The sequence below is a fragment of the Impatiens glandulifera genome, chromosome 1 (genome assembly GCF_907164915.1).
Source record: "Impatiens glandulifera chromosome 1, dImpGla2.1, whole genome shotgun sequence".
Taxonomy (NCBI): domain Eukaryota; kingdom Viridiplantae; phylum Streptophyta; class Magnoliopsida; order Ericales; family Balsaminaceae; genus Impatiens; species Impatiens glandulifera.
The window spans coordinates 142639674-142783852 of record NC_061862.1 but is presented as its reverse complement, the minus strand read 5'-3'; the positions used below and the strand labels follow the sequence as shown (position 1 = coordinate 142783852).

At 32.4% G+C, this 144179-nt stretch overlaps 7 protein-coding genes and 3 non-coding genes across 11 annotated transcripts; 4 read left to right on the top strand and 6 right to left on the bottom strand.

Annotated features, from left to right (window-relative positions):
- The first annotated feature begins 25325 nt into the window (after window positions 1-25325).
- On the top strand, window positions 25326-25763 carry LOC124946037. The gene has a single exon (XM_047486594.1). The coding sequence runs from the start codon at window positions 25326-25328 to the stop codon at window positions 25761-25763; it is 438 nt and encodes a 145-aa protein (XP_047342550.1).
- A 9490-nt stretch (window positions 25764-35253) lies between these two features.
- TRNAL-CAA lies at window positions 35254-35337 on the bottom strand. The gene has a single exon. It is a non-coding gene; the product is annotated as a tRNA-Leu (tRNA).
- A 32627-nt stretch (window positions 35338-67964) lies between these two features.
- Window positions 67965-68037, bottom strand: TRNAK-UUU. The gene has a single exon. It is a non-coding gene; the product is annotated as a tRNA-Lys (tRNA).
- Window positions 68038-76988: 8951 nt separating this feature from the next.
- Window positions 76989-78387, bottom strand: LOC124919976 (rust resistance kinase Lr10-like). The gene is made up of 2 exons (XM_047460351.1): window positions 78343-78387; window positions 76989-78243 (listed from the first exon to the last, which is right to left on the bottom strand). The coding sequence occupies exon 2, from the start codon at window positions 78239-78241 to the stop codon at window positions 77165-77167; it is 1077 nt and encodes a 358-aa protein (XP_047316307.1). The 5' UTR covers window positions 78242-78243; window positions 78343-78387; the 3' UTR covers window positions 76989-77164.
- A 1216-nt stretch (window positions 78388-79603) lies between these two features.
- LOC124946009 (putative RING-H2 finger protein ATL21A) lies at window positions 79604-80705 on the top strand. The gene is made up of 4 exons (XM_047486560.1): window positions 79604-80354; window positions 80429-80455; window positions 80546-80624; window positions 80699-80705. The coding sequence occupies exons 1-4, from the start codon at window positions 79604-79606 to the stop codon at window positions 80703-80705; spliced, it is 864 nt and encodes a 287-aa protein (XP_047342516.1).
- On the top strand, window positions 80601-81740 carry LOC124919978 (rust resistance kinase Lr10-like). Its single transcript, XM_047460352.1, has one exon. It carries the CDS (start codon window positions 80731-80733, stop codon window positions 81664-81666), a length of 936 nt encoding a protein of 311 aa, XP_047316308.1. The 5' UTR covers window positions 80601-80730; the 3' UTR covers window positions 81667-81740.
- A 24481-nt stretch (window positions 81741-106221) lies between these two features.
- On the bottom strand, window positions 106222-106305 carry TRNAL-CAA. Its single transcript has one exon. It is a non-coding gene; the product is annotated as a tRNA-Leu (tRNA).
- A 4531-nt stretch (window positions 106306-110836) lies between these two features.
- Window positions 110837-113164, bottom strand: LOC124919973 (rust resistance kinase Lr10-like). Its single transcript, XM_047460347.1, has 3 exons — window positions 112283-113164; window positions 112154-112207; window positions 110837-112069 (listed from the first exon to the last, which is right to left on the bottom strand). The coding sequence occupies exons 1-3, from the start codon at window positions 113106-113108 to the stop codon at window positions 111000-111002; spliced, it is 1950 nt and encodes a 649-aa protein (XP_047316303.1). The 5' UTR covers window positions 113109-113164; the 3' UTR covers window positions 110837-110999.
- Window positions 112934-115591, top strand: LOC124919974 (rust resistance kinase Lr10-like). 2 transcript variants are annotated; one of them, XM_047460349.1, is made up of 3 exons: window positions 112934-113068; window positions 113526-114187; window positions 114364-115591. In XM_047460349.1, exons 1-3 carry the CDS (start codon window positions 113019-113021, stop codon window positions 115485-115487), a joined length of 1836 nt encoding a protein of 611 aa, XP_047316305.1. In that variant the 5' UTR covers window positions 112934-113018; the 3' UTR covers window positions 115488-115591. The 2 variants fall into 2 exon arrangements, with proteins under 2 accessions (XP_047316305.1, XP_047316304.1); XM_047460348.1 differs by lacking the exon at window positions 112934-113068 and having other exon boundaries at window positions 113106-114187.
- Window positions 115592-126754: 11163 nt separating this feature from the next.
- Window positions 126755-132160, bottom strand: LOC124919971 (ATP-dependent zinc metalloprotease FTSH 11, chloroplastic/mitochondrial-like). The gene is made up of 17 exons (XM_047460345.1): window positions 131610-132160; window positions 131367-131520; window positions 131194-131286; window positions 131013-131098; window positions 130801-130912; window positions 130489-130605; window positions 130356-130406; window positions 129728-129789; window positions 129212-129269; window positions 128950-129075; window positions 128788-128868; window positions 128579-128708; window positions 128192-128340; window positions 127797-128078; window positions 127616-127705; window positions 127481-127534; window positions 126755-127387 (listed from the first exon to the last, which is right to left on the bottom strand). The coding sequence occupies exons 1-17, from the start codon at window positions 131978-131980 to the stop codon at window positions 126965-126967; spliced, it is 2439 nt and encodes an 812-aa protein (XP_047316301.1). The 5' UTR covers window positions 131981-132160; the 3' UTR covers window positions 126755-126964.
- Window positions 132161-144179: the final 12019 nt, after the last annotated feature.

The window sequence follows — 144179 nt, the reverse complement described above, 5'->3', positions numbered from 1 at the left end:
GATTCAGCTAAGGTTGCAAACATGGTAAATAGACATATGTCACTTATGCTATGATGGATGATGGGGACGATTCCAAGGGAAAAGGAGAAGTACCCTATGAAGTCCAGATAACGTGCGTGGAGGCCTTCGAGGGGCTCAAGGCCAAAGAAACCAAACAACCATCAACTCCACAATGTTTGGACAAATGTTATGTTAGTCAAAGTCGGTCCTCCTTCACTCTCACCAAATCCTTAGAAGATGAAGCATATCATGCTTGGGCATATTTGGACAAAGCCACCAAGAATATGAAGAAATGGACAGATCTGAAGAGGCATACAGTCGAGTTTAAGGAAGGGGACCGAGTAATAGAGAAATTACCCCCACAATAATTTTAGTCTCTACGATCTATGTACAAGGGGCTTGTACGCAGATACGAGAGATCATTCAAAATCGAGAGACGTGTGGGAAATGTCTTATATTGGATGGAGCTGAATGCCGTAAGTCTACCCAACACCGAGATAACTAGGAAAGTGAAGATCAATTATGGTAGATGGTTGAAGAATACCAGTCTAAGGTCGTGCCGAGGATGGCCACGACTTAGGTGGGGAAGAATGTCACGGCCCATTCTATTGGGTGATCAAAACGCCTAAAGATGTCAAGCCTTAATGCACATACCCTAAAATGTTTTAGATTTTACTAGGCTTTTCTTTTTGTGAAACTCTCTAAAATTCTCTAGGAGTTCCTAAAACTAGATAGATGATAGAACTCTCTATAATTCTCTAGGAATTCCTAATTCTAGGTATATAATTGAACTCTTTAGAATTCTGTAGGAGTTCCTAGGTCTAGGTAAATAATAGAAGTCTCTAGAAAACCCTAGGATAAGGAGGATCTGTATGATCCATCCACTTGTATATATATATAACCAAGTCTTATACGCTACACACTAGAAGACCTAAGTAACAAGTAATACAACTTAATATTGTCCAAGCTTTTTCTCTCTTAAAGTGTTCCTTCTTCTTGCATCTTCTAAGAGGCTGATTAGCTAGCATTGATGCAATCTAGCCTAGTGCCGCACGGTATGAGGAGATATTCGAGCAACCGAGTTTTTGCCCATATCCTTTTGCTAAATGGTGGTACAATACCAATTTTCATAAAGCCATACAAAAACCCCTTTCGAAACAGCATACATATACTCCCCCCTATCCACACAACATATATTGTAGGACACTCGATAGTAGAAGAGGTTGATATGTCATTGGCAGCAAGGAAAGCCACACTTCAGCTCCTAAAATTCCATTTGAAAAGAGCCTAAAATCGTATGAAACAACTGTAGGACAAAAGAGAAAGGAGTTCGCTTTAGAGGTGGGAAGTTGAACACTGGGGAAGCTACAACTATATAAACATCGTTTAGTCTAGAAACTATTCTACAAGATCTCACCCAAATATTTTGGGCCCTTCCAAGTACTGGAAAGGATATAGAAAGTAGCATACATGCCTGAACTCGAAACCAATACCAAGATTCACAATGTCTTCCATTTTTCGCAATTGAAAAACTTCTAAGGGATCTCTGCTGCCATTGAAGAAATTCCTCAGTTTGGTGCACAAACTAACAGACATGTAAAATTGTGGGTGAACAATACTTCATGATGTATGAGAAAATGAAAAGGCAACTGCTGATCAATTGGGAAAGGGGCACAAATAGAAGACTAGACATGGGAATATGCTGAAGTGATAAGCATTCAATGCCTAAAAATGCTGGCAATATGGAGGCGAACTAGGCCAAAATATCTTTGTTGAGGTCGACGAATATTTGAAGGGGAAGATAATCCTACAATCTTGGAAAGTTAGGGTTGGTTATCTTTCGGTTTTGATTCTGTTATTTGCAAACCACATTTTGTTAAATCTCTTTTCCCTCTATGAGCAGTTGTAACTGAATACTTTTGTGGGTTTGACTCATATATAAGTTGAACTCACCTTCAATACGGGGATGAATAAGTTTGTGAAAAGTTTAGCTTACAGAATTTTGATTTTCCTTCGTCATCTTCAATTTTCGGACGGTTAGGCGTACTAACAATATTCTCTTCTAATTCAATTGTTTTATCTGCTTCTTTTTTAGAACCCTTAATTTTTTTTCTCCTAACTCCTTCGCTGCCCTTTGAATGATAGATTTAATCTTGGTCCTTGAGATCATGAAGTCTCAACCACAATTACAAATTTAAGTTGTAACAAAACTAATAAGGTTATAAATATATAAATTAGTAAACCAAAACAACTGAAATGAAGACAATTGAGCTTCGAGATATGAAGATGTTTGAAGACAATCATTGAATTGCACTTAATATTAGCGTTTCTAACCGGATGAAGTTACCTGGAAGGTGTCTTCGAGGGATTACATGAAGAGGGAAAAATTATCAGTCTAGTTTGGCAATAGATCGTCCATGATCATCGAACCGCGCGACAGAAATGAGGAAAATTATATTTTAGTTTTGCTTATGTTCAGAAAAATTATAATATGTGAATAAAGTTAAAATATTACTAGGGTGGATATAAAAATTATTAATACATCAATTAATCTATTTGAAAACCTTAATATTCAATTACAGTCAAAATTTTATTCACTTTATATTATTTTCAATTATTTTCTAGGAATAACTATAATTATAAGATGTACCAAATACACTCAATGTTCAATTGATTTATGTGATAAACTAATTTTGTAAAACACATAAATAAAAATATGTAATTGATTACTAATTCCCTTAATATTAGATACTAAAAAAATTTAAAGTACTTCATTTGTGAGAGTATATGAAATTTTAAAAATAATAAATTTGATATGTTCAATGTAATAATGCGATGATTAGGTTAAAAATAACAAATTAAAATCAACTTGAAAGACACATGAAATAATAATAATAATAATAATAATAATAATAATAAATTGGAGAATAATGTCTTATTCATTATCTCTAGTTGAATTAAATAACCAAGAGATTGGTGAGTAGTGTCTCAATTAGTGATTAGTTGTCACAAAAGTCATATTCCATTAAATTATTTATAATTTATCTTAAAAAAGAATTTATATATATATATATATTGGAAGAAGGCCTAGGTTGGAGATATAATGACTAAGATGTCAATGAATTGTTTTTTAAATATTTGTGCAAATATTATAAAATGGATAGTCTTTTCAGCATAATGACAAAAATATAACAATTGTGTTGAAAAAATTAATCAAATATTAAAAAACTAATGTGTTTGGAGATCTTCTAAAAGGGCAATAAACTCTCCGACCGAATCTGTCGGCTTCCCAGATCGAATCTCATATAATATTGTATGCATCTTTTTTATCGCTTCCTGTTTAATTTTTTTAAATTATTCAATCTTTAATGGCGACTTGTGCGATTCGAAATTGGTCAAACCACATGTCTTATCTTCCAAACGTGCTCCTACGACAGAAGACGATATATTTTAATAGTATGCTGGACCGTGCACTATTTTAAAAAACGTTTTTGGGTGTCGTTTAGGCTAGACAAGTTAAAGAATCCATTGTCTTACATTCCTTTAAATCCCGTAAAAGATAAAAAAGGGATGAGAAACTTAAAATATAGTTGTAACCCTTAGAAAATTCATGGTCCCGGAAAAGCTCGAAGTTCGAGAATTTCAACCTCTATTTACGTGTCAGGAATCTTTATTAAATAAACTATTATTTAATTTTTTTAAAAATATTTCCTGATAACTTTTGAAATTAATTATGAAAATAATTAATTTGGGTTAAAGTTAAATAATTTTTAAATTTGTTATAATCAATTTAAATTTTGATATTTGAAAATATGTGTTAAATTAGTTAAAAATAATTAATTTATAAGGTTATTTATTTTAAACGAGTCGCCAATTAATTGATTTTCATAATCAATAAAATGTGTACGTGTACAAACGTACTTTTCACTAAAGTTTCTTTTAGTTCGTTGTTTGGTGATACTCGGGAAAGGGTTTTCGCGCTTCATCCTTTATACCCGTTTTAAAAACGATCTTTATTTTATAAAGTTTTGGCTTTTGAAAATTGAATATATAACGCTTTATTTAACTAATTATTCTTCCGGTCCTAAACATGCATAGTTTTTTACATATTTAAAAATTCTAACAACAATATTTAAATGATGGTAATTGTTACTGATGACTAGGGAGACAAATACCTTAAGAAAGCTTTTAGGATACCTGATTCCAAGCTTTAAGGTCTTACACAAAAATCCCAAAAAATCACAAGCTTGGAGCTTCAATGGCAGATTTTCTAAAACATTTGATTTGTGGCTTGAGATGTTATCTCTTAGCTTCATAATTATCAAGTGGCTTAAATTAGTCGAACACCATTTATGGTATTTTGGCTATTCTTTCGGTCAGTCGCCGACATAGGCCATTATGGAGATCATAGGCTTAGGGGAAATAATCACCAAAGTAGGGTGATCATTTCATTTTTTAAATCAGTCCAAATGGTTGAGAAACGATAGAGCTCTATCTTTAAAAAATCAAAGATGGTTGTTGTTATTATTCTTTTGGCGATCACGACGAAGATGAATGCCGCATAAAAAAGACATCGTTTCGGGTATATTTGGCGAACGCGGAGCGGTCTGTTCGCGTTCCTTCGCGTTTCAGACGCTCTATTGTGTTTCAGCTAATAGGGCGTTAGCTGATCCTATACGATGTGGGCGCCCGTTTCTTTCGTCGCAGCGGGCGACGCTGGCTGCTTTTTGACGTTAGATGAAAATTCAGTGCACATCTGATGACCGCGATTTTAGTTGTAGCTATTCTCTCGAAATTTGACTACACCCGATTACATATTTAATTTTTATTTTAAAACCTTAAAGGATTATTTGAAATTAATTTTTCTTTCACTCTTTTTGTTTTATTTTTAAATTTTTAAAATTTTAAAATACACAAAATATTTAAAATAAATATGATAAATATTTGACTAATTTATTTTTATTTTATTTTATTTTTTGTATATTTTTGGGTTAAATAAATAATTTTTGAGGATAAAATGGGTAACACATTTTATCTTAAATTATTTATTTTAATTCCTTTGATTTTTCTAAAATTAATTTGAGATAAAATGAATACAACATTTATCCTAAATTATTTTATTTATTTATTTGGCCATTATCCTAAATTATTTAGATTTTATTTATCACAATAATTAATCTATTTAATTTTTGAAATTTTTAATTAGGTTTTGGCTTTAGGGTTTAATTATTTTGATTTATTTATTCGAAAATAATCAAAATAATTATTTTAATTTTATAAATTGGGTAAGAAGATTTTTAGTGCTTGCAATAGTTCTCTAGCATTGACATTTTAAATTGGCCCGTGTTTTTTAGATCTATCCATTCGTGGATGAATCAATCTAATTGACTTCGAGAGTCGTAATTTTAGTTACTTCTCAAAAAAAACTAAAATATAAAATAAGAGATTTAATTTTAAGGGTTCGGTGCTTGGTTATGTGAGGGAAAGAGTCGTAGCGCTATGTCCCACACGCCTTTCTAAACGGACAGTTTGTACTCGAAAATAGTTGATCATTTGATTTTTGAAAGATAGTTACACTTGCATTATGAGTTCAGCACTCTCTTGCTCTTGTAAATATTGTAACATGTGTCTAAAATGAATATAGGAATCCAATAATTGTAGAAAATGTTAAAATAAAAGAGCTTAGAACATTTTCCCAATTAATAAATGAGTGTACAGCCGAGAAGGGAAAACTTCCGTATTCTAGAGAATTTGTTTGCACATCATGGTAGAAAACGTCTATAGAAATAGTTTGGAATTTTCCTTGAAATTTTTGGGATCGCAAAGCTCTGTTTAAGACACTACTAGCACGAGTGTTTTTTTGAAAAAGTTTTCAAATATTTTGTATATTTTCGAGTAATATTTTTAGGAGCAAGTTGTAATCAAGTTTGTAATTATCGAAGTTATAAAACTCCAGTTATGACACTACAAAGATACTTATGTTTCAAAACTTGCTGCAAAACTTCTGAATTTTTTTTTTTTGTGGAGGTCAAGAATATTTTCAAGATGTTGCAGAACTAATTTTCTAACTTTTCGAATGGTAAACTCAAGATATGAGGTTTCTAAGTTAAGAAAATTTTCAAAATTGTGATTTTTTTAAATTATTATTGAAAATAATATTCTTTACCTCTTTTTATATTTTGTAAAGTGATTTGCATGTATGAATCCATAAAGGAAGACTATTTGATAAAAAAGTGAAACAAAGACGCCCTAAAGAAATTTTGAAATTTTGAAACTATAAGTTTATGGTCAAAATGAAATCTAATTATTGCTCGGGAGTTGAATTGAAGAATTTTGGAAGTTTATGGGCCAAATTATTCTACAATTATAAAAATAATTTAAAACTGAAAGTTTAGGGTGAAAATTATACATGGGAAGAGTCTAGGGGGCTATCTAAAGAAAACTTGAAAGGTCAGAGATATAATTATTTTTTAACTTTTCACACTAAGTTAAAATTAAAAGAGAATGGAGTTAGAAATCAATCCTAAAAAAGGTATAGAAGCCCAAGTGCATGGAAGAAAAGAATTTGGAGACTCAAGTGTATATTTGGATAACTACTTTTGTCTTATTTATAATGGCACAACGGTAATTAGAGGGAATTTGATCCTTTGGCCGTGTCAGATTGTCTCATAGAACCATTTCCTGTCTTACCCACCTTTCAAACAATTTTTCCCAAACTACCCACATTTTCATTCACATTCCCAAACTACCTACCTTTCTCTCTCTAAATCATTAATCAACCCATTAATTAACTCATTCTCTATCTTAACCTACTAATTAACTCTCTCTCTCTCTAAACCCATTAATTAATTCCTCTCTCTTTCAACTATTAATTAATATCCTCACTTTTAAACTATTAATTAATTCAATTGAAATATATTATATAAATATTAAAATAAAATAACACATATATTTTATTTTTATTTAAATCTATAAATATAATATATATAGTTCAAATTAAATACACTAAATTAAATAATTTAAATAGCTATTAGAAATTAAAATAAAATAAAATACATTACATAAACAACGGGAACTTCGAAATAAAATATATTACATAAACATTAAAATAAAATACATTACATCACAATAAAATACATAACATAGACATTACAATAAAATAAAATACATAATAAATATTAATCACGTTAAATATACAATAAAATGCATATTTTATCTTTATAATTCAATTTTTTTTATATTTGAAACTGGGACGTTTAATGACCTTCAAAATGGTCAAACTTATTGTCAAAGGTCAAGAGAATTATTTGAAACTGTTGAAAAAAAAACATCATCACACAAGATTATTCCATACAATGAACAAAGAGGAGTCTTCAAAATCGTTACTGCACAATACAGAACCATAAATGGATATTGGAAGGGTGGTAACAAACATAATGTGGATTTATATAGAGGTTTTTGCTCTTGTGGAAAATGTAGTAGATATCATAAAATTGAATTATAAAGATAAAATATGCATTTTATTGTATATTGAACGTGATTAATATTTATTATGTATTTTATTTTATTGTAATGTTTATGTTATGTATTTTATTGTGATGTAATGTATTTTATTTTAATTTTTATGTAATATATTTTATTTCAAGTTCCCGTTTATGTAATGTATTCTATTTTATTTTAATTTATAATAGCTATTTAAATTATTTAATTTAGTGTATTTAATTTAAACTATATATATTATATTTATAGATTTAAATAAAAATAAAACATATGTGTTATTTTATTTTAATATTTATATAATATATTTTAATTAAATTAATTAATAGTTTAAAAGTGAGGATATTAATTAATAGTTAAAAGAGATAGAGGAGTTAATTAATGGGTTTAGAGAGGGGGAAGGAGTTAATTAGTGGGTTAAGATAGAGAGTGAGTTAATTAATGGGTTGATTAATGATTTAGAGAGAGAAATGTGGGTAGTTTGGGAATGTGAATGAAAAGGTGGGTAGTTTGGAAAAAATTGTTTGAAAGGTGGGTAGGACAGGAAATGGTTCTGTCTCATATGCGGAGCTAAGAAGCGTGCTGAGTTAGGCCGCAGACCAAGGTAGAATTTTAAAATATAATAAATACTAGTAAAATATCTACACGGAAAAAAATAAAATATAAATGAAGTTTTTATATAATATTTAATTCAATATGTTTATATATAAAAGAAAATATTTATATAAAATTAATAATAAAATAATATATATTTATATTAAAAGAAAATATATGTACATATATGAACTTACAATATTTTAATTTTTTATAAACAAACTTATATGAACTAAATTTTTTATATAAATATAAACATAAACTTATACTATTTTAATTTATTTATTAATTTTATAAATTTTGTTCTTTTAATGTTAAAGAATGAAATTTTTTAATGTAAATTTAGTGGTGTTCTACAAAATGTGTTCATAACAATCATTAAGAGATACTAAATCGTTGGAATAAGCACATTTTCAACAAAAACGGTGTCACCCTCCTTTACATCAAGTTTAGACAAAGACTTCTATACCCACCTGCTTCTAAGATGTGCTGAAATCTTCTTTTTAAATCTAAGTAATTGTAATGAAAAGTGATCAGTTATGTTTACATGTTGTGTAGATGAAAGTTAAGATTTTAATTCCATTTAGGTCATCTGGTCCATTAGAGTCATTCTATGTCATCTCCATCGGCAAAATGTGTTTTCATAACTCAATCATTAAAAAGATATATAAAATCGTTGGAAGAGGAAAAACCTAAATATAACATCTCTAACAAAAACGGTGTCACCTCTTTCACACCAAAATTTAGACAGAGACTTATATACTCCACATACTTCCAATACGTGCTGAAATCTGATACAACTAAAATCATTTCATTACACACTCTTCACAATTAACTACATTATAACTATCACTTTATTATCGTCACTATATTTAACCTTAATACCTTTATCTCTTGTATCAAAATCTTCTTTCTGAATCTATGCAACTGTAATGAAAAGTGGTCAGTTATACAATTATCAATTCAAGTTTAGTAATGAAAAGAGAATTCAACATAAAAAAAATAAAGGGTTTATGTTTTGTATCATCATCACAACCAAAAATATGTTTATAGGTTCATTCATAAACACTTTTGCATTATACTTTTGAAAAAACGTTAATAAATTTATGAATATAAAAAGATGTATTTGACTGAGATATGAAAATAGAAACCTCCCACTCTGAAAGAGAGTAATATTTGAAAACAAATTTGTATCTAAACATTAATATGCTACTTCAAATATTCTAGAGACGTTAAGATTTCTTTAAAAAAAAGGTAAGACCTTGATTTATATTGTTTCTCTTTGAGCTAATATGAGTTTATAAGCTGCATATATCACTTCTAAGGTACCATTTCCCGTGACAACACTCATACAAAAATACTTAATACCACATCATTCAAAATTTCCTTGAATGATACCCATTTTCATGTGTTTCTAGATGATCTATTTTGTTATAAACTACCAAACATGTTTATGAATCTATGTAACTGAAATGAAAAGTTGTCAGTTATATAATTATCAATTCATATTTAGTAATGAAAAGAGAATCTAACATAAAAAATAAAGAGTTTATGCTTTGTATTATCATCACAAACAAAAATATGTTTATAGGTTCATTCATAAACACGTGTGCAATATATACTTCTGAAAAACTGCTAATAAATTTATAAATACAGAAAGATGTTCATATTTGAGATACAATGAAAATTGAGACATTCCACTCTAAAAGAGAGCAATATTTGGAAACAATTTTGTATCTAAACATTAATATAAGATTTTAAATATTCTAGAGATATTAAGATTTCTTTTAAATAAAGGGTAAGAAATTTATTTATACTGTCTCTTTTTGAGCCAGTATGAGTTCATAAGCTGCATGTATCACTTTGTGGGTACCATTTCCAATGGCAGCACTAATACAAAAAAACATATAATGTCACGTCCTTTAATATTTTCCTTGAATAATGCCCATTTCTCATATGCTTTTAGAAGATCAATTTATTTATAATCTACCTAACATATTTTTTCAGAAAGCTCTGGAATAAACAATTATATTTCAAGCCGAACTGAATCATATTCGTATTTTGGCAGTTCAGATGAACTATCAATAACTTGTACATGGTTTTCATAATGGTTATAAATAAGCAGTAGCACAGTATGATGACATTAATGAATATATAATTTCATTTTCATCTCTCCTCTTCCTCGTCATCTTCATCGCCATCATCGTCTCATCGGGAGAAGAAGACAATGCACTCACCATCTATGATGTCCTTCAACAGAACAATTTTCTCAAAAAGTGTAACAGAATACAAGATCAATCGAAACTCAGAAAAATCAACGTGTACCTTAAGGATACATGTAGTTACAGCGTGGAATGTTAGTAGAAGACGCGATGAACACCACATTCTCCTGTGCATCAATCTCATCTTCTCGCACAACTGCCTTCTGTATTACTTCTTTATCTAAAAAATTCTGAATTGAGTTAAACATTAAAAATAATTGGATCCCCCAAAATCTATCAAATAATATAAAGAGAAAATAAAATATAAATTAATTATTAAAGTTATAAAAGAAAATAAAAAAATATTAATTAAGAAGAAAAAATTAATATATATAAAAACGAAAGAAAGAGAAATTAGTAATTAAAAATGAGAGTTAAATTAATAATTATTATAAGAGAAAATTTGAGAATTAATATTATTATTAGGTATATTATATTATATATATATATAAATAAAAGATAAGAGAGAAAAAAAATTAGGAAAGTAAATTAATATATATAAATTTTAGGTGAGAGAAATGTTATTTGTTTTTAAAATATTTAATTTTTAAATAAATTAAAATATATATAATTTTTTCTTTTATTAAAAAAAACATAGAATTTATTTGTGAGAAAATATTAAAAAAATTATATTTATATAAAATTATTGATAAATGAGAATTATTATTATTATTATGTATATTATAAATATTTTTACATAAAAATAAATAAATATTTAATATTAAATATAAAATTATTAATAAGATAATATATATTTTATGTAATTTGTGTGAAAAATAATATATTTATATGAGAGAGAAAATAAAATAAAAATAAAATAAGAAAAATAAATTAATAATTATGGTAAAAGAAATAAATTAGTATATATATATATATATATGATGAGAGAGAAAATAAAAAAATATTAATTAGGAAGAAAAAATTAATATATATATTAACGGAAATAAAGATAAATTAGTAATTATGAAATAAGAGTTAAATTAGTAATTATTATAAGAGATAATTTGAGAATTATTATTAGTAGGAAAAATATAAATAATTTTTTTATAAAATATTTAATTTAATAAAAGAGAATATATTTATATGAAGAGAAAATATATAATATAAATATATAATTAATAATTGTTTCATAATATAAGTAAATTTTATGAAAATAAAGAAATTTGTAAACGATCAACTTCCTGAAAAAATATAATAATTATTAATTTATCTCTCATTTTGTAATTACTAATTTCTTTTTCTATTATTTTTTTTATAAGACAATATGAAAAATATATATATAAATGAGAAGAGAGAAAATAAAAAATAAAATTAATTATTAGAGATACAATCTTAATAGGAAAAAAGCTCACTTAGACGTATGTACTTGTACAACTAGCTCACTTAGACGTATGTACGTATGTACTAATAAAATGTCATTTAAACATATGTACTATCAAAAATTGGCTCATTTAGCCTCTTTTAATAACCATGGTTAACTTTTATTTTTAAATTTTTATATTTATTAATTAAATATTAATATATTTTCTCTCTCCTTCTTTTTCATTAATTAAATTAGGTAATTTATTTTATTTTTAAAATTTTTATTATTTTAATATTAATTCCTCTTTTATATTTCATCTTCTTTTTTTTATTAGTTTTTATTTCTCATATTTTTTAAATTCTCATTTTAAAAAAAAATTTAATAACTTATTTATGAATTTTATGTTTTCTTGTAATATTTTTTTGAAGTGTTTTTTCTTATTTAATTTAATATAAAAAAATGAAAAAGAGTTTTTTCTTATTTAGTTTAATATAAATAAAAATGAAATTAATAATTTTTTATTTGATTTTTATTCACGACTTATATTAGTAGTAAAAGATTATTTTGTCTAATATTTGATTAATGAGTTTTTATTATTATTCAATTCTTAATTAATTTATTTTTGTGTTGAAGGATTTTTATTGTTGAAATAATTTTCATTGTTATATTCAATTATTGGGATTAAACAATTTTAAAATAATTAATAATTAATGTGAATATAAAAAAGATATATAAAAAAAGAAGAAGTAATATAGAGTTAAAATAACTAATGATGAATGCTCATATATATATATATATATAAATTAAAATAATCAATCATAAATACTCATATAGAAATAATAAAAGATTATAAAAAAAATAAAAATAAAGGGTTCATTTATTAGTAATAAATGAAATAATAAATGAAAAGGAAAGAAAGAGAAAATATATTAATATTTAATTAATAAATATATAAATTTAAAAATAAAAGTTAACCATGGTTACTAAAAGAGGCTAAATGAGCCAATTTTTGATAGTACGTACGTTTAAATGATCTTTTATTAGTACATACGTTTAAGTGAGCTAGTTGTACAAGTACATACGTCTAAGTGAGCTTTTTTCCATCTTAATATTAATATTAAATGTGTCTCTCCTAAATTTATATATATTATTTTTTTAAATATATATATATATATATATATATATATATATATATATAAAAGTATATATATAAAAAGTAACCGACATAGAATAATTATTGATGAAACATTGTTAAGAAAGTGTGAATATATATATATATATATATATATATATATATATATATATATATATATATATATGAAAATCATCTTGAGGAGAGCTTGAGGAGAGCTTGATGTACATATAATTAAAATATTATTTATTAAAATATAATTTTATTATAAAATATCTTATTAGATTGTGTTATGAAATAATAAAAATAAATAATTAAATTAAAAATAATAATTTTTAATTTTTTTTCTAAATTCACATAGACAAAGAATCTTCTGCTTTCTCTTGATTTCAAATCATTGTTTTCCATTTTTCTTGCGGGCATTTGAAATCCTCTTTACAGATTTTCCTATACATAGCCATATTGAAATCCTCTTTATAGATTTTCCTATACATAGTCATCACGTTATATAATTAATATATATGATAACTTTATTCTTGCAGTTTTTTATAATTAATATATATAATATTTTAGATGAGAATTATTAGGTTTACTATTAAAATAATTAATAAGAAAATATTAATATATATATATATATATAAGTATATATATAAAAAAGTAACCGACATAAAATAATTAATAATGAAATTTTGTTAAGAATTAATAAATATATATATATATATATATATATATATATATATATATATATATATATATATATATATATATATATATATATATATATATATATATATATATATATATATATATGATGAAGATCATTTTGGAGAGAGCTTGATGTAGATCTCCAACATTTATATACATATAATTAAAATATTAATATTATTTATTAAAATATAATTTTACTTATAATTTATTATAAAATATCTTATTAGACTGTCTTATGAAATAATATAAATAAATAATTAAATAATAAATAATAATTTTTAATTTTTTTTCTTTCTAAATTCACGGAGACAAAGAATTTTTGGCTTTCTCTTGATTTCAAATCATTGTCTTCTTTCGCTTCCCATTTTTCTTACGGGCATTTGAAATCCCCTTTAAAGATTTTCCTATACATAGTCATCACATTATCATCTTAAAATAGTAGGTATCTAGTGAGAAGAACAAATAGGATAACACCGCATGACCAAATAATAAATGATGATAGAATTAACAACCTGCTATGATTAAATTCAGACTAAATCACATTATTATTAATATAATATGAATATATTAAATAGGATAATCAAGACAAATATTATAAAATAATGTGAATAATAAATAAATTAATTAAATATTATAATAAATAATAATAATATTTCAAAAAAATTGGAAAATAGTAAAAAATATTAGGCTAAGAATACAGAGATCATATGCATTTAATTTTTTATTTTATTTTATTAATTAGTCATAAAATTTAATCATTACTCATACTTTGACCATATCGGATTCAAAAGAAGATCGATAAAATGTGTAGGATGTTATTGCAGCTGCCTGAAACGATCAGATTCAAAAGAAGATCGATGAAATGTGTATGACGTTGTTGCAGGTGCCTGAAACAATCAAATTCCTAATAAAAATTTCAAAATAGTGAACAACAGATTGTTGAAACATAACCCAATACAAATTCAATTATTGAAAATATTATATTGATAAAAAAATTGAGAAGATTCGAGTCGATACAGAGATAACACGCTTGAAGACTAATGATTTTGTTGTAGCTGCCTGAAATGATCAAATTCCTGAAAAAAAATGCAAAGCAGTGAACAACGAATTGTTGAAACATAACATAATGCAAATTCAATTATTGAAAGCATGACATTGATAGAGAAATTGAGAATATTATGAGTCGATATGACTATTCTCTCTTCAATTGAAACTTGTTGATTTAACATTATTTATAGGAGAAAATATTTGGGTGATGAAGAAGATGAAAAGTCGGGTTGATTTAACATATTGGTTTAATTGTAGTTATATACGTTTCTTGTATATTTTTATATTTAATATTTAATGTTAAATTGAATTAATATAAATATTTTTTTATAATTAATATAATATATTAACTAAAACTCTTATTCTTCTTGCAACTTTTTTTTACAAAAATTCAATTAATATATATAATATTTTATAGGAGAATTATTATATTTACTTTTAAAATAATTAATAAAAAAATATTAATATATATATATATATATATATATATATATATATATATATATATATATATATATATAAAAGTATACATATAAAGGAGTAACCGACCTAAAATAATTAATGATGAAATTTAATTAATAGAATTCATGAAAATATATATATGGTGAGAGATAAAGAAAAATAATTCATAAATGAAGAGAGAAATATGAAAAAATACTTTATGATATGAGAATCATTTTGGAGAGAGCGTAATGTACATCCTCAACATTTCAAATTAAACGTTATTAGATATATATAGATACTTTTAATTACTTTTAAAATAATTAATAAAAAAATATTAATATATATATATATATATATATATATATATAAAAGTATATATATAAAGGAGTAACCGACCTAAAATAATTAATGATGAAATTTAATTAATAGAATTCATGAAATTGGAGAGAGCTTGATGTACACCCTCAACATTTCAAATTAAGCGTTATTAGATAAATATAGATATGTTTTAATAAATAAGACTTTTTTTCAGTTGGCTTTTGATTTAAATGATATAAAGGAGGTCATGGATTAACTTTGTCTCATATTTTCTTTCATAAAATTTAATACTGTTCTAATTTTAATAAAATAATTAATATTTTATAATATAATTTATCTATAAACTAATTCAAAATTATATTATACTAATTTTAAACCTGTTTTTAATAAAATAATAATTATTAATATTTTATATATACAAACAATATTTTATAATAATATATAAATTTTAATTAATATATAAATAAAATTTATTTATATAAGTTAAAGTATAAGAAATTATATATAAAATAATATAAATTATATAATAATATTATTTATTTTAAAACTACATTTATATAATAAATATATATTATTTTCTATTAATTTAATATAATTAATAATATAAATTACTTATAAAATAAAGATTAAAATAATAATTTATATAAATATAAGGGTAAAATAATTTTTTAGTATTTAATTTTAAATTAATTTTAAACTATTTTAAACATTTATAAAAAAATTAATATTCAAAAATAAGTTAAAAGAGTTATATTAATTTGGTTCGTTATTTAAATAAATAAATTAATATAATATTTATTTTTTAAAATGATTTATAGGCATTTATATTTTATAATCTTGAGTGTTTAGCTATTAATATTCTATAATCTCGAGTGTCTAGGCATTAATATTCTATAATCTCGAGTGTCTATTCACTTTATAATATGTTTTTGCCACGATTTTGTATTTTTTTCTTATTTAATGTTTTATTTTTATTTTCTTATATTCTCACTCAATTAGGCAAAAATTCACTAAATTAGACTTTAATATTTTTTTATTTATATAGTTAATTTTTTCTTATTTTAAACCTAATTAATTTAACTTCTTATATTTTCTTAACCTAATATTTCTTCAATTATATAGTTTTAAATTTATAAATTTGTTTTAAATCGAGTATTCTTATAATCTATTATTAGATTTAGTATATTTATTTTATTTTAGTAATGGTATTCGTGGAATAATTTGATTAATATGTTCACTTATTACACCGTATCTATATATATAATGATGCTTAATTTTTAAAGTGTCCGGATTGCCGGGTCGAGAGCTGTGGTTAATTTGGATACTTGGGTCGGATTGTGGGTTGACCCGTTTTTAAATTTAAAACGATTAAAAATAAAATAAAAAATGCTAGAGGTATGTTTCGAACTTACAACTTAACAAAACAAGTGCAACTTTTTAACCAACTAGGCTACAAAGACTTTATATTTTAAATTCAACACCAAATTTAATAAACGTGGAACGTTTTAATAATAATATAAGTTCAACTTTTTAACTAACTAAACTCTCTATATATAATGATACTTAATTTTTAAAGTGTCCGGATTGCCGGGTCGAGAGCTGTGGTTAATTTGGATATATGTGAGAGTAAATGGATACTTAGGTCGGATTGTGGGTTGACCCGTTTTTAAATTTAAAACGGTTAAAAATAAAATTAAAAATGCTAAAGGTATGTTTCGAACTTGCAACCTAACAAAATAAGTACTACTCTTTAACCAACTAGGCTACAAAGACTTTATATTTTAAATTCAACACCAAATTTGATAAACGCGGGACGTTTTAATATTAATATAAGTTCAACTTTTTAACTAACTAATATATAATGATGTTGAGTAAATGGATACTTGGGTCGGATTGTGGGTTAAATTTAAAACGGTTAAAAATAAAATTAAAAATGTTATCCGTAATTTTTTTCACAGTTTTTATATTATTATTCGTGCAAATGCACGGGTTAAATGCTAGTTATTGTAATACCTATAACCTTTTCGGTCATAGAAAATAAAATTTCTGAATACGCCCTTGCTCATATCAGTAGTCTAATCGAAGGGATCTCCATATTTTATTCACCATTTTGTCACATCCTGTCCTGCAGACAATCCTACGATGGAAGGTCCAACGAACCGGTGTCGTCTCCGGCGAAATTAAAACTATCACGAAGAAGTTTCATTTAAAGACCTTCACCTCATCGGCAATCTGAATGTAGTTTTCATGAAGGATTCCTCTTCTTCGTACTTAATCTCGATTTACACTACATCCATATTCGGAATATCGTCAGAATGATGTAGACGTCTTAATTTAGGAGCATAAAGAATCCAACCAAACGAAAAAAACTAACATAAGCCTATAGATTCTCTTAGGACTAGTTTATGTCAATTAGGAATTGCTTAGTGCTTGTTTTAGGCTGACATTCATTGATGAGGATCTAGACGGATTAATTAAAGTATGATTAATTTTGTACCAACAATTATTGGAGATAATTTAATCCAATTATTAGGAGCAAACTTTAATACGAGGACACACTAAGATTTATTGGCTCTAGATCAAATGATACTATGGTTAATTATTAATAAATATAGCATATATTATTAATAATAAATATATTATTAATAATAATTATATTATTTATTTATAAATTAAAATATTCATTAAGAATTAAGACTTTAAAAAATATATTATTTATTTATTTTTGAAATAAATAATATATAAATAAATAATTTAATTATAGTATTAATAACTTATTGAATATATTATGTATTTATGAAATAATATATATAATATATAATCAAATGTTAATTAAGAAAAAATTAACAATATTTATTTTATATTCTCTTCTTAAATATTTTACATTATATATATATATATATATATATATATATATATATATATATATATATATATATATATATATATATATATATATATATATATATATATATATATATATATATATATATATATATATATAATATTTAGGCCTTTTGAGGACGAAACCCAGAGAAAAAGCAGTAGACACCTAATGGAATATGTGTAGTTAAAAAATTAGCTTATAGGAAGTAATTAAGAAAAACAATTCAGTTATGCGTAAACAAGTATTCATCTATAAACCAAGTAATTTCGATCTTATCAACTTATGCATATAAATTGTGGGACTAGGGGTTAGATTTAGATATATAATTCTGCATAATCACTTTATATTTCCAACAATCTATATTTATATATAATGATGCTTAAAAGAAATAAAATATAGGATGATATTCACGCTCTCACCATATCTCACATAGGTTTATTATATTTTATAACAGTTTCTCTTTTGTCATAATTACCCATTCATAATTACTAATTTATATCTTATACTATAATTATTAATTTATCTTTTCTAATTAATTTTTATTTTATTTTACTAATTTTTCTTTCCTAATTATATATATTATTTTTCTTCATAAATTTTATATAAACTTATATTTAATAATATATATATATATTTATAATATACATAATAATACTATATATAATATATAATAACGTTTAAATAATTTATTAAACTTAAAATTAAATTACATATTTCACTTTTATATTAATTTCTCTCTCATATTCATAATATATCTTTCCTAACTAATTCCCGTTTTATAACACTAATAATTAATTTATTTTTTATTTTCTTTTTCCTCATTTATATATATAAATTTTATCATTAATTTTATATAAATATATATTTTTTCTTCCTATTATCCTTCTATCTTCTATGCATATTTATTATTTATAAAATTAATTAATTAATTTTATTTTATTCATTATATATTTTATCTATTATTAATTAACAAGGATTAAATATTTATACAAGTGGTCTATGGTTAAAGTGTTCACATATTTATTATTTATATAATTAATTAATTAATTTTCTTTTATTCAGTATATATTTTATCTATTATTAATTAACAATGATTAAATATTTATATATACATAAAATTTTAAATTAAATTCAAAAAACACAAGTGGTCTAATGGTTAAAGTGTTCACATTTCATATTAGAGACCAGAGTTCGAGTCTCAATTTATGCGAATTCATGTATGTATGAGTGGGTGAATTTGTGGTCGATGTGGATGGCATGTGTGAGTCCCTACGTAGTGGGTATGAGTGGGTAAATTTGTGGTCGATGTTGATGGCATGTGTGAGTCCCTACGTAGTAGGTATGAGTGGGTAAATTTGTGGTCGATGTGGATGGCATGTGTGAGTCCCTACGTAAATGCGTATGTGAATTTGTGATTGATGGGGAAGGCCTAAAGTAAGGATAAGATGGCATGTGTGTGTCACTACGTAAATGAAAATAATATATATATTGATGTTTAAAACTAAAAATTTAGGGTGATATCTGCCAAATTTTTACACATTTTATATGAATTTCTCATCAAGTTCTCGCGGTACAATTGTCTCTCTTTTCTCCTTAGGTTTATGTATTTCTTCAATCAACTCTCATTTCTCCTTAGGTATAGTTAACACGGTAATAGGAGGTGGGTGTCGACAACGAAAGAAAGACCAGAGGAAAATATTCGATCTTAATTTGATGAAAAAACGGGAAGCGAATGAATACGAGGATTCGAAATTAAAAGGAAGTCGAGGATTCTCTACCTCCGTGGATTCTGAAAAAAAAAATTAATTTAAAAAAAAATAATTTTTATTTTTATTTTTACACATTTTATATGATTTAATAAATCAAATTCTCACGGTTTATCAAATTCACACGTTACATTTGTCTATCCTTTCTTATTAGGTTTCTGTCTTTCTTAAATCGACACTCCTTTCTCTTTAGGTATACATAGCACGAGAAGAGGAGGAGGGCGACGCCGACGTGACGGAGAAGGGCGACGATGATGCAACAGAGGAGGGCGACGATGACGCAAGAGAGACATAGAGAAAAATATTCGATCTTGATTTGAAAAAAATGGGAAGAGAATGAAGACAAAGAATTCGAAATCAAGAGAAAGACGAGTATTCTCTGTCTCCGTAGATTTAGAAAAAAATAATTATTTTTTTATTTTTACACATTTTATATGAATTTCTATCAAATTCATCTCTCCTTTCTCCTTAGGTCTAGGTCTTTCTTAAATTGACTCTCATTTCTCTTTAGGTATAAGTAGCACGAGAAGAGGAGGTGGGCAACGACGACGACGTAAGAGAGACATAGAGTAAAAAATTCGATCTTGATTTGAAGAAAAATGGGAAGCAAAAGAAGACGAGGATTTAAAATCAAGAGGAACCTGATAATTCTCTGTATCCAAGGATTTAGATTTTTTTTTAATTTTTTTCTTTCTATAATAAAACATGATAAGATATTTTGTAATAAAATTATAAATAAAATTATAAATAAAATTATATTTTAATGAATAATATTAATATTTTAATTATTTATATATATATATATATATAATACAAAAATATAATAAATAGATTATATATATATATATATAATACAAAATATAGTTAACTCTATATTTGATATGTTTTAAATAATTGATAAATATTTATTAATTTAATTTATAATTTAATTTATAATATTATTATAAATATATATTTTATACAAAATATTTAAAATTAAATTAATAAAACGAAAAAAACTAAATATTTGAATAAATGACCATATTTGTATTATTTTATTTTAGTTGTATTTAAAAAAAGTTTCTATAAAGAAAAATTATAATAAATTTGAGATTAGATAACTTCACAAAATATTAATAAATATATACACAATATGGAAACCGTTAATATATTATATAGTGTGATTCAATTATTTTAATATAAAAATTTTGATTCTTTTTATAAATTTGTCCGTTTGCATCGCACGGAAATCATGCTAGTTAGTATTAGAGCCTCTTACATAATAATTCATAAGTGTTGGTATTTTAATCTAATTCAATTAATTAAATAGAAATGAGAATTTGGATAAATAAATTAAATGTAATTTAATCCAAATAAATATAAATTCATACTAAATTGAATTTTTGGTGAAATTTAATGCCAATAGATAAGATCGAATGCCAAGAGTCTTGAAATGTCAAGAGTCTAGGAATGACAACTGTTGGATGAATTATTAGGCCGTTAGATTGATAAATGAATTTATTGTGATGGTTTAATTTCCATCTATAAATATCCCCTTCATTTTGGAACTATGAAAAATATTTCATATCTCTTCTTCACTCATTTCATTATCTCTTTAAAATTTGAAATGATTTTTCTTTGTTTTCTCGAGTGTTCTTCGTGTTCTTCACTCATCTGAGTGTTCTTCCATTTTTTCACTCGGTCGAGTGTTGTTTGAGTTTTTGACTCATCGTATTTCCGTTGAAATCTGGTGATTGATTCATGTACTTTGTCAAGCTCTCTTTGTAGTGATTCCAGTGCTGAATCACTATTAAATTCGTTGTACCCTAGAAGACAGTCATCTGTTATAAGCTCCAACATAAGGGGAAACAGTGAAATTGTTTTAGAGGAAATGTGCTAAGCACATGCCTCGAATCAACATTTTATCTAGTGATTTCGTTCTTTGTAATATTGTATTTATTTAATTTATTTGTAACATAATTTTATATATATTTTATTTTATTTCAAGACAAAATATCTAACAATCTTAAAACAATTTTCGTGTGCTAAGTTATTTAGTAGCTTTGCCGTCGATTTTTTTTTGTTTTTGATGTTTTAGAAATACGAGTTGCGATGTTGCAAAAGAGATGATGTCTCCTTTTGACAAGTTGAAATTAATCATCTCAAAAAGGAGAAAAATCGACTAATAAAGACGAGTCTTTATTATACATGTATATATATATATATATATTAATTATTAACATTTTTTCTTGCGTGTCAAAAGCTTAATTTTATAAGTTAATATATGTTAACATGTAAATTTTCTCAAGAAAAAAATGTATATTCAATATACAAAAGTTATTTTGAAAATAAATTAGAAAACTATAATGTGTTTTCTTTTAAATTAAAGGTTTGTTTATTACTAAAATTATTATTAATAACTAGCATGTATTCCGTGCATTTGCACGAGTAATAATATAAAAAACAGTGAGAAAAAATATTACGGTAAATTTTTTATGGACGGGTCAACCCACATCCGACCCAAGTATCCATATACTCTCACATATATCCAAATTAACCACAACTCTCGACTCGGCAATCCGGACACTTTAAAAATTAAGCATCATTATATATATATAGATTAGTTAGTTAAAAAGTTGAACTTATATTGTTAAAATGTCACGCGTTTATCAAATTTTGGATTGAATTTAAAATATGAAGTGTTATTAGTCTAGTTGGTTAAAAAGTTGTACTTGTTTTTGTTAGGTTACAAGTTCGAACCATACCTATAACATTTTTAATTTTATTTTTAACCGTTTTAAGTTTATTGGCGGGTCAACCCACAATCCGACCCAAGTATCCATTTACTCAACATCATTATATATTAGTTAGTTAAAAAGTTGAACTTATATTAATATTAAAACGTCCCGCGTTTATCAAATTTGGTATTAATTTTTAAATATAAAGTCTTTATAGCCTAGTTGGTTAAAGAGTTGTACTTGTTTTGTTAGGTTGCAAGTTCGAAACATACCTCTAGCATTTTTAATTTTATTTTTAACCGTTTTAAATTTAAAAACGGGTTATCCCTCAATCCGACCCAAGAATCCAAATTAACTACAGTTCTCGATTTGGCAATCCGGACACTTTAAAAATTAAGCATCATTATATATATAATTAGATTAGTTAGTTAAAAAGTTGAACTTATATTAATATTAAAACGTCCCGCATTTATCAAATTTGGTGTTGAATTTAAAATATAAAGTCTTTGTAGGCTAGTTGGTTAAAGAGTTGTACTTGTTTTGTTAGGTTGCAAGTTCAAAACATACCTCTAGCATTTTTAATTTTATTTTTAACCGTTTTAAATTTAAAAACGGGTCAACCCACAATCCGACCCAAGTATCCAAATTAACTATAACTCTCGACCCGACAATCCGGACACTTTAAAAATTAAGCATCATTATGTATATATAGATAACTAAAAAGTTAGTTTTAAATTTTCAGAGAATTGATGGTTATATTTATTAATACTTAATAGAAATTAAAATTAATTATAATTGAAACATATGGTTTCAGTTTTAAAATAATTATTTATAATATATACCTTCTTAAATTAATTAAGCGTATATATTTATTTATACATTATTTTATATACTATATTTTATTATGGTATTAAGATGTCATTTTAAAATGTGTATATATTTGTTTATTTACAGAGTTGAGTAAAAAATAAAAAAATAAATTATTCTAATTAAAGAAAACATACGGTCGTAATAGTTGTAAAAATGAAGACCAAGAAGTTGAAGAGATGTATAGATTGAATTTGAAGAGTAAAAAAGAAGACTCATAATTATGCGGTATTAATAGAGAGTCCGAGTCTATTTGGTTATAGATCTCAATAAAATATTGTTTGATTTGTTCTTACAAAGAAAAATCTTAATTGATTTGAGAAATGATGTGGCATATGTGTCGACATCATCAGATGCAAACGAGTAACCACCAAAAGTAAATGTTCAAGCGACTTCGGCCAAAATGCTTGAAACATTATAATTTCTTTTGTAGAAATCATGTGACATGATGATGAATATTTATTTAATTAAATATTCTAATTTCATTTATTGAAATTATATGTTAAAAATGAATATTTTAATTGAATCAACATTATAGTTTCTTATATAGAAATTGAAATTGTGTGAAAATGGTTTATATATGAATAAACATTCTAATATCTTATATAGAAATTATATATGATTGATTTAGTCAATTAAATATTCACAATAATAGTTATCTTATTAATTTAATGATAAGTATAACACAAGAATTGTGTGGTAATCTCTTGATTAAAAAAAAGCATTAGATTTAATTCACATAGATGTGTATTTTAAAAGGTACTAACACGAATGTGGGGACAAATGTTTTATTGATAATAACACAAAGTATTATTGTGTATATTATGATAAATAATAAGATGATCTGTTATTAGAGAAATATATTTTCTACAAATGATAAAATTGCGCAAGTTAACATAACAAGAAATGTCTTGTTTAAATTTGCTTAGTTGGTGCTCAATTTGATTTTTTGAGGGTTTAAAATAAAGAGACGCGTTTTCTTTAATATTATTTATACAAATTTGAAGAACAAATATCTTCAAAATATATTTAATGAAGTGAATTAATAAAGAAAATTTGGCTTGTAAAGTTTGTATGACCTGTAACAATGCTTACAATAATGTTATGAAAATTTTGATCATATGAAGAGTGGATGCAATCCATGGAGACCATTTTCGAGTTCATGCAGTGCAACAACTCGGACAAGGTCATATGTGCGTCCTTTATGTTCAAGGATGATGCTAGAATATGGTGGCAGGGAGCCAAGTCCACACTTGACCTTAACTCAACAACCTAGGCAGAGTTCATAGAAGTATTCTATTGCAAGTATTTCACCCAGAGCACCTGGAATAAGTTGGCCAGAGAGTTTCTGGAAATCCGCCAAGGAGATCAAGTGTTGTCGAGTATGTGAAGAAATTCGAAAGAGGCAAATACTTGGCACCTATGATTACAGGGAACACTACCATTGAGTTGAGCCATTTCCTTGAAGGATTGAATGCTACCATTCACCGTGATGTCAGGTTAAGCAACGCTTCATCTATGCGTGAAATCATTGATAGAACAATAATGGTTGAGAAGGACAATCAAGATATTGTAAAAGAGGCTCAGGACAAGAGGTCTAGATATCAGGGGAGGGATTATCATGGGTCAGCGATGAAACAGTCCTATCAGCACAATTTTCATCAAAATGCTCCTCCACAGTACTCAAGGAATATATGGTTCCCTCAATAGCAACAACAACAAAGGAGGACACAATTTACAAGACCAACCATCCATGTCAACCTACCAGCTCCCCCTTGCAATCTATGTGGGAGTGTTCATACGAGATTGTGCCTACAAACTCCAACTTTTGTTACTTATGTAAGAAAGTGGGGCATTATAAAAGGGACTTCTCCCAGGTGAAGAAAGTTATTATAGGAAGGGTGTACTCGATGAATCAAAAGAAGGTGAACCCGAATTCAACTATCATCATAGGTAATTTACTAATCGCTGATAAGTTAGCCAATACCTTGATAGATACTGGAGCAACAAATTCATTTATTTCTGCATGCTTTGTGCAACAAACTGGCTTGAAACCTAATGAATCCATGGCTGTTCATAGAATTTTTCTACCATCAGACCCTAGTCTTAAAACTAATAAGTTTATTAGAGCTTGTAAAACCAAGATCCAAAATCACAAGATGTTGGTAGATCTTGTGGTGGTAGAGATGTCTGAATTTGATGTTATTTTAGGAATGGACTAGTTATCCCGTCATAAGGGCCAAATCAATTGTAAGAAGAAGACAGTAACACTAATTGATCGAGATGGGAAGGCCTTTCTGTTCCAAGCGATGCCTCAATTTGATCCTTCGCTTAAAGTTCCAGGTGTGTTGGCTACTGCTCATGCTATGATAAATGGGCAGCAACCAATTATGGAGGACATAATGGTGGTGAGGGAGTATCCTAGCGTGTTCCCTGTTGATATCTTTGGGTTACCACTGGTTAAAGAAATAGAGTTCAGCATAATGTTAAAGGTTGGTACTCTTCCAATCTCAAAAGTACCCTACCACCCACTAAAATGAAAGAGTTAAAAGACCAGTTGGAAGATTATTTGAGCAAAGGCTTCATTCGCCCAAATGTGTCACCTTGGGGAGCGCCAATGCTTCTTGTAAAGAAGAAAGACGGGTCAAGACGTTTATGCATCGACTACCGTGAGCTGAACAAGGTAACCATCAAAAACAAATATCATTTGCCAAGAATCGACGACTTGTTCGACCAACTCAAAGGGGTTTCAGTCTTCTCCAAAATTGATCTAAGATCCCGCTATTATCAAATTCGGGTCAATGATGAAGATGTAAAGAATACAACATTCAGAACTCGCTATGGACACTACAAGTTTCTGGTGATGCGTTTTGGGTTAACAAATGCACCAACGATATTTATGGAGCTGGTGAATAGGATCTTTCACCCCTATTTAGATCAGTTTGTTGTAGTCTTCATTGATGACATCCTGATCTACTCTCAATCGGAGGTTGAGCATCAACAACACTTGGCTTTAGTTTTGCAAGTTTTATCAAATCATAATCTTTTTGCAAAACTAAGCAAGTGTGAGTTTTGACTAAGTTAAATTTCATTCTTGGACCATATTATTTCAGCCAAAGGTATTGATGTCGATCCATCTAAGGTAAAAGCAGTGAAAGACTGAGCAACACCAACCAATGTGACCGAGATCAGAAGCTTTATGGGTCTGGCTGGCTATTACAGAAGGTTCATCAAGGGGTTCTCCAAAATTTCTCTACCTCTTACAACCTTGACACGTAAAGATGAAAAGTTCGTGTGGTCTGATCAATGTGCCGGAAGTTTTGAAGAGTTGAAGAAAAGCTTGATAACTGCTCATGTGCTCACAATTCCAGTAGAGGTAGGAAATTTCATTGTTTGCACAAATGCTTCCAAGAATGGTTTAGGTTTTGTGTTCATGTAAAATGGGAAGGTGTTGACATATGCTTCAATACAACTGAAGATCCATTAGAGGAATTACTCCACTCACGACCTAGAGTTGGCAGCTATGGTTTTTAACTTGAAGATATGGTGCCATTATCTCTATGGGGAAATGTGCAAATCTTCACCGATCATCAAAGTCTAAAATACTTATTCACCCAGAAAGAGCTCATCATGAGGCAGAGGCGCTGGTTAGAGTTAGTAAAAGACTATGATTGCTAAATTATCTATCAACCAGGGAAGGATAACGTTGTAGTAGATGCATTGAGCCGTAAATCAAGCACCCTAAATCAACTTATTGCCCAGTCAAGCTTGATTCTGGAATTCGAAAGGCTGGACATGGTGGTGATAGAGCAGCAACAAGAATGCATTCTATCGATTTTATCAATTGTTCCGGACCTTCTTGAAAGAATTTGGTTGGGTCAGACTCAAGATCCCCAACTGACCACATGGAGGGAGAAGAAAGGCACCTCATTATATTCAACTAAAAACAATCTGGTGTATCACAAAGACAGGCCATGGGTACCATCTGTGTATTCTTTAAGGCAGGAGGTAATGACTGAGGCACATTCAAAACCTTACTCTGTTCATGCAGGAAGTACCAAAATGTTCAAAGAACTGCAAATGTTATATTGGTGGTTAGGCATGAAGAAAGACATCATGAAGTTCGTAAGTGAATACTTAACTTGCCAATAAGTCAAGATTGAGAACCAAAGGCCTTTTGGGATGCTATGTACTTTGCCAATTCCGGTTTGGAAATGGGAGAATATCTCCATGGACTTTGTAGTCGGGTTACCCCAGACCTTATGAAAAATGAATGTCATATGGGTCATAGCGGACCGCCTCACCAAATCCGCTCATTTCCTACTAATTCGAACAACTTTCTCAATGACTAAATATGTGGAGTTATACTTACAAGAGATAGTTCGGCTGCATGACATATCAGCAAAGATAGTATCAGACAGAGATCCACGTTTCACTTCACATTTTTGGAAAAGTCTTTACAAGGGTCTAGGCACGAAGCTGTCCTTCAGTACTACATTCCACCCTCAAACCTACGACCAATCCGAACGTGTGATCCAAACTCTTAAAAACCTGCTGCGGGCTTGCCTTATTGACTTCAGAGGAAATTGGAAACCCATGCTACCTTTGATTGAACTCGCCTACAACAATAGCTTTCAGTCTTCCATTGGAATGGAACCCTTTGAAGCCTTGTACGGGAAGAAGTGCAAGACACCTTTAAACTGGGATGAAATAGGCGAGAGAGTTGTTATTGGACCAGAAATAGTATCCAACATTGTGGCGACGGTGAGAAAGATTAGGGAGATGTTGCTAGCAGCTTAGAGTAGAAAAGGCTATGCTGATAAGAAACACAGAGATCTAACTTTCAACCGAGGCGACCACGTTTTCTTGAAGGTATCCCCTTGCAAAGGTACCATCAGATTTGGGAAGAAGAGCAAGTTGAATCCCAGGTACATTGGACCCTTTGAAATTCTAGAGGAAATATGAGAGGTTGCTTACAGACTGGCTCTACCCTTAAACCTTGATACAGTCCACAACGTTTTTCATGTATCCAACCTGAGAAAATATATTCCAAATCCGACCTATATCATCCATCATGATGTTATACAGAGGACACCAGACTTGGCCTATGAAGAAGTTCCAACCCAAATAATTTCCAGGCAGATCAGAAGGTTGAGAAATAAGGAGATTAGCATGGTGAAGGTTCTCTAGAGCAACCATTCCATAGAAGAGGTAACTTGGGAAGTAGAGAAAGACATGCAAAATAAGTACCTCGAGTTATTTGGTATGTTTTAATTTCGAGGTCGAAATTCCTTTTAGTAGGGTTGAGTTGTCACACCCAAAAATTCATTTCAGACTAAGTATCTTTGGTCCTGGCCAAAACCAAGGACCCTTGAAAAATCAGAGGATTAGGACCGAGGAAAATATGAGTTAGGACCAAGGAAAATCTGAATTAGGACCGAGGAAATCTGAGTTAGGACCGAGGAGGTTCAACCGAGTATAGTTTTCTAACTCATGCTTCAGTCAACCCATACTTTTGTCACCTCATGCTTCTGCCAACCCATACTTCAACAAACCCATACTTCCGCCACCTTATGCTTCACGAACCCATGCTATGACAAGCCAATGACCAGCCCTCTTCATTATCAAAATATTCAACCCATGCTATGACCAGGCTATGACCAACCATCTTCATTAGCAAAATATCTACCCCATGCTATGACAAGGCTATGACCAATCCTCTTCATTATCAAAGTATCCACCCCATGCTATGATAAGGCTATGACCAACCCTCATCATTAATAAGTTATATAACCCATTCCATGACAAGCCAATGACCAGCCCTCTTCATTATTAACTTACCCACCCCATGCTATGACAAGGGCATGACTAGCCCTCTTTATTAAAAATCCACCCATGCTATGACCAGCCATCTTCCTTAACCGAACTTATTGAATCATATATATACTACACCTATTCATTCATTTTATCATATTCATCTTTCTCTTTACTAAGAAATAGAAGGCATATAATTTAAAAGAAAAATCATATAATCTTTAGCAAGATCAATCTAAGGAAAACTCTTTTCTCAACCCATCTTTAGAAACTCACACTGGTTTTTATATAATTTGTTTTCTAAAGTATAATGTGTTTTCCAAAGTATAATCTGTTATCCCAAGGTATAATCTGTTTTCAAATGTATGATCTATTTTCAAAAGTATAATCTGTTTTCAAAAGTATAATCTATTTTTGTGAACACTGATATATGGATTTGACGGATATGGGAGGAAGGCTAGCCAAGTTTAGCTCTGGTAGTCTGATTCCAAATTTATGTGATGGGTTCTATTGGGACTAGACTTCTGAGATGAGCTCTTGAAGATCCTACCCACATAGAAAAGTATCTAACCAAGTTATGGAATTTAGAGATAGACTCCGAAGAGTGCCCTTCCAAATATGTGCTTAAACCAGATTACTAACTTTCATGATCAACTGTAAAAGTAAAGGGCCAATATGTGCTCAAGATGTTACTATACCTTCAAAAAGGATGATATATTTTATAAAACCACTTATTGATACAAAAGGGAGTTTTTAAATGTCTTTCATATAACTTTTTATGCATGTACTTTATCACAACAAAGTTTTGATCTTTAAAAATGCTTGTTGGGTCTTTAGACTCACATTTCTTGTGTGTTGTAGGTACACCACCATAATTTCTATGTGAGAAATGAAGGAAGGCTTGGAGAGCGGGAAAAGTGCAGGGGAGGTGTGTGTGAGAGGAGGGACCAATAAAGACTGAGTACTTTATAGGGTCTAATACTGAAAGACCGTAGTTTTTATAGTAAGGACCGTATTTTGATATTTTTGTAGTAAATGACTATGTCCTGTTTTAAAAGACCAAATTTTGTAACACTAATCTTTATAAATGATAATACACTTCCGCACATGTTATTGTTTTCCGTTAAGTATGTTCACATTTTAAAACATCCCTCACTCGGTCTAAGAAAATTAGGAGTCAGGGGTGTTACAATATGTCTCCTCACTAACTTAGAAGATTTGAATTTTGAGAAAGTTGTACAAGATGAGAAGTGGAGATCGGATATGAATGAAGAAATTGAGGCAATTGAAGCAACAAAACCTGGGAGCTAACCGACCTTCCTGAAGGAGCTCAACCCATTAGAGTAAAATGGGTGTACAAAAAAAAGATGAATGTCGAGGGAGAGGTTGAGAGTTATAAGGATGGACTTGTGGTTAAGGGCTATAGAAAAAATGAGGGAATCGATTATGATGAAATCTTTGCTAATGTCACAAGAATGTAGTCAATCCGACTTCTGATCTCGTTAGCTGCTCAAAACCAATGGTCGATTCTACAATCTTTCTAAATGGAGTGATGAAGGAGGAGGTGTATGTCAATAAATCACTCGGGTATATGGAAAGAGGTGATGATAAGAAGGTGTTGAGATTGAGAAAATCCCTCTACGGGCTGAAGTAGGCTCCTTGTGCTCGGAATTAGAGAATTGACGAGTATTTCAAGAAAAATGGGTACGAGTAATGTCCGTACGAGCATGCCTTGTACACAAAAAATCACAAAATTATATGATGGTAGTCGTTCTCTATGTTGACGACATCATATTTACCAAAAACAACACATAACTGATTAAGGAGTTCAAGGAGGTAACAAAGAAGGAGTTCGAGATGACAGATTTAGGTTTGATGAAATATGTTCTTGGCCTAGAAGTGAAGCAGTCAGAGGAAGGGATTTTTATATCCCAAGAGAGGTACGCACTTGAAATTTTAAAGAAGTTTAAAATGGAGGACTGCAACCCGATTTCAACTCCAATGGAACTAGATACCAAACTCTTAAAGTTTGATGGAGGAGAACTAGCTGATGCTGAGAGATATCGAAACTTAGTCGGAAGTCTAAGGTATCTTACAAGCACGAGACCTGACCTAATGTTGAGTGTTGGGATAACAAGCAGATTCATGGAAGATCCAAGTTATACACATTGGAAGTCCTTGAAGAGAATTCTGAGATATGTTTGAGGAACTCTTTCACTTGATATTTTATATTCAAAATCAGATGACTACCGATTAGTGGGTTACTCTGATAGTGATTGGTGTGGTGATGTTGATGACTGAAAAAGTACTTTGGGTTATGTATTTTACTTGAAAATATGACTTTTACTTGGTTGTCAAAGAAGCAGCCTATTGTAACTCTTTTGACCTGCGATGCAGAGTATGTGGCGACCTCTTGGAGCGTGTGTCATGCAGTCTGACTTTCAAATTTACTAAGACATTTGGGAGTGATCTGAGATGAATGGATTGTGATTCAAGTTGATAACAAGTCGACGATTGAGTTGGCAAAGAATACGGTTAATCACGGAAGGAGCAAGCACATTGACGTCCGATTTCATTTGATTCGAGACAAGTTAAAGAAGGAAAGGTTGAGCTGGAGCATGTTGAAAGTCGAGCTCATGCCGCTGACATATTTACTAAGCCACTACCGACCACACCGTTGGAGAGTTGTAAAAGGTTGATTGGAATGAGAGATGGGAAAAATATTTAAGTTTAAGGGGGAAATTTGTTGAATAAACTTAAATTAATAAGTTTTTAGTTTTTGATGTTTAATATTCCTAGATTAATAATAATGATTTATGGGTGAGTGGATAACCAAAAGATTTGGGTGTGAGATAATTTATTCAATATTTACAATATTTTATTTTGTTATTTGAAGAGTCAAGCATATGAAAAGTATATTCTTTCTTATAAAGACTTGTAAGAATTCTTTTGAGATGAATAAGAAAAATATATTTTGGCCTCTTATTACCAACATCCTCCCCATGATATAATTTTTTCCTCAATTTGATTGCATTAATAGATTATTTATTGCGAATAATTAAACAACTATTGGTTGGTTTTGTTTGTGTTGGATAATAATAATAATAATAATAATAATAATAATAATAATAATAATAATAATAATAATAATAATAATAGTAGTAGTAGTAGGTGGGATTGATTATGGGGTAGATAGGTTGGTAATGTTGTTGGCAGGGGAAAGTTCCATAAGAGACGTAATTGCTTTTCCAAAGACGACAACGGCCCAATGTGCCCTCACGAGTGCGCCGTTTCAAGTGGATCCTCGCCAGCTCAAAGTTCTTTCTTTGCAAACCACACACCCAGTGTGTTTTGTTCATTTGTTTCTGCATAAAACAACAATTGCATGTGCTGACTGCTGACAACATATATATGAGAGATTTTATCAAGGAATTAAAGGTCATCATGTAACAACAATTGCATCCCAAGTTCCCAACAATACATACAGGACATTTTCACAATATTGAAACAAGATCTTTTGATGACAAGGATAACTTTCTCATCATTTCTCCACCAGGATATTATGGATCTCTTGAATAAGCTTATTAGGAAATAATTGGACCCTTTTCATCAACTTTTAGTATGATTTCTTGTTTCTTTCCTTATTTATTTTGTTATTTATAAAATGGTGATTTAATAAAAAAAATAAGAAGAAGAAATGGTTGCTTTAATCTTCTTGTTAAATGAAGAAGATACCAACAAAATTCTGCACTACATTTGTTCATTAAATGAAGCATTTGTTGTGTGAAAATATAGATGAAAACTGAAATTTCCAATTATAAACCATAACAAATCCACACTTTGAAATTATACCTTAATTAGTGAAATCCTCAAATATAAGCAAGAACAAATCAAACCTAGGAACTCCCAAACAGTCTGGCAAGAAACACTGAAGATTTATGCACTATTGTCCAAAGAGTTCATAATTGAGACAAATGGGCAGTAACAAAAAGGACGCTTCATAATGTTAGGTTTATTTGGTTCCCAACTATGAAAAAGGCTCAAAAGTGATTCAAGTTCACTTTTATTTCATTATTTCATTAGATATAATATAGTATTTAAAGGGTTATATCATATCTTAATAACTCTAATAGGTAAAGAATGGCGGTCATTAAGGAAGAGAGAAGTCAAAAATAAAAAATAATAAAAATAATAAAAAGTAAGAGAGAGAAAATCTAGTAGAATTTTTTTTGCCTATAGTCATACAGAGTTCATCAAACTAACGATCGAAGATTAAAACGGAGTCCGATTGAGATGAGATTTTTTCGACAGATTGGTAACTCATTCCTTTACATTTTCAACATTCGGATCAAGCTTTGGACGTCTTGAAGCTTGATTTTATGGGGTTTAAAGTTTCTGCTAGTTTGAGTTTTATTTGACTTATTTGGGACTAAAATGTTTGTATATTTTTGGTTATGCCCTTTATCTTTCTGCGCTATTGAAAGGTCGTTATACCTTGATTGTATTCCCGACATCTAATTATAGTGAAACTTGAATTGGACGTAAAGTCTCGTGGTTTAACTCCTTGATTGGAGAAGATTTTTCACGTAAAATATTGTGAGTTCATTGTGTTATTTACTTTCATTTATATTTGTGATTTAATTTCTCCTAATTTTTCAATCAAGTAGGGAATCAATTATACGTTTTCTCAACAAGTGGTATCAGAGCTTGGATAGCTTTTTTGGACTTGATTGAAATATGGAGATAAACACAAGTATGATGATTTTGCTGAATGATTCAAGTTATCAAATTTGGAAAAGAAAAAAATGAAAGATCTTTTGTTTGTTAAGTCTTTACACTTACCCGTTTTTGGTAGTGAGAAACCTACATCCAAATCTGATGAGGAATGTAATCATGAGCATGAACAAGTATGTGGTTTTATTCGTTAGTTTGTTGATGAGAATATTTACAACCACATCCAACATTAGACACATGAACAATATTTATGGAATAAACTTCAAAAATTTATATGTTTCGAAGACTGGAAGTAATAAATTATTTTTGCTTCAAAAATTAATTCATTTGAGGTATAATGATAGCGCTTCTATGACTAATCATTTAAACGAGTTTCAGGATGTTTTTGATCAGATGTCAAACATGTGAATTAAGTTTGAAGTTAATGTTCAAGGACTTTGGTTATTGACTACTAAACACGATTCATGAAAAACGTTTAAGGTTTCTCTTTGTAATTATGTTGTTAATGACCTCGAACTATAATCAAGTTACCTTTAGAAAATTTCCATTTACCAGAACCAAAACAACTCGTGAAACCATCATCATCAAGTTTTTTCAGTTGATATTAAATTCAGCTTAATATATGGAGCATGTCGAACATCTTTAAATAATAATTTTGACACTAAGAAAAGAACACTTCATACATGGACTATACCTACATGTATTGTAAAAATTGTTAAAAATGTGAATTGGACTTATGCCCACTTTAGTGAACACGTACATGAGTCTGGCACCTTAAACCACTCAACCATTTTGACATTTGTTTTACTTCCTTCACCTTAACAGATCATTACTAGATACTTGTCAAGAATTATGAAATAGATGGAAATTTATTATAGAGAAAAAAAATTAACATCTTCCAATTGTGTAAGAAAAAAAAGTAAAAAATAAAATTATCAGAAGTGAGTTTTGAACCCACGCCCACATTAGTGGACCACTTGAGTCTGACACCTTAGACCATTCACCTTAGACCACTCAAACATCCTGACATTTGTTTTTTATTTCCTTCACCATAATAGATCATGACTAGAGACTTGTCAAAAATTATAAAATAGATGTAAATTTAATAGAGAGCAAAAAAAATTAACATCTTCAAATTGTGTAAAAAAGGTAAAAAAATAAAATTGTCAGAAGTGGGGTTTGAACCCACGCCCACGTTAGTGGACCAGAACTTGAGTCTGGCGCCTTAGACCACTCGGCCATCCTGACATTTGTATTACTCGCTTCACCAATACAAATTATGACTAAAGACTTGTGAAATATATTGAAATTTAATAGTGAGCAAAAATAAATTAACATCTTCCAACTCTGTAAGAAAAAAAGTAAAAATATAAAATTGTTAGAGGTGGGGTTTGAACCCACGCCCATATTTGTGGAGTAGAACTTGAGTCTGACACCTTAGACCATTCGTTCTTAATTATGTAACATAAAGTATAGAAGACGAAATGTTTTGAGAGTTTTTATATACTGTCTTAATAATGTTTTAACACAATGTTTTAGAAAATGCATATCAAGTTGAATGTGTCCTCCAAAAATGGAGACTTAGACATAAGCATGTCAAGATATTAATGACCAACAAGTATAATTTTTTTTTTTTGGAAATGACTTATTTTCATTTATTTAAAATTTCAAATGGGAAGAAAGATACAAAAGTTTTGAAATTAGGTCAAAACAATAATTTTTCATAATTTTAAAAGTAAACAAACCTGGAATTAAGAGTTCTAACACTTTAAAAAAAAATACAGCATACAAACAAACTCACAAAAAAATACAACAAACAAATAACAATTTTTTTAACAAAACCGCAACATCTTGAGTATCCAAAAACAGCAACCAAGCATCAATTTCTATCTCACCTTGAACATTTCTTCATTTGTGACTTCATCAAACACTATTCCCATTTTTGACAAAGCTCTCAATTCCTTATAGTGATTGGAATTGTTCTCCATGTTTGAATAAAATATAAATCATCAACAATAATATAATTCCAAACCTGTTCTTCACTTCTCCTTATTTTAGAGAACACTCTAGCATTAATCTCCATCCAAACATGATACATAAGACATCCATAGAAGCATTTGAATAAATTGGCCTTAAATGAGTTTCCTTTAGTCTTTGAAAGTACTAAATTTCTTATACAACTCCAATCAAACAAGGGGATTTGTAAACTAAAATTGTTGAGAAACTTTCCCCAATGATCTTTAATGAAGTTACATTCACCAAATAAATGAGATATTGACTATTTACAATCAATGCATAGGACACAACTAGTGTTAAGGATAGTCATGAACCTGCTCAAGCGATCTCTAGCCATCATCCTACCTCTATGATAAAGCCAATGTGTAATTTGATGTCGAGGTATAATCTTAGAAGACCATACGTTGTGATGTCACTCCACAATCTGCCCTCGAGAGAGAATGCATTGCCATTCCAAACTAGAGCTAAACTTTTTATTGATCTCAACCTTCTATTCATGCACATTATACCTTTCATGAAATGTTATATGATTAACGACCTGAAGGATTATTGTCCTCATCTAGATTTAACCTTAGAATATCATTGCATTGTTCTTCTTTAACATCACACACAATTGCTAGCTGTTGTCTTCTTCTTATTCATATGTTTCCAGATTTATATCTCATAAGAAGGGACACTTCTTCGAACCATGGATATACCAGAATAGAGTACCCCTATCATCACCAAATTTGACTTGATATAATAGTCCTGCACTTTGTTTCAGTTTCAGGATATTCTTTAACGACCAATACGTATTCTCCGCCACCTTGCACGTCCAAATACTTCTTTTCACTTTCAGGAATCTGGAATGTACCCATTTGACCCAAAGAGAATCTTCCTTTTTTACAATTGCCCAAAACTTTTTATAGGTTAACGCTTTGTTCCATTTCGTGTAGTTTTTGATAATGAGCCCCCTTCTTTCTTGGGTTTACAAATATTATCCCATTTTAGCATCTTGCATCCTCTCCATTGAGTTCCCCAAATGAAGTATCTCATTAGTTTATCAAGTTCTTTCATGGCCATTTTAGGAATAACAAGTTATTGTGCCCGGAATCCAATGCTGCTCATTATGACCTTAGTAACCAAATCAATTCTTCCTGCATATGTTAAGCTTTTCGAGACCCAATCGTTTATTTAATTTTTTGACTTTCTCAATTAGAAATCTGCAATGTGTGATCTTGAGCTGTTTGGACGAGAGAGATACTCTCAAGTACCGGATAGACAGTTGACCCTCTTTGATTCCGATGACATTAAAAATATTCTCTTTAGTTACTTCATCCACTCTTTTATTCATTTATTTAGAGGCCATTGATACTTGAGAATTGATTAAGAACTTCCTTTATGGTATTCATGGAGTCCACCTCCGCATGCGCTACAATAAATAGGTCATCTACAAAAACAAATATGGGTAATTTATTCCTCCAAATAAAAAGATTGATATACAAATGACTTACTCTTCAGTATCTTCTTAAAGATACATTTAAAATTTCCATGATTAGAACAAATATGTATGAGGATAAGGTATCCCCTTGCCTAACACCGTTTTCACCTTTGAAGAATCATCCGCGGGCTCCATTCACACTTGCAATGAAAAGGGTGGACGTCACACACTGCATAATCCACTCCACAAACACATTAGGAAAACCATAAACAATAAAAAAGACTTGAATAACGTGCCATCTAATGGAATTAAATGATTTCCTAATATCAACTTTAATAGCACTCTTATTTGTAATTTTTTTCCTACCATATAACCCTTAACAAGACCGTGCATAAGAAGTATACTATGGGATATAGAACGACCATGAATGAATGTTGACTGTCCATGACTAACAATGCAAGAAATTACGTTTTTAAACATGTTGGAAATGATTTTCGAAATAGTTTTATAAATAACATTACAGCAAGAGATAGGGCGAAAATCTTGAATCTTTTTAGGTGTAAAACTTTTAGGAATAACATTTAAAATGGTTACATTCCATTGTTTCAACATCTTCCTATTCTGAAAAAATTCCAACACCCCATTCTCAACATCCTTACCAATAATGTTCCAGTTACTATTGAAAAATTCTGCATTAAATCCATCCGACCCATGGCTCTTATCCCCATTCATATGGAACATTGATTGTCTAACATCCTCCTCCGTTACCCTCTCCATCAACATGTTGTCATCATTATACCTGATTTTCTTCAGTTTAATTCTTCTAAGGTAGCTAATGTTGCTGGAATTTACTCTCTTGGTGCTTATCAATTCCTTGTAGAAGCTAATTACTTCATCATGAACTTGTTTCTGTCTAATTACAACACCCCATCATCTTTTTACAATCTTACCACCCGACTTAGTAACGTGAGCTTGTAATCCGAGTGAGAGTATTATCGCAATTGGACAATTGGCTATTTCAAAGGGTGGGATCTGGGTTGCTAGTTTCAGGCTGGCCCATTCCAAGTGGGGAGTATGAATCCTGGGCTTTAGCAAAAGTTAGGGCTGTGGTACTTTAGTAAGGAGTGCAATGCAAAGCGCCAGGCTGGTTGTAAGTTTTACAAGTATAAATTTGTTGATGCAATAAAACAAGGCCTCTAACCATTAAACATTTAAACTTTGTATACAATTTTCTAAAGACATAAAATAAGTCATTAAAAGTATGAGAAACATGAGCCAAATTACACAAAACCTTCTCCCATCTATGATTTTTTTTGAAATATTTTGAACACCATAATAATTATATAATTTAGGACGAAAACATCTTGAATGACTTAGTTGAATGAACAAGATCTTCTAAGTGAGTTTACTTAACTTGAATCAAAGTGTATGATCCATAGTTATTCAAACATATCTTTGCCTCTTGACATAGTGTATGTAACTTGAAATGACCCGACCCTTGGGCTCAGAGCCACCTTTCGAGATGATGAACATGAAAATCTTGGAATAAGTAATAAAGAAGCTCTTGAGAATGGACTGGGAAATCTTGGGTTTTGTGAAATCAAAAGATCAAGTGCAGAAGAAGACAATTTGGTCTTGAATAAGGCAGTGAGCCTTAGTTCTGAAGTAGGGCGAATAAAAACCGATAACAAACATGAATCCAATAGTGAAGAGGTTCAAAGTCAGAAAAGACATACTAAAGCAGAACAAGATGAAAATCGAAGACAAAGCAGAAAGATCCTAGATCCAGAAGCTACTAAATCTATCACGGGAGAAGATGAGATCTACATGAGGCAACCCTCACTCAATGGCAATAGTATTCCATGTAATCAAACTGTAGCCATTGAGGATAGTGAGGCAAGTGATGCTTATGATTTCTCTGATGAAGAGGTCCAGGACAGTCTAAAAAGTCAGGAACCCAACACTTATATTCATTCATGAATATAGTGACATGGAACATAAGGGGACTCAATGACCCTCTAAAATGTAAAGAAATCAGGAGGATCATTGAGAATCAGAAGATCACTATTATGGGTATTCTTGAGACAAAAGTCAAAAGTCGGAACGTTGAGAAGGTTAGCAAACTTTGTATTGATAGTAGCTGGGAAATAATTCACAACTCAAATGACAAAACGGGCAGAATCTGGGTTATTTGGGATAACAAAGTTGTTGATGTGATGACTCTTTTTTCGAATGATCAAGCAATCCTGGTGGAGGTCAAAGACAGAATCACAAGAATCGTGTTTAATCTTGCTATTGTCTATGGTAGCAACTCAAGCACGGACAGAAGACTCCTTTGGAATTGTCTTAGAAACTGGATCGGTATTGATAAATCTTGGGCTGTCCTCGGTGATTACAACGTAACCAGAAACGAATCTGATCGTAGCCCAGAATCTGAAATTACTCGAGATATGATTGAATTTAATGACTACATCAGAGATATGGGTTGTATCGAGCCTACCAATTCTGGGAACTTCTTCACTTGGTCTTCTACGAGAGGGAATGAGCAAATTAGAAAAAGTAGAATTGACAGATGTCTGGTAAATGAGAACTAGATTAACCAATTTCCGAGAAGTCAACTTCATGTTTTGAATCTGGGTATATCTGATCACTGCCCAATTAAATTGTTCTGGGAAAAGGAAGAAAGGTTCAAAAGGCCCTTTAAAATTTTCAATTTCTGGATGGATAACGATAAATTCAAGGGTATCCTCGAAAGTGTATGGTCAACAGATGTCAGAGGTTCCAACATGTACAGGGTTTCTGAGAAGCTTAAGCTCTTTAAGAATCATCTCCAAAGCTTTGACAAGAAGAAGTTCAGCAATATCTCCAATAGAGTTCTGGCTGATAGAGAAGAACTGAAAGAGGTTCAGAAAAAGTTATTAAGGGATGATAGTGATGAACAACTCAATGAAACAGAAAGATATGCGCTTGAAAACTTCAGGAAGCTGAGTCTTCTTGAAGAGAATTTTGTTAGACAGAAATCAAGATAGAGCTGGCTTTCGTTGGGTGACAAAAACACAGCTTTCTTCTACAGAAAATGCAAGGCTAGAAACATGAGAAACAATGTGTACAGGCTGAAGAATGATGATGGTGAATATGTTCAAGGTCAAAAGGGTGTCCAAGATCTGGCTATTGATTTCTATAAGCAGCTTATGGGTACAAGAAAGTAGCATCAAAGTCACCTGAATACCTTGTATCAAATTATTGATAGGAAAATCTCTGCAGAAGATAGTCGCGAGTTGATAAGGGTGGTCACGAAGGTTGAGGTTAAAGAAGCTCTGTTTAGTATTGATGGGAATAAAAGCCCGGGTCCTAATGGGTTTAATGCACAGTTCTTCAAAGATAATTGGTCGGTTGTGGGTAAAGATGTTACTGATGGGGTTCTAGAGTTTTTCAAAAACAGGAAGATGTTAAAACAATGGAATACAGCGGTCCTAACCTTGATCCCCAAAACTGCGGTACCTGAGAAAGTACAAGATTTCAGACCAATTTCCTGCTGCAATGTGATTTATAAAATAATTTCAAAAATCATTTCTAAACGTTTTAAAAATGTTATATGAAAAATAATAAATCTTAATCAATCTGCATTCATCCCCAGTAGGACAATCTCTCATAATATTCTTCTCATGCAGAGCCTATTAAAAGGCTACGGGAAAAAGAAAATATCCCCGAGAGTGACTTTCAAAATAGATATCAAGAAAGTTTTTGACTCTGTTAGATGGGAAGCCATTCGAGACTTTCTGGTTGTTTCTGCTTTTCTTATGATTTTTATCGATTGGATTATGCAATGCGTTTCATCATCCTGCTTTATTGTTAGCGTCAATGGAGTCCACATAGGCTATTTCAAGGGTGAAAACGGGGTAAGGCAAGGGGACCCCCCCTCTTCTTACCTTTTCGTAGCTATCATGGCGATCTTTGAGAGCATCTTCGCGATGTTCCGAAAGAATCGTCCATACACCTTTCACCCATTCCGTGAGGTAGAGGAGGTAACACATTTATGCTTTGCTGACGATTTGTTCATTCTAGCACACGCGGACGTTGATTCCATTAAAACTATTAGGGCTGAACTAACGTTCTTTTCTGAGGTAACCGGTTTAACTATTAATGAAAGCAAAAGTGTGGAATATTATGGAGGCGTGAAGGACGAAACAAAGCAGGACATCTTCAACATCATGGGCATCAAGGAAGGCAGCTTTCCCATAAGGTACTTAGGAATTCCGTTAACTGCGAAGCAGATCGAGATCTCACACTGCAAGCCGCTGATTGAAAAGGTAAAAAACACGATATCTGGCTAGGCAACGAAAAAAATTTCTTATGCAGGGTGGATCGAACTTATCAAAACCGTGGTTATGGGCATAGTTGGCTATTGGGCGCAGCAAATGGTCATTCCGAAGAAGGTAATGAAGGAACTCGACACACTGATGAGAAACTTTATCTGGGTAATAGTGGAAGAGGAGGAAAGAAAGTCAAATGGACCGCTCTCTGCAAACCGAAGGACGAGGGAGGCATCGACTTGAAGAACTGTATCGAGTGGAACAAGGCTCTAACCTTCAAGCATCTGTAGGCTTTGGAGCGCAATCAGGAGTCACTATGGATCAAATGGGTGCATACGAGATTTATGAAACACGAAACCAGCATCTGGACCTGCAAAATTCACGAAGGTATGAGCTGGTCTTTAAAAAAGATTCTTAAACTAAGAAGCGATATTGCAGATCTTTATGACATCCGACTAGGGGACGGGAAATGCACTCTATTCTGGCACGACCCTTGGTTTGAAAACCAGCAGGTCATCGACAAGGAGCAGTTTCAAAATACTCGTATCAGAAGGGACTGCGCAAAAGCGAAAATCAGAGACATCAAATACGGGAATTGGAACTTGCTCTTGAGAAGAATTCCAGAAGGAAAGAGGATACTTGATCATATAAGTAACATACAACTACACGACAGACCATATATTCATGAATGGAAAGCTGAGGACAATGAGAAGCTTGTATTGAAGAAAATATGGGAGGTAATCCGGGAAAAAGCGCAGAAAGTAGAATGGGCTTCTCTCGACACCAGTTCATCCTATGACTCGCCTTCTGGGAAAGACTCAGCACACGTGATCGTATCAGTAAGTATATGAGCATCCCGGACGCGAGCTGTCTTCTATGCATAGGAAATGAAGAAACCATAGATCACCTATTCGGGAGCTGTTGTATTGCTTCAGAGCTTTGGGATAGATTCTATAAAAGCCTGGAGCTGATTAGTTTCCCGAGCGAATGGAATGAAATCAAAGAAGCGGCACTACTCAAAGCCAAGGGAAATAGATTTGCAACAAGCGTGTTCAAGTGCGGCTTTGGAGTAGTGGTGTATAACATTTGTCAAGAACGAAATGCAATGGTATATGACAGAACCCGCATGAGCATTGACGAGTTATGGAAAGATATTGTATCGAATTGCAGCGCCCTCGCGGGAACGTGGAGAGGAATTCCAAGCACGGAGCAGAACTGGAATATCTACAGGAACTGGAATTTACCGTTTTTTAAACTCACTAGAATTGAAAGCATTGTAAACAGATAATTCATTTACGTTTTTAGCTTTTATTCAGAATGTTACGACTTCAAAATCATTCTAGGCCTGTCTAGAATGATCTCTTAAACTCGTGGTTTTTTTTCCCGTTTTTGAGAATTTTTAATGAAATGACGCTAAGTCGTTTTCCAAAAAAAAACTTTTATCAAAGTATTTAGATATAAAATTTTGATAAACAAGTAATATGTTATAAAAATATAAAGTATAGTCGTATAAAATAATAAAATGATTTCAATATACATGTTAACTATTTATAAATTATACATTTTTAAATGTAAATATTTAATGAATTTAACTAACTTAATTAGTTAATTAATTATTCATAAGACTTATGCTCACCTTATCATAACAAATTACTTTGCCCGGTGAGTTGTACTAGTGATTCAACTCAGCAAGTATATGCTGTTTCCATTCACACCGAGTTGTACGACCTGCCACAGTGGCCATGCAAATCGATCACCAGAATCGGCAACTTACAAACCTTTTCTTTGAGTTGGTCTAATCCCATGTGTCACCGTTGCCAATCCCATCAAAAACTCTACAGATTAAGGAAGAACAACAATAGTACTCAACACAACATCATGGGACTTGAAACAGAGTGTTATGGAGAGCTGAATCAATCTACAGGTAATTATACCTATTTTCTTTTTCCTTAACATAACAGTTCCAATGATTGAAACTATAAACACTAATACTTATTTATTACCGATTTTACCAGGAAACTTATAATTGGAGGTAACTGAACGACGAAGAGATCTACTCTTCGTTAATGATCGGGCGCAGAATGAAATCCGATTGAAAAGAAGACGAAAGCAGAGAATGAAAACGCTAATCAATTGAGAAAAGAACTAAAATCTTATTAGGGCATTTTGCCATTGATATATAGAACAAATATACAAACAAGTCCCTAACCTTTTTACATTATTATACATTCAATCTAAACTATAAAATTCACAATTTATTTTCCTAATAACTAAAATAATTAATTTTATTAGATTCTTATTTTCTTATATCCCCTCCTCAAGATGATAATCTTGCAAGTTTAAGTCTTTTATAAGGTTAATTAGATGAGTTCCTTCGGTGGATTTTGTGAAAATGTCTGTGATTTGACATTTCGTTTGAATATAGTTTAGATTGATAAATCCACTTTTATATTGATTTCGTACAACATGACAATCAATATCGATGTGTTTGGTCCTTTCATGAAAGATTGGATTTTGTGTGATGTGTATTGAAGCTTGGTTATCACACCACACTTGTATTGGTAATTGAATTTTAATTTTGAAATCCTTGAGAATATACGATAGCCATTGCAATTTGCAAACAGTGCTTGCAAGGCTTCTGTATTCGGCTTCTGCCGATGATCTTGATACTGTTACTTGTTTCTTGGTTTTCCATGAAATTGGTGAATTTCCAAGAAAAATGCAATAACCAGTAACTAACTTTCTACTTAGCGTGCATGTTGCCCAATCAGAATCAGAGTATCCCTTTATAATTATGTTGCTATTTGATTCGTAAAATACTCCCAAAGATGGGTTTCCTTTGAGGTACTTTACAATTTGAATAGCAGCTATCATTTGGTTTTTTGTTGGTTTGATCATGTACTGTGATAATTGTTGAACACAGAAACTTATATCAGGTCTAGTTAGATTTAAGTATATTAATCGACCTATCAATCTTCTGAATGGCTCAAGTTCAGCTAATTCTTCATTAGCTTGTGGTTCAGTTTTAAACCCTTTTCCCATAGGTGTATTTGTTGATTTTTATCCCATTAATCCAGCATCATCAATAATGTCTAGAATATATTTTCTTTGGTTAATATATATTCCTTTAGAATTTCTTGCAATTTCTATTCCGAGAAAATATTTTGCTTCTTCTAAATCTTTTATTGAGAACTTTGTGTTTAGATGAATATTCACTTCATCTATAGTGTTCAAGTCATTTCCAGCTATTAGAATATCGTCTACATATACTAATAGAGCTGTAATTTTGTTTTTTCCGATTTAACAAATAAGCATTGATCATGCTCAGATTGTTTGAAATTTAGGTCAATCAATTTTTAGAAATTTCTAAATTCCATTGTCTACCTGGTTGTTTTAAGCCATATATACTTTTCTTTAGTTTACATACTTGTCCAGTTTTGGCCAGGTCATATCCTAATGGTGGTTTCATATAAACATCTTCGTCAATATGTCCATGTAAAAATGCATTATTTATGTCTACTTGATGCAGAAACCAGCCTTTAGAAGCTGTTAAGGCCAATAATAATCGAATTGACACTATCTTAGCCACTGGTGCAAAACTCTCATGAAAATCAATACCATCAATTTGATGGTATCTTTTTGTCACTAATCTGGCTTTATATTTTTCTATTGAACCATTAGGATGTAATTTTGTTTTGTAGATTCATTTACATCCCAAAGCCTTTTTTCCTTTAGGTAGTGTTGTCAATTCCCAAGTGTTATTTATTTCTAAAGCTTGTAGTTCTTTATTCATTGATTCATTCCATACTTCATATTGACTTGCTTCTTTGAAGTTATTTGGTTGAGTTTGCATATTGATGTTTGATAAAAAGTTTATATATGTTTTGTCTTTTGATTTGGTTTGAAAGGGATATGTATTTGGCGTAAAATTTTGTTCTCTTAATATTTCATTCTTTATAACATTTGCTATATAGTCGTTCATCCATTTGGGTGAATTCTTATGTCTATTACTTTTTCTTATTGTTTGTATTTCCTCATTTTGAGTTTCTTGATTATCATTATCATTTTCTTGATGTTGGATAGGTGAGTTGGATTCTAGATATATGTGTTTTCTGCATTTAATTTTAGCTCAAGATCTTGATCATTTTGATCAAATGTCTTTTGAGTTTCAGTACAAGTTTGAGGTAATTCTACCTCTTGTATTTGAGTTTCTTCTTCGTAGGTTTTGGAGTTATTTTCTGTGTCCATTCTATGAATTTCTTCATAATGATCTACATTTAGATCATTTATTTTAGGTTCTGTGTTTTGATTTTTGAAAACCATTATGTGTTCAAAAAATCTAACATCTCTAGAAACTGTAATTTTTTTTTGTTTCTATTTCAAATAATGTGTATCCTTTTTGGTTAGATGGGTATCCTAATAATATTCATTTCTTTCCTTTAGGGTCAAATTTTGATTTATTAGGAAGAAGATTAGCAGAGTAGCATAGAGATCCAAATACTTTTAGGTTATTGTAATTAGGTTTACATTTGGTAAGCATGTAAAATGGTGTGTTGTAGTTTAATAATTTTGTAGGTGTCCTATTTATTAGGTAAGTGGCTGTTAGTAGTGCAAAAGGCCAGGATTTTCTTGGCATAGCAGCATGTATCATCAAACTTCTAGCAACTTCAGCTAAATGTCTATGTTTTATTTCAACTATGCCATTTTGTTGAGGTGTGTATGTGCAAGTTTTTTTTATGTACAATTCCTAATTCATGAAACAAATTCAGAGCCATTATCAGACCTAACACATTTAACCTTTTTTCCATACTGTTTTTTTATTAAATTGATAAATGATTTTAGTTGAAAATGAACCATTGTTTTATCTTGCATCATGTATGTCCATGTACATCTACTATGGTCATCCACAATAGTTAACATGAATGGTGTGTTAGTTATGCAAGGTTCTTTATATGGTCCCCATAAATCAACATGTATAAGTTCAAAAACAGTTTTAGCTCTACTTAAGCTAATTTGAAATGGTGTCCTATGTATTTTTGCTAATAGACAAGACTCACAATGGTTTAATTTTTGTTTTATATTTGGAAAGATCATTTTAATAATATATTCAGGTGGATGACCTAACTTTGCATGTAACATATCAAATTCAGATTTACTCATATGAGTTTTCATACAATCATCAATATAGACATTATTTATCTCAACACGAGAGAAATTATTTGAACTACAAGAATCTCTAAACTTCCAGTTTTCAGTAAGTAAGTAGTTAAAAGTAGGAAATTCAGATTGGTGCAACAGGTAAAGGTTGTTAAATCCTCTTCCAGTTGCTAGAATTCTCATTTGCTTACAGTCTTGAAATAAACATTTATCTTCATGAAATGTACATGTGATTTTGTTATCTTTTAGTAACTTAGCTACTGATAACAAATTATGTTTAAAGTCTGGAGCAAATAGCACATCTTTTAACATAATGTCAGAGTTTAATAAAACAATTCTTGTTTCATGGATAATTTTAATAGAGTTATCTGGTAAATATAGTTTCATAGGATTGTGGAGTTTTTTTTAAATTCATAATCAATGCTTTATTATAACATATATGACTACTTGCACCAGAATCCACAATCCATATTTTGTCGTTTTCAATGTTGTTTAATTGATTCAAACTCATACTATACAATTTATTATTTGAATTAGAGGTTTTTGACATACCTGAAGAGTAGGAGCAGTTGTTCTTCAAGGTTTTCCAATAAAATTTGAATAGGTTGAATTCTTCAATTGATGGATTATTTTCATCTTGATCCATAGGAGCATTCACAGCTGCATGTGCATGACTTTGTCCAGCATTCCTCCTTTTGTCCTTCGGTTGTTTCCACCATTCAGGGTAGCCGACCAATTTGAAACAACCATCCTTAAAGTGACCTTTCATGTTACAATGATTACATACTGAATTCTTTTTCTTATCCATAGCAATCTTCTTAGAATAGTTAACACTAAATGCTTTTTGAGCAGATTCTGTTAGTTTAGTATTCATAGCAGAATGTGAATTTTGATAGAGAAGGTTCAACGCTCTCTTTTTCTCAATATTCAAAACCATAGTGAAGGCCTTATGCACTGTTGGGAAAGGATCAGAGTTAAGAATCTGATCCTTAACGTTTTCATAGGCCTCATTCAGTCCAAGCAAAAACTGAAGTAATTTTTCATTCTCATCTATGCAGATAAATTTCCTAATTGCTCTACAACCATAACAGTTCACCACATCACTTCCATCACATTCGCATTTTGGAAGTGGACTTAATCCAGCCATTTCCTCTCAATATAGCCTAATTTTATAGTAATATTCCTCAGCAGAAAGATTACCTTGTTGTATGGTGGAAATGTCACGAGCTAAGCCATATTGCGTCGGTCCATTATTTCCTTCATAGCGTGCTTAAACTTCTTGCCACAGATCCTGTGTAGTTACAGTTCCTTCGAAATTTGCCCTAATTTCTTTTGAAATCGTGTTTAGAATCTAGGAGCGGACCATTGCGTCAACCACCATCCACTGTGTGGCTCCATCTTCATCTTCTGGCTTGACACAGGTTCCATCTAGGTAACCTAGTTTGACCTTAGCTTGTAACGACAACTTTATACTCTTAATCCAAGAGAAATAGTTCGCTCCAGTCAAGATGATGGAGCTGAGGATAGTACTTGGATTATCTGCTCCATGAAGGTTTAATGGATCAACATTGTACTTTTTCTTCATTGGTGCGATTTTGTTCGCACTTTCATTCGCGATCAGTGGTTCGATGTTTGAGCTTGCCATTGGAGTTAAGCGAGTACTACCTGGTTTCTCTGATACCATGAACAACGAAGAGATCTACTCTTCGTTAATGATCGGGCGCAGAATGAAATCCGATTGAAAAGAAGACGAAAGTAGAGAATGAAAACGCTAATCAATTGAGAAAAGAACTGAAATCTTATTAGAGCATTTTGCCATTGATATATAGAACAAATATACAAACAAGTCCCTAACCTTTTTACATTATTATACATTCAATCTAAACTATAAAATTCACAATTTATTTTCCTAATAACTAAAATGATTAATTTTATTTGATTCTTATTTTCTTATAGTAACGTTATCGTGTATATTCTCTCTTTCATCAATCACATTAATAATTGTTATCTTCACTAAACTCTGAGTGTTAAATTTTGAGTGTAGGCTGTAGCTTAACTGGTCTTGTTCTTGTCATTGAAGTAATTTTTACATACTCCATCCTAACTTCGACTAAAAGAAGAGGCAAGCTCAACGGAAGGTTGACAAATTCTTGAAAGATTATAATGCTCTTAAACCCCAAGATATTCTTACTTGGATATTAAGAAGATAACCAACGATTTTACTACCATGATCGGCAAGGGTGGCAATGGCATAGTTTACAAGGGAAAGCTCTCAAATGATGTTCATGTAGCTGTTAAAGACCTCAATGATGTCAAGGGAAACGGGGAAGAGTTCATCAATGAGGTGGGAACCATGGGAAATATTCACCACGTCAACGTAGTACGATTAGCCGGCTATTAAGCCGACGGATCCAAAAGGGCCCTAATCTACGAGTTCATGATGAATTATGCACTCGATAAGTTTATATCTTTCGAGGGGAAGAATAAATCTCTTGGGTAGAAGAAGCTAGAAGAAATTTCTTTTGGAATAGCCAAAGGAATCGAGTATCTTCACCAAGGGTGTGATCACCGGATCTTACACTTTGATATTAAGCCACACAATGTTTTATTGGACAGTAACTTTGTCTAAAAAAATATCTGATTTTGATTTGGTCAAAACATTGCTATATGGAACAAAATGTTATTGGTTAGGATTTTGATCTCCAAATCTGACATATTTGAAACGATTTAGAAAAAAACCCAAAAAGACAGATTTATAGTGGTTCACTCAAATGAGCTATGTTCATTTCATTCTCCACCAAATTTCACTATAAAGAAGAAATACATTGTTTTTGTCTCATATTTTTTTTTCTCTAGAAGTATGTCTTCTTAGTGTAAAACCTTAATAAAAACATATTTTTAGGGTAAACATTCATTTAATAAAACATAAATAACTCTTGGTCAGGCTCAAGCTCAAACCCAAATACAAACTCAATTAACTTTAATTAACTATTGTAGAGTTTATTATAAATGTAGGCTCCATAACTCAACATTCTCGCACTTGGAGACTAACTTCATCATCTCTCGATCGGTAGTGGCTCTCCATCTGATGTCTTAACGAAGAAGACTAACTGAAGTTATACACAACTTTAATTTTTTATTTGTCATAGTTTTCGTCAGCATATCAATTGGATTCTCACTCCCAGAAATTTTCTGAAAAGCTAACACTTCATCTTCTAAAGTTGGTCAAATTAATTGATAATGAACATGTATATGCTTCGTCCTGCCATAATAAACTGATTTTTTCCAAATTATTGAAACTTTGACTGTCGCATCGCAACACACTTCCTTCGTAGTCTTGACTCAATTATCGCAAAAAAAGTTTGCAACCATATCAGCAATATCTGTCACATCAACATACTCTGCCTCGCAACTAGAAAGAGAAACAATCTTCTGCAGGTTTTGAAATTCAACTGATTTTAGTACCTTCCAGAGTATATATGTACCATGTTGTGCTCTTCCTACTATCCACATTGATAAATGGGATTCCAATTACCCTTCAAATCCTTTATCTACATTCTTCTATACTCTTGAATTCATTTCTTGCAAGGATTCACAGTTTGAACTCGGAAAACAAACTCCCAATGAACATACAAATCAACATATTCACATTGATGTTGACATGTTCACGAGGAGCATTCAATGTTTCTTAACGTCGTCTTTTGTCTATGGAAATCCTAACGAGAGTTTAAAGTCATCTTAGAACTATGAATATGATTGTTCCTCCAATTAGATTCAAGACATGTTAATGAAAAAATAGAGAATTTTAAATGGCTTAATATCAACATTCGTCAAAATCTAATCGAAGCTTAGAGTTGTTGAGTTATGGAGCCTACACTTATAATAAATTTTACATTGTTAATTAGAGTTATTGGATTTTCTTTTTGGTTTTGAGCTTGGGCCTGACCAAAGTTTTTTAGGTTTATTACCTGAATGTTTACCCTATAAATATGTGATTATTAAGGTTTACATTGTAGAGACTGAATTCTAGAGAGATAAAGTGTGAGGCAAAAACTTTGTATTCCTTCTTCTTTTTCATAGTAAATCTTGTGGTGGCAGAAGTGGATGTAGCTCAATTTGAGTGAACCACTATAAATCTGTGTGTTCTTGTGTTCTTCTTTCTTGTGTTTTTACAGATTGTTTTCAAGCTGGTAGGATTTGGTAGATTCAAATCCTAACAACTGGTATTAGAGTAGCTAGGCTAGATCTGAGCATTGGAAACAATGGCAAGTGAGAACAGTATAGGACATGAGATTGGAAGATTTGATGGGACAGATTATGCCTTCTGGAGAATGCAGATTGAAGATTATCTCTATGGAAAGAAGCTTCATGTTCTTTTGAGTGAGGAACTAGAGAAGATGGATGAATCTGAATGGAAACTCCTTGATAGACAGGTTTTGGGAGTTGTCCGATTGACGCTAGCCAAGACGGTTGCTCACAATGTAGCAAAGGAGAAGACCACCATGGGTCTGATGAAAGCTCTTTCTGATATGTATGAGAAACCATCTGCTAGCAATAAGGTACACTTAATGAAAAGACTCTTTTACTTAAGAATGGTTGATGGTACTTCTGTCACTACTCATTTGATTGAATTTAATACAATTGTGAATCAATTGCTATATGTTGAGATTGATTTTTGGGATGAAGTTAGTGCCCTGATTTTGTTAGCATCTCTACCAAATAGTTGGGAACCTATGAGGGCAGTAATTAGTAATTCAGTTGGAAATGCTAAACTGAAATTTGTTGAAGTTAAAGATCGTATTCTTTCTAAAGAGGTTCGTAAAATTGATTCTAGTGAAACATTCAAAAGTTATGCTCTGAATGTGGAAAATAGGGGAAGAGGTAATGATAAAAATTTCAACCGAGGTAAGAGCAGATCTATGTCAAGGAGCAGGAGGAGTCAGTCCAAGTCTGGGCGGACATTTGAGTGCTAGAATTGTGGTAAACATGGTCATTTAAAGAGGAACTGCAAAGCACCGAAGAAAAATGGTGATGATAAAAATGATGCATCCAACGTTGTTATAGAATCTGTCACTGATGCGTTAGTTCTGTCTGTTGATAGCCCGATAGATTCATGGGTTTTGGACTCAAGAGCGTCTTTCCACACCATTGCCCATAAAGAATTAATGGAGAATTATGTGGCTGGAAACTGTGGGAAAGTTTATCTCGCAGATGGTGAGCCACTGGATATTGTTGGCATGAAGGACATCAAATTGAAGATGGAAAATGGTTCTGTTTGTAAGATTAATAAGGTGAGACACATTCCAGGTTTAATGCGCAATCTGATTTCCGTTACACAGCTTGATGAAGAAGGTCACAATTTCATTTGTGAAATGATGCATGGAAGGTGACTAAAGGAGCAATAGTTGTTGCTCGAGGTCACAAAACTGGACGTTATACACGACTTTAACTTGCAGAGAAACAATTGCTGCTGTAGTTGATGACTCGAAGAACAGTGAGCTGTGACATTGCAGGTTGGGCCATATGAGCGAAAAAAGGATGAAAATTCTTTTAAAGAATGGACAGATTCAAGAAACTGAAGTCTGTTGAACATCAGTTATGTGAAAACTGTATTCTTGGAAAAAAGAAACGGGTGAGTTCTTAAAGATTGGGAATGAACTCAAGAAAGAAAGGCAAGAGTTGGTACACACTGATGTGTGGGGACCTGCACCTGTTTCTTCTATTGGCGGATCACAATACTACGTGATATTTATAGATGATTCGACAAGAAAGGTATGCGTATATTTTATGAAGCACAAGTCTGATGTATTTTCTATTTTCAAGAAATGGAAGGCTTTGGTTGAAAATGAAACAAATCAGAAAGTTAAATGTTTGAGATCCGACAACGGAGGTGAATATATCAATTTAGATTTCAAAGATTATTGTGCTGTGAATGAGATCAGTATGGTAAAAACTGTTCCCCGAACGCCTCAAGAAAATGGAGTAGCTGAACGAATGAATCGAACATTGAATGAGTGTGCTAGAAGCATGAGATTGCATGCAGGGCTGCCTAAAACCTTCTGGGCAGAAGCTATTAATATTGTTGCCTATTTGATAAACAGGGGACCCTCTATTCCTCTTGAATTCAGAATTCCTGAAGAAGCTTGAAGCAATAAAAAGGTAAACCTTTCTTATTTGAAAGTGTTTGGTTGTTTATCATATGTTCATATTAATGAATGTGATATGAGCAAGCTTGATCCAAAGTCTAATGAATGTTTTTTCATTGGTTATGGTGATATCGAGTTTGGTTATCGTTTCTGGGATAATCAAAATCGGAAGATCATTCGTAGCAGAAATGTTATCTTCAATGAATAGGTTCTCTACAAAGATTGTGTTGGGAAGACATCAGATGGTGATTCCAAGTTGAAAGAGACTGGTACAGTCGATTTGAGACAATTTTCAGCTGAATATATACCGGTTGTCGAAGAAGAACAATGTGTTGTTGAAGATGAAATCGTTGAGAACGTGGCCCCAGAGGTAAATCAGAAAACACCGGTTATACAGTTGAGAAGATCATCAAGGAATCGAAAAGCAGTTGAGAGGTGATCTCCATCTCTGAACTATATCTTGTTGACAGATAGAGGTGAACCTAAATGTTATGAGGAAGCAATACAATCTGATGAATCGATTAAGTGGAAGTCTTCTATGAAATATTAGATGGACTATTTGATGTTGAATCAGACTTGGGAGCTCACTGAGCTACCAAAGAGAAAGAAAGCACTTCACAACAAATGGATCTTCAGGATTAAAGAAGAACATGATAAAACCATGAGGTACAAGGCAAAATTGGTTGTGAAAGGATTTCAACAGAAAGAAGGTATTGACTACAATGAGATCTTCTCTCCAGTAGTTAAATTGATGACAATCAGAACTATTTTGAGTTTGGTTGTGAAAGAAGACCTTCATCTTCAACAAATGGATGTCAAAACTAATATTCTTCATGGTGATTTAGATGAAGAGATTTACATACGACGACTAGAAGGATTTTAAATCAAAGGAAAAGATGAGCTTGTGTGTAAGCTTCAGAATAGTCTGTATGGTTTGAAACAGGCTCCAAGGCAATGGTACAAGAAGTTCGATAGCTTCATGAAAAGTAACAATTTTTTGAGGTGTGAAGCTGATCATTGCTGCTATATGAAGAGGTTTGATAAATCGTACATTATTCTTCTTCTCTACGTTGATGACATTTTGATTGCTGGAGCAAGCTTGTATGAGATTAACAAGCTCAAGAAAGAGTTGTCTGAAAAGTTTGCAATGAAGGATTTGGGTGCTGCTAAACAAATCCTTGGGATGAGAATTTTCAGGGATGAAGAAGTTCTCAAGCTTTCACAAGAAGAATATGTGAAGAAAGTTCTTAGCAGGTTCAACTTGTATGATGCAAAACCAGTTACTATATCCTTAGCCAATCACTTTAGACTATCTAAAGATCAGGCGCCTTCAACAGAGGAGGAGAAAAATTACATGACAATTGTTCTGTATGCCTCTGCCATTGGTTGTATTATGTATGCGATGGTTTGTACAAGACCAGACATAGCACATGCAGTGGGAGTTGTTAGCAGATTCATGAGCAATCCGGGTAAACAATATTGGGAAGAAGTAAAGTGGATACTACGATACTTAAGAGGAAGTACGAGTCTTGCTTTGTGTTTTCGAAAGTCTAATATGGGTTTGGAAGGATATGTTGATGCTGACAATGGTGGTGATGTTGATAGTAGGAAGAGTACAACAGGGTATATTTATAGTCTGGAAGGTACTACAATCGGTTGGATTTCAAAATTGCAGAAGATTGTTGCTCTTTCTAGTTGTGAGGCAGAGTATGTTGCTGTGACATAAGCTGCTAAGGAAATGATGTGGTTACAACCCTTTTTGCGAGAATTGGGTCAAGACTACGAGGGAAGTATGTTGCGATGAGACAGTCAGAGTACCATTCATTTGGCAAAGAATCATGTTTATCATGGTAGGACGAAGCATATACAGGTTCGTTATCATTTCATCCGGTCAGTTTTAGAAGATGGAGTATTAGCTCTTGAGAAGATTCCCGGGAGTGAGAATCCAGCTGATATGTTGACGAAAGCTGTGACAAATGAGAAACTGAAGTTGTGTGCAACTTCAGTTGGTCTTCTTCATTAAGACACCGAATGTAAAGCCACTATCGATCGAGAGATGATGAAGTTAGTCTCCAAGTGGGAGATTGTTGAGTTATGGAGCCTACACTTATAATAAATTCTACATTGTTAATTAGAGTTTATTGGATTTTCTTTTTGGTTTGGGCTTGGGCCTGACCAAAGTTATTTTGGTTTATTACCTGAATGTTTACCCTATAAATATGTGATTATTAAGGGTTTACATTGTAGAGACTGAATTCTAGAGAGATAAAGTGTGAGACAAAAACTCTGTATTACTTCTTCTTCTTTATAGTAAATCTGGTGGTGACTGAAGTGGATGTAGCTCAATTTGAGTGAACCACTATAAATCTGTGTGTTCTTGTATTCTTCTTTCTTGTGTTTTATAGATTGTTTTCAAGCTGGTAGGATTTTGGAGATTCAAATCCGACTTGTATCTCCCAAATCCACTTGTGCTCTGATACCAGTTGTTAGGATTTGTATCTCCCAAATCCGACCTGCTTGAAAACAATCTGTAAAAACACAAGAAAGAAGAACACAAGAACACACAAATTTATAGTGGTTTACTCAAATTGAGCTACATCCACTTCAGCCACCACCAGATTTACTATGAAGAAGAAGAAGGAATACACAGTTTTTTGCCTCACACTTTATCTCTCTAGAATTCTGTCTCAACCATGTAAACCCTTAATAATTACCTATTTATAGGGTAAACATTCAGGTAATAAACCTAAATAACTTTGGTCAAGCCCAAGCCTAAAACTAAAAAAAGAAAACCCAATAAACTCTAATTAACAATGTAGAGTTTATTATAAGTGTAGTCTCCATAACTCAACAAGAGTCATCTTTAAGAAGTGAATATGATTAATCTCTTAGATTAGACATAGGGTTGGGATATACATAAACAAAAGAATTATGATCTTAGAATGCAACGTGTAACGTATCTTCACAAACAATTGGTCAGCTACATTGGAGTAGAGACTATCCTTCTGGATAGGCGCATATGACATATAACTATGGCCATTTTCTAATGCTTAACCAAACACCGAATCCTTAATCCGTGATTACTCTGATTTTATTTCCTTTAGTTTCTTTGTGAAGTAAACTAAAATGACGACTCTTAAAGTCAATTAGCTTATTACGCTTCAAGGCGTACTAATCTAAAAACTGTACGGGTCAATCTCCACTATCTATGTTATAGAACTTCACTTTGGTTCCTCATCTTAAAATATAGGACAACATCCTATAAAGATAGTCTTATTTTATCTACTTTTTTTTGATATTCAAGAAGAAGGTAAGCAAAGAGATTCTATAGCATAACTTTTTTAGAAAAAAAAATATTTTTTCTAAAATAAGTACACGAGTTGTGTTTACCATCAAGTTCCTTCGTTTCGTCCCCTCAATGGGCGGAGCACACAAATAGATAGGTAAGACATTAACCAACCAATTTCGGATCGCACATATCGTCCTTACAGACGGGACATTCGAAAGGATAAATGAATCTAGACTTAGGGAACACATCATTTCTTTCTATCCTTCTGAAAACAAGCGTCAAGGAGACGAAATGATAATATACTTTCCTTCATATACCTACGGACGGAGAAGTTATGGGAACCGAAAAAACAACTTACAAAGTTAGATAATTATTTTGTAATGAACGTGTTTACTTCATAATTCTTAAATGGACATTGCTTTCAATATTCAAATGGACATTGATTTCAATTAACTTACTTGATGACAATAGTTAACAATACATTCAATTTCTCAATCAATACCCTCAAACATATTATGAGGAGATGGGAATCATAAGACATATTTTATGACATTTTCCATCTAACCTATAAGAGGATTCTACCATAAAAACAGTCCAAAAAACATTAAATCATCCAGACTCATTAAATTTCCCATAAATCCAATATAGCCCTAAATAATATAAAATTTTGCACTCTCCTCTACTAGCCGAAACCCAATATCCAATGCTTCTTTATTCTTTAAAAAAAATGTATCAAAGAGAAGTCAATTATTATTTTTGTTAATGATCACAAAAGTTCTAAACCATGATTTTGTGTGTATGAGTTTGCCCAATAAGTTAAGTATTCTAAACTAACTTATCTGTATGAAATCCAATATTGGAATTTAGGAACTTTACCTGTTGTTATTCTATTACCTTGTCATTTCTACTTTTCAAAATAATAAACAAATAATAATTATTGTAGATTTATTCTATTATAAATAATTTTCTCACCTTAATATCACAATCATTATTTAAATTCTTTGGAAAATAAGCCTAGGTCAAACCAGCTTTGTGGAATATATAGAAATATGAATTAAATGTAGTTAATTTGTATAACCATAATGTTCAATTAATTTAGAGGTGTTACAACTATCCCAACTTACGGACCCTCAGCCAAATAAACCAAGTAAGATAAATATTATTATAGATAAATATTATAGATAAATTTGTTATTATAAATGAATTTATTATTTTAATTTACAAATATTATTATAGATAAATATTTTTTATACAAAATATTATATTATTAATATTAAATAAAAATAACAATTAATGTTATGATTTAAAAAAAACTAATTAAATTCTTTTTTCCATTAATTATCTTGTTTGTGACGATTTTCTAACATTTTAATCGATGATTTTTTTTTTCATTTTAAACCATGATTTTGTGTATGAGTTTACTAATGAGTAAGATGAGTATTTATCATTTTTTTAAAATAAAGGAGAGCTAGCATGACACCCCAACTATATTTCCCGCTTAAACTCAAAGGGCTCCAGATAGAATTGAACCCGTGAACTTTTGGTCTCTTAAGTTGGTACTTACCACTGACTACCTTGGTGGGATAGCTAGATAAGTCTCTTAAACTAACTCATCTCTATTAAATCCAATGGTATTTAGAAACTTTACCTCTTTAATGTTATTATTCTCTTAATTACCTTGTCATTTCTACTTCTCAAATTAATAAACAAATAATAATTATTGTAGATTTATTCTATTATAAATAATTTTATCACCTTAATATCACAATCATGATTTAAATTCTTGGAAAAATAAGCCTAGGTCAAGCCAACTTTGTGGAATATATAGAAATATGAATTAAGTGTAGTCAATTTGTATAACCATAATGTTCAACTAATTTAGAAGTGTCTACATACAACTATGGGCCCTCATTAAATTCGAAAGGCCATATAAACCAAACCAAGTAAGAAAAATATTAGTATAGATAAATATTTTAGATTAATTTGTTATTATAGATGAATTTATTATTTTAATTTATAATATTACTATAGATAAATATTTTTTTATATAAAATATCATATTATTACTATTAAATAAAAATAGCAATTAATGTTATTATTTTTAAAATATTAATTATATTATTGTTTCCATTTAATTATCTTGCTTGGGACGAATTTTTTTCTATTTTAATCAACAATTTTTTTCCATTTTAAATCATGATTATGTGTGTATGAAGTTTACCAATAAGCTAGATGAGTCTTCCAAACTAACTCATCAGTATGAAATCCAAAACTAAAATTTAGGAACTTTACCTCTTTTAATGTTGATATTCTCTTAATTATCTTTTCATTTCTACTTCTCAAATTAATAAACAAATAATAATTATTGTAGATTTATTCTATTATAAATAATTTTATCACCTTAATATCACAAATTAATAAACAAATAATAATTATTATAGATTTATTCTATTATAAATAATTTTATCACTTTAATATCACAATCATGATTTAAATTCTTTGGAAAATAAGCCTAGGTCAAGCCAGCTTTGTGGAATATATAGAAATATGAATTAAGTGTAGTCAATTTGTATAACCATAATGTTCAACTAATTTAGAGGTGTCTACTTACAACTATGGACCCTCATTAAATTCGAAAGTCCATATAAACCAAACCAATTAAGATAAATATTATTATAGATAAATATTTTAGATTAATTTATTATAGATAAATATTTTAGATTAATTTATTATAGATTAATATTTTAGATTAATTTATTATAGATGAATTTATTATTTTAATTAATAATATTATTAGAGATAAATATTTTTTAATACAAAATATCACATTATTTTAATTTTATTTTAAATATAAATAACAATTAATTTTATTATTTTAAAAAATATATTATATTTTCTATTTAATTAACTTGCTTGGGACGATTTTGTATCCATTTTAATCAACAATTTTTTTCCATTTTAAACAATGATGATGTGTGTATGAGTTTACCAATAAGCTAGATGAGTCTTCTAAACTAACTCATCTGTATGATATCCAATATTGAAATTTAGGAACTTTATGTTGGGCCTTTTGGGTCCAGCTCAATCAGGCAGTTAATTAAATGAGCAAAACCTAAGAATGTTGCTCATTCTATCACTTATAGAGAGAGAATACTTTCTGCAAAGAAGAGAAGAAATAGAGGAGAATAAACAGAGGAAGAAGAAGAGAAGGAGATAGTAGATCTCTTACTTTTTCACCTTCATGTTCCAATTTCTTGTTGTCTTATATCTAGACTAGTTTGAGTCTAAATGAAATTGGTTTTCTCTGTTTGTATGCCTCAACTTTGGGTTTAAAGTTGAGAAGAACATTTGTATTCGTTTCTTGTTTATAGTGAAATTTGTTGGTTGGCCCCGTGGTTTTTTACCCTCAAGGTTGAGAGGGTTTTCCACGTAAATGTGGTGTTGTTTGTTCTGTGCTTGATCTTCTGTTTTAGACTTGGATAACCTGTGAATTTACCCATCTCACATTGCTAGATTACAGTATAAAAGTAATCTTCATTTCAAAATTCCCAATAAGTGGTATCAAAGTTGTTAGGTTTATTTTGAAGAGTGCTTTTGTAGGTTGAGATGGAAGGCAATAGCACAATGATCCGGTTGACAAATAATAACTAGCAGATTTGGAAATCCAAGATGGAGGATATCCTTTACTGTAAAGACTTGTATGAGCCGGTTGAAGGAAATAGTGCAAAGCCAAAAGATATGTCTGACGGTGATTGGACAAAATTGAACAGGAAAACAGTTGGCACAATTAGACAATGGCTTGATGATAGCGTGTACCACCATGTAGCAAGTGAGAAGAGTGCACATGAGTTGTGGAAGAAGCTGGAGTCATTGTATGAGTAGAAAACAGCAGGTAACAAAGCGTTTCTGATTCGAAAGTTAGTAAATCTGAAATTCAGAGAAGGTTCAGGTGTTGCTGAGCATTTAAATGAGTTCCAAAGCTTGATTAATCAATTGTTAGTGATGGAGATGACCTTAGAAGATGAGTTGCAAGCTTTATTGCTCTTGGGATCATTGCCCGACAGTTGGGAGACATTGGTTGTGACAGTCAGTAATGCAGCTCCGAATGGTGTTCTTACTATGAGTATAGTTACTAGCAGCTTGTTCAATGAGGAGACAAGAAGGAAGTCAACTAATACAAATAGTGCACAGGCCCTTGTCACAGAGAACGGGAGAAGAGATGAATACCGACAACAATCAAGAGACCATATCAAGTCCAGAGGCAGATCAAAATCTAAGGGAAGATAGTGTTATCACTATGGTAAAGAAGGTCACATAAAGAAAAATTGTAGAGTCTGGAAAAGACTTCAGAATGAAGACAAAAATCAGAAGAAAGATGATGAGATCAGAAATACCACATCCACAATAACTGCAAATGATGTAGTAATTCTTTCTTGTGAAAAAGAACAATATCTACATGTAGAAAGTCACCAAGGAGTTGAGTGGATAATTGATACAGGTGCTTGCTATCATGCTACACTAAATAGAGAGTTCTTCATTACTTACAAGGCTGGAGATCTTGGTACAGTGAAGATGGGTAATACTAGTCACTCGAGCATTGTGGGTATTGGTGATATTTGTTTGTAGACAGAGCTGGGACATCAGTTAACACTGAAAGATGTGCGACATATTCCTGATTTACGTCTAAACTTGATATCAGGTGATGCATTGGACAAAGATGGATTCAAGCATTATCTTGGTAGTGGAGAATAGAAGCTCAGTAAGGGATCAATGATTGTAGCAAAAGGGAAGTCATGGCACTCCTTATACCGAACACATATGAAGATACTTAAGAATGGGTTGAATGCAGTACAAGCTGAAAGCTCTTTAAATTTGTGGCATCAACGACTCAGCCACATGAGTAAGAAAGGGTTACGAATTCTGGTGAGGAAGCTTCACATCCCCTCAACCAAAAATGAGGTTCTGGATCTATGCGACTACTTCCCATATGATAAGCAACATAGAGTCTTTTTTAGTCAAACATCAGAAAGGAAACAGAATGTGCTACACTTGGTTTATTCTGATGTGTGTGGTCCTTTTGAGGAGGAGTCATTGGGTGGTAATCGATACTTTCTAACATTTATTGATGATGCATCTAGAAAGGTGTGGGTTTATTTCATGAGAACGAAAGACCAGGTATTTAATTACTTTCAAGAGTTCCATGTCATGGTAGAAAGAGAGACAGACAATAAGCTGAAATTTCTTCGCTCTGATAACGGGGGAGAGTATATTTCCAAGGAGTTTAAAACATATTGTGTAAAATATGGAATTCGACATGAGAAAACAGTTCCTGGAACTCCACAACACAATGGTGTGGCTGAGAGAATGAATCGCACCATTGTAGAAAAGGTGAGATGCATGCTGAAGATGACAAAGTTGCCAAAACAGTTTTGGGCAGAAGCAGTTCGCACAGCTTGTTATCTCATAAACAGGTCACCCTCTGTTCCTTTAAATTTTGAAATACCAGAAAGTGTATGGTCTAAGAAGAATATTTCATACTCGCATCTAAGGGTGTTTGGATAGAAAGTATATGTGCATATTTCAAAGGAGCAAAGATCCAAGTTGGATGATAAAGAAATTCCATATATTTTCCTTGGGTATGGAAATGAGGAATTTGGGTACAGATTATGGGACCCAGAAAAGAAGAGAATTATTAGATGCAGAGATGTTGTGTTCTTCGAGGGTCAAAATGGGATTAATCCAGAAATCATTGAGAGGTCAGGAAGAGTTGATGAGTCCATATAACTCATACCAATTCCTTCACATATACAATCAACAGTAACCGATGAAGATGAACATAATGAAGAAGTCACTGAGGAAACCTCTAACATGAATGGTAGTAATGATGATGAGACTGTTTATGATGTTCCTGAGTAGGTGGAGCAACATCATCAAGAGGAGCCATAAGAGCCCCCATTAAGAAGGTTTGAGAGAGAGCACCAACCTTCTAAAAGGTACCCTTCTTCAGAGTATATTCTATTGACAGAAGAAGGAGAGCCAAAATGTTTTCAGGAGGCACAAGTTCATAAAGACAAAGTTATGTGGCAGAATGCAATGAAAGATGAGATGTATTCATTGCAAGAAATGGGCACATATGAGCTGATGGAACTTCCTTAGGGCCGAAAGGCATTGAGAAACAAATGGGTGTTCAAGCTAAAGAGAGATGAAAATGGAGAAATTATGAAGTACAAAGCTCGACTTGTTGTAAAGGGTTTTGGACAGAAACAGGGCATCGACTTTGAGGAGATTTTCTCACCAGTGGTAAAGATGACTTCCATTCGTACAGTGTTAGGTCTAGTAGCTAACTTAGACCTTGAGCTTGAGCAACTTGATGTAAAAACTGCATTTTTTCATTGTAAGTTGGAAGAAGAGATCTACATGGTGCAACCAGAGGGTTTTGAAGTGAAAGAAAAGGAGAACATGGTTTGCAAATTGAAGAAGAGTCTATACGGTTTGAAACAAGCTCTGAGACAGTGGTACAAGAAATTTGACTCTTTTATGATGAGTCATGGGTACTAAAGAACCAAGGCAGATCCGTGTGTTACTTCAAAAGATTTTCTAATGGAAAGTTTCTGATCCTTTTACTTTATGTTGATGATATGTTGATTGTAGGATATGATGCTGAGAAAATAACAATATTAAAGAAGGAGATGTCCAAGACATTTGATATGAAGGACATGGGCCAAGCACGTCAGATATTGGGAATGAAGATTACTCGTGATAGAAAGGCTAAGAGACTTTGGTTGTCACAAGAGAATTACATTGAAAGGGTACTTGAAAGATTCAACATGCAAGGAGAAAATGAAGTAAGTTGTCCACTTCCTAGCCATTTTAAATTGAGAAAGAAGATGTGTCCATCAACAGAGAAAGAAAATGATGAAATGTCAAGTGTATCATACTCCTCAGTTGTAGGGAGTTTGATGTATGCAATGGTTTGCACTAGGCCAGATATAGCGCATGCAGTCGGTGTGGTAAGTAGGTTCCTCTCTAATCCAGAAAAACAACATTGGGAAGTAGTGAAGTGGATTCTTAGATATCTAAGAGGCACTTCCAATTTGTGTTTGAGTTTTGGATATGATGAAGCTGTGTTAGAAGGTTACACAGATGCTGATATGGCTGGAGGTCTAGATCACAGAAAATCCACTTCGGGTTATGTGTTTACTTTTGCAGGGGAGCCGTGTCATGGCAATCCAAGTTGCAGAAATGTGTGGCTTTATCAACAACATAAGCAGAATACATTGCAGTAACTGAAACTGGTGAGGAGTTATTGTGGATGATTGGATTTCTCCTAAGGCTTGGTATGCAACAAGAAGATGCAATTGTTTTCTGTGATAGCCAGAATGCCATAGATTTGAGCAAGAATGTTACATATAATTCCAGAACTAAGCATATTGATGTGAGGTTTCATTAGTTAAGAGATGTAATAGAAAACCAGCAAATGAAGTTGAAGAAAATCCACACGGATAAGAACCCGTCAGACATGTTTACAAAATTTGTTCTAAAAGACAAGCTCGAGCTCTGTTGTCGGCTTGTCGGCATGAATACCAAGTGATGACTTGAAGATCGGTGTACCTCTCTCTGTGGGCTGGAGGGGGAGATTGTTGGGTCTTTTGGGTCCAGCCCAATTAGACAGTTAATTAAATGAGCAAATCCTAAGAATGCTGCTCATTCTATCACTTCTAGAGAGAGAAGACTTTCTGCAAAGAAGAGAAGAAATAGAGGAGAAGAAACAGAGGAAGAAGAAGAGAAGGAGATAGTAGATCTCTTATTTTTTCACTTTCAGGTTCCAATTTCTTGTTGTCTTATATCTAGACTAGTTTTAGTCTAGATGAAATTGGTTTTCTCTATTTGTATGCCTCAACTTTGGGTTTAAAGTTGAGAATAACATTCGTATCCGTTTCTTGTTTATAGTGAAATTTGCTGGTTGGCCCCGTGGTTTTTTACCCTCCAGGTTGAGAGGGTTTTCCACGTAAATCTGGTGTTGTTTTGTTATGTGCTTGATCTTCTGTTTTAGACTTGGATAACCTGTGCATTTACCCATCTCACATTGTTAGATTACAGTATAAAATTAATCTTGATTTCAAAATTCCCAACACTTTACCTCTTTTAATGTTGATATTCTCTTAATTATCTTTTCATTTCTACTTCTCAAATTAATAAACAAATAATAATTATTGTAGATTTATTCTATTTATCATGATTTAATTTCCTTGCAAACTAAGTCTAGGTCAAGCCAGTTTTGTGGAATACGTAGAAATATGAATTAAGTGTATTCAATTTGTATAACCATAATGTTCAACTAATTTAGAGGTGTCTACTTATATGGCCCCATTAAATTCGACAACTATGGCCCCCATTAAATTCGAAAGGCCGTAAACCAAACGAAGTAAGATAAATATTTAATATAATACTAATATAATTCAAATCTAATTAATTTAAAATTAGTTTTAGTTTGTAAAAAATTAAATTTAGTCTAAACTTAATGTTAACCTATATTTTATCCCCTCGACACTCACTTAACACATAATCTTGTGACTCACACTTTTTCATATCCTCTTTTATCCCTTCGACAAAGCACTCACCAATCTTAGTCGACCTCAATTGATGACACACTTCTTATCTCTCGTCAAACTCAATTATCTTGTGACTCACACTTTTTCATATGCATATTTATCCTCTTGGAAAACCACGCACTAACCATAATCTTGTGACTCGCACTTTTTCATATGTCTCTTTATCTCTCGTCAAACACACATCAATCTTAGTCGACGTCTCTTTTATTCTCACTTCAACAAGTCAACAACCATTCTCAATTGATAACACACCTCTTATTCATCGTCAAAACTCAACCACTAACCCCAACTGACCCTCATCTTATGACTTACACTTTTTCATGTCTCTTAATCTCTCATATGCATCTTTATCCCCTCGGGAAACTACATAATCACCATAATCTTGTGACTTAAACTTTTTCATATGTATATTTATCCCTTTACAATCACTCACATATCTTAGTCGATCTATCTTTTATTCTCACTTCAACAAATCAACAACCAATCTCAATTGATCACATACCTCTTATACATCGTCAAAACCCAACCACTAAGCCCCAACTGACCCTCATCTCGTGACTCACATTTTTCATGTCTCTTTATCACTCGTATGCCTTTTTATCCCCTCGGCAAACCACCTACTAACCCTAAACTTATGACTTACACTTTTCATATGCCTTTTTATCCCTCAACAAACCATTCACCAATCTTAGTCGATCTTTCTTTTACTCTCACCTCAACAACTCAACAACCAATCTCAATTGATCACAAACCTCTTATTCAACATCAAAAAAACCACTAACTCCCAATTGACCATCATCTTGTGACTCAAACTTTTTCATATGCCTCTTTATCCCCTCGGTCGACAAATCACCCATCACTCAACCTCCATCTCGTGACCTCACATTTTCAAATGTTTGTTAAACTAACCACTAATTCTAACCTCACACTCGACAAATCACCCACCACCCAATCTTCATCTCATGACCTCACACTTTTAAATACTCGTCAAACCAACCACTAATTTTGACCTCATACATTCAGATGTCTCGTATCATTTCTTTAAAAGTTGTGTTACCATATATAAAAGTCACGAATGACTTTTGAAAATATAAATTTGTATGTTTTGGGATTAAACTCTGGTAAGCATTAAATATGAAAACTTTAATCGCTAAACTTGAAATTATTGGAAAAATATTATTATTTTGTGTATGTATATATATATTTTATATTTAATATTTATTAGTAATTAGTTAATTTTGTATACTCATAAAGAAATATATATATATATATATATGATAAGAGATAAAATGGGGAAATTTGACGAAATGACCTTAAAGACTGGGTTATTTGACCTGGTGGTAATTTGATAATTTAATTGCGCTCGTGGTTCTATATTTTTTTTTATACGATTTTTCCCTTGTCGCGAAACGCTAAGTGACTTAGCGTTTCGCGAAGTGGATTAGGGTTAGTATAAATACTCAAATATTTTCATTTTCTTAGTTTTCTTTCTCTCTCTTCTCCCGTTCTCTCCTTCACGGCGGCCAGCGGTGACGACGGACGGCGGCGGTTATCTATACAGATCTATACAGATTTACAAGATCTTCTAACATAATCCATTTATGTTTTTATCTATAAAGATTTACAAGATTTATAACCCTAAATCTATTTTGCATACAGGTTTCCGATTCTAGGGTTTAGGGTATGCAGATCTCCGATTCTAAGGATTTGAAGGTCGTCGAGGTAGATGTTCATTTCAGATCTGATAAACAGTTATGTTCATGTTTACATTTTCTTTATTTCAAAACATGTTCATATTTCGTTCATATTTGGTTCATATTTGGTTCATATTTGTTCATATTTGTGGGTTCATATTTGTTATTTGGTTCATATTTGACCATTTCGTTAAGTGTGGTTCATTAATGGGTTTTGCATATAATCTTGGATCATATGAGTTCCGTTTCAGGGAAGATTCGCTAAGGACTTACCGTTTCGCTAAGTGCTTAGCGTTTCGCTAAGTGCTTAGCGTTTCCCTAAGTGATTAGCATTTCGCTAAGTGCTAAGCACTTAGCGAAACGGATCTTGTCTGTCTTCATCACCGGTGAGACTGAGCTCAGGATTCCTAAAGGCTCCAGTTAGAGCCATGAATCCCAGTTAGAACCATGAATCCTTTGATGGTTGCAAAAGCCTTAGGTGGAAAGCTTACATGGTATGTATCATGTATGTATGTATGTAATGTAAGAAAATAAGAGTATAATTGAAATTTGTTTGTTTGATCGATTGTAGTTTCGAGAGGGATTGGCTACGGAAAGATCTGAACGTGATTGGGTTTGGGTTGATCGGATGGTTAGCACCTTCCAGTATTCTGGCGATCAACGGACTCTTTCCAGCATTGGGACTGAGCAATTAAAATATATTTTTGTTTCTTTCTAATATTAATATACATAAACAAGTAAACAAACAGGTTAGGCTGGTTACTTGACACTTGAGATTGTTCTTGGCATTGACTTTTGGACAAATTGGATTCAAGGGCAGGACTGAAGATTACTTCAGTAAATAAATAAATTAATTCTAATTAAGAAAATAATAATATGTAAAAAGTGAACTACTTTCTTTGGTATTTGTTAATGAATGTTTAAGCTGCTTTTGGTATTTGTTAATGAATGTTTAAGCTGATTTTGTTTCATTTCTTTCTATACCATTTCATTTATGCATCAAACTAAAACATAACCATTTCTCTACAAATGAACATTTGATTTATGCAAAAGTAAAAAAAACAAACAAACATTTTCTATACCATTTCATTTATGTATCAAATTAAAACATAACCATAACAAACATTTTCTATACCATTTCATTTATGTATCAAATTAAAAATAATCATTTCTCTACAAATGAGCATTTGATTTATGTAAAAGTAAAAAAAAAAAAAAACTATAAAAACACCATCTGTGGGAATTGAACCCACAACCACATGGTTAAAAGCCACGCACTCTACCAGCTGAGTTAAGACAACTCATGTTAAAATATTTAGCGAAACGATAAGTCCTTAGCGAAACGGGAAGTCCTTAGCGAAACGGGAAGTAAACCCTAAACAACAGTGATTCGAAGATGCATAAACCAAACATCAATAAACTTGAAATATCATAAGATAAACGTACCAAGTGGAACAGTGCTCGTGCTCGTCGTGAAACTCATTGTCGTTTCGCCGCCGTCGCCACCGATCGCCGCCGCCCAGTTTAGAGAGAAGGAGGAGAAGAACGGGAAGAGAGAGAAGGAGAAGAAAAGAAATAAAAAAAATGAGGGAAGTTATATTAAATAGTAAGGGTAATTTGGACATTTCACACATTTTCACTTCGCAAACGCTAAGTGACTTAGCGTTTCGCGACAATGGCAAAATCGTCCAAAAAAAATAAAATCACCACAAGCGCAATTAAATTATCAAATTACCACCAGGTCAAATAACCCAGTCTTTAAGGTCATTTCGTCAAATTTCCCGATAAAATGTATGATTTAAAATGTAATTATATAAAATTAATGATGAAAAATAATATAATATATATAAGTTAACTCTATTAAAAATATATATATATATAATATGTATATAAATTATTTATAAAAAAAATATATATTTTAACTCGTAGGGAGGAGGAAAGAGGCCATGTGACCTATCTAGAAGTCCTCGTGTTAGCATCCGAGATAGAGATGCTTACCCTTTTTCTTCTTCAATTGAATCAAAATTCTAATTCGAACTCAAACATCTATGGTGTTTTGTTCCAAAAAAAAAAATTAAAAATACAAATTTGATTATAGTATATTTATAAAGAGAAAATCAATTAAGTTGATATTTTTTTTCATTGAACATGTTTCAATTTTACTCCTTTATTATATTCATTTATATTATTCAGATGGGCATTACTTTATGACAATAGTGATACTTATTCATTCAATTTCTCAATCACCCTCCTTAAACAAACTAGAGGAGTTTCAAATCATAACACATATTTTATGACATTTTCAATCCAATCTACTAGAGGATTTACCATAAAAACAATCACAAAACATTAAATCATCCAAGATCCATTAAATTTCCCACATATCCAAAGAATAGCCCAAAATAATATAAAAAATGTTGTACTCTCCTCTTCTAACCAAAACCTAATATCCAAAGTCATGTTTATACTTTAAAAATGTATTGTCATCTCTTTGAAAAATCAATTATTATTATTTTGTAATGAGTTTCCAATAAGTTAGATGAGGTTTCTAAACTAACTCATCAGTATGAAGTCAAATATTGGAGTTTAGGAACATTACCAGCTCTTTCACATGTTACTCTCCTTTTAACTACCTTGTCATTTGTACTTCTCAAATTAATAAATTAATAAATAATAATAATTGTAGATTTATTCTATTATAAATATTTTTCTCACTTTAATATCACAATCATGATTTAAATTCTCTTGGAAAATAAGCCTAGGTCAAGCCAGCTTTGTGGAATATATAGAAATGTGAATTATTTGTAGTCAATTTGTATAATCATAATGTTCAATTAATTTCAGTGAAGAGAACAATAATCTCTCATGTATTTTCAAAATGTTAATGCTCTTTATTGTGTGCATGGACCCCAAAAAGTAAATGAAAACACACAGTGGGGGCTGAAAATTGAAGACCAGCAAGGGCCAGCCAAACCATATTATATTTTTGAAGGACCAACTTAATTTAGTAACACAGTTTTATATAGTTTAAAGTAGTTTATTTGATATAAAAGAACTGTTAGTTTATTTTGAGGGAAGGATATATATATAATTCAGAGAGTAATAAAACCCTCAATTTTGCACACGAATTGACAGTTTTTGAATAACTTGAAAATTTAGTGTTGTCGAGACAATTAATAATCTCAATTTAGTGGTGGTAAAATAAGTGTTACAACCAGATATGAGCTCGACTGCGGCCAGCCTGATACAAACAAAATATAAGGGACATAAAGTTGTGAATAATGAAACACAAAATTACATATTCAATCAAACTCACTAAGGTTGTGTTTGATGAGGGGAATTGGAATTGAAATTAAAATTAAAATTGACATTGGAATTCTAATTCCAATTCCATGAGAATTGGCATTGAATTACAATTCAATTCTTATGTTTGAAAAATTATAGAATTGTAATTCAATTAAAATTCTTATGTTTGGGAAAATGATAGAATTGTAATTCAATTCTAATTCCTATGTTTGTAAAATAAATATCGGTTCAAAATATTAACTTTTTAAATATGTTTTCACGTTTAATACGTTTTTGACATGTTTAACACGTTTTTGACATGTTTAACACATTTTTACACGTTTTTGGCACTTTCAAACACGTTTTTGACATATTTAACACATTTTCACACTTAAAACACATTTTCACACGTTTAACATGTTTTCACGTTTTTGGTATGCTTAACACGTTTTAAACATTTTTAATACGTTTAACATGTTTATCACACGTTTTAACAAATTTAACACGGTTTTCACGTTTTTGGCGCGTTTTTAACATGTTTAATACATTTTTCACACGTTTAACATGTTTTTCACGTTTTCACACGTTTAACACGTTTTTGGCATGTCTAACACGTTTTATACATTTTTGACACGTTTAACACGTTTTGGCACATTTAACACGTTTTTCACACACTATCACACGTTTTTCACGTTTAACACGTTTTTCACACGTTAAACATGTTTTTCACGTTTTTCACACGTTTTAACACATTTTTCACGTTGTCACACGTTTTTCACGTTTTTCTCACACGTTTTCACACGTTTTAACACGTTTTTCACGTTTTAACACGTTTTTCACGTTTTCACTCGTTTTAACAAGTTTAACACGTTTTTCACATATCTTAACAAGTTTAACACGTTTTTCACGTTTTTGGCGCGTTTTTAACATGTTTAATACGTTTTCACATGTTTAACATATTTTCACGTTTTTCACACGTTTAATACGTTTTTGGCATGTCTAACACGTTTTACACATTTTTGACACGTTTAACACATTTTTTCACGTTTTGGCATATTTAACACGTTTTTCACATGTTTAACACGGTTAACACGTTTTCACACGTTTTCCACATCTAACACGTTTTTCACACGTTTAACATGTTTTTCACATTTTTGGCACGTTAAACACATTTTTGGCATATCTAACACGTTTTTCACACGTTTTACACATTTTTGACACCTTAAACATGTTTTTCACGTTTTGGCAAGTTTAACATGTTTTCACACGTTTTAACACGTTTTCACGTTTTCACATGTTTTTCACACATTTTTCACACATATTAACACATTTTTCACACATATTCACATTTTTAACACATTTTTCACATTTTTTGCACATTTAACACAATTTTGACCTTTTTAATACGTTTAACATGTTTTTCACACATTTTGATAGGTTTAAAACGTGTTAAACATGTCAAAAACATATGTACGTGTCAAACGTATCAAAAATGTGTTAAACGTGCCAAATAAGTGTAAAACTTGTTAAACGTGCCAAAACGTGAAAAATGTGTTAAACGTGTTAAATGTGTTAAAAATGTGTCAAACGTTTTCAAAAACGTAAAAAACATGTGAAACGTGTTAAACGTGTCAAGGACGTGAAAAATGTGTTAAATGTGTCAAAACGTGTTAAACGTGTCAAAAACGTGTTAAACGTGCCAAAAACGTGTTAAACGTGTTAAAAATGTGAAAATCATGTTAAACGTGTTAAACGTGTCAAGGACATGAAAAACGTGTTAAATGTGTTAAAAACGTGTTAAACGTGTCAAGGATGTGAAAAACGTGTTAAATGTGTCAAAACGTGTTAAACGTGTCAAAAACGTGTTAAACGTGCCAAAAACGTGTTAAACGTGCCAAAAACGTGTTAAACGTGTCAAAAACGTGTTAAACGTATTAAAATCATGAAAATCATGTTAAACGTGTCAAAACGTGTCAATGACGTAAAAAACGTGTTAATGTGTCAAAAACGTGTTAAACGTGTCAAAATATGAAAATATGTTAAACGTGTTAAAAACGTGTTTAATGTGTGAAAAACGTGTTAAAAATGTCAGAAACATAAAAAACGTGTTAATTTGGAATTACAATTCCAACCTATAAATATTGGAATTGAGAACTATCAAATTACACTATATTGAATTTCATTGGAATTCTAATTCCAATTCTAATTCTTAATATTAAAGTGTCTAACAAACATAAAAATTGGAATTGGATACTCCAATTCAAATTCCAATTCCAATTCCAATTTCAATGTCAATTCCAGGGTTATCAAACACACCCTAAAGAATTTCATAAAATTATCAAAACTTCAAAGTCAAATATAAAAAACACTAAATCATGATCACACTCACACACCCAATCTCAAGACAAACTAATTTTCTCATCGATCCAAAGATAGCAAAAAAAAAAAAAAAAAAAAGCAAAAAGTTGTACAAACGTTTTAAATTAAAATGAAAATCGTGATTATAAATACTGTGTTCAAATTTTAAAATAAAGAAAAAAAATAATGAAAGAAAATTTTGACCTTAAAATCATAATCATGATTTTAAATCTCTTGAAAAACAAGTATTAATCAACTTTGTGCACTAGAAAGATGGATTGATTGTAGTCAATTTGTACTACCATAATGTAGAATTATTTTTAGGGAAGAACAAGTCAATTAATCAAACATTTTATCAAAATATTAATGATTGTTTGGACCACAAAATAGTAAGTAATTTTTTTTTTCTAATTGAGTGTTTTATTTAAACAAAAGGAAACAGATTTACAAAAAGATATATTACCAAGTGGGATAAATTTCTTAAAATCTGTATAACACAAACAAGATAACAAGAAGAAAGTAATGATTTTTATTTTCTGGAAAGAAACAATTTATTTGAGATTTGTATTTCGGTATTTAAAGAAGATATGTTGTTTAAGAAAATAAAATATTAATAAGAAGAAACATAGTTAAAGGAAAAACTAAGATTATAAAGATATCTAACAAGATTTGAATAATCACCTAGGATAACAATCGAGTTTTAGCAAAATTGATGGTAAGGGAGAGTAACAAGAATGGTGTGATCAATCACGAGTTTTGGAAAATATTACTGAATCATTATTTAAGTACATTTGATATAAAGGACAAGAACCTATATAGTGATGATAGGAATCCAAATATTTGAAGTGAATGGTGTAGCAGCAAATGAGTTGGCAGTTGGCAGTTGGCACTGTCATTCTAAAAATATGGACATACCAATTTCTCTTTTTTCTTATCTATTAATTTTTAAATATATAATTATAAATTTTGTGTTAATTAATTAGATTATTAATTATTTATGTATTTTTAAACTAAGTTATAATAAAAATATTGTTAGGATTTGTATCTTCCAAATCCGACCAACTTGAAACAATCTATAAAAATGCAAACAGAAGAATACAAGAAGACACAGATTTATAGTGGTTTACTCAAATTGAGCTACGTCCATTTCAGCCACCACCAGATTTCACTATGAAGAAAAAAAAAAGAATACATAGTTTTTGCCTCACACTTTATTTCTCTAGAATTCTGTTTTAACAATCTAAACTTAATAATCACATATTTATAGGGTAAACATTCAGGTAATAAACCTAAATAACTTTGGTCAGGCCCAAACCCAAAACCAAAAAGAAAACTCAATAAACTCTAATTAACAATGTAGAGTTTATTATAAGTGTATGCTTCATAACTCAACAATCTTCAGTTGGAGACTAACTTCATCATCTCTCGATCGGTAGTGGTTTTCCATCTGATGTCTTAACGAAGAAGATCAACTGAAGTTGCACACAACTTCAGTTTCTCATTTGTCACAGCTTTCGTCAACATATCAGCTGGATTCTCACTCCCGGGAATCTACTCAAGAGCTAATACTCCATCTTCTAAAGCTGACCGGATGAAATGATAACGAACATGTATATGCTTCGTCCTGCCATGATAAGCATGATTCTTTGCCAAATGAATGACACTCTGACTGTCGCATCGCAACACACTTTCCTCGCAGTCTTGACCCAATTCTAGCAAAAAGGGTTGTAACCACATTATCTCCTCAGTAGCCTCTGTCACAGCAACATACTCTGCCTCACAACTAGAAAGAACAATAATCTTCTGTAATTTTGAAACTCAACTGATTGCAGTACCTCCCAGAGTATAAATGTACCATGTTGTGCTCTTCCTACTATCAACATCACCACCATTGTCAGCATCAATATTTCCTTTCAAACTCATATTAGACTTTCGAAAACACAAAGCGAGACTCGTACTTCCTCTTAAGTATCGTAGTATCCACTTTTTCTGTTTCCCAATATTGTCTACCCGGGTTGCTCATGAACCTGCTAACAACTCTCACTGCATGTGCTATGTCTGGTCTTGTAAAATCATTGCATACATAATACAACCAATGACAGAGGCATGCGGAACAGTGACCATGTAATTTTTCTCCTCCTCTGTTGAAGGCGACTGATCTTTAGATAGTCTGAAGTAACTAGCTAAGGGGGTAGTAACTGGTTTTGTATCATACAAGTTAAACCTGGTAAGAACTTTCTTCACATATTCTTCTTGTAAAGCTTGAGAACTTTTTCATCCCTGAAAATTCTCATCCCAAGGATTTATTTTGTAGCACCCAAATCCTTCATTACAAAATTTTCAGACAACTCTTTCTTGAGCTTGTTAATCTCATACAAGTTTTCTCCAATAATCAACATGTCATCAACGTAGATGAGCAGAATAATGTACGATTTATCAAACCTCTTGATATAGCAGCAATGATCAGCTTCACACCTTAGAAAATTGTTACTTTTCATGAAGTTATCGAACTTCTTGTACCATTTCCTTGGAGCATGTTTCAAACCATACAGACTTTTCTAAAACTTACACACAAGCTCATATTTTCCTTTGATTTCAAATCTTTCTAGTTGTCGCATTTAATCTCTTCATCTAAATCACCATGAATAAAAGCAGTTTTGACATCCATTTGTTGAAGATGAAGGTCTTCTTTCACAACCAAACTCAAAATAGTTCTGATTGTCATCAATTTAACTACTAGAGAGAAGATCTCATTGTAGTCAATACCTTCTTTCTGTTGAAATCCTTTCACAACCAATCTTGCCTTGTACCTCATTATTTTATCATGTTTTTCTTTATTCCTGAAGATCCATTTGTTGTGAAGTGTTTTATTTCCCTTTGGTAGCTTAGTGAGCTCCCAAGTCTGATTCAACGTCAAAGAGTCCATTTAGATTGTATTGCTTCCTCATAGCATTCAGGTTCACCTCTATTTGTCAACAATATATAGTTCAGAGATGGAGACCACCTCTTGACTGATTTTCGATTCCTTGACGACCTTCTCGGTTGAAATTTCTATCATTACCTCTGCCTCTATTTTCCACATTCAGAGCAGAACCTTTGAACGTTTCACTAGAATCAATTTTACGAACCTCTTCAGCAAGAATATGATCTCTAACTTCAACAAATTTTAGTTTAGCATTTCCAACTGAATTACTAATTGCTGCCCTCATAGGTTCCCAACTATTTGGTAGAGATGCTAACAAACTCAAGGCACTAACTTCATCCCCAAAATCAATCTCAACAGATAGCAATTGATTCACAATTGTATTGAATTCATTCAAATGAATAGTGACAAAAGTACCATCAACCATTCTTAAATAAAAGAGTCTTTTCATTAAGTGTACCTTGTTATTAGCAGATGGTTTCTCATACATATCAGAAAGAGTTTTCATCAGACCCATGGTGGTCTTCTCCTTTGCTAAATTGTGAGAAACTGTCTTGGCTAGCGTCAATCGGACAACTCCCAAAACCTGTTTATCAAGGAGTTTCATTCAGCTTCATCCATCTTCTCTAGTTTCTCACTCAAAGGAACATGAAGCTTCTTTCTATATAGATAATCTTCAATCTGCATTCTCCAGAAGGCATAATCTGTCTCATCGAATCTTCCAATCCCATGTCCTATACTGTTCTCAATTGCCATCGTTTCTAATGCTTAAATCTAGCCTAACTGCTCTGATACCAGTTGTTAGGATTTGTATCTCCTAAATCCGACCATCTTGAAACAATCTGTAAAAATGCAAGAAAGAAGAACACAAAAAGACACAAATTTATAGTGGTTCACTCAAATTGAGCTACGTCCACTTCAGCCACCACCAGATTTCACTATGAAGAAGAATAAGGAATACAAAGTTTTTGACTCACATTTTATCTCTCTAGAATTTTATTTTAACAATGTAAACTATTAATAATCACATATTTATAAGGTAAACATTCAGGTAATAAACCTACATAACTTTGGTTAGGTATAAACTTAAACCAAAAAGAAAAACTCAATAAATTCTAATTAACAATGTAGAATTTATTATAAGTGTATGCTACATAACTCAACGAATATTAGATAAATTAAATGAACAAAATATATAATATATATTTTAAAGAATTTATATTAAATTATAAATATATATATAAAGAAATAATAAAAAAAACTAAATATAAGAATTATAAATATTATGTTGTAAGACAATCAGATCGATGTAAATAATTTTTTTTAATCATCATTACCCCCATGTGAGAGGACACCCAGTTGATAACATATCTCAAATTCGTTTTAAAAAAGAATATTTAAGTGGTACTTTTCTAACAATATTTAATTAGATATTTCATTTATATTAAGAAATTTTGTATTTTTTAAGGGCTAAATTGAGATTTTCGTATTTATTCTTTCAAATCTAAAAATTTGAAATTTCTAAATGTTAAAATTAATAATAAAAAGATAAGGTCTTTTTTACGGTTTCAAAAAACCGTTACATTTGCATTATAACTTATTCACTACACTATTACCTACCAATTTTCACTCCATTAATCATTGCTCAAGAGTTTATTTGGAAATTCAATTGGATATAAAATTTGGAGAGTAAATAAAATTCAAAATTAAGTTTTGATATCACTATATCATGAGATTTTTTTATTCTCCAAAACATTTGACAAACTTTATAACAAACTCCATTATCAAATATATTGTAAGTATTGAGTTGTAACTAGTAATAAAACTCACACTATAAAATACAAATGCATCATAGTAAATAACTAATTTCCCGGATTTGGCATATCGTAGGGAGTGAGGAAAGGCTTAGGAGGCATTTGCAATAGGTCAAGGCCTCCTTCGAGCATCTCAAGTGCCTTGTTCATTGAGGGTCGGTCACTCGGCTTCAATTGTATGCACCACAATGCCACAATCACCATCTTCTTCACCATCTTCTTCACCATCTCCACTTCCTCAACTCTACTCTCCCCCATATCCACCTCCTTTCCTTCTTTGAATTGATCATATATCCACGACGGAAAGTAAATTTGGCTCAATGTTTCCATGTTTACATTTAAATTTCTCCTCCTTCCAGCCATTTCCATCAAGAGCATCCCAAAGCTGTAAACATCCGCTTTATATGAAATCCCTCCAATGTTTTTGTAGAACAACTCCGGAGCCATGTAACCCATGGTTCCTCTTGCAGCAGTTAGGGATACGATACTGTTTTGAACTGGGTACAGCTTTGCAAGCCCAAAGTCTGAAACTTTAGGCGTAAAGTTTTCATCTAGAAGAATGTTGTGAGGCTTGATATCGAAATGAAGGATTTGCATGTCACAGCCTTGGTGCAAATACTCAATTCCTCTTGCGATTCCAAGCGAGATATTGTACATTTGTTCGCAACTCAAAGACGACTGACCCACTTGAGAAGAGGTGATGTACTTCTCCAAGGAGCCATTGGGCATGAAATCGTAGACAAGGGCACGTTTGGAGCCTTGAGCACAAAACCCAATAAGTTGAACCACGTTAACATGGTGAATTCTTCCGATTGTGGCTACTTCGTTGATGAAATCTTGCCCATTCGCTTTGCTATTTTCTAACATTTTTATTGCAACATCGTTACCGCTTCGAAGCTTTCCTTTGTACACAGAGCCAAATCCTCCTTCCCCTAGTTTATTCTTGAACCATTTTGTCATTGTACGAATTTCCCAATAAGAGTAGCTAATGGGCACAAGGTTATTTTGAGTTTGGAGGAAGCTTTCGATAGCATCAAACACAGACAAATGTCTTCTTCTACATTTGTATATCAAGTAGATAGAAAGCAACAACCATCCACAAAATGTTCTTGCTCCAAGAATCATTACTGGATGAAGACAAAATTATAAAATAAATAAAAGTCAGCATTTGAAAATCTGTATATCTAATTAAGTGATTAAATAACTTATAAGGAAAGTTTTAATACCAAGAATTATCAATGTCGGACGAATATAAAAATCTGCAAAAAAATAAAAGTGAAGATGGTCTAATCATTTAGCAGTATATATATTATATAGTAGATGAAGGAGGGAGTGAAATTAATACACAAAATCTGCTGCAGTCCTGCATAATTACAGCCAAGAATGATCCATTAGCACAAGATGAATATTATTGAAATTAAATTAAGTTGGAAATTAGATTGTTAATACTCACTTTCAGAAAGAGAGAGACCACGATAATTATAAAAATAGGCGTTGTAAGTTTTACAAACATTGTTGTCAATTGTGTATGGACCAGGTAATCTTCCTTGAAAGTTATAAAAACAATAAGCTCCAATCCAGCTTAGCTCAAATCCACTAGCCAATTGGGTATGGAAGCGGGAGAATAATATGGAAGAGTTGACGTTCCTACTATTCCTCCATTGCATTGAGCCACAGAATGTCATGTGGATGCTCTCTGGCCCGCACCCTTCTGGTATCTTAACACCGTTGAAATCCAATGGAAGAGTACCGAACAAAATATAGTTGGAAGAAGCATTATTAAGAAGATTTGTATCATTCATTATAATAGCATATTCCTCTTCTTCAAACTCCACCACCGGCAGCCTCTCACACTTAATAGTTGCAATAAACCGTGTTTCGCAATAACCAAAATAATAATAATAATAATAATAATAATGGCGAAGGATAGAAGGCGTTAGGAGATGAAGAGGGAGAGAGGAGTAGTTTCCCTCTTGGATGCCCTCATCGACTAGTCGGATTGTATAATTTTTGTCATAGTCTATTCCCAATACATAGTACCTTCCAGAGTCTATATAGTGGACCGGCCGACCATTCTCGCATCTTAGCTCAAAATTAACGGCTTTAACTCCACACCCTTCTGGATCGTCTTCGAACTGAAACGGATATTTGACAATCACCTCCTTGTAATTGCCACAGGAAGAAGAACAATTTAAAGCATTATTGGACTCTGTTAGGAGCAGAAGAGAAACAATAAAACAAAATGCTGCTAGGCATGAAAGCCTTCCACTCATCTTTATGGATTATGATCTATGAATGGTGTTGAATAGGAACATTGAGGGGTGGATGGATGCATCTTCCTCTTCATATCTTTATTTATTTCAGATGAAATAACTGTTCACAAGTCAAGGTCAACTTGATAGACAAAAATTTCACTGTGAAATTGCCAAGAAATTACTGTTATAGTATTAAAGCATTTGTAATTTCTCTTCATTTTTAATCAAAGAAATGGCAAGACTAGTACTATTCTCTCTCTTCTTCTTCTTCCTCTCAATCCTTTTGCAGATCCAGCCTGGAGTTGGCGCTGCTGATGATGATGAGTGCAAGCCAGAAATATGTGGAGATATTGTTATCCGCTTTCCTTTCAGACTTATTGAAAGGCATTCGGATCATTGTGGTTATCACGGATTTGATCTCTCTTGCTCTCCCAACTACCAAACCATCCTCAATCTTCCCCTCACTACTTCTTCTTCTTCTTCTTCAAATGTAGTGGTCATTACCCACATAGACTATGGTTCTCAAATGCTATATGCAGAAGACCCAGACGGTTGCTTTGTGAAGAACTTTGAAAACTTTAACTTCTCCGCTTCTCCCTTCCAACTATTTCACACATACGACATCTTTTATTACTTCAGCTGTCCTCATGATTCTTCTTACAAGGGAATAAACTCATCAGAACTATGCCCACCTTATTATGAATTACCTTGCCCCGTGGATTGCGCTAGTGATTCAACTCAGCAAGTGTATGCTGTTTCCATTAACGCCGAATTGTACAACCTGCCACCGTGGCCATGCAAATCCATCACAAAAATCTCTGACTTAAAACATTTTTCATTGAATTGGTCGGAGCCCATGTGTGGCCATTGCGAATCACTTCAAAAACTCTGCAGATTCAGGGATATCAACAATACTCAACACAACCTCACGGAACATGAAACAGAGTGTTATGGAGAGCTGAAGCAAGTCAAGCAACCAAGAGGTGATCTATTGTTTTCTCTCTCTTATGTATATATATACTCCATTATGTTAAACACAAATATTTATTTATTGCAGATTTTAGCAAGAAACTTATAATTACAGGTAACCTTCTCCTGATCTTCTCTCTTTCATCAATCATATTATATTTCTCTTAATGTTCTCTCAACCCTTTGAGCAATATTTTGAGTGTAGGTTATTGCTTAACTAGTCTTGTTATTCTCGTTGGAGTAAGTCTTACATACTCCATCCTAACTTCTGATGATAACAAGAGGCAAGCTCAACTAAAGATTGACACGTTCTTGAAAGATTATAAGGCTCTTAAACCCTCGAGATATTCATACTCAGATATTAAGAAGATAACCAACAATTTTACTACCATGATCGGCAAGGGTGGCTATGGCATAGTTTACAAGGGAAAGCTCTCAAATGATGTTCATGTAGCTGTTAAAGTCCTCAATGATGTCAAGGGAAACGGGGAAGAGTTCATCAATGAGGTGGGAACCATGGGAAATATTCACCACGTCAACGTAGTACGATTGGCCGGCTATTGTGCCGATGGATCCAAAAGGGCGCTCATCTACGAGTTCATGATGAATTATTCACTCGAGAAGTTTATATCTTCCGAGGGGAAGAAGAAATCTCTTGGGTGGAAGAAGCTAGAAGAAATTGCTTTGGGAATAGCCAAAGGAATCGAGTATCTTCACCAAGGGTGTGATCACCGAATCCTACACTTTGATATTAAGCCACACAATGTTTTGTTGGACAGTAACTTTGTCCCAAAAATCTCTGATTTTGGTTTGGCCAAGCTTTGCTCTAAGGAACAAAGTGCTATTTCCATGACTATTGCCAGGGGTACCATCGGCTACATTGCACCCGAAGTTTTCTCTAGGAATTTTGGAAATGTGTCGTATAAATCTGATATCTACAGTTTTGGAATGCTCTTACTGGAGATAGTAGGAGGAAGGACAAAACCTACAGATGAAGACAAGAGTGAAGCTTACTTTCCGGAGTGGATATACAACCGATTGAATCGAGGAAAAGAGTTAGCCATTGAGATTGAACATGAAGCAGATGAAAACTCGAAAAGGATCATAAACAAACTGACTATTGTGGGACTTTGGTGTATTCAGTGGTACCCGAGCAATCGGCCTTCCATGAAAGCAGTAGTTCAAATGTTAGAAGGCGATGGAAATGCATTAACACTCCCTCCAAATCCATTTGTCTCTACGGATTCAACCGCTAATAAGGGAATCATTCGCAGGGAAACTTTTACTAGCAGTTTAGAAGTTATATCTGAATCTGAATCTGAATGAATTATTCTAGTTTCAACCTGTTGTTTGCTGCAATGTGTCTTGAACTTTTACGATTATTATTCAATTTCAACTTACCCATCTCATAATAAACAGCTTAATTAATATCTTGTGAAGTAATTCAATCATATGTAAATGCCAATGTCAAATTAAACATACCAAGGCAACTTAAGCTAGGGTTAAAAGTAAAAGTAACAAGGTTCTAAATATATAAAGTAACAAGATTGAGCTTCGAGATATGAAGATGTTTGAAGATAATCATTGACCTGCACTGAATATTAGCGTTTCTAACAGGGGTGAAGTTACCTGGATGGTGTCGTCGAGGGATGAGAAGAAGAGGGAAACATAATCAGTCTAGTCTCTGTCTGGCAATGGAAATCCTTGAGCAATCGATCGTCCATGAACATCGTATTGAAGCTCGGAGATCCTTCGTCCCTCCAGACGATTCCCGTCGCGGTGGAAAATTATATTTTAGTTTTGCTTTTGAGTATAAATGATTTTTTTGATTTTTTTAGAGAGGATGGTAACTCATTCCTTTATATTTTCAAAGGTCCGTCAATGTTTGAATGTCTCGAAGTTTGATTTTCTGAAGCTTAAAGTTTCTGTCTAGTTTGAGTTATATTTGACTTATTTGGGACCAAAAAATTTGTATCTTTTTGGATATGTCCTTTTATCTCTCTGCGTTATTGAAAAGTTGTTATACCTTTATTGTATTTCCGACATCTGATTATAATGAAGCTTGAATTTGACGTAAATTTCCGTGGTTTTACTCCTTGACTTGAGAAGGTTTTTTCACGTAAAATATTGTGTGTTTATTGTGTTATTTACTTCCGTTTTGATTTGTGATTTATTTGTTCCTAAGTTTTCAACAAGTAGGGAATCGATTATAGGTTTTCCCAACACGTGGTATTAGAGCTTTGTTAGCTTTTTTGGACTTGATTGAAATATGAAGATAAACACAAGTAGGGTAATTTTGTTGAATGGTTCAAATTATCAAATTTGGAAAGGAAAAATGAAAGATCTTTTTGTTTGTTAAGGCTTTACACTTACCCGTTTTTTGTATTGAGAAACCTGCACAATATTTATGGAATAAACTTGAAAATTTATATATTTCAAAGACTGAAAGTAATAAAGTATTATTATTGTTTCTAAAATTAATTCATTTGAGGTATAATGATAGCGCTTCTATGGCTGATTATATAAATGAGTTTCAGGGTGTTTTATCAGATGTCAGACATTGAATTAAGTTTAAAGATGATGTTCGAGGACTTTGGTTATTGACTACTATACCTGATTCGTGTGAAATGTTTAAGGTTTCTCTTTCTAATTTTGTTGTTAATGACCTCAAGCTATAATTAAGTTATCTTTAAAAAGTTTTTATTTTCCAAAACCAAAAAGAACTCGTGAAACCATCATCATCAAGTTTCCAGTTGATATCAAATTCAGCTTAATATCTCGAGCATGTCGAAATCTTTAATTAATAATTTTGATACTAATAAAAGAACACTACATACCTGAACTATACCTACAAGTATTGTAAATCAATTCAGGAGGAGAATGTATCTACCGTTCAATTTTAACCCGTTCTAAAAGTCCATTCAACGGGTCTCTTTCACGCTTTATGTTCTTCTAACCTGGGTAAAGTGTAAAACTACACCCCACTATTGAGGACCTAAAGAACTTGCATAAACAAAATTGACAACAATATAATAAAAAAATAAATGTTTCTTCATTTCTTAGTTTTATGTGGCTACTCTAATCTTATTATTTCAAATATTTAATCTTGATAGTTTGTTTTGGGATTTACATGTTTTGTCACCAGATCAGATCTTCTGCTACCGATTGCCGTGTTCCCCTGTGGCGGACCAATCAGATTGCAGCATTATTATTTTAATAATAAATCAATCTGGGCCGGAGACGGAGGGAGGGAGAATCCGGAATCCGGGTTTAGGCCCGGGTTCACACCAGACGCCGTTAACGGAAGCGCCTGTTAACGCCAGGAAATAATATAATATTCATATGATAAACAGATAAGATATCTTCGCTCCGGGACCGTGTCAGAGGGGAGGGTGAGATACGATGGGAGCGAAGATCTACACGCCCGTTGCAATGACCCTCATGTAAACCCCCCTTACCCACCCATGAGAATACCGCCTGTCGTTCATGAAAATACACTTACACGTCTATGTAAAGACCAAATTGACAGGGATATTATATTTACGTTTATTAAATATTAATTTAATTTATTAAAAAACACATGCAGCGATATAATATTCGCTTCAATTAATTCAATCTTTTTTTTTCATGGATTTTATATTTCCATTTATTAAATATTAATTCAATTAATTGAAGATGACATGCAGCAACCGAACAATTCTTCGCCTCAATTACTTTTCTATTTTTTTCCTTTTTTTTTATTTCATTTTTTTGGCTGGAGACCTTCATGAGCGAAGATATATTTGCTTCAATTAATTCTAATCAAAACCTCATGTAAAACCCCCCTACCCACCCATGAGAAGACCGCTTGCCTATCATGTAAAGACACTTACCCGTCTATGTAAAGACCAAAATGACATGGATTTTATATTTCCGTTTATTAAATATTAATTCAATTCATTGAAGATGACATGCAGCAACCGAACAAATCTTCGCCTCAATTACCGGCTCGATTTTTTTTTATATTTTTAATTTTTTTCCGTTTATTAATAAATGTTAATTCAATTAATTTAAAATGACAATCAGTAAACGACCAAATATTCGCTTTAATTTTGTTTTTCGAGTAGACGATTGAAAGCGAAGATTTCTTCTTTTCAAATATTTGTAGCCTGACGTTCATGTAAAACCACCTCCCCTCCCATGAGAAGCCAACTTGCCTGTCATGTAAATTCACTTACCCGTGCATTTACATTCCGCGAATAAATCTTCTATTCTATGAATAGTTTTTATTTTCCATTTATTTTTATTAATTTTTTATGAATTTACGATATCGAACGAATATTTATTCGCTTCCATGACTAGTTGATATAATTTCAATTTCCCGCTACAAGCCGACTCTCCCTCAATTTCATTTTCATAAGCAACTGTTCATATTCTTCTCTCTCTATCTCCCGGCGATAATCCAAACACTGAACGTCGAAACCCTAGATATTTCGTTTATACTACAAGGATTTCTTCTGAACATGTCGGGTAACCAAGGCAACAACATGGAAGTGGATCATCCCATCGACTCCCGAGAGGTCGTCTTGCAAGTTTGTAGGAGCATAAACGAAAACGAAACTGCACCCACTCCGGCATCCAACGTCAATCCCAGCAATAAACCAGAGAGGTATGTTAATCTTATTGTGTTTATACTAATTTTACACATGTTTATTCAATTTATTTCGTATAATACTGATTTATGCTATCCCACCAAAATTAATGACTTCGAGGACATATGAAAGGAAGAGGAAGAGAAATCCGAAGACGAATACTAAGTCGTCATCGACTGCTGAATCAGTTTCCACAGTTGCTGTCGAAGCTACTGATGTTGCTGCAGGTACTGACGAGATTTTACCACCACCTTTTCCCCCTAAAAAAAAAACAAATGTTATTCCTACCTCCACTCCAACAGTCGATGAAGAGTTACCAGAACCACCCCAGAAACCAGTAATATTTCTCCGTCTACTACCCCATTCGATGAAGAGTTTCCCCCATCTCCCCAAAAAACCAAAACCATCAAGAAACGTAAACTGACATTTCTAACCAGATCATCACCTCATGGCCTCGCTCAACTCATTCCTAAATTGAGCGTAGAACAGAGGGAAGCCGTGAAGGAAATCGGGTTTGGTTCTCTTCTTACAATGGGCGTCTCCAAGTGCCTGGCTCATTTTTCCAGACACGTAATCCAATGTTTTGACCCGGATAAGAGTTCTCTGGTATTGTCCAACGGTGATGAGATCCGTATCGATGAAGATCTCGTACAGCTCGTGATGAACCTCCCTAGAGGGGCAATGAACGTAGTCGAGTCCGTTGGGTTGGACAAGACTAAGGACCCTGATTATTTTAATTTCTTGAGGGATTGGAAGACCAGATGGACCGGGGAAGACTCAAAAGCTCCCGAAATACTTTCTATGATCCCCAAGATATTAAGTAACACAAGTGCAGACAACGATTTCAAAATAGACTTCGTTGTCTTTGTTGTCTCTAGTTTTTTATGTCCTGTTCAAAATTCACGAGCCAGGTAAACATGTATTCAAACCTATTATATATCTAATTGTATTTGTGAATACTGACAAATGTATTTTTTTCATTTCAGGTTCAAAATTCTCAAATCCTTAATGGAGGTTGATAACATAAAGGAACTGAACTGGTGCCACTTTACACTACAACGATTGGTTGACAGTGTAAGAAGTTGGAAAGAAAAAGCAAGTAAAGATAAAAATCCATATTTCGATGGACCTATAACCCTTTTATCGGTAAGTATTGTTGCCTCTCTTATATATGATTTATAGATATGTAATATTTTCTAACATGTTTCCCACTCCTTTACTCCAGATTTGCTACCTAGATGGTGTTTTTGTGGAAGGTGAACGTATCCCCTACGAAAGAAAATTTCCAATTATCTCCTGTTGGGATGACGTCACCGTGTTAGAGTTTACCAACTTAGAAGTTCGTGCCGGTGGTTTTGGGCTGGGCAGGGCAAGGGCGCGCCTAGCAGTTAAACAACCCGAGAATCCAGTTGACTCGGTTGAACTAAAAGAAGACGATAATGAGGTATGTGGAAACTATAAATTGACTCCCATTGTTCTTTATTATCCTGTTTTCAAGATTAATGATCTCTGTTTTTCATAATGTACAGATGTTGACATCCAAAATCCTGCAAACTTTTAAAGATACAGCCCAACAGCTGAATTACCTATCAGGGGAGTTGGAGAAACGCAACATCGATCCGAAGCCCTTTTTTGAGGCCGGTTTCCTGAACCTCAGAGAGTCTGAAGGCTTCATGAAACTCTTGAAGGTGGTGATCGATGGTCCGGTTCATGTAGGTGTGGAAGATCCTACAAGGGATGCACTTGGGGACACTTTACAGTGTGCGGGCTTGAAAGTCAATAGTCCCCGGGTTGATTACACATGTCAGACTGCAGTGGAGGACCATGCAGACAATCCACCAGCACAGGCTGAACTGAATGATTTTGAGGATGCGGTGATGTCAAATCAAGAAAATCCATCAGATCACGTTGAACAGAATGATCTCGATGTTGCCGTTCTGCCCAATGAAGCTCCGTCACCCCCTGTTCAACCGAAATCTGTTGAGGATGTACGTGAGGACATTGAAGATGAATCACTCCTTGTTGAACAGGAAGATGTAGAGGCTGTATTTCAGCACAGTCAAGCCAATTCACCCCCTCCTCAGCAGGACGAACATGAGGATTCATTTCTGCCCAACAAAGATGACTCACCCAGTGTTGAACCAATTGATCATGAGGGTGAATGGAAGGAACCGGATGAGGCACACAAAGTGCAGACAACCACTGTTGAAGACGATGATCAGGTTGAAGGGAAGGAACAGGTTGATGAACCAAAATCTCCGCATGAAAATCCAAATGATCAGGGGGCAGGGAAGGAAAATGTTGAGGAACCCCAAGCTCAGTCTGTTGCACCAAGTGATCAGGGTGAAGGCAAGCAACAGGTTGAGGAACCCAAACCTCAGCATTTTGATCAAATGATCATGGTGCAGGGAAGGAAAATGTTGAGGAACCCCAAGCTCAGTCTGTTGCACCAACTGATCAGGGTGAAGGCAAGCAACAGGTTGAGGCTTCTAAGGCCGTTGAATCTTCTGAAGATGAAGATGAAGGTGATGGGGGGGGACGCATCAACATTAAAGAATATCCTAAGAGGAAGATCTCAAAAATTCATGTGCACCTTCGATCCCCTTACATGCAACAGGTTGCGGATATGTTGGACCACAAAATAACCAACAAGGAACAGAGATTAGCCGATTTTGTGTTTGATGAAGACCTGCCTGGATTGTAAGTTAGTTCGCATTGTTTTAGAAATTTTAAAAATGAAATTATTTAGTTATGGTCTTCTAAATGAATGTATTTTGCAGTGAGGTTCTGTACGAAGGTGCACCTGGTAATATCACCCGTGAATTACTTCGTTCAATGAAAATGGGTCGCGAAATTTCGAGCGAAGTGATTGACGCTTGGTCCATAATTGTGCACTTCAAATGCCGTAGGTTGCCAAGGCATGAACCAAGAATAATTTGTTTCTCATCATGTTCACATGTAAGTGCATCTCTTTTTTTTTGCTATGTATCCTTCAATGTTCATGACTTTGATGCTCTGCCCTTATTTTGCAGGTTAATATGCAGCATGATGCCACCTTATTTTCCTAATCCATTGAAGAAGACATGAGAAACTACCAAGTCACAAAAGAAGACCTCATCTTCGCTGACGTGGTCTGTACATATCCCTCAATTCCAAGTAAAGAATATGCAATAAAGTAATAAATGTTTGTGTTCTTTTTGCAGATATTCCTACCCGTTGTCGTTTCCCGACATTTCTTCCTTGTTTGTGTGAATATTAAGGAATCCAAAATCGTTGTACTAGACAACTCCGGCCGTCCTCATGGAATGAAAATTATGGACAAGTATGTCACTTTGAGTAAACAACTCGATTGTTTTGTGAAATTCTTGTTAAGTCAAGGCATGGAAAGAATGACTGCCAAGGTTAAAAAATACAGGATAACGGCCCCAAAGCTGGACTGGCAAGACAAAACAAACAAGACAGACTGTGGTGTATACTTAATGAGACATATGGAAACATATAGAGGAACGGCGAAGAATTGGTCTATTGACATCAACGAAAATAATGTAAGTGTTATACCATATTTTAGTAGATGATATTGAACAATTTTAGATGTTCTTATACTTTCTCTTGTTCTTTTGAAGGCCGAAGAAGCTTTGAGTACGTTGAGGATAAAATATTTATACAGAATTCTTATGTCTGAGCACAATGTCAATAGGTTCAAGTTAAAGACTGCAATTAGATCAAGATATTAGGTATTCGTATGTCTTATACGGAATTATACTTGTACAGTAATTCTTATGTTTACACAGGTCAATTCACATTTTTTTAATGTATGGATGTTTGATAGTGAATTATAAATTATAATGCAATTCAGATTTTAATGTATGGACTGCAATTCAGATGTTAATGTATGGAGTTATAATGTATTGATGTTTGATGTGTCTTCTTGTACCGATTTTTTTAAAATCATAAACGAGGATCATTTCTTAACTGTGTGTTTTAATATTCTTAAACGAAGATATATTGTCAACATCATGAAACTGAAAAACTTGCAACCGTAATATCTTCTTAACTGAAAATTTTGAAATTCATAAACGAAGATATCTTCTTATGTTCATTTTTGGTGCAATCCATATTTTGGAAATCCGAGACGAAGATATCTTCTTCACTATATGTTTTTAAATTCATAAACGAAGATATCCTCGCAACTATACATTTTCAAAATCCTAAACGAAGATATCTTCTAATGTTCATTTTTGGTGCAATCCATATTTTTAATATCCGAGACGAAGATATCTTCTTCACTATATGTTTGCCAATTCATAAACGAAGATATCCTCGCAACTATACATTTTCAAAATCCTAAACGAAGATATCTTCTTATGTTATTTTTTGGTGCAATCCATATTTTTAATATCCGAGACGAAGATATCTTCTTCACTATATGTTTGCCAATTCATAAACGAAGATATCCTCGCAACATGTAATGCCCCTACCTGTGGTATGTATTGATGTCAATTCAAGAATGAAAACTCATTTATTACTTCAACTACTTCTGTATCAAGATCATCACTCTCATACCCTCACTCTCACTCTCACTCTCACATTACACTCTCACTCCTTCCCAAATCTCTATCTACCGTTGTCTTTCCTTCAGTCATTTAGTGTAAAACTCATAAGATGGATGTAGAGATGGACCCAGACATGCTGGTTTTATCGCAGCAACAACTGGAGCGATACTTAAGTCTGATCAACGATGACCCTGTCCCTTTTAGTGTCTATCATGTAGATGAGATTCTTCCTCTATTACGAATAAACGTTAACGACGGACTGATGGCCCACATGCAAAGCAGATGGAATACGGACTCTCGTTCTTTTGTTATTGGGGAAATGCACATATGCCCGACGATAGAGGACTTTGCTTCAATCCTTAGGTGTGGTAGTCTTGCACTCATGATCTTGCCTGTCCATCAAGATCCTCATATGGCCGTCCACATTTGCGACAGCTTCTATGGATGTACAATGTTTGATGCTCTTTTGTTTACCCTCCAACATGGATTTCTGAATATGACAAACATAGACGAGTACATTTGGCGTGTCCAGGGAGCTGAGAGGACCATCAACCACACACAAAGCAAACTGATCATGCTTGTGGTTCTGGCTCATTTTTTTTTATGTCCGGCTGCAGGACGCCGGCCTTCGGAAAAGATCCTGCGGGTAGTTCCTGCACTGATGGGAAACGCCCCAAACCTGGCTAGCCTGGTACTTGCTGAGACATTACTTGGTCTTAACGAATTTGTTCCCGAGGAAAACAACTATTCTCGCCGTGGATCACCTTTGGTTCTATACCTCTGGTTGTTAGACAAGTTGCATTGGTTGCCCCGTCCTTCAATTCCCTACACTTCCTTTGCCAATCTACAAGTGCAAAGGGTCAATGGACTCGTGCCTCCGAATTTTATTTCGGATATTCACCCAATTAGGTTCATTGTTCCGTGGTATCTGTTTACTGAAATGATGTACGAGATGAGGGGTTCTCCATTCATCATTTTGTTGGGCCTTCAGGGAACTACCTCCTACTGCACAACTGTCATATACAGACAATTTGGCCTACGGAATCCCCTACCTTCAAATGGACACAATCCTCCGGAGGACTTCATGTTTACTCCTCACCATCTTTACTTAGAGTACGCATCAATAATTGAAAATTCTTTGACGGTTTTCATCCCCAACCGATGGATCAATGCTGTGAACGAAGCCATTCAGCTATACATTCCACCCGTCATCGAACATGAGGTCGTGTCGCTGACAGGACCGATAGACGAGTCATCCTCTCATGAATTAGACTAGAGCTTCATTTGTATTGTTGAACAGCTATATTGTTGGTTAATCTGTGCAGTACTTATGTAAACGGATTATGGAATGTTTTTGTGTATTCAACAATATTATGAAGTTATGTTTGATTATAGTCTGAAGTTATATTTTACATTATGTAGTGAGTTTATTCTGGAGTGATATAAATCGACTCATTGTCGTTATGTTTGATTCTTTGATTGCAATTTGGATGTCATGATCAATTCAAAGTATAATGTAAAACAACTGATCTGTTCATGTAAACCCCTTAGATTGATCCATCGATTGGTTGCTCGCTTCCTTACACAGATCTAATCAGTAAATCGAACGGACATTTCTTCGCCTGTAAAACCCTTGAAAACGAAGATGATGTCGCATCCAATCTTTGAAGTTACATATTATTGTTGACACTTTCATGTCATACTCTAATGAATTTGAAAACGAAGAATCATTCGCCTGTAAGTTTCTATATTAAACACAACATTGTTACGAAACGAAATACTATTCGCTTGATCTTCATATTTGAGGTCGCCCACATTGAACGGAAATGTATTGAAATTATATTTCATCATTGAAAAAAGAAGTGTGTTTTCGTATAAAACCCTATAAAGAAATCATTTCATATCTATGGATTACTGTATTAAGCCTGTCTTGACATATCAAATCGGAACAGTGTGCAGTATTGTTGTCACATCACAAAAATTAATAAATATTATATTTTAATAAAGTTGCAAATTATGTTTTTTTTTTCAATTTTTAAACACATGAATTCATCTAATTATATATGAAAAGAAGCGAACATATATTCGTGTTCAGTGAAAATTGCAAATTATGAGGAACTAATTTGAAGCGAATAAATCTTCGCTTGAATGAATTCTAAGTTGACGTACATGTGAAACACACAACCCTTACATGAGAAGACCCTTTACACCTGATGTAAGTACACCAACGCTTGTATGTGAAGACCAAAATGATGAATGAATGTGGGAGGAAAATACACGCCGCGAATAAATCTTCGCTACAAACAATTTTTCAATTTCTATCCGTTAATCACATTTAATTTTTATTTATAATCATTACACATCGAATCGGACCAAAACTTACATTTAAAATTATGGCAATGATATGACTTATGGGCAACGTATACTTAGCCAGAAGAGTAGATATGATAATACTTTATTATTTCTAACAAATTTTTCAATTTCTATCCGTTAATCACATTTAATTTTTATTTATAATCATTACACATCGAATCGGACCAAAACTTACATTTAATTATGGCAATGATATGACTTATGGGCAACGTATACTTAGCCAGAAGAGTAGATATGATAATACTTTATTATTTCTAACAAATTCGTTATTTTATTAATGTTTAATGACATTTGCATGAAAATATAAATAACAAATAATTATTATAATTCGACGTACAAATTTTCATTACAAGTTTCATAAACATTTCCCCGTTTCATAAACATTTGTACATTTTAACAATATTCATCTGCATCTCCAGCTTCAAGGCATCTCCATTGAAGCAACCACAGCGGATCTCTCACGCATAACTGGGGTCATACACCTGTTGAGTTATCTCTTGAGATGTTTTCCATCCCAGGGAATCTCCTACAGTTGGCGCTTCCCACCAGCAGTGTACACGAATGATCTTCATTTGATCGGTAGTTTCTACTTGAGTTACCAAGCATTCGTGGTAACTGAAGATGTTTTCCACCAGTTGATCTTCATTGTACAAGTTTTCCATCACAGAGAATCTCCCAAATGATACATCCCAACAAACTATATGAAAAAAACACACACTCTCAACAACAACGCTCAATAGATATTTCATGCTGCCGACGAAGATTGTTCATGTAATCCCTACATTTATAGCAAACAGAAAATCTGTTTTCTTCATAAAATATTTAGATCTATTGATTCAGAAAAAGTAAATTTCCCGTGATGAAATATCAAATCCGAACAGTGTGTAGTCACTTTGTCACATCATGAAAAAGTAATTTCATTCACGAAAAAGTAATAACACTTAATAATATTAAATAAAAGAAATAATTCAATATTGTCATTCACATTATATTAGATAATAAATTATTTCAACATTAATAAAAATATTTTCATGAATAATTATAAAATTATATTCAATATAATACTATAATAGTATTGCTATACGAACAGGGAAGAGATCTGAGCTAAACTAACTCCATAAGCGAAGAAATCTTCGCCACAATTGTTTTCGACCTGTCCCCCGTGTACACCCCCCATACACAACAATGAGAAGCCCGCTTGTCTGTCATGGAAAGACACTAAACCGTGTATGTGTAGACCAAAATTAAATGTATTTTAAATTTCCCTTTATTTCATATTATATGAAATTATTATAATTGACATTAAGCGAACAAATATTCGCTCAAATGACTTGGCGGATCAGTAGGCAGTCCTTTGTTTTGTCACATCATGCAGAAATTATATGTCATCATTGAAAAAGAAGTGTGTTTTTGTATAAAACCCTATAAAGAAATCATTTCATATCTATGGATTCAGTAAAAGTATTAAGCCTGTCATGACATGTCAAATCGGAACAGTGTGCAGTATTGTTGTCACATCACAAAAAGTAAAAAATAGTATATTTTAATACAGTTGCAAATTAATTTTATTTTTCTATTTTTAAACACATGCATTCATCTAATTATAGATGAAAAGAAGCGAACATATATCCGTGTTCAGTGAAAATTGCAAATTATGAGAAACTAATATGAAGCGAATAAATCTTCGCTTGAATGAATTCTAAGTTGACGTACATGTGAAACACACAACCCTTACATTAGAAGACTCTGTACACCTGATGTAAGTACACCAACGCTTGTATGTGAAGACCAAAATTATGAATGAATGTGGGTGGAAAACACACGCCGCGAATAAATCTTCGCTACAAACCATTTTTCAATTTCTATCCCCTGGATCATATTTCATTTTTATTTATAATTCATTACAGACATATTTTTGTACGGTACATCATATCTTAAAGTAATCATTATACATCGAATCGGACCAGTCTTCATTATTTTAGATAGGGAACATCAATCATAATTTATATATTGTTAATTAAAAAGTTTAGGTGATGTTTGATCTTATCTTGTTACACTTATTATCGAAACCAAAAATTTATATTACTAAATGCTGAATACTACGGTCATAAATAAAAAAATTACATTTACTATAATTAACATTATATGAAATATTAAATTATTCATACATAACAAACCTTATATTTATTACATGAGTGTCAAAGTAAAATATATACATTGTCATTTATATTTAAAAAAAAATTAATTTAATTTAATTGACAGCTCAATTAAAAAGGAAATTAGTACAATGAAGCGCCAAAAAATTTTCCACATGTCAAGTCAACTGTCACAAAGTCTCAGGCTTTGTGACGACGGCCAGTCAATCGCTACCATCGAATCAAATTTCATTCCTTTAGATTGGATACGATCTGTTAGATTGGCAGATCGAAGATTTGTTCGCTTATTCAGCATTGAGAAGCAAATAGTTGTTCATTTTGTGGGAATTTTTTTTCAAATAATCTGAAACAAGAAAGACATGTACTAAGCGAAGATATATTCGTACATTGCGGAGTTCTGCACGAATACATCCTCGTCTATTGTAGTATGTTACTTTTCATAATGCATAATTACCTTTCACACTACAAAAGCGAATATCGCTTCGACTCGTACGAAGTTCATGAGAAACTCCTTATTCATGTTTGTGAAAACCGATACGGCCTCATGAAAATACATTCACACTAACAGTGCACTTTGCAAAGTAAAACTGTAAAACATCTGAAGCCCGAATCCGGCCGTAATACACCCAGGTTATTCTACCATCTGACCTAGCGCTGTCGTCTCCGGCATTTCGACTACGAATCCATTTCTCTTCCGGTTAATATCTTCTGCTCCAGCGAAAATGGTAAGAAGTGTTTACGGTTGCATGCTTGTGTCTATTTCGTTTTCTTAGTTTAGGTCGTTCGAATCTAAATGTGACTTTAACATCTCAGAATCAGGATTCCGATATGCAAATAGTTCCATATACTGAATCCACGACTAAAGTGAACACACTAAGGTAATTACGCGAATGTTACAATTGTACAAATTTGACTATATTTGGATTAGGTAAGTAAGCCAATTTGCTAATAATAATGTAGTGTTCAACAAAGGAAACGAAAACCCGATGCATCAGGCACGCCCACGACACCACTGGATATTCTGGCCAACGCGGCGAATGAAGCACTTAGTGAGAACCAGGTTCAAAAGAAAAGAAGAAGGACTCGTGACCCTGATGTCGATTTCAAGAGCAGAACCTCTCCATCGGGCCTTCATCACCTGATTAACCGGTTATCTGAACAACAGAAGCAGGCTGTGAGGGACATAGGATTTGGTTCCCTTCTGTCACTTGGCATATCAAAATGCCCACTTCAATTCTCACGGTGCATTGTGAGTCTATTCAATCCCAGAAGGAGGAGCATCGTCCTACACAGTGGAGAGGAGATGCAGATTGATGAAGAGGATGATCAATGTGTATTGAACATACCCAGAGGTGAATTAGTAGTGGCAGAGTGTTTAGGAAATCACACGGACGACAAGGTGTACAAGGACCATCTCACGGCGTGGAGAAGGAGATGGGGATTCGAGAACAGTGGAGGTCCTTCAACCTACCAAATGCCTGACAAAATTCTACAGAACACAGAAGGAGACAGTAACTTCAAGATGGACTTCGTGGTGTTTGTTGTATCTAGTTTTTTGTGGACATCCCAAAATCCACAGTGCAGGTAAACCCAAAGAACCTAGCATTAATTATGTGATCTCATTTAGAACTTCAATATCATTTTAAATGGCTTGAGTCACTACTTTTTTATTTTCAGATTCAAAGTACTGAAATCCCTCCAGGATGTATCTAAAATCAAAGACTACAACTGGTGCAAGTTCACGTTAGACGGGCTAGTCGACAGTGTTTATAAGTGGAAAGCAAAGAAGACATCCTATTTCCATGGACCATTAACCTTTCTTTTGGTGAGTGTAGAAATCTATTTGCTGGAGGTTGTACATTCATAATTTTTTGATGACTTTGAACGTAACATATATTTGTTCATGCTAATGTATCAGTTGTGCTACTTGGACCGTGTGGTTGAGTTCAAGGTAAACAGTCAGATCTCAAGGAGTTTTCCTATTTTAGGATGCTGGGACGAGAAGAAGATGTACGAAAGGGTTGAGTATGAGGCTGCACAGGGGGGGTTTGGACATGGTAGGGTGGTTGCTCGCATAGCCATTCCGAATGAGCAACCACCGATGCAACAAAATGTGCAGCCAACACCACCACAATCTGGAGATGACCATCCAACTGAGCATGCTCCAATTACACAAAACCTGGCGTCATGTTTGAGGAAGGTTGCGGCCGCTGCCGAAGAATTGGCACAAGGGGCTAAATATCTGAATGAGATGCACTAGATAAACGACATGGAACTTGTACAGTCTGCATTTGAGCCATTGGCCACGGTGCTAAACTCCAATGCAATCCTGAGGGAAGGCTTACAGCGGAGTCTGGACCAAAACAAAAAGCAGCAGCCCAGAGGAAGTGGCATTAACCCCAACACGGAAGCCACCACCCAAGCGAAAGGCAACACCCTTCCTACCAACAACCCTGACAACACCAATCCAACTGCCCCATCGAACAAGAACCCATTCACCCCCACCACCGAAACGAAGACAAAGCCAACCACCCACCAACGGCCCCATCCAACAAGAGCACCCTTTTCTCCCAACATCCAAAAAATATCAACGCAGACAACCAAGCCAAATCCAACACCCATCCTCTAAACACCCTAGACCACACACAAACCACCCTCACACCAACACCCCAATCCCACAAGAACCCCCTTCCACTCAAAACAGATACCAAAACCCCAGCCCCACCCCCTCCAATGGCACAAGCCAAAGCCAACCCCCTTCCTCCAATCAAAACCACACACCCCTCCAATGGCACAAGCCAAAGCCAACCCCCTTCCTCCAATCAAAACCACACCCCCTCCAAGGGCACAAGCCAAATCCAACCCCATTCCTCCAATGAAAACCACACTCCCTCCAATGGCACAAGCCAAAGCCAACCCCCTTCCTCCTCTCAAAACCACACCCCCTCCAATGGCACAAGCCAAAGCAAACCCATTCCTCCACTCAAAACCCCAGCCCCACCCCCTCCAATGGCACAAGCCAAAGCAAACCCCATTCCTCCACTCAAAACCACACCCCCTCCAATGGCACAAGCCAAAGCAAACCCCATTCCTCCTCTCAAAACCACACCCCCTCCAATGGCACAAGCCAAACCCAAAGCACAACCCAATTACTCCCAAAACAGAAACCAACACGAACACCAGCACTCCAACCACCCCAGCCTTGCCTCCTACCCTAATTATCACAAAAAAGAGGAAGCAGGACCTTCAAAGGCCTTAAATGTCCAAAGAAAAGCCCACGAAATTTGAAAACTGATTGGTTAACCGATGTCATCAAAAACCGAAACCAACAAAAACTCTCCTTCTTTGGCGATAGTTAAAAGGAACCTGAAGAATGCATCTCCAGTCTACCACAGCCACTTCAAACCGCCTCTTCATTGGAGATAGTAAAGAATGAACCTGAAGAAGGCATCTCCAGTCTACTACCGCCACTTCAAACCGCCTCTTCTTTGGAGATAGTAAAGAATGAACCTGAAGAAGGCATCTCCAGTCTACTACCGCCACTTCAAACTGGGTCTTCTCGTCCAAACATGCAAACGAAAGAATGGCTTAAAGCATTGGACTTGCCTCCAGCTTTGAAAACCCCACATTTCAATAAAATGTTTAGGGATGAAAAGAAACTAACAAACTTTCAGAAGATTTTTGTGGGTTTCGTAATTTGCTGGAGGACTTGATCCAAGGTATGTTTCCTGCAAATGCTTAATTATTCATAAAAAATAGGAATTGTACACCATTTTGAAACATGTTTTGCTGTTTTCATGTAGTGAAATGTTATTTATTGCGGAAAACCTATGTCTACACGTGACGCGCGGGGACATGCTTACAATGGCTGATCAAACCTGGGTAGACAGTATGATTATTGATGTTTGGTCATACATTTTGCACGACCTTTCTAGGAAAAATGTCAAACGTCGTTACAAGAAGATTTTCTACACAACCGTGCTCACCGTAAGTTGTACTAGCACTGTTATTTATCAATTATGTTATTCTTGTGAGACTAAAGACTGCTGTAAACAGATTTTTCGTGAAGGTGGGATAACTACGCGAGAAAAATTCAATGACAGGTTCTGTCTAGAAGGTCGGGCTTTCCAAATTTCAAAAATGGACCTCTGGGAAGTGGACCTCGTAAGTACATCTCTGGCTGTCATACCTTATAATATCATTTACCACTCAGTTCAAATCTAATCTTCTTTAATTCTATCCACAGTTGTTTTTCCCAATCATTGATGACAGACATTTCTACCTGGTTTGCTATAACTTCATACAAAGGCAATTTCAAGTAATTGATAACCGGCAGTCACCTATGCAATCGCCCTTCGAAAGAAGATATAAGAATGCACAAATCTTGGTATGACACTACAATTAAAATTTAAAATAGTTCAATTTTGGAATTCTAGTAGCACTAAAATACATTACATAATGTTGTTTGTAATGATGTATCAGGATGACTACATTCAACAATATATGAACGACGTAGACCCCGTTCTTGCTAAAAAGTATGGCGGTTTGGAAAAGATATGTCTGAAATTGCCATGGCATGATTCAAAGAATTACACTGACTGCGGCATTTTTTGCATGAGACACATGGAGACGTATGAAGGTGAGGTGAAGGGGTGGAAAACTGGCTTTGGAGTTAAAAGAAATGTAAGGAACCAAATAAAGACATTAAGGATGGAATACTGTTGGCGTGTCATTGGCTCGGAGCTCAACAAGGCCAGGAGCAAGGTCTACAATTCCTGCCGTAAATGGATAAGTCAATGAATTAGGAACTGTATACATATTGTGTAATTAAATTTTACAAAGAATTTTAGTTCACATGAGTACAATAATGTACTCATAGACAGATGGGGTAATTAAACTATTCCTATAATTGTAATGATTTATTGTTACAATAAAGAATATGTTGTGTAATTTCAATTCTCAAAAATTGTTACTTCACATCCTTAGTGAACATGTATACATGAAGTGTGTTTTTTATGAAATTTGATTTTCAAATACTTGTTCAATTATGTGTTAAATGAATAAATTAAGTGAAAGAAACATGAGTCGCATAAATATTCGCTTCAAAGACCTTCCATTCATAAAATATATATGTGAAGCCTCGAATTTCATGAAAGAAATATGAAGAGAATAAATATTCGCCTCAAATACATATTTTCGATGAAGCGAATACATATTCGCCTCAAATTATTGATCATGTAAAGCCACCATCTCATCCATGAGAAGCGGGATGACTTGTCATGTCACTGCACTTACCCCGACATGTAAATACCAGTTTCAACATAAATATCAATTTCATCAGACAAATATGAGGAGAATAAATATTCGCCCGAGATACATGGTGAGGTTCAAGAGAACACATATTCGCCTCAGTTTTATGTTTCATTTTCTCCATTTGTAACTAAAAGGATACTTAATATTAGTTGACTGGGGGCGAATAAATATTCGATTGATTTGGGTGTTTTTAATTTTTTAGAAATGAATTAGTGTGGTCATTCATTTGGTATTTCATAAAACTTTGCATGCATACATTCGACATTATTCTTGGTTTCAAATACAACATACATACAATACTATATACATATCAGATTTCACATGAAACTGGAGTTCGATAGTTGAGATGACAAAAGAACAGTGAACGGAGTATTGGCGTCCATGCTGAAACTTTCGTCCCATTGTTGAGGAGTTGAGAACTGAGGAGTTGTCGTTGGCATTGCACTTGATGGCTGGAAAGGAATATCAAATTTATTTAAAAGTATGTTATTATATGAATATTAATAACACAATTATTAGTAAAGAAGGTAAGTCAGCAATTTCATACCGGAATATGTGATTCACTAGTTATTCTTGTTGATTTTCGTTTTCTTGAGTTCTTCTCCAGTCCACCTTTCCTTCTCTTACCAGACTTTGTGGGCTTCTTAGTTTTCATTCCTTTTGCTTGAACAGGGGCACCCTCGGCAGAACGTGATACACCGGTTGGTGGAGTTTGCATATTTATACTCTCCTGCAATTTTTTATCCACAAACGTGCACTGGCTCAGCATGATTTCTTTGACATGATTGTAAGTGTCATCTCTTTCGGCTGCCTTGGTAAATAAATGCATGGACAACCCACACAAATCTCTGTATCTTATGTTATGAAGCTCACTCGGATCAACATTAGTACTGTCCACGATTGGATCAGTTCCAAATATTCCATCTTTGGCTGTTCTTGTCCACCTCTTCAATATCAACGCCGGAGGAATCTTCAACACGTCAATCGTTGTGAAAATCTTTAGGATGTGAGCACACAAAATCCCTCCAAATTCAAATTTACAGCAGCTACACTCGATATTCTTATCGTCATTCTTATGAACTGTAACTGTATGAGAGCATCTCCTAGTGTGGGGTGTTACCTTGTATTTTCTGTGTGTGTCGACATCCTCTAACATTTCTACACCACAATCATGCGACATAAACCATTGTTGTTCAAAGCACTTAAAGACCTCTGGGGTGTAAACTTTGCAGGCATCCTTTAAGATCAAAACTGGATAGTTAAGACTCTGTTGGCTGGTAATTGATTTGAAATCAGCCTTCAACACATCATATCTTCTTTCATCGAGTAGTCTTTCAAAGTGTTTGAAAAATTCTAAATACTTGTGTTTGTAGGAGCAGTACCTTTTCAACATACTGTTCATACTCTCACTTCTCTGTGTTGTCGTCATATCAGCACAAAACATTTGTCGTCCATACACTAATGCCCACTTTCGCCTGATGCTAAACATGCGTTTCAACCAATCGTTGTTTTCAAGCCCGTAGTTTGTCAACATTTGATTCCAAGCTTCAACAAACTCTATCTCTTCTTCAAAATCATATATACACGAAGAAAAATCCTTAGAAAAATCTCTGAAATTATGGAACACCGAGCTAAGATGTATGGCTGCATTTTGAAATATGTGCCAAATACAGAGACGATGATTTGTTTCGGGCCATGTAGACGCCAAGGCCTTAGCCATGGCCGCGTCTTGATCTGTAAGAATGGTTTTTGGTTTTTTCCCATGCATAGCTTTGGTGAAAGTCTCAAACAACCAATCAAAAGTCATCGCAGTTTCATCGTATAATAGAGCTGCTCCAAAAATAATTGATTGTTTGTGATGATTGACACCTACAAAAAGCGCAACTGGACGACCTTCATTATTCTTCTTGTATGTGGTGTCAAAACTGACCACGTCTCCGAAGTATGAATAATCGGACCGCATGTTGGAATCACACCAAAAAATATTCGTTATCAAATCGTCCGCATCAAGTTGAAAAGCATTATAAAAACCAGGATCATTGGATTGTTTTTTCTGCAAATACTCTAATACACCCCCTGTTTCCCCAAAATTACACTCTCTGGTTCTTTTCGTGCGCAGGTAATTTTTGTAATCCTCAGAAAGAAAACCTAGATTCTCCCTTCCACCGATTTGTTTAGACATTAGAGCATGTGATGACTTAGGAGGAATTCCCACGTTAGTGGCCATCTCGATATGTAAGCCTGCAACTGCAGAAATATTCCTATGGCATCTATACAGGTGAGTTTTCTTTGGACTTGCAAGAGGATGACTATGATCACTAATAAAATTTACCACTTGGAACTTTCCATTGTCTGCCCTCTTTATCCTCAATTTCGCTTCACAACAGAACCGAGTCACAGAACGTCTACGTTTCACATAGACATCACGTTTGTCCTTTCCCCGTTCACCCTGTGCACTACAACAAAAAACTCTATCCAGTATTTTACCCTCCTTGTCTACATGTTTTGAACTGCGCCTTATACCAAATCCTATTAGTTTAGCGTATGCTAAGTAGAATACGTAGCCTTCTTCTTCACTCTCAAATTCTCTACCTAAAAGTGGAATTAAGTTGGCTTCGATGTCCTCCAAAGGTTGGCCGTTTGCATCGAAATTCAATTGACGACGACAAGTAGCAGATTCGCTGTTCAGTTTGAACACGTGGAAAATAAAGGTTCAACTAACCAGAACTTGTAGATTATTGGAAAATGAAAACAATATAAGCGAAGAAAGCTTCACTTCAACAGTATGAAGATTGTAATATTAGGCGAATATAGTTTCGCTTTATAAGATATTATCTAAAAATATATTAGTGAAGAGATCTTCGCTTACATGTGCACTAAAAATATTGGAGAAGTTAAACAATGTTACCTTAAATCATTAATATCATTCTCGTCCATATCATTCTCGCTGATATGTGTTCCTTCCTGATAATCAAACAGAACAGAACATTTCATGTCGAGTATTCAAAACACATAGAAAAGGTTGGGACGAAAAGTAAAGAAGGTATAGATGACATTCAAAAACATACCATTTTATAATTTAGGAAGATGGATTGATATTATAATGAAGTCTCCGGCGAAGGAGAGGTCGATGGTAGACAATGTAGTATAACTCCGGCGAAGAAATGGTCGTACGGGTGAGAGAGAGAATAGTACAAATTTTGTCTAGCAGCATGGCTTGCTGCATGCAGCATTTAATGAAAAGGTGGCAGGTGTTAGGTGGCGGTGAGGTGACTTGTTAAAAAAATTATTTCATTTTAATAATTAAATGACAAAAATTATTATGAAATAAAATTAATAAATCAATCAATCAATCAGTAAGCGAAGATTTCTTCACATACTGTTATTATTTTGACAATTGTTTTAGAAATATTATTTTGACAGTAGTTTTAAAAAATATTAATTATTTATCAAATTTATACTTCAAGTTATACATTATTTCTTAATGTTTCAAGATTTAGTTAAATATAAGGCTGATGTTTTAAAAAAAAACAATTCGAAGAACAAAAAAGATAAATCTGAAATCAAATATGACATTGAATTTTCAAGAATGCAAAATATTCAAATATTAAGTAACAAATTAAACCAACACATGTGTATTACAAAAACAAAGGCTGCAAATCACAAGCAGCAATGGATTCTAGCAAGCTTGTGTGAGGAACACCAAACACATCCAAATATGTCTTCAGAGGATTCTCTGCCTCAAATACCCAAACAAGTTCATTAACATCGTGCCGAGACTTGTCGTATACAACTATAGTTTTGTCGTCCTCGGGCTCGACAAATGGATTCTCCATTTCTTTAGTTGTACCTCCTCCAGCAATTACAAACCCCATAAGATCCAGTTTGTAAGCCGGGATGAATTCCCCTGCAAATATGAAGGTGTAACTGTCGAAGAGTTTCGGCAGCTGAAAGAAAATACAAAACATTATTAGTAATCATGGACAATTGAATATCATATGGAGGAGTAGGAATAAGAGAAAACTTACATTGTTCAAATACCGCATTCTGCCAGTTGGACCGCCCACAGTCCCATGATTATCTCGCTGCACCTCGTATGGTTCCTCGTCCACGTAACAGTTAAATCTGATTGATGATTTTATCCCTGTATAAAAGTAAGAGGTGTTTTTAGTTTCATATATGTGAAAATGAATATTGAGTTAACAGTAAAGGGTTAAGAATAACAGAGTCTCACAATCAATGGTAAGGACCCAACTCCCGTTCAATATGCCCTTCAATACTTTGATAGTGCGACCGCATCCACCATTAGAATCGGTGGATGCTATGACGTGGGTCACATCGTCTCGCCACCTCATTGTCACCGTGGCACCACATGTGTTAGCATATTGTTGCATCAAGTGCTGTTTAAGAACAATCATAAATATTTCAGTTAAACAGGATGAAAACTTAAACAATATGGAAAAAAAAGGGAGAAATGTCACGAAGAGTACTATCTCTTCACTTGTTAATTGATTTGGGCATAAAATCCAGTCTTTGCCAAAGTTTTGGACGGATGCTGAGGCGGTTGCCTGCACGTGCATGAAAAAAAAACGGTCTTTGTTAGTATGTACTAGGGTTTCATGGAAATAATATCCCAAAACATAACACTAGGTAATTTTTCCTAAATAACATTGATTTACAGTGAAGGTGACATTTTGAGAGTAGGGTTTCCTAAAGATTAAAGAGACAACAACATCACATAACAGAATCTAGTGTAGTAGTTCCATAATCCTAAATATGAAAAGTTACTATTCAGGAATACGTACCATTGTGGAGTCGTGAAGATGTGGATTCAGGTTCGGTCGACGGGGAGCCGGTTACGAATCGCCGTGAAAAGGAGGCAGGAAGAGAGAGAGATGAATCGGGCGGAAATGATTATAAAATAATCATATTAGGGGGTATATATATTCATGTAACCGGGGCGAACATGTCTTCTTTCGAAAAGCGACTATTCATTCCATGTAACATGACACAGGGACCAGGGGCGAATAAGTGTTCTCTCGAGAAGCGACTATTCAATCCATTTTACATGGAACATGGTCTAGGCGAACAAATATTCTCTTCCAGCAAAAAAATTTAAATAAAAAAAAAATTAATGAATTAATTGAAGCGAATATTATATCGCTGCATGTCATTTTAAATTAATTGAATTAACATTTATTAATAAACGGAAATAAAAAAAACAAGAAAAAAACTAGCCAGTAATTGAGGCGAAGATTTGTTCGGTTGCTGCATGTCATCTTCAATTAATTGAATTAATATTTAATAATCGGAAATATAAAATCCATGTCATTTTGGCCTTTACATAGGCGGGTAAGTGTCTTTACATGGTAGGCAAGCGGTCTTCTCATGGGTGGGTAGGGGGGTTTTACATGAGGTTTTTATTAGAATTAATTGAAGCAAATATATCTTCGCTCATGAGGGTCTCCAGCCAAAAAAAATGAAATAAAAAAAAGGAAAAAAATAGAAAAGTAATTGAGGCGAAGATTTGTTCGGTTGCTGCATGTCATCTTCAATTAATTGAATTAATATTTAATAAATGGAAATATAAAATCCATGTCATTTTGGTCTTCACATAAACGGGTTAGTGTCTTTCCATGGCAGGCAGGCGGTCTTCTCATGGGTGGGTTGGGGGGTTTACATGGGTTTTAATTAAAATTAATTGAAGCAAATATATCTTCGCTCCAGAGAGTCTCTAGGCAAAAAAAATTAAATACAAAAATTAAATAAATATTCGTAGAAAATAAATGAATGAATTAATTGAAGCGAATATTATATCGCTGCATGTGTTTTTTAATAAATTAAATTAATATTTAATAAACGTAAATATAATATCCCTGTCAATTCGGTCTTTACATAGACGTGTAAGTGTATTTTCATGAACGGCAGGCGGTCTTCTCATGGGTGGGTATGCGGGGTTTACATGAGGGTCAGTGCAACGGGCGTGTAGATCTTCGCTCCCATCGTATCTCACCCTCCCCTCTGACACGGTCCCGGAGCGAAGATATCTTATCTGTTTATCATATGAATATTATATTATTTCCTGGCGTTAACAGGCGCTTCCGTTAACGGCGTCTGGTGTGAACCCGGGCCTAAACCCGGATTCCGGATTCTCCCTCCCTCCGTCTCCTGCCCAGATTGATTTATTATTAAAATAATAATGCTGCAATCTGATTGGTCCGCCACAGGGGAACACGGCAATCGGTAGCAGAAGATCTGAACTGGTTTTGTCACAATATAGTTTTACTTTATTCACCATAACAGACCATGACTAGAGACTTGTCAAGAATTGTGTAATAGATGGAAATTTAATAGAGAGCAAAAAAAATTTAACATCTTCCAATTGTGTAAGAAAAAAAAGTAAAAAAAATAAAATTGTTAGAAGTGGGGTTTGAACCACGCCTAGGTAGTGGACCAAAACTTGAGTCTGGCACCTTGGACCATTCAACCATCTTGAAATTTGTTTATTTACTTCAGCATAACAGATTATGACTAGAGACTTGTCAAGAATTGTGAAATAGATTGAAATTTAATAAAGAGCAAAAAAAGTAACATCTTCCAATTGTATAAGAGAAAAAAACAAAAATGTCAAAATGGGTTTGAACTCATGCCCATGTTAGTGGACCAGAACTTGAGTTTGGCGCGTTAGATCAGTCGGCCATCCTGACATTTGTTTTACTTCCTTCACCATAACTGAACATGAATAGAGACTTGTCAAGAGTAGTGAAATAAATGGAAATTTATTAGAAAACAAAGGAAAATTAAAAAAAATTAACATCTTCCAATTGTGTAAGATAAAAAAGTAAAAATATAAATTGTCAGAAGTGGGGTTTGAACCCACGCCCACATTAGTGGACCAGAACTTGAGTCTGGCGCCTTAGACCACTCGGCCATCCTGACATTTGTTTTATTTTCTTACCATAACATATCATGACCAGAGACTTGTCAAGAATTATGAAATAAATGGAAATTTAATAGAGAAAAAAAAATTAACATATTCCAATTATGTAATAAAAAAAAGTAAAAAAATAAAATTATAAGAAATTGGGTTTGAACCTACACCCACGAGTTTGGCGCTTTAGACCACTCAACCATCCTGACATTTGTTTTATATCATTCACCATAAAAGATCATGACTAGAGACTTGTCAAAAATTGTGAAATAGATGGAAATTTAATAATGAACAAAATAAAATTTAAAAAAATTAACATCTTCCAATTGTGTATAAGAGAAAAAGTAAAAATAAAATTGTCAAAAGTGGGGTTTGAACCCGCGTCCACGTTAGTTGACCAAAACTTGAGTATAACACTTTAGACTACTCAAATATTCTGACATTCGTTATTAATTATTAACATGATTATGTACCTAGGTATCAGTCTAGACCGATGATTATCAGTCGGACCTCTTCGGTCTTCGAAAATACAAAAGTGCAATTTTTTTAAATTCATTTTTTATCTTGGATTCTTTGATCCAAGGGTTTGGGTAGTTTCACAAAGCTCCAATGAACATGTTGATCATCATCTCAATATATCAATTGACTTAGAAGATGATAAAATTATTCAAAACGGATTCAAGTTTTAAGCTTTAAGGCTTTTGGGATATTCAGATCCAAGTTTTAAGGCAATAAACGGATTTTTGAAAAATCCAGAAACTTTAAGTTTCAATGGTGATTTTTTTGTAAATCACGATTTGAAAGTGGAGATTAGATTCCTTGATTTTGAAATGACTCAAGGGATGTATTTATAGTATCCCTAAGTTGGTGGATGATTCAAGTGGACTGAATCAGCCAAAAGCCATTATTGGTGTTTTGGCTTTTCTTGAGGCCACTTGATGATATAAGGATGAATCACCCTATAAAAGTAGTAGAAATTATCACCGAAGTAGGGTGATCATTTCAGCTTTTAAATCAACCGAAAAGGTGGATTATCGGATGAATTCTAAATTTGCAAAATTGAAGACGATCTTCATCTTTATCCTTGCAGCGTCGCGATGAGAAAGATGATCGAAGAAAAAATAATGTCGTTTTGCGCACGTTTAGCGTTCTGTTAGTGATATATCAAGGCGTCGTTGTGTCTAGGCGTTCTGTTAGCGATTTGGCTAACGGGCGTTAACCAATCGTCTACTTCTTGTACGCGCGCGTCTTCAGTTGCAGAAAGCTACGTGGACTTCTTCTTGGCATTGGATCAATATATAATGCTCATCCAGCTAGCGCGATTTCGAGTATAACTATCTCACAAGATTTCGGCTACACCCGTTTATGATTTTATTTTTATTTTAAAATATTAAGGGTTTGTTTGAAATATATTTTTCTTTCACACTTTTGGTTTTAATTTTGATTTTTTAAATACACAAAATATTAAAATAAATATGACAAATATTTTACCAGTTTATTTTATTTTATTTTTTTTTTATATTTTAGGGTTAAATAAATAAATTTGGAGAATGAAATGAGTACCTCATTTGATCCTAAATTATTTATTTTAATCCCTGATTTTTTCTAAAATTATTTTGAGATAAATTAGTACAACATTTAACCCAAATAATTTTATTTTTTATTTTGATCATTTTCTTAATTAATTAGGTTTTAATTATTACAATAACTAGTCTAATTAACTGTTTAAAGTAGGGTTTTGGCGATGGAGTTAATTATTTTGATTTTATTTATTCAAAAATAAATCAAAATAATTATTTTAACTTTATAAATTGGTGTGTAGATTTTTGATGCTTATAGAGTGCCCCTCTCGAATCGAGTTTGAATACAACAAACTAGTTTTTTAAAACGTTGATTTGAGTATGACATCTAACACTAGGTTATTTAGTCCAATTTATAATAAGGGGATTTAGAAAGATAAAACCCATAGCATGCTGATTATTGGAGTGACTTGGTAATGATGTGTATTGCAGCTCGTTGAGGTGCTTCCAACAGTTCCTGTAGGGATCTTTCTGTGATGATTATCCTAACAAGGATAACTCTTGGGAATCCTATTTTACAGAACTTAAGAAATTACCTGTAAAATCTATGGGATAATAATCATAGGTATTGAAACATCAATTCCTATCTAACATGAATATCCTCTGGAATGTACTCATATATATATAAAACATATGTCGTTCATATGCTAAAGTCCATTTTTCCTTCACCCGGAACATATGCCTTAACCAATCATTGTCTTGGAGTCCATACTTTGTCATCATTATATTCTAGCCTTTAAGAAACTCTTTCTCTTCTTCGTAATCATGTATGCACGATGCAAAATCTTTTGCGAACTCTCGTAACTCATGGAAGACTCTAATTAAATGTGTGACAACATTTTTCTAAAGGTGCCAAATGCACATACGGTGATTTATTTGAGGCCATTTAGAAGATTAATGTATTTGCTATGGAAGCATCTTGATTAGTGAGAATAGTTGTTAGTTTTTTTGTCAAACATAGCTGTAGTAAATGTCTCAAACAATCATTCAAAACTCAAAGCAGTTTCATCATATAATAAAGTCACGCCAAAAATAATAGTTTGCTTGTGATGATTAACACCTACAAACAATGCAATAAGACGACCTTTTGTTCTTCTTATAGGTCGTGTTAAAGAAAATCACGTCTCCAAAATATCAATAATCAGATCGTTTCTTAGCATCAATCCAAAAAAAAAATGTTATTAAATCGTCAGCATCAAGTTGAATAAAAGAAAAAAAAACGAAATCATCAATTTTCATTTTCTGTAAATATTCTAAGACACCCTCGTATCCCCAAAATCTCTTGTTCTTTTGGATCGCATGTAGTTTTTGTAATCATTAGGAATAAAACCTAAATTGTCCCTCCCACCTGCTTGTTTCGCCAAAAGAGCATATGATGTCTTTCGAGGGATTCCCACATCAGATGTATCTCAATTTGTAAATTTGAAGATGCATAAATATTCATATGACATCTATACAAGTGAGTTTTCATTGGACTTCAAGAGGATGACATTGCTCACTGTGAAAGTCAACTACTTTAAACACTCAATTATCTTGCCTCTTTATCTTCATTTTAGCCTCATAACCAAACTTTGTCTCTGCACACTACGTTTGACATATATATCTCTTTTATCTTTTTCCCTTTAACCCTATGCACTAAACAAAAAAAATCATGTCTAATAGTAAACCTGATTTGTCATTATGATTTGTATTGTACCTTATACCAAATCTGATATCTTTGACATATGCTAAGTAGAATTCAAAGAAATCTTCTTCTTTATCAAATTCCCCACCGAACCGATTTGTGCTATTAATTCTATTGAAATATTCTACAGAATCTGAAGTTTGGCTCAAAATATACTTGACGACGGCACTTAGTAGATTCATTCTGATTTCTAGATAATGAAAAAATGAAGATTAATGTGAAGTGAAGAAAGCAGCCAAGAAAATAAAATAAAGTAGCTTCATGTGAATTAGTTTCGGGTGAAGAGAGTAAAGCTTGTTAGTTGAATCGGGTAAAATATAGTTCACTCGGGTGAATAATGCAGTTAAGGGTGAACTAAGCTACTAAGCTTCACCCCTAGCTGCATTATTCACCCGGGTGAAACATAGGTCATCCGCATGTGAAGTATAGTTCACCTAGGTGAATAATGTAGTTAATGGTGAAGTTTAATCACCTTTAGCTGCATTATCCATACAAGCTCAGGTGAAGTATATTCACCCAAGTAAAGTATAGTTTACTCAGGTGAACTATGCTTCATATGATTCGAAAAATAAATTTTGGATTCGTCCCAATTTGGACCATTATCGGTGATAGAGGCAAAGGGTGAATTAACATAACAATAAAAAAGTATATATACTATACTTTTAATTGTCAAAGAACCGGACTACTGATCATTCTCGTTGATGTTGTTTATTTTCTGAATATTCATAAAATAAAAGTACCTTGTTAGTTCTCCAAACAAAACAAAACATTTCGTTTCGTGCAAATAATGTTCAAAGTTTATCATTGTGATAAGTTTTTGGCAAAAGAGCTGGGCTGTTTCCAGCAAAAGAGCTTGGTTATTTCTGGCAAAAAAGTTTGGTTGTTTCCGACAAAAAAGAGAGAATTTGTAATCTAAATAAAATAAAATTAGAAGAGATGAGGACTAATATGAAGAACCGAATTGCTAATTAAACAACCTAACTAATAAAAATTTAACCATACACAACAAATTAAATTATATTAAAACACTACACCAAGGTAGTTCAGTGGTAAGAGTCGACTTAAGAGATCAAAATGTCACGAGTTCAATTCTATCTGAAAGCGATTTGAGTTTCAGCGGGGACCATAGTTATCTCCGATCTCCTTTATGAATAATATATATTCTAATTAAAAGAATATTAAACACATATTGAATATTACATAATAAATATTATACATATATTATATCTATTGATTTTAATAACTTAATTTGTGTATTGAATATGACTTATACCTTCCAAACTTTTACATTCATAACCCATCATAACTTTGCAACTTAATTGTTTATATACATTTAACTACTAATAAGACCAAACTATAAAATACATACATGGCTATTGGTTACTAGAAACAAGTACCTTCTTCATATTTGATCGACCTTTAATCGAGGAACTACCTACTAATTATCCTTTGTTACCATTTCGGAAGAAGTAATGAAAGGTTTTGGAGGCATTTTCAATAGCTCAAGGCCTCCTTCCAACATCTCTACCACTCTGTTCATTGGAGGTCGATCATTTGGCTTGAATTGTATGCACCACAAGGCCACAATCACCATTTTCTTCACTTTCTCCACTTCCTCAGCTCTAGTCTCTCTTGTATCTACCTCATTATCGTCATTGAATTGATCGAATCTCCACGATGGAAAGTAATCTTTGCTTAGAGTTTCTACATGTGCATTCATACTTTTCTTTCTTCCAGCCATTTCCATCAAGAGCATTCCAAAACTGTAAACATCCGCTTTATAAGATATACCACCAATGTTTTTGTAGAACAACTCAGGAGCCATGTAGCCCATGGTTCCTCTTGCAGCGGTTAGAGATACAACACTGTTATGAATTGGATACAATTTTGCAAGTCCAAAGTCAGAAACTTTAGGTGTAAAATTTCCGTCTAGGAGAATGTTGTGAGGCTTGATATCGAAATGAAGGATCTGCATGTCACACCCTCGGTGCAAATATTCAATCCCACGTGCGATTCCAAGTGAGACATTATACATTTGTTCACAACTTAAAGAACAAACCGAATTACCTTCATGAGAGGATATGTACTTCTCTAAGGAACCATTGGGCATGAAGTCATACACAAGTGCACGTTTAGATCCATGAGCACAAAATCCAATAAGTTGAACCACATTAACATGGTGAATTCTTCCGATGGTGGCTACTTCGTTTATAAACTCTTGCCCATTCGCTTTGCTCTTGCCTAACATTTTTATTGCAACATCATGACCACTTCTAAGTTTACCTTTGTACACCGAACCAAATCCTCCTTCTCCTAGTTTATCCTTGAACCCTTTTGTCATTGTTCTAATCTCTCGATAAGAGTAGCTAATGGGCACGAGGTTGTTTTGGGATTGGAGGAAGTTTTCAATGGAATCGAAAACCGACAAATGTCTTCTTCGATATTTGTATATCAAGTAAATACAAAGCAACATCCATCCACAAAAAGTTCTTGCTGCAAGACACTCACCTAGCCAATTGAAAGACAAACTAAATCAAACATTTGCAAAATTTTACTTAAAGGGTTTAAAGAACTTATAGAAAGGGTTATTACCCAAATCTGTCAAGATAGCAAAACCATGATGACCGTACATAAAGTTCATCAGACCTGCAAAATTAGGGTTGAGAAGTTTATCTAAAGAATTGAAATTGATACATTCTTCATAAAACAAACAATACCCACGTTGATAAAGAGTGATATGAAGCAGAATCCGATCCCTGCAATAGGCGGCGTAAGGATTATCAACAACGTAGCAATCATTCCTATCAAGGTCAGAAGCACAATATCCGTCAATCCATCCAAGCTCAAATCCACGAGCCAAATCGTTATGGAAGCGTGAGAATAATATGGAATCGTTGCTACTCATCCTCTCCCTACGAAGCCAATCCATTGAGGTCGCGAGTGTCAAGTGCAGGCTCTCTATGCCGCACCCTTCAGGCAACTTCTTTCTCCCCCACTCTTGAAGAGTACCGAACAAAAAGTAGCGAGTAAGAACTTCTGAATGTGTCTGTTTTAGCTTCACTACAGCCAAATCCATCTCTTCCTCTTCCAATTCTATCACCGACGACAGTTTCCCACACTTTATATTTGCGATCACAGCTCTTTCCGTCTTCGTTCCAATCCTATCATAAGGTACGTTCAGTTCCTCGTACCACATATTAGGTGTTAGGAAATGAAGAGGAAGAGAAGAATAGTTTCCCTTTTGAATGCCGTCATCGATAACTCTGATTCTATAGTTGTCATAGTTGATTCCCAAAACATAGTATCTTCCAGAACCAATGTACAGGACTGGCCGATCATTCTCGCATTCCAGTTCATAGTCTTTCATTCCACATCCTTCTGGATCGAATCTGAATCGAAATGGGTATTGGACAATCACTTCATGGTTACCACATGAAGAAGGACGGCTACACGAACAATGAAGCTTGTGAGCATTGGATTCTGTTATAAACAGAAGAGAAAGCAGAGGTACATAGTAAAATGCTAGATAAATCCGACTTTCCTTCATTCTTTTTCAGGATTGAAGTTTTCTTGATCTTGAGAAGTGATCTATCTATGCCTGTAGATATTTATTTATGAGTGTATGGCTATGTAGTTATTGGGCAGTAATGGCTATGTGGACTTGTTATTGGGAGTTAATGGTATTTTTGGCTGTTGGGAATTAATAGCTATGTGGGCTGGTTATTGGGAATCATTGTCCTATTTCTTATCCCTTAGTCAAGTCAGTAGGCTACCACAAGAATCGTTTTAAGTTTGTCTTCATTTTGAGGGAACTAAAGAAAGATATGACAATGTCATTCTCTCTTTTGTTCTTCATCTTCATCCTCATGTTCAAGCTAGAATTTGAAACTGCCACAATAATTGAACATGATGATGAGTGCAAGCCAGAAATATGTGGGCATAATGTCATCCGCTTTCCTTTCAGGCTTATTGGAAGGCATCCAAATCATTGTGGTTATCTCGGATTTGATCTCTCTTGCTCTCCCAAGAACCACACCATCCTCAATCTGCCCACTTCTTCTTCTTCATGGAAGGTGGTCATAACCAAAATAAACTATGGAGCTCAATTGTTTTCTGCATATGATCCAGATGGTTGTCTTGTGAAGAAATATATAAACTTCAACTTCTCAGCTTCTTCTTTCCAATTAGTTGCTTCTCGATTTTCAGAAAAAAATACAAAAATTGTCTCAGGGTTCCATGACCCTGACACGACTTACTACTTCAGTTGTCCTAATAGTTCTTCTTATAATAAGTTTTGTAGGGTGCCATCAATCTCATGCTCACCTCTAAAACCTTATGTAGTGGACTGCGCTAGCGATTCAAACCAAAAGGTGTTCTCTGTTTGCATTTACGCTGAGTTGAACGACCTTCCACCGTGGCCATGCAAGTCTATCACCAAAATCTCTAGCTTACATGACTTTTCATTGAGTTGGTCAAAGCCCATGTGTGGCCATTGTGAATCACAACAAAAACTCTGCAGATTAAGGAAGAACAATAATACTCGACACAACATCGTGAGACTTGAAACAGAGTGCTATGGAGAGTTGAATCAGTCAAGAGGTGTTAACCAAAAACTTCTTATTGCAGGTAACCTTGTTGTGATTTTTTTGTACACCCATTTGGAAACACTTTATGTTTCTGTTTCTGGATCTGTATCTGAATCGAGATCCAGATGAGATAAATTTATTAGACAATGTTCTGTTTTCAAAGTGTTTCCAAATAGGTCATTACTTCTCTTAATGTTTTCTCAACTTTGGGTGTAGGTTGTAGCTTAACTAGTCTTGTTCTTCTTGTTGGAGTAATTTTGACATGCTCCATCCTAAACTCGGACAAAAAGACTAGACAATATCAACTAAAGGTTGACAAATTCTTGGAAGATTATAGAGCTCTTAAACCCTCGAGATATTCATACAAAGATATTAAGAAGATAACTAGCAATTTCACTACCATGATCGGTCAAGGTGGTTACGGAACAGTTTACAAAGGAAAGCTATCAAACGATGTTCATGTAGCAGTTAAAGTCCTCAATGATGCCAAGGGAAACGGGGATGAGTTCATCAATGAGGTGGGAACCATGGGAAAAATTCACCATGTTAACGTAGTACGATTGGTCGGTTATTGTGCTGATGGATCCAAAAGGGCCTTAATCTACGAGTTCATGATGAATTATTCACTCGAGAAGTTTATATCTTTTGAGGGTAAGAAACAATCACTTGGGTGGAAGAAGCTAGAAGAAATTGCTTTGGGAATAGCCAAAGGAATAGAGTATCTTCACCAAGGTTGTGATCTTCGAATCCTACATTTTGATATTAAGCCTCATAATGTCTTATTAGATTGTAACTTCATCCCAAAAATCTCTGACTTCGGTTTGGCCAAGCTTTGCTCTAAGGAACAAAGTGCTATTTCCATGACTATTGCTAGGGGTACCATAGGCTATATTGCACCTGAGGTTTTCTCGAGGAATTTTGGAAGTGTGTCGTATAAATCCGACATTTATAGTTTTGGAATGCTCTTATTGGAGATAGTTGGAGGAAGGACAAAACCTACTGAGAAAGATGATAGTGATGCTTACTTTCCAGAGTGGATTTACAACAGATTGAATCGAGGAGATGAATTAGCGGTTGAAATTGAGCATGAAGCAGATGAAAACTCCAAAAAGATTATAAACAAACTAACAATTATGGGACTTTGGTGTATTCAATGGTTCCCGAGCAATCGACCCTCAATGAAAGTGGTTGTTCAAACATTAGAAGGAGATGGAATTGGACTAACCCTCCCTCCAAATCCATTTGTCTCTATTGATCCAATCACTAACAAGGAAACCATTGGTATGGATTCTTTTATTAGTAGTTTAGAATCTGAATCTGCTATTTCTGTATCGAATTAAGGTGTCATTGAAATTTGCTCATTGTTGTTTGTCTTGTTCATGTACAATTAAGGATGTCTACTATGGTTTGGTAATGTAACATAGTAATATATTTTTTTGGGATATACTCTTAAGTAATGTCATATACTAGCTAGTAAGTTGAAGAGATGTCTATTTTTTTGGGATAAAACTATCTTCATATTCAAGACACTTTAAGAGATGTTTTTGTTTCATAGGTATTACAAGAAAGAAAGTTTGATCCAATTTTTTTTTTTTTTATTTATAATGTCAAAGTTGAAGAGAAGGTTAGGATTGTGAATGTCATACTAACACCCTATATTTAATATATTTTTTCTTATCAATTAAGTATATCAATTATATTAAATGTTAGTTTTTTGAAGAAGTTTAATATCAACAAAAGTATTTAAACATTTAAAGAATAAGTTAAATTAAACTAATTCAAATTAAACTAATCCATATTTAGTTCTGAACCCAACAAATATTAAAATATAACATGTTTTAGATAATAGGTAACAAAAGTATTTAAGCGCTTAGAATAAGTTGAATTAAGATAACCCGTATTTAGTTCTGAACTATAATATTAAGAAAATGAATTATAATCTCAACGAAAATTTTAGCGAAAACAAGTCCAAGATTCGACGTGGCCTGTCACGTTGCCTCCACATCCCGAAACGCTCATTTCGGGACCAGATTTTTTATTTTTATTTATTTTTTATTTGTCTCAAAATAACCGTTTCGAGACATTTTTAATTTTATCTCTCCTATCTACGTGCGTTTCGTTTCGGGACATTATTAATTTTCTCTCTCCTACCCATGTGCATTTAAGGATATTTTTTTAAAAAAATTCTCTTACTCACATATCATTAGAGGTTTTTAATATTTGGTCTGAACTGAATATCCGATCGAATTCAAATACAGTTTTCAAATTAATTTTTGAGTTTGAATTTCAACTCGAAAACAAACCAAAAACTGAATTCATTTTTTATTAGATATTTTTCCAAACTTAACTTAAAAAAAAAATTCAAAATATTCCAATTATAATATTTTGAATTTAATATTTAATAATAAAAAAAAAACACAAATGATCTAGTTGTAGAATAGGGGTGGTTTCCCAAACAAACCTAGTTTGACGTTCAACTTCTCAAATTAACTTACTTTTTTTATTCATTCTCAAATTAACATATTTTACTGTTTAAATTCGATGTTACTCATACAAAGAACTAATTTCTGTCCTACCCACCTTTCAAACAATTTTTCCCAAACTATCCACATTTTCATTCACATTCTCAAACTACCCACATTTCTCTCTCTAAATCATTAATCAACTTTTTAATTACTCATCTTTCATATTAAATTCACTAATTACTTTATTTTATATATATATATATATATATATTTTAATATATATAATTAAAATTAAGCATTATAAATATAATTCAAATAAATATTATAAACTAAAATAAAATATTATACACTAAAATAAATTACATTACATAAAATTTTAATATTATATTATTTATTAAAATAAAATAAAATATATTATATTATATAAATATTAAAATAATATATATATTACATAAATATTAAAATAATATGTATATTTTAAAGTTTATTGTAATTTTAAGGTTTTTTAAATTAATACTTTTATAAATATTTTAAGATTTAGGTAATTTATTTTAAGGTTTATGTTATTTATTTAATTTTAGTTTATAATATTTATTTTGATATTTAATTTAATAGGTTTAGTTTTAATTATATATATTATATTTATAAAATTAAGTAGAAATAAAATATATGTGTTATTTTAATATTTAATGTAATATACGTGTTATTTTAATATTTATATAATATAATATATTTTATTTTAATATATAATATTAAAGGTGTAAGTAATGATTTTTGTTTTAGTTTATAATATTTATTTGTATTATTTAATTTATAATGCTTATTTTTAATTATATATTATATTTATAAAATTAAGTAAAAATAAAATATATTTGTTATTTTAATATTTATATAATATATTTTATTTAATATATATTATTAATTTTAATTATATATATTTGTATTTATAAAATAAAGTAATTAGTGAATTTAATGTGAAAGATGTGTAATTAAAAGGCTGATTAATGATTTAGAGAGAGAGAAAGGTGGGTAGTTTGGGAATGTGAATGAAAAGGTGGGTAGTTTGGGAAAAATTATTTGAAAGGTGAGTAGAACAGGAATTGGTTCCTCATACAAATAGTGCCTGAATCCAATTACTAAATGACACATGTCAATCTTTATATTTATTTCTCTCTCACTCAACTCATAAACTTAAATATGGTTAAAATTTTTAAAAAATAAATAATATATTAAATTATATATATATTTTATTTTTACTAAAATAATATAATCATTTTAAATTATTATTAATTAAATATATATTAAATTATTATTTATATATTTTTATGAGAAATAACAAAAATAATTTTAAAAAATTATTAGGTGATATATATTTAATAATATGTGTTAAATAATATTATTGTGATATATTTAATTAATAATAATTTAAAACTATTATGTTATGTTATTCCTCCTTAAAAAATATATATAATTTTCTCTTTTAAATTTTCAACAACATATAGATAATATTAATGTAATATATATTTAATTAATAAAAAATTAAAATTATTATGTTATTTCTTCTAAAAATATATATATATATATATATATAATAATTTTATATAGAATTTTCTCCTTTAAATTCTCAATAACATCATATCCATATTTAATTAATAATAATTTAAATGATTATATTATTTTTTAGTAAATATAAAATATATAATAATTAAATATATTATTTCTTTTTTAAATTTTCGACCATAATTAAGTTTATAAGTTAAAGCGGGAAAGAATGGAATTTAAAGGTTGATATGTGTCATTTTTTATTACATTATATATATATATATATATATATATATATATATATATATATATATATATATATATATATATATATATATATATATATATATATATATATATATATTATTTTTATAAATTTAATATATTTAAATTATTATTTGTATAAATTAAATTATTATTTGTATAAATTAAATTATTTATATTTAATATATATTTTAAATTATTATTTTTATAAATTTAATTATTTATATTTTGATATATAATCTAAATTAATATTTTTATAAATTTGATTATTTAAATTTATTATACAAATTTGAGAAAAAATAAAAATCAACGAGATCAAAACGAGCATTAGAACAGAAATGGATAACCCACTAATTACTATCATTTGTGGGAGGTGTGTGGCAAAGAAGGTCATACGAGACATAATCAACACTATCCTGAACAAAATCGTCACTAATTTAGATAAATGATGATTGTAATTATTTTTATAAATGGTTAATTATTATATTGTTATAGTTAAGATATTTTTAATTTATTAATATTTATCAATTATTTATTAGAATGTTAAAGTGAATATTTATTTCTCTCATTTATTATTATTATTTTTCTTCAAAAGTCTTTTAATTGTAACTTTATATATTAAATTTTATCTTTTTTCTTCTCTATATTTTTATTTTTTTTAAATGGTGTTGTTATATATTAATAGTGTGGGTTGGTAAGATATATCATAATTTTTTTTATTCATATTTTATACTATATCGACATTTCGATATAAATATTTACTTAAATAAAAATAATAATTTATTATTGTGACACTCATTTTTGACACCCGAATATTTAATTTTTTAAAAGTTCTGAACATTTAAAAAAAATAATAAAATCTTACACCAAAAAAAGAAAAATGATAATAATGTCAACATAAATAAATAATTGATAATAATAAAAATTTAGAACAATAAAAGGAAAAAATAATATAAAAAAAAAATATATATATATATATATTGTTGAGTTTTAATATTATGTTTCATTCTGGTAGGAAATAAAGAAATTGGAGCTAAAAAATAGAAAAAAATAAAATAAATAAAGCTCAACTTTCTCTTGCAAGTGATCGGGTGTGGGGTAAGGATCTGCTGTCCCAAAATAATGTTCCACTCTCATTTATCAAAACAACATAATTTTGATAAATTAGACAAATAAAAAATTATATATATAAAATAAACCTTAAATCCTAAACTCTAAACCCTAAATTCTAAACCCTAAATCTTAAATCCTAAATTCTAAACCCTAAAAAATTATATACATATAACATTTTATTTTAATATTTAATTTTCTTTTTCCTCTTTCCACACTCTTCTCTCTCCTATGAGACAGCAAGTGGAACATTATTTTGGGACAGCAGATCCGAAGCCTCGGGTGTGGCAGAAATTGGAAGGAAGCGCTACAACTTAATCATCCAACGGTCATTGACTTATCCAACATGATCTAACAGCTAAGAAAGCTCTAACGCCTGCCGATAAAATACTTAACAATGTCAAACAGTGGCCACTGAATCGCTAACGGAACTCTCAAAGTATGTTAGCATATGAGGAAGACGAGTCTTCATCTTCCCCGACGAGCTCACAAAGATTCCAATTCATATTCTAATTTCTAAAATCATTAAAACTATAATTCGAAAAATGAATCTTCTAATAGTAAGTGTTAAGATTTGTATCTCTCAAATTCGACCTGCTTGAAAACAATATGTAAAAACACAAAAAGAAGAACATAAGAACACACATATTTATAGTGGTTCACTCAAATTGAGCTACATCCACTCCAGTCACCACCAGATTTCACTATAAAGAAAAAGAAATACAGAGTTTTTGCTTCACACTTTATCTCTCTAAAATTCTGTCTTAGCAATGTAAACTCTTAATAATCACATATTTATAGGATAAACATTCAGGTAATAAACCTAAATAACTTTGGTCAGACCCAAACCTAAAACCAAAAAAGAAAACTCAATAAACTCTAATTAACAATGTAGAGTTTATTATAAGTGTAGGCTCCATAACTCAATAATCTCTCACTTGGAGATTAACTTCATCATCTCTCGATCAGTAGTGGCTTTCCATTCGGTGTCTTAACGAAAAAGACCAACTAAAGTTGCACACAACTTCAGTTTCTCATTTGTCACAGTTTTCGTCAACATATCAGCTGGATTCTCACTCCCAGGAATCTTCTAATCCCATGTCCTATGTTGTTCTCACTTGCCATCATTTCCAATGCTCAGATCTAGCCTAACTGCTCTGATATCAGTTGTTAGGATTTGTATCTCTCAAATTCGACCTGCTTAAAAATAATCTGTAAAAACACAAGAAAGAAAACACAAGAACACACAGATTTATAGTGGTTCACTCAAATTGAGCTACATCCACTTCAGCCACCACCAGATTTCACTATGAAGAAGAAGAATAAATACAGAGTTTTTGCCTCACACTTTATTTCTCTAAAATTATGTCTTAACAATGTAAACCCTTAATAATCACATATTTATAGGGTGAATATTCAGGTAATAAACCTAAATAACTTTGGTCAGGCCCAAGCTCAAAACCAAAAAAATAAAACTCAATAAACTCTAATTAACAATGTAGAGTTTATTATAAGTGTAGGATCCATAACTCAACAGTAAGTACGTGATATTAACTTCACGATAAACGAAGCAACAACTCAAAAGGAGAGCTTTTACGTTTCATTTCTCATAAGTAAATCTAATTTCTAAAGTCATTAAAACTAGAATTCGAAAAATGGCATCTATTCCCTTTTTAAATTGTAAAGTTAAGTTTTAATTATAAAAAAAGGGGAAGTGGTTGAAAATGGGACACGTAGGTGGCAGAATTTTAAAAAGGATATATTGATCAACAATCCATCTCTTGTCTTATTTCATTTCAGAAACCCAGCAAACTTCCTACCTTATCTCCTTCAGCCGATCATCTTCATCAGATCAACATTCTCATCTCCAACAAATCTTCATTAGTTCAGCAACCGATTCTTCTTCATCTGCTCAGAAGACCCATCATTATCACAGTCAACAGATTATCTTCATCATCAACATTTCATTTGATTTAAAGGTAAGTAAAGGATATTTGATAATGTTATGGATGAATTAGGGTTATAAATGAAATGGAGTTTGCTGGTAGAAATAATGAAGTTGATTTGTTTGATATGGTTGAATAATTTAAGGTTGTTTATTATTTAGAAAGGAGGAAAAGAAAACAGAGAATGAAGGAATATGAATTATTTGGTTTTGGATAAACTTGGAGATGAGAAAAGGTATTTAGGGTTTATGTATAAATTTGAATGTTTATTGGAAGAGAATGAAAATGATTGTTGGATTTAAGGAAGTAAGTGATATGGATTATTAGTAGGTGGAAATATAAAGACTAATTTGAGTTTAATTTGATAATTGAAGGAAGAAAGTGTCAAAGGCCCATTTGAAAATAGCAAAGAATATTTGGTAGAGCTTAAGAGTGGAAATAACTAGATATTGGGGGGTTAGGTAAGAAATCATGCCTTCTTACCGTTTATTTTACTAAAATGTGATTTTGTTGATAAAATGGTTTTATTACAATGTGTTTCTAAACTTATGGATCAAGTTGACATGGAAATGTTTTGATAAAATGTCTGATAAAAGGATTTGATAAAACGTTTGACAGAATTGACTTGATAATGTGATTTATAAAATAATTTGCGAAACTAGTTGATAAAGTATTTTTGATAAGCCTATGCTAAATGCTTTGTGAAAGACTGATACATATGTATGAATTTGATTATGTGAATAATACAAAAATGATTTTATTACTCTGGATAGGATTCTGTACTTATTTATTTGATAATGATTATTAATGTCTCCAGTGCTTATACCGGTAATGAGTCAACGCGTGACAGTCACGTCCGGTTGATGGTTAATGAGTCAATGCAGGATCCCCAAATCATGATTGATGACTAATGAGTCAACGCAGGACCCCTAAATCCTCATTGATGGTTAATGAGTCAACGCAGGACATTAAAGTCCTGGTTGATGGTAATGAGTTATCACAATAATGTAGTCATTATCACTATCCCAGAGTTATATAGAAAAGTATATTGGTTATTAACAGTATGTATTATATTTTTAATACAGGTTTGATCTTTCTATACTTATATTAAATGTCTATTGATCTAACTGTAATGAGATTATGATTTTCTTACTGGGCAAGTTTAGCTCACCCATTTTAATGAGTCCCCTTTTCAGAGAAGGATCCAAATCAAGTAACAGAAGCTATTGGACAGTGAAGACTTGGATATCGATCTACTTTTGGTAAGAAAAAATAGTCCTCTCCTTAGAGTAGTGTATTAAGGGAGAGTTAGAACGATGTATTTTGTAAACCTTAAGATGGTAGCATTGTCACCTTGTATTTTTGGACTTTTGATGAGGTGGCAAGAACATATTGTAGCTGAAAGGATTTTTGGTTAATGAAAGAAGGGTGATATTTTGATTAAGAAAGTTAGTAAAGAATTATGTTAGCCTTGCATGTTATATTTAAGTGTATTTCAAGGAGATGACATGCGGAGCCTGGTCACGACTCGGTTCGGGGCGTAACAAAAATACAAGTATGTATATAACCTATGAGTAATGATAAGGGGAGCGAAAAATTTATAGGAATGAGACAGGGAACAATGATGATTAGACTTGATGACTCAGTATTTATATATTTTTCTCTTTTATATTCAATAATAATTTTCTCTCTCTTCTCATTACTTACAATTTTTCCCTCTATCTTAAATAATATGCATAAAATAAAATAACAAATTAATTTTTATTATTATAAATATTCTTTTTTTTAAATTATTGTACATGCCTCTATAAACACATTTTAATTATTTTTCTTTCTTTTCTCTTCTTAAATTTTTTTTTCATGTCCGTTCGTTATCTTTTGAGATTTATTAGAAACTTAATCAACTATTGAAGCTCGGGAAATTTGAGGAAATGACTCCACTGATAGGCCTAATAGCCGATAGTGTGGGGGCATAAATTAAATAGCGCTGATAACCTTTTTTTAATGACAATTATACCATTGCGTAACGCAACCGGAAATTTTTTTTTCAAAATTTTTTTTCGTCTCGCGATTGCGTTACGCAACTGGAGTTGCGTGACGCAACTGGGGAATTTTCGTCAAAAAAAAAATCATAATTAAAATTTTTTGAAAAATAAAAAATTGCGTCACACGCAACTGGGGCATTTTCGTTCAAAAACAGTAAAAGGGGTCACCAACTTTTTTTTTTAAACTCTGCACTTTCCACATTTAAGACATTTTTTAGGATCATCTCCTCAAAATTCCCTGAAGCTCAATCAATGAGAAGAGTGAGAAAAGGTAAGTAGTGAGAAGAGAGAAAAAAATATTAATGAATATAAAAGAGAAAAATAAATAAATACTGAGTCACTAGTTCCTGCCCCATTCGTTACAATTCTTTTGCTCCACCTATCATTATTCTTCTTTTATTTTTATTTATATAATATTAATTTATTTTTATTTTATATTTATATAAATTAAATTATAATATCATATCATATCCTATTTTAAAAAGTTTTAGACTAATTAGTGTTCATTCAAATAGTTGTTCAACAATTAACCAGTCTTCCAAAATGGTTTAGGTGTTATTATATATAATAAATAAGAGTAATGATAGGGGGAGCGAAAAATATGTAGCGAATGGGGCAGCGAACTACGTGGAGTGCTGATTAGACATGCTGACTATTATTTATTTATTTCTCTTTTATATTTATTTCTCTGTTCTTATTAATTACATTTTCTCCCCTTCTCTCTTAAATAAGACGCATTCAATAAAAATATTAATTTTTTATTATTAAAAAACACTTAATAATTTATCTCTTTAATATTTATTATTAAAAATGTTCTTTTTTTAAATTATTGTAAATGTCACTATAAACACGCATTTTAATTATTTTTCTCTCTCAATAATTTGTTTTCTTTTATTTATTGAAAAATATAAATTTTATTTTCAATAATAAAAATGACTCAAATTAAAATAAATAATAATTAATTGTGTTAATTAAAATTTATATATAAGAGAATAAAAAAATCATATGTAGCTATTGATCTAGCATCCGCCCAAAAAACATTTTTAATTCGAGATTCACCATCTAAATCAAGCACATAGAAGAAGTTTGAGTTCCTACTTTGCATTCGACAAAAATAATTACTTAATGCTTCAGCATCTCCATCCCCTAACCTCAATCTTCTAGCTTCTGAAATATAATTTCTACAACTTCTTTCATCAAATGGTAGATTATCATAACCTACAGCCTCAACTACAAAGGATTGAAAACTTTTACTTAAAGTTATTCCAGCTTGATCATTTAACTCCAATTTTCTCTTTGTAGTTGAATCGAGCATTTTATTACATCTAAAATGTCTTGATTTTCCAGGGCTCAAATTATGATTGTGTTGAAGGTGTACAGAAGTGATCTCAAAAATTTTATCATCTCGAACAATAACATTAATTTTGGCTTTACAATTCGTCTTAGTATAAGGTCTTGGTTGTAATACATTTTTCGAACGAGATACTCTATTACCACTTTTGGCACATCCGATGGAAAAATATTTTTGTTTATTATCATCTCCATTTTTACCACCAAGTTTGGAGATACCAAAACCAACACTCTGACCATAAGATTTATAAAAATTACGAACTTCGTCTTCAGATGAAAAAATCATTCCAATCTCAGGAAGTTTAATCTCATTTGAACTAGATGAAGATGGGTCATGATGCACATCATTTTTGTTATCTTTCACTTCATTTGAAATTGGACCACTAGGAGACAAACCCTTAACTACTAACATGATTCAGCTCAAACTACAAACTACTAATATTCAAGATAGATACAACTCAAATCACCAACAACTAATATTCAACATAGATAAAATACCACTAAGAGAGAATAACTAACATGGTGTGCAAGTTAATGTTGTTGATTGAGCTTTTGTAGTTGATTGACCTTTATGTAGTTGATTGAGCTTCAATAGTTGATTGAGTTTCTAATAAATCTCGAAGATGAACCGACATGAAAAGAAAGAGATTTTTAAAGAGAGAAAAGAGAGAGAAATAACACTTAAGAGTTTAAAAAAGAGAATCAATACGTTGAGTAAAATGATTAATAATTTTTGTTTTTATTATTAATATATATTATTAAATGGATAGATGATAGAATTAATTAATTGAATTAAAAAAATATATTTTTTTATTCTCTTATATATAAATTTTAATTAACACAATTAATTATTATTTATTTTAATTTGAGTCATTTTTATTATTGAAAATAAAATTTATATTTTTCAATAAATAAAAGAAAACAAATTATTGAGAGAGAAAAATAATTAAAATGCGTGTTTATAGTGACATTTACAATAATTTAAAAAAAGAATATTTTTAATAATAAATATTAAAGAGATAAATTATTAAGTGTTTTTTAATAATAAAAAATTAATATTTTTATTGAATGCGTCTTATTTAAGACATTATTTAAGACAGAGGGAGAGAAAATGTAATTAATAAGAAGAGAGAGAATATTATTAATAAATATAAAAGAGAAATAAATAAATAATAAGTCAGCATGTCTAATCAGCACTCCACGTAGTTCGCTGCCCCATTCGCTACATATTTTTCGCTCCCCCTATCATTTTACAGCAGCAATCTACTCTTCTAAATAAATGAATAATGAAACACACACAAAAATATATAAATAAACTCTTTTAATTATTAATGATTAAGTATAAGAAAATATATTAAAAAAAAGATTGGGAGCACACTTTGGGGAGCACTCGTACAACGAAAGTGACATCGCTGTTATACGAAAGTGACATTACTGTTATACAAAAGAGACCTCGTTGTTATACAAAAGGGACAATGTCTCTTTTGTATAACAGCGAGGTCACTTTCGCTGTAGGAGTCGCTCCCCAAAAGTCGTGCTCCCTATCCTTCCTCTTTAAAAAATTAATATAATTTCAAAACTCTGATTATTAATAATTAAGTATGGGAATGATGCAAATATTCACTTAGTTAATAATAATATACCTTTATTTTGTTGTTGCATTAGTATTAAAAATAAACAACAATATGAAAAGAATTAATGGGAAAGCAAAATAATATGAATTTAGAGAAAATTAATACCATCTATAAGACTTGTATATAGTTTTGTAGTTTTCTTGATAGAACTTTGTATGGGACAAAAGAGTTAGTTCCCCATCATTTGTTTAATTGTAACAAGTAGTTTTTGCTAACAATAATAATATTATATAAATTTCAAAACAAGGGCTGCTGTTAATTAAGGTTATTAGTAAATCATGACAAAAAAAAGAAAAGACTTGTTCTATTCTAAAACCTAGTACCTAAATAGTGGGAACTTTTTAGGCAAATTTGAAGTAAACTTGGTTACCATAGAATTTTATATAGGTGTGGTTTTTCATCTTCACTGGGTATATATACTTTAATTCAAATGGAAAACTGATGCATTAAAATCATCTTCCTCAAGTGTCGGCTTTTTCCTGCTCAAGTATCTGTTCTTGCTCTTGCTGCAGCTCAACCGGTGTCTGTTCTTGTTCTTGTTCTTGTTCTTGCTGCAGCTCAACTGGTGGCTCAACCGGTGTCTGTTCTTGTTCTTGATGCAGCTCAACCGGTGTCTCAAGTGTCTGTTCTTGTTCTTTCTGCAGCTCAACCGGTGTCTGTTCTTGATCTTTCTGAAGCTCAACCGGTGTCTGTTCTTGATCTTGCTGAAGCTCAACCGGTGTCTGTTCTTGATCTTGCTGAAGCTCAACCGGTGGTTCAAGTGTCTGTTGTTGCTGGTTTAGCCCGTCTTCTTTCGAAGGAAAAAGAATGCCATTTAGTTCTTCGGCGTTAAGTGTCTCATACTCAAGTAATGCAGCCGCAACAGCATGTAAAGCATTTTCATGCTGCATGAATAAAGGTATAGTCAATATTAAAAGCTAACCAACATATAAATTTAAAAAGAAAATCTAAATAATATCACAAAACGACTATTAGACCTTCTCCAGAAGGGCTTTCGCTTGTTCATAAGCATTTCTTAATAACTTCACAACCTACACCGGCCATTAAACAGAAATTAGTCACAGCAAGTTGTAACAAAGACATACGGAAAAAACATAAAACAAAACGCGTACTTCATTGTCAATTCGAGACTCCATTTCCGTGCTAGTTTTCTTTGCAACATTAACCGGCCCAATTGAATCACTCATCCCACAAGAAGATACCTGTACAGAATCATTTAACCACATTTTAAAAGAGTCGTTTCTATATATAATAATGAAAATTGGAGTTTCAAAATGAAGTGAAACATAATACCATGAACCGGGCAAGATCAGTTGCCATCTGGAGATCGCTACTTGCTCCAGTAGTGATGTGGTTCGGACCAAATATAAGCTCTTCAGCCGCTCTTCCACCCATGTAAACATCAAGACGTGCCAATAACTGTTTTTTGCTAACTGAAGTCTCGTCTTCTGAAGGAAGCTGAGTAACCATCCCTAAAGCAGATCCACGTGGCATTATCGTTGCTTTGTGAATTGGAAGAGCAGCCTCGGTATTCATAGCCACAACTGCATGGCCACTTTCGTGATATGCTGTAAGCTAATTAAACAAAAAAAATAGAACATTTTGTTATAAGTAACTTTTGGTGATTTTGATTACATTTAATTAGGAATGGAGCTCAAAAGTAATTAATCATGGCATTTACAGCTTACCTTCTTCGACTCATCGGTTATAAACATTGTTTTTCGTTGAGCACCCATGATTATCCTGTCTTTCGCAAATTCTAATTGTGCTCTAGTAAGATTTTCAGCACCATCAATCGCGGCCTTAATGGCAGCAATGTTAACCAAGTTGGCCAGATCTGTTTGACAAGACAATGCAATCGCACAAAAATCATTTTGTTGCATCAATAATCCATTGAGAAATTGTCAAACTTATAATTGCAATGGATATTTTTTCATGTAACAAAAAAGTGTGTCCAGATAATGATTATGATCACAAATTTTCCTAATAATGATTATTTTTTTAAACCAGAGCATTTTCCACAAGGAGGTTAGTAAACAAAATTATTTCTTTGTTAAAATAAAATAAAATAGTACCTGCTCCATTGAATCCTGGTGTACCACGAGCGAGAGTTTTCACATCAATATCGTCACCTAATGGCTTGTCCTGTAAATAGAGTTCTAAAATCTCTTGACGACCCCGAACATCTGGATTTGAAATGACAATCTGGAAATAAGATACTGTTAGAATTTCATCCTCTGAAAATCCAAAAATAAAAATGATTTACCATAGCCTTGAAACTTACATGCCTGTCAAATCTACCAGGTCTTGTAAGAGCTGGATCAAGAATATCCGGCAAGTTTGTAGCAGCCATCAAAATTACTCCCTAAAATATTATGAGATTTAGGAATAATGATTGAAGCAAATAATCACAATCACTGAGAGAAGCTGGTTGGATTATTATTACCTCATTCTCTTCAAAACCATCCATTTCAACCAGTAGCTGATGCAGTGTTTTCTTCGTATAGCCTTCCCATTGACCTCTTGTAGAGCCAACCGCATCAATCTCGTCAATGAAAATGATGCAAGGTGACTACAAACACATCATCAAAATAAAACTTTGAATTACATTACACATTCTTCTCAGTTCAATTATTACTCTAAAATTACAAAAATTGGAAATAATAATAAAAACAGGGAAATGGAAACATAGATATTTCAAGACATACCGCTCTCTTTGCGGCTTCAAATAATGATCTCACGCGTCGAGCACCAACACCTACAAACCTGATAATGATCAAAGATTCAATATTACACGAGCTAATTAGGCTCTTCAACTAGCAATTATGTGATAAGCTCCATCATGATTTTTTTTCCTTTTATGAAATGTTAAAGTTTGTATTAATAGAGTTGTTATGAAGTAACTTAACAATGTAAACATTTTTTTTAAAATGGATTAACAATGTAAACATTGTCTATACCAAGTATGCAACAAGCTCCATCATATCCCAACAGGGAAAACAGAATGAATGAAAAGAAAATACAAGTATACAACCCCGACTAAGCGACGTTTTTAGGTGTCTGTTAGGTAGGGGTAAAATCAAAAGGTTTTCAACTAAGGATGGAAGGATGGGTTTGAGGATAAAATCAAAATCGGTACCAAGTTTGGAAGGCAAAAAAAGAATAATCACACGTCAACAACTACAGTCAAATATGTGAATCAAACAAATAAGCTTAGCACTTACATCTCTTCAAATTCAGAACCTGATCTGTAAAAAAATGGGACTCCAGCTTCTCCAGCTACAGCCTTCAAAAACCGATGATGACACAAATGTCAATAAAAAAAGAAAAAAGGAAAAGAGGAATGTTAGAACATAGGGGTATACGAGTTTCAGTTGAGTTGTTATTTTTACCGAAAAATACATCTCAACTGTTGGTATAGATTTTCTAAAATCTTTAACAGTTACTTCACGGTTTGGTTTGGTTTGGTCAGTTATAGTTTCGGTTCAATCGGTTTGTGTGTTTTATTGGTTGAATATTAGATCAAAATTAATTTAGAGAAAAAGTAAGAACAAAAAATAGGAAAAAATATAAAGAAATAAATTTATTGATAATATTTTTCCCTTTTATAAAATTCTCCCTTCACTGTGTTAAAATCGTCACCACAATCAAACAAGCTAAATAAATGGAGTGAATATGTACAACTATGGTTGTACTTGTAAGCAGTTCTGTTGAGTTGGTTTTTCATTGAAATATTTCCCAAAATCCTCGTAAGCGTCCGGGTTTGGTCAGTTATAAAATCGGTTAGGTTTAGTCAATTATTAGGTTTGAGCGGTTAAAACTTCCACCACTAATGGAAGATAAGCACCTAACCTTAGCAAGAAGTGTTTTTCCAGCTCCAGGTGGACCAGTTAAGAGGATTCCCTGCAAAATGTACTCATCATTAAAGAAAACTACTCCACATGAAAATGCAATAAATAACTAAAACATAATATTTAGAACAGACCTTGGGCAACTTTCCTCCCAATCGAGTAAACTTAAATGGGTTTTTAAGATATTCAACCACCTCTAAAAGCTCCTGTTTAGCGTCGTCACATCCTTTCACATCTTTAAAGGTAATATTCTGTTGCAAAATCAATTAATGAACATAAAGAAAATACTAAAAGCTAAAAAAAAGAAGAAAAGGAGAGTACTTGTTCCTTTGAAAGTTATTTTGTTTATGTTCTTGTTATCATTTCGGGCTTTACTTTCATTGATCATATGGTGAAATCCTTTTTAAGATTTCTCATTTATGTGAATATTGTGAAGCAAATTTTACCTTTCGAGGCATATCATTTTTCCATTCTTTTGCAGGAGAAGCACCAAATGAAGGTCCCATTCCACCCATGCCACCATCAGCAGATATATCTATTGCAGCCTTCATTATCGCTCTAAGCAGTAATATGTCAACAAGAAGAAAGGTATCATCAATTAAGGAAATTCAAAAAAGCATCTTATCCAAAAAAAAAACAGCATGAAGAGGACACATACTTTCCTATAGTGATCAAAAACAACGCTGTGATTGCAAATTTGAGCCATCCAATAATGCGGTGCGTTAACTTTGGCTTACTCTCAACCTAATAATAGAGAATCATTTGTGCAAACAAACATTGATACCAATATCTCATTTATTAATAACACAAAGTCTAATATATCAAAATTATTAACTTACTAAAGCTACATGAATTGGCTGACTCTTCGATATCCCTGGACGAAGGACTTGCTCACTCGTGCTTTCAGATGCACGTTGCTTCAAGTCTTGCAACTACATGATCATATCGGTTATTACAAAAACATGAAACAAAACCAAATTCAGGTTAGAAAATCAAGACACAAAATGATCACCAGATCAGGAAGACTAGATGGCTTTCCCAGTTTCTCATCTGGAAGATATTCATTAATTGAACTTGTCTTTACAAGAGCTCGGATATATTCCGCAACTCCTCTACTATCCATAACATGATCTGTTTGCTGAAAACGTGCTATGACAGCTTCAGGACTGTCAAGGAAATAATGTGAATTGAGTTCAAACATGATTATTTGTCTATAATCCATTTTTTGATACTACAAGAAGTGGAGAGATCTCACCTTTTCTTATTGAGTTCTGCCATTAGAGCACTCTGTTTCGCCGCATCCTTTGGATTTGCATCAGCTTCAGCAGTCAACTTCTTCAATCTCTTCGCCCTCTGAGTGATAGGCCACCAATCTAAACCCCTGGTTTTCACCAATGCTTGCTTTACTTTAGCAAATATACTAAAAAAGAAGGTTATAATCACAACCCAGATACTATTCTTCCTTCCTTTAGATGAATCATCCAATTTCTCCTCGTTTTCAGCTAGAGAATCCACTCCATCAAATTCTCTACCATCGGATACCGACTCATTCACCTCAGTGGGTTCGTTTTCATGAGTAACTGATTTATCATCTAAAGGTTCAGATACATCAAGAGATTGTTCCATTTCTAGCAATTTTTAAGTGAAATAAACCGATAATTACAAGAACGGTGGAGAATTAGAGCGAGATAAATATAGAAGAAACAGCTAGAGATCGAGTAAGTGATGCGACCTAATTTTGAGACATGAAGAAGAGTGAGATGGAAAGAGTTATGAGGTGATGACTGAAGAAGGTTCTTCGTGGAAATTTCAATGAAGGCAGCTTTGTAGGGAAGGAATGACTGATGAAGAGTCGTCGCCATGACTTGGAGATTAACGTGGTCGTGTTGGATTTTAGTGGAAGACATTGGAGTATGCATTTGTTTTGAGCATTAAAATGAAATAGTAATATTTCAACTTCTTTGTTTCACGATTAGTCAATGGTAATAATTTCTTTTAATTCTATTATTATTATTATTATTATTATTATTATTATTATTATTATTATAGCATAAATTAAATTGCGCAAATAACCACTTTAAAATATTCTGACGAAATTATTCTCGTCGCGTAATGCGAAATGCAGGATCGTCTCGCGAAAAAAAAGATTCGTGAAAAGTTTAAAATATTTTCGCAGAATCGTCACGCGAAAGGCACGACTGTTCTGACTTTTCACGGGCTTTTCCTTTGCGAGACGATCTCGCCCTTCGCGTTACGCGACGGGGTAATTTCGTCAAAATATTTTGAAGTGGTCATTTGCACAATTAAATTTATACGTTGGTCACTATCGCATTTAAGGGCCTTTTTATGGTTATTTCGTCAAATTTTCCAATGAGAGGTATGCCTTGATTACGTCTTAAACAAAATAAACATAATTAAATATATGAATTATCAGTATATTTATTTATTTTTCATGATTTATAAAAAAATTTATAATAAAATTTATTTTTTAATATATTATATAAAAATATATTTTTTAAATAATTTTTTCATCGATAAACTTTACTTTTTTTTATAAAATACGTCCCGCGGGCAGGGACGGATTTATGTAGGGGCTCGGGTGGGCTAAATCCATCCCGAAAAATATATGTATATATATTTACGATAGATATGTGACATTACCCCTAATTTTTAAAAATTTCAAAATAATTCATTATTTTATTTATTTAATAATTAAAAAATGATAAAATTTATCTTTATTCACTCGTTTTATCCAAAATTTTCTCGTTATTTATTTAAGTTTATCTTATTTTTTTTCAACTCATCCATCTCCGAATTCTGGGTACGTTCCTATCCACGGGAATTCTTGGTAATCTCGAATTGGCGGAAAAAATATTAAATAACACATATAAAAAAAATAGAGTTAAGGTGGGTTAAATAATATTATAAAAAAAACTGAATTAGGAAGTTTGGTCAATTTTGAAAAAAAAGAATAAGAATGGTCAATGGATGTTTTCGATCCGGTCTAATCCGTTTCATTGTTATTCTTAGTCATAATGTACTCAACTAAATTTATAGCTTGTACCAACTTAGTAAGGAAAATAATTAAGATTTTTACAATGATAAAAAATATGAAAGAAACTAAATTCACATCTAAAACCTCCTAAATTAAGTATGAAGAGATTACTGTAGGGTTCGGGTTTATTTCAATAGAAACTCTAATTTTTTTGGAAGGAAAAAGAAACCATAGTTTTATTAAATGATTTTGATAAACAAAGATGACACATGTCAATTTCAAGTTTCTATATATTTATATTATGAATATATATTTTGATAAACAAAGATAACAATGCACTTTTATTCATTTTTTTTTTTATATATATAGTGTGTATATTATTAATAAAGAAACATGTATCTATTAAAAAAATTTAAACAATATTTTGATACTCATTAAGTTTAGAGAAATTTATATAATTAATTTGAAGAGAAATTATTTTCTAGAAAGTTATTCATAAATTAGATTTGGTAGGATATCAAGTTATATTTGTTCAAAAAAAGGATGCTTAAGTTCGAAATATGAGTATCTTAGACACGAAAATATTAATTTTTTATTATTTATTTAACTTGTATAATATATTAAAAATATATAATAGTTTTGTATTTGGACTAATAAAACTATTATAATTTAGTGGTATAATAATTTAGTGGGTTAAATATTATAGTAAAATTTTGAAATTTGTGAATTTAAATATTATATAGAGTTGTTTTTATTTTTTAGTTTTTTAGTTTTTGAAGGACTCCAGGGAGCTGAGCCTGAATGTAAGTTATAATTGGATAGAAAGATATTCTTAGATAACTTACATGTGTATCATTTTTATTTGTTTAAAACCTTTAACTACTATAATTAAACTAGTGAAGGTTGCTAATTAAAAAATTGTTAACCTTTAGATAATTGAAAAATAAAATAGATAAAGAAGTTTTCAATCATCTGACTCTAAAATTGAAAACATCCATAAAATACCATTGAGGTATGAGTTCCCAAAAGAATCAAATAAAATTAGATAATGATCAAATAATTATAAATCTAAAATAAAATAAGTGCAATGAAATAATTAGACGGAGAGATAAATTTTCTAAAAATACAAAATTCAAGCTCTTTCAAGTTGATCACGTATTAAATATGTAATCTATGATAATTTTATGATAATTTTTAAAATTCCCATAAATTAATCACTTATGAAATATGTAATCTAACTTTTAAAAATTAAACATAATTTATTGTTTTCATTCTAATTTATTATAGTAAAAAATACAGTATTTTTTTTTATATTTAATATTATAAAAATAAAATTATAATAATTTTGGTTCTTCATTCAAACAAAACCTAGCTAGGTAATTTATTATGTCCCCAAAGTTAACATAAGTTAAGAGCTTGTTTGATCGTTAAGAGCTTGTTTGATCTTTAGTTATGTGAGATTTTTATTATTTTTTAAATCATTTTTTATGATTTTTTTTATTAGTTAAATTATTATATTATTATTTTTGTTTAAAATTTAAATTTGTAAAAATATGTTTAAAATATTTAATATTTTAATTAATAAATTAAATAATTAAAAAATATTAATATAAAAAAAATTAATAAGAAAACAGTATCCAAATAAATGAGCCTATATAACTAACCAAAATTTGCATTAGTTTGATAATTTCTAAGTAGGCCTTGTTTTTTGAAAATTTATTAGAATTTATTGAATATAAAAAAAATATAATCACTCGTCATATTTTATAAAATTTTAATATAAAATATAATTTATTTTAATTAATTGACATTTTTTTGTTGAACAAAATTTTCAAACTATGATCCCATCAGTATCAAATAAGGTCTCCCCACTCCACTTCTATTATTGCTGGAAGAAAAAAAGGTGTCAGATTCCAAAATGATATTAGATAATTAATTCTCAACAGCCATAAAGGGTTGACAAATGCATTAGGTTGTTTAAGGATTATTTGAAATTTATATTATTTTAAGAAGATTATTCCATAAAAAAATAATCATTTTGAATGATCACAGCTATTTGGATGGTTATAACTTCTTGTAGACAATAAATTTTAGTTGTATAAAAAAATACAACTAATTACATTAAATAACTAAAAATTCTCTATATGTTTAAATATTATAAAATATATTAATTTAAGATTATGAATTATTTAAATTAAATTATGTAACCCTTCACCAAACAAGGCCCATTATCAGAATCTTTCGGTGGTTCAAACTTAATTAATTATATATAGCATGCCAACTACGACTGAAATTAAAGATGAAGACCGATTGATAATTGTTATTTATGTGCTAATGGAAATTTATGGGCCGTGGGTCCCACAAATATATAGGTTAGGTTACATATTATTGTAAAAAAAAATTAATGAAATTTTCAAAACGTAGTAACCAAGACATTGAAAAATTGACTTAAATTTGACTTGTTAGTTTCGGTTATAATTTTGAGTTAGATATATATATATATATATATATATATATATATATATATATATATATATATATATATATATATTATAAAAATATTTAATAGGTATTAATATATAATAATAAAATAAAAATTAATAATTTAAAATATATAATATTTTAGTATTTGAAAAATAATTGAATTATGTGATAAAAGAGATAGAAAATGATATAATGTTTTTGAGTTATAAGTTATTTAAATAATTTATACCAAACAAGGTCTTGGACTATTTCATATATTTATTTATTTTTCTCTTGTAAATGTGGATTATTCAATCGATCAAACAATTTTAATAAATTCTAAAATGAATTATTTAAAATAATATTATTAATAAATAATTAAAATATTATAAAAAATACTTTAACTAGCTTAGTGAATTTCTTCTCTTACCACAATTTATCCTCGTAATAGTATGAATTAGTTTAAAAAAAAAAGCGATAAAATTATCCTAAAAAACGAGAATAATTGAGTTGAGATATCACAATTCAACCAGTTAATACAAATTAAGGAAGAACTAAAATTAGTTAGTAAAACAAATGCCACAAAAACATAAAACATGTCACTATTTATAAAAAAATCTCCAATGAAAATGAAACAACTCTTAATCCAAGTTTTTTTTAACAGTTGAGAGAACAAAAAAAACTCTAAATTCATTCAGAAGATGAGATGCACAAAACATAAAAACATATAATGATACGAAACTGCGATGAACTCTTTGTGGTCCTTGAATGATTTTGATGTTTCATTTTCATAGTTTATCTAACTGTAAGGGATTTGACTGACTCCAGGACCTAACTTTTTTGTTTCCTATTGGTTGTACTTCCATGACCTTTAACTTGTTTTTATTAATTGTTGTAGTTTATTGTAACCCCATTTGTGGTTTGTTTCATAGTGGTTGTAGCTACATGATCTGTCTATTTTTTAATAATGGTTGTAGCCTATTCTAACCCCATTTGTGAGTTCTAACCCCATTTGTGAGTTGTGATGTTTATTTTTTTTTTCCTTTTTATTACCCATTTTATAGGATCATGAACAAACATTCTTTAGGGTTTAGACTTTGATTAAAAATTCCTAATTTACTCCCTTTTTAAAAGGGCCGGGGTTATTTGAGCCTCAAACTAGATTGATTTGATTAAATGGGGCTCGAACTTTGAATTGTGCAAATGAGGATCCAATTATCAAAACTTTAGTTATTTGAAACTTTTTTCCAAATGGACTAAGTGTCTTGTAACCCCGGAAAACCTGCACACGCATGCGTGGGTCTGGAGTGGCTCGAGGTTCGATAATTTTAGCATTTGTTGGCGTGTTATGAATCATTTTTTTTAAATAAAATATTATTTTAAAATATTTTTAAATATTCTGACAGATTTTGAAATTAATTTAACATAGTTAATTTGATATTCAAATTTGAATAATTCGAGGATTTAAATAATCAAATCACAATTTGATGTTCTAGAAAATCTGTATTTTAAATAATTAAAAATAATTAATTTAAAAGATTATTCATTTGAAAATAAAGTTGCCAATTGTTTTTTGAAAATCAATAAAAAAAGCTTTACGTGTATAAACGTATTTTTAGTTAAAGTTTTGTTTTGGTTAGAGTTTGGTGATACTCGGGAATGAGCTTTTGCGCTATATCCTTCGTACCCATTTAAATTGGTCTCTACTTTATGTATTTAGCTTTTGAAAATCGGTTGTATAACGTTTTAGTCTAAAAAGCCTCAATCGAGGTGCTAAGGACTCTCAGTCCTTGGCTAAAATTCTCGGTCGGGGTGTAGAAACCACCGGTACTAGGCTAGCCCAGGGATCGAGGAATATCGATCCCAACTGATAATTTCCAAACCTGGGACCTCTCGGTCCTGACTAAAATTCTCGATCCTAGGTTAGGGTTTTTCGGTCGGACCTTCCGGTCTTGACCGAAGGTCCTTGGTCCTCAAGAATATCAAAATTGCAGGTTTTGCAATTTTGATGGAGGCTTGGATTCTTCGATCCAATAGCCTGGGTAGCATCACAAAGCTCCTATGAACATTTATAACATCATATTAAGGTATCAATTGACCTGGGCGATGATCATTTCATTCAAAACAGTTTGTAGCCAAAAATCGGGTTTTTAGTTTTAAAGTTGTTTTGAAGTGTAAGGAGCTAGTCAATAGTTTCCTTATACTCCATATAATTGATTGATACCAAAACAAGAATAATGATTGTTCATTTGGACCAATTCAAGAACTCAAAATTTGCAATTATTTTGAAAATTTTAATTTTGATCAAACATGATCGGGATGGATACAACATGATCTAAATAGTTGCCCAACTTCATTAGAAATATGTTGAAAAGCTTTATGGGTTGTGATTCTTGAGGATTAGCTAAAAACAGAAAACCCGATTTTTAATTTTTCCAAATTCATATTTGAGTTTTTTTGTTTTAGATGGATTGGTCGATCTTGGCTTTCATAGAAAGCTCATAAATGTTACTAGGATCGATTTTCAATTAAAACATTCAACAACCATGTACCATACAAGCTTATGAAAACTAAAATATAAAAATTTCAAATTCAAATTGGAGATATGAATTAAAGGATGATTGAAACCTTACAAAGGATTGAAGGACACTCCTTAGACATTAGGGAAACTTTGAAAATGCTTAGATCCAAGCTTTAAGGCCTTGTAAAAATATTTTGAAAACTCTGAAAGCCTAAAGCTTTAATGGCGGATTTCTGATTTTTTTCCAATTTAAAGTTGGAGATGGATTCTTTTGACTTCGGAATTGTTGAGGGAGGGTATTTATAGCCTCTCGATGTCAGTTAAGGGCTTTAAGTGAATTGAATCAGTCAAAATCCATCAATGGTGTTTTGGCTGTTCTTGGATCAATTTACCGGAATAGGTAGTGATTGTGCTTAGAATTATAGGAGAAATGATCATTGTGGTAGGGTGATCATTTCACATTTTGAATCATCCAATTTGGTTGATTATCGACTGAATTCCATCTTTGAAAAATCAAAGATGGATTCGATTTTATCCCTTTAGAAATCGCGGCAAAGGAGATGATCGGGGGAAGAAACGACATCGTTTCGGGCGTATTTGGCGAAAGCAGGTCGTTTCGTTAGCGCTTTGTTGCATTTCATCCGCGATTGAGCGCTCTGTTAGCGTTTCAGTTAACGAGTGTTATCCGATCATGTGTGGCACGGGCGCGCTCCTTCGGCTACAACAGGCTCCGCGGGCATGTCTAGCTAGGCATTGGATGAGTTTCCAATGCCTATCTGAAGGTTGTAATTCTTGCTACAAGAGATCCTTTGAGTTTAGGCTGCATTGGATTACTGAATTTTTTTTTATTTAAAACCTTAAGGGTTTTTTTTTAAATTGATTTTTTTTCCTTTTGGCTTTAATTTTTTTTTAAATACACAAAATATTAAAATAAATATGACAAATATTGTGCCAATTTATTTATTTATTCTTTATATTTTGGATTAAATAAATAATTTTTGGGAAAGAAATGGGTACCACATTTCATTATAAATTATTTATTTTGATCCCTTGAATTTTCTAAAATTATTTTAAGATAAAATAAGTACAACATTTATCCCAAATAATTTTATTTATTTTATTTGGCCATTTTCAATAACTAAATAAATTATCATAATAATTAATCTAATTAATTGGTTAATTAAGTTTTGGCCGGTTAATTATTTTGATTTATTAATTATTTTTGTTAGAATTGGATACAACAACAGAAGAGGGGTTGAATGTTGTTGTGTTAATCTTGACTTTCACTTCGGTTTTAATCTTGTTAGGGACTTAAAACCTGTTTTTATTCTTCACAGATTGTCGCAAGCTCTTGAAAGGATTCAAGGGAGGATATGCTTGCTAGATTTGAAACTAGGGATGCAAGACGTAAATATGCTAAAAGTAAATAACACGAGAGTTTTATGGATGTTCGGAGATAAAACTTCTACGTCACCCCTTTTTCTATTCTAGAAAGATTCCACTAGAAGACTTTGGTTTATATAACGCCTATACAAACCCAGTTAGAAACTCAAGACTTAACAAATGTCTGTTCTGAACTCATACCACTCACTCTGTTGAACAGATAACTTCTGTTCAACTTACAACAAGGAATATACTCTCAGCTTATACAATGTATACTTTTACAGTTAGAAAGAGAGTACGAGAATAGAAGAACTTTTAAAGGTTATAGAACTTGTGTAAATCACTATAGGAATTGGTAAAAATCATCGTTGTACTTTGAAGCTTCTTTTATAGTGAAATGTAGCAACAGTTGACTTATGAATCTTGAATTGTGAAATAACTGGGAAAGATTCGTCGTACCTCAAATCCAGAAATTCGAGGATCCTCCGTGACAGAAATATAGGGGTCCGCCGTTCATAGGTTCAAGGATTTGACGTTGTACTTTGATGTTGAGATGTAGATAACGGTCGATTTTGATTTGTAGATAAGTGTCGATTTTTTAGTGGTTGAGAACTCAATGGTAGTTGTAATAAGCTGACTAGGCAGTCTGCTTATAACCAACTCTGCTGTCCACGGTGTGCTCATGAACTATGCAGATAAAAAGAACATTTCTTCAAACGACTGCTGAAGCAAGGCGTCTGCTCGCAATAAGATGTTTATCCGAAGTAAGGCGTCTCGCAGTAAGACGTCTTTCTGAAGTAAGGCGTCTGCTCGCGCTTCTTCATACCACTGCGTCTGTTCACTTTCTTCAGCTTTAAGACGTCTGCTCATCTTCTTTAGACTAACTCATCTGTTGAAATGAGACGTCTACTTGCGCTTCTTCAGACTAATCCGTCTGTTGAAGTGAGACGTCTACTCGCTCTTCTTTAGACTAACCCGTATGTTGAAATGAGACGTCTGTAGAGAAGATGTATGATTGAAAAGGAATAATTGTATATATGAATGAGAAATGTACAGGTTATTTATATTACAATTTGTTATATGTAAAGTCTAAATATGGGTAAGAATTAGCTGTGCAATCACTAAGATTATGGAGGAATATATTGTGACTTGATTGCATCTTTGACTTGCAGATTTTGTGGAGTCTAAATATGGGTAACAATTAGCTGTGCAATCACTAAGATTATGGAAGAATATATTATTACTTGATTGCATCTTTGACTTGCAGATTTTGTGGAGTAAGATTGTCTGGTTCCTTAACATTCTCCCTCAAGATGGACCTTTTATTGAAGAGGCCAATCTTAGATAATAGGAACTCAAAACGCTGGCGATGGAGAGGTTTGGTGAGGCCGTCGGCGAGCTGATCATGTCCACTGATGTGTTGTACCCGAAGTGTTCCAGCTTGGACTTGTTCACGAACAAAATGAAAAGCGAGAGCAACATGCTTCATTCGAGAGTGAAAAATCGGATTGGTAGAGTAATTTGTAGCACTTAAGTTATCACAATATATAACAGGTGTAGAAGGTAAGTGGATGTCGAGTTCTTGTAGAAGGAATTTTATCCAATTGAGTTCGGAAGTGGTGTTAGCAATGGCACGAAATTCAGCTTCGGTTGAGGATCGGGCTATTGTTTTTTGTTTGCGAGATGTCCAGGAGATAACATTTTTGTCGAGATATATGATATAACCTGTAGTGGAGATGAAGTTATCAACATCGCTTGCCCAATCCGCGTCACTAAAGGCATGTAGTGATGACAGAGTATTGCGATGTAATTGCAAACCAAGGTGAGAAGTCCCATGAAGGTAGCGGAGGAGCTTCTTGAGAGCTGTCCAGTGAGCTTCTTGCGGGTGTTGCATGAACTGGGCTAACTTGTTGACAGAGTAAGCAATGTCAGGACGTGTGAGGTATAAGTATTGGAGGCTTCCAACAGTAGAACGATAAGTAGTAGGATCACATGGAGGTGTGGAGGTATTTTGTAGCAGTTGAGGGTGAACAAGCATAGGGGTAGTTGATGGTTTTCAGTCAAGCATGTCATGACGTTGAAGGAGGTCGTGTATGTACTTTCTTTGGGAGAGAAGGAGACCAGAAGTGCTGTGTTGTACTTCCATCCCTAAGAAGAAGGAAAGTTTCCCCAAGTCCTTGAGAGAAAAGCGTTTGGCAAAGTTGGAAATAAAAACCGAGACAAAATCAGGTGAAGGACTAGTTACGATAATGTCATCGATATAAACAAGTGCATATAGGAGATCGCCATTTTTTTTGTAAATGAAGAGAGAGGGGTCGGCAAGAGATGCTGTAAAACCGAATTGTAGTAGATAGGAGGTGAGGGCTGTAAACCATGCGCGTGGAGCCTGTTTTAACACGTATATGACTTTGTTTAAACGACACACATAAGAAAGGTTGTTAGCGTCGATGAAGCCGGATGGTTGCTGCATGAAGACTGTCTCTTGGAGATCACCTTGGAGAAAGGCGTTGTTGATGTCGAGTTGGCGTAATATCCAGTTGCGTTGGAGAGCAATTGAGAGGGTGAGTCGAATCGTGACTGGTTTGATAACCGGACTGAAGGTGGAAGAGTAGTCAAGACCAGCTTGTTGATGAAAACCTTTTGCGACAAGCCGAGCTTTGTATTTGTGAATTGTGTTATCAGGATTATATTTGATTCTGAAGACCCATTTACAACCAATGACATTTCGAGCTTCACTAGGTGGTGCGATAGTCCATGTATTGTGTTTCCGTAGAGCATTGTATTCAGCAAGCATAGCATCACGCCAATGAGGGATGGAGAGTGCTTGTTTGGGGGTGGTTGGTAGTGACGTGGGTGAGGAGATAGTGGTAAGTTGGGCATAGGAGGTGTGTTTTGTGAGACGAGTTACAGGACGAGGGAGAATGGGCGGAGGGGGGGGTGGTGGATGTGGTGGCGTAGGAGGTGTGTTTTGTGGGGGTGTGGCAGTGGTGGACGGTGTTGTAGGGTTATGTGATGGATGTGGTGGCGTAGGAGGTGTGTTCTGTGGGGGTGTGGCAGTGGTGGATGGTGTTGTAGGGTTATGTGATGAAATAGGTATGAGAGGAGTGGGAAACCATTCGTGAGGTGAGGGAAGCGAAGTTGAATTTTGTTGGTTTGATAGACGGTGGAATGGAAAATCATGCTCAATGAAAGTGACATGACGAGAAGTGTAGATTTTGTTTGTGGTAAGATTTAGGCACAACAAAGCGCTTTGAGTTAGGGAACGACCAAGATAAATGCATGGTTGAGATCGATGATCTAGTTTATTGGAAGCATAAGGTCGTAGTAATGGGTAGCATAGACAGCCAAAGGAGTGTAATTGGGAATAGATAGGTTTGACATTTAGGAGTCGATAATAGGGAGAGTCATTATGTAAGGTTGGTGTAGGTAATCGATTTATGAGATACACAGCGGTGGAGAATGCATGTGTCCAGTAAGTGACAGGTAGATTGGCATGAGATAGGAGAGAAAGACCAGTTTCGACAATATGACGATGACGGCGTTCTGCATAGTCGTTGTGTTCAGGGGTATGGGGAGGTGTAGTAAGATGTGAGATGCCATTAGCGCGTAAGGTGGGAGCCAATTTGATGAACTCGCCTCCATTTTCAGAGAATAGGGTTATGATCGTTCTTTTGAAATAGTTTTCAACTAATTTTTTGAAGTCAAGAAAGACTGTGAGAGAGTCGGATTTATTTTTGAGAGGGTAAAACCATACATATTTAGTGTAATGGTCCACAAAGATTAGATAATATTTGTAGTTGTCATGTGAGAGGTGGGGTGAGGTCCAAACATCTGAAAATAATAATTCAAGGGGAGCTGTAGACGTAAGAGTGGATTGAGAGAAAGGAAGTTTGTGTGCTTTATTAATCTTGCAAGAATTGCAGTAATTAAGGGATGAAATTGAACCTAAATTACATAAATTTGAAATATAAGAAAAAATTTTAAATGACGGATGGCCAAGACGGTGATGCCATAGGAGAGCAGACGTGGTGGATAGCTTTGAAGTAAATGATGTGAGAGATGTTTGAAGGGCACATTTGTAGGAAGAAGACCAGGTGTACATGCCATGATTAAAAGTTCCTTGGAGTATGATGGTGTTCGTGGAGATAGCCTTGAAACGAAAGGAAGAAGAGGTAAACTCAATTTGTGCATTATTATCAAGGCAAAACTTGGAGACAGAAATAATGTTTTGTGCAATTTTTGGAACATAAAGAACATTTTGAAAGAGTAAAGATTTGTTTTGAGAGGTGATAGTGAATGAACCTGTGTGAGAGATTGGAAGAGATGAGCCATCACCGATGATAACATCATCGTTGCCTGTATAAGGAGTATGAAGGGATAGATTATCGAGATCATGTGTGACATGGTGAGTAGCACCGCTATCTATAATCCAGTCACATGGAGGGGCGTGAGATGAATAGGCA

Bases quoted from the DNA above. Each gene is read 5' to 3' on its own strand.
- LOC124919971 (XM_047460345.1), bottom strand. From the start codon at position 131,980: ATGGAACAATCTCTTGATGTATCTGAACCTTTAGATGATAAATCAGTT. The intron at 128,341-128,578 runs GTACTATTTTAT...CTTGTCAAACAG, and splicing joins ACCAGGATTCAATGGAGCAG to ATCTGGCCAACTTGGTTAAC. The intron at 127,388-127,480 runs GTCTAATAGTCG...TTATTCATGCAG, and splicing joins CGAAAGCCCTTCTGGAGAAG to CATGAAAATGCTTTACATGC.
- LOC124946009 (XM_047486560.1), top strand. From the start codon at position 79,604: ATGGCAAGACTAGTACTATTCTCTCTCTTCTTCTTCTTCCTCTCAATC. The intron at 80,355-80,428 runs GTGATCTATTGT...TATTTATTGCAG, and splicing joins GCAAGTCAAGCAACCAAGAG to ATTTTAGCAAGAAACTTATA. The intron at 80,456-80,545 runs GTAACCTTCTCC...TTTTGAGTGTAG, and splicing joins CAAGAAACTTATAATTACAG to GTTATTGCTTAACTAGTCTT.
- LOC124946037 (XM_047486594.1), top strand. From the start codon at position 25,326: ATGTGGGAGTGTTCATACGAGATTGTGCCTACAAACTCCAACTTTTGT.
- LOC124919976 (XM_047460351.1), bottom strand. From the start codon at position 78,241: ATGATTCTTGGAGCAAGAACATTTTGTGGATGGTTGTTGCTTTCTATC.
- LOC124919973 (XM_047460347.1), bottom strand. From the start codon at position 113,108: ATGAAGGAAAGTCGGATTTATCTAGCATTTTACTATGTACCTCTGCTT. The intron at 112,208-112,282 runs GTGGGTATTGTT...CTAATTTTGCAG, and splicing joins TCATATCACTCTTTATCAAC to GTCTGATGAACTTTATGTAC. The intron at 112,070-112,153 runs GTAATAACCCTT...TCAATTGGCTAG, and splicing joins TGCTATCTTGACAGATTTGG to GTGAGTGTCTTGCAGCAAGA.
- LOC124919974 (XM_047460348.1), top strand. From the start codon at position 113,386: ATGACAATGTCATTCTCTCTTTTGTTCTTCATCTTCATCCTCATGTTC. The intron at 114,188-114,363 runs GTAACCTTGTTG...CTTTGGGTGTAG, and splicing joins CCAAAAACTTCTTATTGCAG to GTTGTAGCTTAACTAGTCTT.
- LOC124919978 (XM_047460352.1), top strand. From the start codon at position 80,731: ATGATCGGCAAGGGTGGCTATGGCATAGTTTACAAGGGAAAGCTCTCA.